Consider the following 142995-nt stretch of genomic DNA (forward strand, 5'->3'; position numbering starts at 1 on the left):
GTAATATGCTTGTCATGCTCAGTTCTGACGAATACTTTTTTTTTTAAACAGTTGTTTTCGCTTTATCACCGAAATCACCGTTTATTTATGGTGAAGACTTGCTTACCTAAGATAGATAGGACCGGTGGAAGCTTCGATTAATGGGCTGATACATTGTTGGTGGATATCATTAGGCCGAATGAGAAATACAAATTCTGGGTGTTTTTGCTAGGATACCTAATCAAAATCTGTTCGCATGATTTCCTAATGTTCTTTGATCTTATGCTTTCGGGTTTTTCTAAGGCCCTACTCGTATAGTTTTGGGTTCTCAAGACAATCTTCCTCATCGAGGCAACTTAACGGAGCGTTTATATGGAGATTAAAGTTTTAAAAGCTTTCCCTTCACCATTCTCTCCGCTGACCTAAAGCTCCAGAAACAATTAAACCGTCTCTTTCAGGCAGGCGAGCCAGTGTCTATTTGAGAAAAAGTTGTCCCGCCTGACAGGATTACCTCACCTGCTGAGGCGAGACAGCTTGCCCACCTAAGTTGTCCCCGCGAGACGAGTTCGCCATTTTCACTTAAATGGTTGGTTGAAAATTTCAAATAAACAAGTGAAAAGTTAGTAAAGGCGGTAAGTTTCTAAAGAAACTGTGGTGCTGGGTCGGTGGGGGAGTATAACCGGTAATTTAGTGTTAACTATGTGAATCTGTAGGCTTATAGTAAACAATATGACATGCACTGGTGTTAACTACAAACCTACAGATTCACATAGTAACTGTTTGTATTCATCCTCCCATCCATCACACGTCAAGAATTCATTACCTTTTTCACAGTTTCTTAGACTTCGTCGTTTATGTTGCGCGACTCTGATTTTTCCGACAAATCAGAGGCAATGTACCAGTTTTTTGATAAATGTGGCTATCCTGTTTCTGTTGTTCAAGCTGGCTACCACCGTGCCCAAAAATTGATCGACAGTCAGGACTACGAACAGCTGAGAAAGAAAACACTGATCGCATTCCATTCACTCTTACATTTCACCCTCACAACCACGCAGTTAAATATTATTCTTAAAAACTTTAAATTGCTCCAAAACGATTCAGAGACTGGTAATATCTTTTCGCAACCTCCACTTATTTCATTCAAACGTGACAAAAACATGGGCAACTTTTTGGTCAGAAATTCACTTCAAACCAGTGACCAACGTGGAACTTTCAAATGCGCTCACGATGCAAAACTTGTCCTTTCATTCGTAAAGTAGAGAAAATATCAGGACCCAAGAGGTCCTTTAAGATCACTGACCACTTTACGTGCATCTCCCCCAGTGTCATCTACTGCATAACTTGTACTTGTTGAAAAAAGTTGTACGTTGGTGAAACAGGAAGACGACCAGGTGACCGATTCCGGGAAAACCTTCGCGATGTAGAAAGAAACGATAAGGAAGCATCCAAACCAGTCGCTAGAACAAGCTTGGTAAAGAAGGATTTATTATAAAGCAAAAAGATTTCGCTTTATTGAGAATTAAGAATGACTCTTTGTTTCGAGAACCGGGAAAGAAAGCCAACTGTATTTGTAGCACAATAAACAAACGAGAGTCGTTTATGTTTTCTTTTTTTTTTTGGCTGATTTCAGGTCCTTTTTGCAACTCCTTTGCCAATTGCGGAGAACCTTAGGAATCAATCCTGGGTCCAGTGCTTTTTAGAATTTATATCAATGACTTAATTGGTGCTATTACCCACAGTCATACTGCCGCGTATGTCGATGATAGTCAATTTAACTTTAAATTTCCTGTATCAGATTCATCAAGTGCTATGGCAGCCGTAAACCAAGATCTTAGGAATGTTACTAAATGGTGCGCAACAAATGCTCTGCTTATAAACCCTGACAAGACAAATGAGTGGTTGTTGGCTCAGCACAGCTTATTGAGAGGCTTCCTCCTATTTCATTATCTTTATTAGGCAAAACTATCTCACCAGTTCCATTTGCCAAGGATCTAGGGGTATATATTGACCAATATCTTACCTGTGATGTACACATCACAAAAGGAGACTCTAATTACTTCACGTAAGTGATCTTTGCCTAAATATTAGTATTCAACCGAACTGCGAACCAAACCTAAGCAGAGTGTTGCTAGTTCAGAAGCATGTTTCTCGTGTGCATGCGGACTAATGCTAATTAACTCAAAATGAAGTCTACTGAAAGCGAAACTCTGCAAAAATAGAACTGGACTGTGAAACACGTGAATTCGGGAACTAAGGTCGAGATTTAAATGTACGAGACAGGAGCAAACAATTATCTAACCCCGATCGTAATTAAATGCATCATGATCAAGTGAATCATGGTATTTTTTGAATTATTGTTTTAGGTGTATAAAGCGAAAGATCTTCAAAGGGCATAGCCTTACACTGCGGATCTGCTATAGAACAAAGTGAGGAGTTAGAATTTTTTTTTATTTAAAAAAGTTGTATTAAGGGTCAAAACCACAACTTTCACAGAAATGTTTGAACTAGCTGACGCTCAAAGATTTATATCATAATTCTTCCCCAAAGGCTACCAGACTACAATCCAGGTAGTGCGTCCTTATACTCACATTTATCTTTTCCTGGTAGTGGTCCGAAAAAGCTTACGTTTGGTTAGAAAACCATTTCTGCGTATCTCGAAACGCAAGAAACGCCTCAGTAGAGTAATTATTGCACCAGCTGATATAGCAGCCTCGAGTGCTAGTCGGTATACCTCACATCAGGAACTTGATGTAAAAATACGTCTCCTGAGAGTTAATTGTGCTGATATTGTATATTTTAAACAGTGGCTTTTGAAAGAATGAACTCTACTAGATAGATGTTCAGCACTCTAAGCAGTGATCTATCTCCCTCAAATATAGTCGGGTCCAAAACCATCAATGAATCTTATGGCAATACATTATCGAGCGTGGATGATGCGTAATGACAAAATTAACATAGGTCTGTTGTCTGGTCTGACCAGAATTTTGCTCACTTCTAAAAGACTAACATCTAGATTTTACCAGAAAAGAGAAAGTGAACAAACCCATGTTGTGCTTATCTCCTTAATATTTCCTTCCAAGTTCAGAAATTTAAGAAGCAAATGATTACTTTTTATAGACGGCTTAAAAAGAAGCACTTCCTTGTTCAGCTATAGCGGATCACCAAGGTACGTTAGCAATCCGTTAGATTTGCTGACAGGGCGCGGATCTTTTCGCGAGCAATGTCTTATGCAAGGTTTGCATAAGACATTTAGTCCATTCTATTGAAGATACGGTTTAGCTTAAGCGCGGTATAAATCTCCCGCAGCATCCTTAAAGAAAACTTCGACAGCTAGGAGTGGCACACAGTTTTACAGATGTTGTATTTATCAAACATGATTGGATGCTGAAGAGCAAAAGTCTTCATGACTCCAGCCATTCCGCTAGATGACTCATGGCTGTCATCATTTGTCTTATCACTGTCTCGATGTCATGGCCAGCATTGAGATGGATTCTTGTTTTACTTTTTCTTGTGGCGCCCTCACAGTCCCATGACCGTTTTCTACCTTGGGGGTCTGAAAAGTTAACGCGCTTCAGGTTGATTCTGTGCTTAGTCAAGCATTTCTGTAGATAGTCCGTAAAGTTTCAGCGGTTACGCCAAAACCACCCTCTCAATAGGCCATTTTTGATATATCAAATTTTGCTATAGTTCCGAGGCTAAGGAGAATAAAACAAAATAAATTAATTATTTACCCCTCAGCTTCGATGTGATTTCCTTTGTTTTATTCCCCGTAGCCTCGGGACCAACTTTGAATTTTGATATAACGGAAATGGCCCATTTCATTTGACAAGATTGATTTTAATTGATTTCAAAATGACGTACGACCAAGGAAAGAGAGCAGGAAGATCAAAACTTATCAAGAGTAAAATACATTAATTAGCAGGCAGTGCTTTTAATCACCGAACTAGGTTGATCTTTTGCTCTTTTTGACCTAAAATGAGCTTTCCCTAGTAACCTACAGTTTTGAAATAAAGCAAAATATACTTAATAAGGATGGGGGTTAGATGATTGTTTTCTCCAGTTTCGTGTATTTAAATGTCGATCGATCGGGGACTACTGTTTGTTAGTTGGTGAAATGTTTTTCTGTAGCAATAAATTTAATTTAGGTTTTACTCGCGATTTCTGGTTGTTTTTGGGGGATACTGGGAGGGAAATTTTATATGTTAATCTACAACAGGAGGACGCAAGCCCCGTTAAGGGTTTTGCCTCACAAAAATGTATTCATTTCAATCCTCGACTGAGAAGAAGTGAAGATCGAACCTTCGGCCATCAAAATCAATGACTTTCAAAGACTTTGCGAAAAATGATCAAGCCATTTTGTATTCCCTTTTAATCATTCCACACCTAGATATCACGGATCATACAATTAGCCTTATTCCAACACTTATGTCACTGCATTTTAAAATAAAATAAGAAATATATCTTATTTCAACTTCGCTTTAGTCTTTCCACCCTTGGACTGACTAGCATCGTATTTCTCCCCGTAATATCACCCCAGAATCATATACTAATATTAGGGTGGGAAGGGTTACGAAAGAAGACTGTGTTGGCACACAGCTCCTAAAGGAAATTCTCAATTCAGCATATCGCTCGAAAGCAGCAAGCCTCTGTGGCGCAATCGGCCCGCGCATTCTGCTGTTAACCGAGAGGTTGGTGGTTCAAGCCCACCCGTGGACGAATTTTTGTCAATCCTCAGTGGTGAAAACTAATTAGATCCTGTAAAGAACACTTAACAAAGTTTCCTATCATTTTTGTAGTCAACTCCGAATCCTTCGGATCCTTTTGCATGCCTGTTCCCTCGTTCTTGGTTATCAAAAATTCGAAAGAGCACCTTTATTTATATGACACATAGTTGACAAGTATTTTGTTTCCCAGATAGATTTGTGAACTCTACTTTATTGCTAGGACACTCTGATAGGGTACGGATGTTTGTGATGTAATGAAAGTCAAACCAACGGAATTGGAAGAAATGCGGTCGCCTATGATCCACTAAAAACTGGATTGTCGGATTGAAAGCGATCGGATGGCCTGAGAACTCGCATCGTAACTGGTCTATTTTTTCACCTCTGCCTGCGACTCCGAAAATTCAGCTTTCATTGGATCATAAGCTTTGGAGTCATGAGGGGAATCGGAAGTACATGGAACTGTTTCGATTCTTCTGACTCCGATTCTGCCCAGCTTATGACATCGAAGGCGTTCTTTTAACTGCCACTATGACTAAGACTCCGTCGTCAGTGATTACCAGCCTTTTACAGAAGGCGATGGGTGTCGAGAAACAGACGGGGGCAGAAGGGGAGGGTTTCCTTCACCAGCGACAAAATAATCACAAGACACTCCTCCCGCCAGCGTGCAAATTTTCTCTCGAAAGTTTGGTTTCGGACCACCTTTTCAATGACACACATGTGCACTAGTGGGGTAGAGGTTCGGGTGAAAGTTTTGTCGCCAGCCTGGAAATGTAAGCCTGATTAATTGATCTATTTTGATGCCAGAACTGTTAATCGACCTCCTCTTTCCATCCCAAGGGCCATTGTAAGAACGATCCTAGGGGTGAACGGGTGGGTGCTCCTGAGCGCGCTCCTAAAGGCACTCCTGAGGGAACTAATAAGGGTGATCCTCCGGGCAATCCTAAGGGAACTCCTGAGGGCGATCCTAAGAGTGCTCCTGAGGGCAATCCTGAGGGCGCTTCTGAGGGAAATCTTGAGGGCCATATTAAGGAAGATCTCAAGGGCCGTTCTGAGAACGATCCTGGGGGGGAACCTGAGGGTGCTCCTGAGGGCGCTCCTGAGGGCGCTCCTGAGGGCACTCCAGAGGGCGCTCCTGAGGGCACTCCTGAGGGCGCTCCTGAAGGCAACCTTGAGGGCGCCTCTGAGGGCAATCTTAAAGGTGATGTTGAGAGTGATTCTAGAAGCCATTCTGAGGACGATCCTAGGGGCGATCCTGAGGTCACCACTGAGAGTGCTCCTGGAGGCGCTTTTGGGTGCCATTCTAAGGATGATCCTTGGTGTGATCCTAATGGCACTCCTGATGGTGATCTTGAGGGTGATTCTGGAAGCCACCCTGGGGACGATCTTGAGTGCCATTCTAAGGACGATCCTTGGGGCAATCCTGAGGGCCCTCCTGCGCACGATCTTGAGGGAAATACTGAGGACAATTCATAGGATGATCCTTTGGGTGATCCTGTGGGTGATCCTGAGAGTGATCCTGAGAGTGATCCTGAGGGCGATCTAAAGGGTGATTCTAGGGACCATCCTAAGGATGGTCTCCGATGCAAATCTAGGGACGATCCTGAAGACAATCTGAAGGGCCCTACTGAGCGCGATTTTGAGGCCGCTACTGTGTATAACTCACAGAATGATCCTTGGGGTGATCCTGCGGGTGATCCTGATAGCGACCCTGAGAGTGATCCTGAGGGCGATCTTGTGGGCGATCTTGGGTGGCATTGTAGGGATGATATTAAAGGCCAATCTAAGGACGATCCTGGGGGCGATTCTGTAGGCGATCCTGAGGGCGTTTTTAAGGGTATTGGGCGTGATCGTTGCGTTGTTGAGCTACGCCGTCTTCTTTCTTCATACTCTAGCAGTTGTCTACCTATACACCTCTCATAGTCGAAATCGAGCAATGCTGACAATCGACGGCGGTTTTCTATAGTTTGCGTTAACCCCTTCAGGTTACGAGTGACTTCAAACACAATATCTCCAATACCGCTATTGATCAATTTCGCCAATTTCTCAGCCGATGAGTCATTTGGTCTAGCACTAACTTGTTGCGTAATATGTCGCCTCAATGCCAACCAGTGACGAAAAATAGAGAAAACAATCCTATCTGTTGCTGATTCACCAGGTGATTGAGCAGCCTTCTTTAGCAACTGAAATGTTGTGTACATTGTTTTATCGACTTCTTGCGATGTCATTGTACCACGAATAACCTGCTGCACTAAGCGATGTAACCTCATGCATCCAACAGACTTCCTCTGGAAAAGTGAAAACTTGGTTAAAACTTCTACAATTTGATTATTTGTGAGGGGAAGTTCTCTTTTCTTCTCAGCCACAACATCAGTACCAAGAAGCAGCTCTGCATTTATGAGACCTTCATGGATTTCATCTGGATCAAGGAAAGCAGCTGCTTGTACGAACCTGGTTGCAATTTCTCCATATTTTGAGTTCCTCACGTACTCAAAGTTCAATAGCCATGTCGTGTGGACTGAAAGACGGTTCAGGGAGTCATACTCTCTCGAAGGAATTGCGTGACGCTCGCTTAACAGCTGGATCCTTTCGAGTTTGTATTGTTCCAGATATTTATTTACAGGGCAGTGAAGAGAACTGATATGTGCACCTGCCTGCTCCAGGGCTAGGGGAAGACAACCAAGCTCAACAACCAGCTCATTTAGCGCATCCTCCTGGCCTGCAGCATTTTCACCGCTGAAACGACTCAAAAGAAACTCTTTTGCTTCATCTATAGAGAAAGAGAAGATTTCTACACAACAATTTAGCTTAAGTTTTACATACTGACAAATCTCTTTCCTTTCACGCCTTGTTGTTATCAACATGTGACCGTTTGACTGCCTACGCCATGTTCCTATCAAAAATTTTCGCATTTTTCTGGAAAGTTCTGGTTGGTCGATGTTGTCAAGAACCATTAGCCACCGCTTTTCTTGCTGAGATATAAACGTAAGAATTTGTGTCAATGTTAGATCTGGTGAGTTCTTCATCAGTTCTAAACGTAACGCTATGTCATTCACACAACTTTCAAACTTCTGTTCATCTTCCATGGAGAACCAAAATACGCCTCCCTCGTATTCTGATTTATGCTTCCAAGCGAATTGAGCTGCTAAGGTCGTTTTTCCACATCCCCCAAGTCCACAAATTGCCGCCTTTCTTAATTTGTGGTCTCTGTTTTCCAAAGAGAGGCACCTTTCAAGCGATTCTAACTCTTTTTGTCTTCCTGTAAACCACTCGTTTCGATCTGGCACATCAAATACAATAGATCTATTTTTTTTGGTGGAAACACTAACTTCCCTTGAATCTAGTATTTCGCAACTGTTCTTCATTGCCGGCGTTTTGACTTCCAACACCGTCGGTTGTTCTTCATGGTTGCCTTTGCTTAATTCACATAATAATGCCTTTACTTTGCCAAACTCGGACTTGAGTATTTCACTGACTTGGTTTATATTGTCGTTGGTTTTTTCCAGCCAATCGGGTAATGTTATAGAGAGCGCTACAACTTCATCACGCATGACATTAAGGAATGTGTCATCAAGTGGCTTACCAACGCAGAATTTAAACCCTAAGAAAAATTAGGACAGATAAGCAATTTCTAATAATAGCCCACAATTTTTTAACGTGAACAAAAGACTAACGTGACTTATCATTAAACGAAACCAGTCAAATGGAAAATTGAATGATCCTGAACAGAGGAATGACCCAAGTTGGGGCACTACTAAGGGCATGGATTGTAGGAATGGAGTGATTTATCCTTATAGCCCTGATTTACTGTGGACTGACTTACCTTATGAATTCACTTTGCTGGCAAGCAAAAGTTGACCATAGGCAGACAATCGTATGGGATGTGAAGCCACAGAACGTTATTGACCTCCCACGTTCGCTGTCATTTACAACGGTAAGGTTTTATTCACCAGCGACAAAATAATCACAAGACACTTCTCCCGCCAGCGTGCAAATTGTCTCTCAAAAGTTTGGTTTTGGACCACCTTTTCAACGACACACATGTGCGCTGGTGGGGGAGAGGGTCAGGTGAAGGTTTTGTCGCCAGCCTGGAATTGTGAGCTCGATTGATTTATTTATTTTGATATCGGAACTGTTAAACAACCTCCTCTTTCCACATCTTGTATCGATAACAAAAATATTGACGAAGCAGGAAAATAGAGTAAACTTTTGAGATGTTTAGAGAAGTACCTTGGAGTAGTGAGACCTTAAACATGCTTGAAATAATTGGGGACCGATATTTAAAAGTGAAAGAGGTCGCACAGCTCGATAATTTTGTTTTTGAGGAGCGTAAGTTGAAAGGGAGAGGGGGAGAAGGTGCTGAGTTTTATCCTTCCTTCAAAAGTTACCAGGTCACTCGCGACAACGCGGAAAACTGAAGTGAACAATTAAAAGTTGCAAATTGCAGGCTTTATGAGACATTTTCCTTGACCACTTGAATCAAAATGAGATCGAGTGTTGCCAATTACAGCGAAAGTTAGAGATAAATAATCTTTTCACGTCACGCGGCCTCAAATCCATGCAGTTGCGTGCCTATGTTTTGCCAGACTCGTAGTTGGAGAAGACCAGCGGAAAGCAGGTGCGTGTGCCTATTTTTTCGAGTTTGAAGAAGAATTGGTCTTAACTGGACGATGCTAAGCGCTATGGAAGCGATTAGAATCAACGGAAATGAGCAGTTTGAGTTCCACAGAGCTTGGGAACTAGCATGTACAAAGATCAAGCTCTCAAAGGTGTGACATCTTAGCTCAAGTCTCTGCTTTCCATGTAAAGCAATAACAAATAAGGAGAATAAAGGAAGTCCCATTTAGTTTCATTGCTCTGTGTTTCACATTAGGTAGTTATACTCGGTTCACATTTAATACAGATTTGTCGCTTTTTTCATAATTTACGCTCTCAATTTGGTTCATGAATGTCTACGTTGAAAATGCAATCCATATATCTTCAACAACCAGCATATTCTATCGGCCTAAAGATAAAATTTTGCTTAAGACCTCCTCGGCTAGAGGGAAAGACAAAGCAATATTTCATAAGATATGCGTAATGATATCTCACCATGCTTCCTCCACAACTGTAGGTCAGCCAAGACCTCGGTTTTTTCTACTGGGGCAAATCCTAGGTCTACAACCAAGGTTTCCATTCGATCAAAACATGTATCGTATTTCACTTCCGTCCATGACGCATAGTCGCAATGAGCCCACTCATTTCGTACATCAGATCTCACAAGTTCAGCTGACCGGGCTGCAGAGCTGAATGGTGGAGCAGAGGAAAGAACAGCCAGAGCCGCCGAGGCATCAAAAGAGGAATCAAATGCATTGAAATGTGCCATGAAAGGTTTCATGAACAACTTAGCCAATGACACTTCATCCTTTACACGATAGTCAAAGCGATGTTTGTTTCGACCTGAGGCAGCGTTATTGTTGATACTTTCGTAGTTCAGCTTCAGGGTGGTCCGTGGAATGGTCTTCAGGCGTGTCAAATAGGTTTGCCCGTCTAATCCATAAGTTGCCAACAGATTCTGGTAAAATGGCGTCATTTCCTGTTGAATCTTATTTCTGAGATACGGCATAAGAACTCTGTTAAGAACAGTGCCAACCACCAACCAACGTCGATGTTCTGTGTCTGTCCCGGGCGACGAAGCCATGCTTTGCTTTTTGCCTTCTAAGTCACAAGTTTACCTATCACCTAGAGGGAGACAGCTTTAATTGACGTAAAGATAAGAACAACGGTAGCTCATAACAGAAGCATATTTGGTCTAAATGGTTTGAATTGTTCTCATTCAAAGTGTCCTCCCCTTGCAGAAGTTGGTTTGTTGGTTTTTATGGTTAGAACGAAGACCGTCTGTACTATATGAGGCTTTTAACAGTTTATAAATAGCCTTATGGCTGTATTCGTTAGATTTTATAACTATGTCTCGCCGTCTTTACTATTCTTTCCACACTTAAATAATCGAACGCATCCATACTTCAAAACTCCCAGATGTTTTTAAATCCACAATTATAGAATTTCCACAATCACACTTTTCACCTTTCTTCCATACTTCTACATTACTTTACATGAAAGCTTCTTCCTTATTAAATCATGTCCTGTTTTGTCTTCGATTGATTTATATCAAGTTATTATCTCGTCAACTTTTTCATACATCCAAAGTATCGAATTTCCATCGCTTTTGGCAACTTTTCATATCTCTCTTCAGCTCCTCCGCTCTTCTAATTAAGACCTTAAACCTTTTTATTTCATCATTTAAAAACTTTAAAACCTCACGACCACACTCGCACTCATACTTGAGTCAACACTTTCATACATCCAAAGTATCGAATTTCCATCGCTTTTGGCAACTTTTCATCTCTCTTCAGCTCCTCCACTCTTTTAATTAAGACCTTAAACCTTTTTTATTTCATCATTTAAAAACTTTAAAACCTCACGACCACACTCACACTCATACTTGTCTCAACCTCCTCACTTCTTATCCACTTCACATTTTTACAACTCTCCTCAAGTTCCTGAGTTCCATAATTCCAAACGTCCAGTCCACTAGTAATTTAAGGTACAATTTTGGACCAACATTTTTTTCATTCGATTTTGATAGGCTGTTGCAGGGAATGATGCGTGAATTTGAAAAGCCTCTCAAAACAGTCTTCCAAGAATGGGAATATCGATTAAAATGATTCGATTCTGTTTAGAACAGGCATACATAGCTTTAGCTGGCAGGGTGGAACTTCAAACACAATTTTCACGCTGTGAAACTCTACTTAGAATTTACGAGCACTCTGAACCGTCGAGTGAGCATGAAACACGTCCTAGCTTGTCACAAAACCAGAACATGTTTAAGATATGAACTAGTTAACTATTACAAACTGAATTATACATTCAAAAAGTTGACTGAAACTCATCTTAAAGAACGTGAGAAACGCGGGAAATCAAACTGGTGAGGTTGTAGTTGAACAATAATTCTCAGTATTTTGCAATTTCTGATTAACTCGCAAAGCAACAACACCGGCAGAGCTAAAGCTTTGTCAACGGGAGGAAATTGTTGTGATTCCAATTCGTGGAGAGAGGGTTTGAGCGAAAATAGGCTGAAAAGAAAGAGACAGAGTCGATAAAAACGCACAAGAAAGTTAGAAAGGACGCCAAAATAGGCAAAATACGGCGGCAGGAACGCGAAAGAGAACGAGAAAAGACGGTATCCGGTCGTTTCGATACAAGTCGTTTTGATACAAGTCGAAGTTAATTCGTTACACATGTAAAGTCGATTCGATACAAACTGAAGTCGTTTCGATACAGAACTGAACTCGAGAAAAATTCAGTATAAGTGTGTTAGATTTCGTCTTTGATATGCGCGGTAATTTGTTTTCTATTCAACAAATTAGCTAAAATTCGACTCGATTAAGTAAGCGACTCGATCAATCGACGTAGTTGTAATACTCAGTTTCCCCGCGACTCAATCGAACGAGTTTTATTACTCATTTTCCCCGCAGCCAAAAGGAAAACTTTATTGAATATTTATTTAAATTACTCAAGTACGTTTACGTTGATCATGACTTTAGCAGATGTGGTAGCTCCTAAAAGAGCCGTTTTTAGCAATTGAAATCGTCCCAAGGGACGAAAACAGGCCACGGCGGCTCCTTGAAGAGCCGTTTTATGAAGCTACTGGTGCGTTGAGGTAGCAACACGCCTTCAATAGTTTTCTTGCACTATGGGCACTAGAGTTGAACCCATCCCAGAAAAACTCGAGGCCATGTGGAGGTTAGCGGAGGTATGGGTTTGTTTTATTTACAACGGAGGTTTGTGTTCGCTCTAGTATGTCTTTGAAGGTTCGTTAGGTCATTTATATATAGTATAATATTGTATCGAACCAACTTGACGTAACGTAAGTATGTATCGAATCGACTATACATGTAACGAATTGACTTCGAATTGTATCGAAACGACTTGTATCGAAACGACCGTTAACCGAAAAGACGTAAGTAAAAAGGTGAATATCCTTGAAGGAAATACAAAGACGCCGCTGAAAACAGACTGAAAAGAGGACATCAACAAAGAGAAGCGAACTACAAAGGATCTGAGAAAGAAGAGGAGGTTAAAGTCGTGTCATATCTGGGTTTTCTCTTACGCTAAGGCCCACCAAAATTCAAACCTTTTTCACCAACCGTCGTTTGATACTAGCTTCAGTCTATAATTAAAATCACGTTTCGGCAAAACAATGACTTTGGTATTCATCGTCTAAAAGCCCTCGCGCCGGTTCATCGTTCGAATAACAAAGTGTTCTTCAAGGTGTTCTTTCCTGTCGTTTGGAATGTTTAATACAGTCGTAGTGTTAAGGGAAAAGAAGTTACCTTACGGATTTTGTTTTGCCTAGAAAGCTTTTAAATGATAGCGAACGGCGAGCACAAGTTTCTAACTCTTTCTCTCTATTCACCATTTTAAAATTCCTAAATGGCATTCTCTTCTCTTCCATGTAAAGAGATATTTATTAATTACATATTTCTTTGACTGAAAAGTGAATCATGAAGTCAACTCAATTTCAGTGAGTTTGAAATCTTATTGTACATAAGAACACTTTACTGAAGTATGTTACATTTATTAACTGTCTTTCTGGTATATATAATTACCATATGTGTCCTAACCCCTTAACTTAAGATTTCATTGGTAATTTTCCTTACTGTCTGCCATACAATTTATGTGACGTTAGGTTGGAGAATATAGAATTTGATCAACCAATAATCCCCTAATTGATATTTTTCTTTATTCTCATTACTTGCCTGCTTGATATTGTACTGTTAGTGTAAGGAGAAATTCTGTCTAGGTCGCTAGTGGGACTAAAAGGGTTAAAATGGGGAATTTCATTATATTATAATGATTAAAATTATCTTACGCTTTCAAATGTAACAAAAAAATGTGATGAGAATCTGATGATATGAAACAATGAAAAAACCTGTTGCCAGTAGCTTACGTCTTTAATGTTTGAAATTATTGTTCAAGGGAAATGCTTTTCTTTGAAAGCGAGGATGCAGAAGTTTTTAAAGCTGATAGAAATAAGCTATTTGCAAGTAATGAAAAGCAAGCTGACTGTCATACCTTAATGCTTTACATGCTTCACTCAAACATGTCAGTTGTGTGTACCAACCATTGTAGAGGTGTCCTTAAAAAGATTTTTTGGTGGGGCTGTTGTTCTTTGTTGATCTTTGTATCCAAAAAATCTAATAAAGGTACTAAACTTCCATTTTTATGTACACAATGCACCCTTTGAGGTGGAGGAATGGAGGACCATAGAATGATGTTTAATAGGCACTTGAACTTACCATAATTATATACTCAAGCAATACTCTACAAATATAAAGATATAAAAGGTCTTCACCCCTTTACACCCTAACATCAGTTTGCATATTCTCCATAATGTTCTCTATACATTTCCTAATGTGCTGGCAAGAAGAATTTATTTAATAATGAAGAGGTTATTCTGTTCACTATCATTTCCTTTATTCTCATGACTTTAATGTTTGATTCAGGGATGATATTGAAAGGAGAAATTCAGCACTAGTCACTCTCAGGGATTAAAGTGTTAATAACTGCACACATGCTATATGCTCCTCGCATTTGTTGGCAACAATAGTTAAGGTTGTTAGGAAAGCAAAAAAACAAGCAAACAAACAGAAGACAGAAAGAAGAAACATCACAGAATACTTAGGAAGAGAAACTTAGATTGTGCTAGCTAATTTCCTCTATTGCCCTTCATGTTTTGGATCAAATAAAATTTAATCAGTTGTATAGGGTTTGCCTGCAATGTGTCAAATAGCTAGTAAAAGATAGATACTAAGAATAGGTGTCCATAGTACACATCATCGAAAAAATCACACTGAAGTGGTCGTATTATTTATTTGTGATATTTAGAACGACAGAAGCAGGAAAAACACATTGAGCTTTTTTCTATTCCCAGTAAGTTAATTAGATTTTGGATTCTACATTCAAACTGGGTGAGATTAAATTAATTCATTTCATGCTTCATTATGGTTTGTTTTACATGCAAAGGTAATTGTTATTATAGCTTCACAGATGTTTTGGTTGCCATTCCAATTATCCTTCATAACAAAGTTTCATTTAACATAGAATGTTTCAAGAACTTTTCTCCTTTCTCTTCGATACCACTTACTATTTCTGAAGCACAATTAACCCTTTAACTCCCAAGATCTCTTTAGTAATTCTCCTTACTACCTGTCTTATAGTTCTTGTGTTGTTGATTTTGAGAATTTGGTATTGATCAACTAATAATCCCCTAATTGATATTTTTCTTTATTCTCATCACTTGTCTGCTTGATATTGTTTTGATATTATATGGAGAAATTCTGTCTTGGTCACATATGGTAGTTAAAAGGGTTAAAGGAAGCAGGTTATTAAAAAAATCATAACTTTTCATTCAGGTAGTTATTTGAAAACGTGAGCAACATTTGATGTTTTCACATGTAATGCTATGATCAAGCTGAGGATAGCCTCAAAAAGGAGCCAGCTCCACTGTGTAACAATTAAGTGACTAATTTGAAAACTTGAGCACTTGAAAAATACACCTTGGCGGGCAATTCTGATAATTAAATTTTGCTGATGTAAGTGAAATGTCATTCTCCATGCAGGAACCTTCCACATGACCTGTATAGTCATGTGCTATACGATAACTTTAGAAAAATGTGTTGGTAGAAGTATTGTAAGTACAGTACCACCTAATGACAAAAATTAATGATTTCCTGTAAGCATGAATGTTTGGGAGAATTTATGGTGGTAATTGACCCTTTTTTTGCTAGGATGAATGGGGTCTGATGATTGTAATGTATATCTTTTAGCTTTCAAACTTTCAACTTTCTAATGATTGTAACTGTTTATTTCTCCGTACCTTAAGCCCTCAAAAGTTGAAGCAGGCAAGTCAATAACCTGACCTCCTTTGTTTGGAATTGTGTGATTATTTAATTTTGCTGTGTAAGTTACCACATTGTAACATGTACAGTAATTTTATTATTTAGATAATTTTCATTAAATACTCCTGCTCAAGCTTTCATTATGCATGGCGTTTCCTTCCAATGTTGACACCTAAACTAAACATTGATATAAGGAATTGGTCATAGGATATGTGAGTTTTAAGGGTAGGAATCTGGCTCAATTTTACCTCACTAACCAACATGAAAACTGAATAGAAACTTGAGATTTCTTTGATTTCCTTTTGAGGAGTGCATCAAAAATTTGAAGTCATTGCAGGCTTAAACTACAGGTTTAGAGGAAATCTGCATGTGTATGTGTTTTCAACTTATAAAACCCGGATTATGACTATTTTGAATGACTTTGCTGTGTGCCGTACAGGAACAGGCAGTTGTTGTAAAAAAGTTTGCTTACTTTTTTCATTAGTGCTTATTTCTTTTTCTAAGAATCTTGTTTACCCAGCCTATGCTAAATTTTACTTTTTCAACCAAATTTTATTTTCTTTTGAACATTCTTAGATCTCCTAGTATCAGTTAATATTAATGTAATAAAATAATTACATGAAATCTTGCAGATGAATAGCACATTATTTTTTCCTCTGATCCTCCTAACGTTTTATTATGCGTAGGGATTGGTATTGGCTATAAAATTAGAGTCAAATTAAAGTTTGTGTAAAGCCTATGCGTAGAATTTATATTACAAAATATTTTATCCTTCTTAAAACTAGTTCATTAGAATAAGAATGAGTTACCAGGCACAAGTATGGCTTTGACAATGATAGTTTCCAGATTTGAAAAAAGTCACTGCCTACTAAAATTCTCAGTTCCTTAATGCCCTGACAGTCTAACCTCATCAAAACAGTACCAATTGGAGCAATTTGCAAATTAATGATACAGACAAGAGAGCCTATTCCCAAATACACCCTCCTCAGTCCTATGAGCTAATTATGGACATGGCATTTCAAACATGGTGTATATGCCACAAACTTTCCATTTCCCTAACTAATTATTTTGCTTAGGGTTTAGTAACAGTTGTGGAAAATGGTTGGGTTGAAATATAATAAAAAGACTTGCCAGTAGGAAGTCAAATTAAAACTTTTTACATATTAATAAAATTTATTGTTGTGTCTCTCGTTAACATGTTGCAACAACTCCAACTTCCAGTAAATTCAAATAATGGCAAACATGAGAAATTACTATCTAAAACTTTCCAACCCATTTAATATAGCCAATAACAACATCTACTCAACTTTTAAACTAAAGAGAAAACTTGATTGATGTTTGTAATTGATTACTGTGATGTAGAAATGAACTCCAGGTATTATCTTAAGTTTTCTTGAAGACATTGTCATTATATCCAGTTACAGCAGAGGTTACCGAATTAAATAACAGAAAAAAATCGGAAAAAGACGTTGTGTATTTTCAGCCAGAGGACAATCATGAAACAGGAATAGCCAAAAGCGAAAAAGTTTAAAAAATTCCAGGTTGAAACGAGAGTTGAAAATTACTTTTCTTTTTAATTTTCTACGCTTAACAGGGGAGATTGAAATGTTAGGGGAGAACGGTGGGGCAAGCAGTCACACCTGGTAGCTTCAAGAGAAGGTATAGGAGAAGCCCATACAATTCTGGCATATTTTTTTAACTGACTCACTGTGCTCACCTGTAGACATTTCAATTGACCAGTGATTTCTTAACATGAAGTGGTTAGTGACCCTTGTTTTCTTCAATTTTGGCTCATTTTCCCAAACCGAAATTACAATTCAGGCTCAATAGAATATAATTTCAACTGATGCTGACATAATACACCTCACCTGAAGAAGAAAATATTCCCTATAGCAGAAAATTTGCTCAAAACATCAGGAACAGCAATGAAAGTTCTGAGCTTTTAGAAGATACCATTGTCTAACATGCATGTTGATCACTTTGCAAGCTGTAGGAACATCTTCCCCATGTTCCAGACCTCGTCTGGTCTCTTAATCCCCTTGAATAAGCTCTTCTACAGCCAGTGCTGAAGAGTTTCATTACAGTTTTTATTCAGTATAATGAGGAGCTGGAAAATAAACCAACAAGAGCTCCGCTTTTAGGCTTGGCTTAATCTAAATCAGGAATATAGTTTGGGATGACAGGGCTGTAAAACTAAGCTCCTGTGACTGATGTGGCCTTGCACTCACAGCATCAGAAAGGATACCAGAGCAAACTTCAAAACTCCCAGAGGTTTTTAAATCCACAATTCTAGAATTTTCATAATGAAACTTTTGACTTTTCTTCCATACTTCTACATTACTTTATATGAAAGCTTCTTCCTTTATAATTCATGTCCTTTTTAACTCGTGAATTGCGCGCATGCGCAAGAGCGAGTTATAGATACGACGTGGGGAATGGCATTCGCTCGCTCGCTCGCTCGCTCCATTGGTCGATTCCTGTAAACTTTTTTTAGATTTTAGGCTTTTGAATGCATTTGATAGTTTTTGGCGAGCAATAAACAGACGAAGTGGCGACCTTCGTTGCTAAGAATAGTGGAGGGGTGAAAAAGAAGCCAATGATAATCTTAAAAGAGTTTTTTTTTTTCGTTTTAGTTTCAACAAGCGGCACCAGCGACTGGCAGGCATGCAAGGATTCACACTAAAATAACAGAACAACCTTCGTTTTTCATAAAATTGTAATTTACAATCCTTGAACTTGAAAACAATCGGAAGATTCATTGACAATATCACTTACTGCGAAGCGCTCGGAGTTTACAGATGTTCAAAAGCTTTTTCTGTTATGGTGTGAGGTTGAGGACAAAATTGATCATTACGTTTCGTCGCAAACAATTTTAACTACCGATTTTCAGTGAATTTTTAAAGAACAATTTTCTTTTAAGTTTCAAGACAATTTGAAGATTCAACATACATACAACGTACTAAAATGCGAAGGTTACACGCCACAAAATTGATAAATAGACCTGAAATGAAATTCTATCTTGTTATTGATTATACGTTGCCTAGCACGTGACTTAAATCTACCCAGGCGGAGATCCAAAATGACGGTGGCAAGCTTGGCTTAGTTATATCACTCAAAACTCGTTCTCGTTTGTCTCATTTGATAAAGAGGAAATCGTTAATGTTTTCATTAAGACAGTATTGCCTTGATTTTCTAATATTTACAACGAAAGACAGTAAATTTCACTTTTCACCCACATTTACTTCCAACCTTTTCTTTTGAACCAGAAACAAAAATGATAGACGTTTAAAACACATGACATCATCCACCTTGTCAAATGTAATAGCATGATCATTTCAATTTTAATGCCTTCTTATCCCAAAGTTACTTTGTTTCTTTGCTACATTAGCGAACACTGAACTACTGCTCGTACTCTAGATATGACAATCAACCACAAAATTCCCTAAACCAGATAACATTAAACATAATCTAAAAAATCATGTGTCAATTCACGAGTTTGCTCACAGAGCACTTTGATTTGTCTTTGATTGATTGATTTAACCCAGTGAGCACCACACCCTAGAGCTCAGACCACCCCCTGAAATTCCAGAGAAAATGGCTGCCACAGTGAACACACAGACCACTACCAAAATAATTTAAGATTTTAATGTCTTCATTTCACCCTACTGAAGGGAAACTTCACAAAGTTGCATATTAAATAATATACTTTCCCCCTGTCAAATTTTATTTTCAACTTGAGCATCAGGCTCTCTCAAAAAAAATTCTAAAGCTAGAGAATTGATTCAACTTCATGATGTACAGTGAGTCATTAGCAAGGTTGCCTTAAGCTTTGAAAGTATTTATCACTATGATGACTCTCTTTTGCACTCTTTTTCCATCAGAATCATGTGAAAAGCTTTCCCTCAAATACAACACCAAAAGACAGATCACAAATTTCTCCTCAACAAAAGGAATCCTAAACTTTCTAACGCGGATCAATTTTGAATTTGCCAGCCATAGCGACATCGCGACACGTCACAAGGCGCAGCTATAAAATTATTTTTTGCGAGTCAAGAGCAAGAACAAACCAATTTTTACGCCTAAATGAAAAGTTTCACTTCGAACAATGCATATATGTTCTTCGCTTAGGCAAACTTTTGCTCCAAGCGAGTTGCAAGGGGGCAAACTTTGCGGAGGAGATCGTTTTGGTCTTCTACGGTCGGGTCAGCAAGATGTAAATATTTCCCCAGAGTCATGAAGCGGTGCTCTGGGATCGTTTTTTTTGAAGCCATCATCTCCAACAAACTCGTCAGAATCCCGGTACATTGCCAGCTGAGGAAGTTCATGGATTCCAACGAGAATGTTTAGCCCAAGATATGCTGAAATTTCCGCTTGGGTAGGTGTGAACGATCGATCCCCTTTCGAACGAGCGTACGCAACGGTGTATCGGACGATTTCGTCAATGTAAGCATCGTCGATAAATACATTGAAGAAATCTTTGGCAGTTACATTTTCTCCGAGATCTCTGGTCGGGCCACGACGAATGGAGAATTCCTCAACATTAATTTGCCGCAATGAGCTAGACCATTGAAGAGCATTTGTTCGGCTTTCTTCTGCGGCAGATTCTTCATCGCTACTTTCGTCGCTTTCTTCTTCCTCCTCACTAGCGTATAGCTCAACATCGGAATTGCTTCCCCTTTCTTGCGACTGTAGGTCGAAAAAGTCTTCCATCTCGTCATCCACATTGCGAAGCTAGTTACTGGGATACCTGTGGTAGCCCAGTCATAAAATGCCTTTGTTTTTTTGTCGTTTTTTTTTTTTTTTTCCTCCGCCACAAAATGGAAAAATTGCGCAATAGTACCCAGAGGTCATTGAGCCCTCAACACCATGACAACTAACTGTGATCCAATGAGGTGTTCACATACTGATCACGCGTGTTATCCCTCGACACCATGACAACTAACTGTGATCCAATGAGGTGTTCACATGCTGATCACGCGTGTTATCTTGATGATGATTGACGTTGTCATGCACAGACAGGGCCGGGTCACATGACGAACACGAGATTTTGCTCATGAAACTCTTTAGTCAGTTGTTTTGCATTTCAACGTATTTGGATTGCGATCTCCTGGAGCATTATAGCGCAAACGCGCAAAATACTTACAGACGCATATACAAGTGGTATTAATCGCGGCTAATCCACAATGAAAGACGTTATTGAGCGGTAATTTTGGAACGGATTGAGTCGCGAACGCTTGAAAGCCATGATGGCCTTGAATGCCTTGTATGCTAAGTATGCCAATGTCTTAGTTGAAGAACGTTCACTTGTTGTAAAAAGCAAAATCTGAAATCTGAAACCAAACTGCATATACTCTATGCAATCTATTGAACAACGCTACTACCGCGAGACTGAAGAACATAACTATATGGATGCAAACTGCTTGTGAAGAAAGACATGTTGGATTCACTTGATGGCAAGGAACGTAGCTACGATAACAGTACGAATGGTATTAATTTCACGATCAGAAAGGTGAATCTTACGTTTGTTTTCATTGTAGTTGTATGGATATTCTTTTTTAATAAATACGTGATCCAAAACCCTGTGTTTTTTTGTGTATAATGTTGTTATGTTAAACATTGTTTACGCAATTGTCTTGTCACAAGCGGCCCAAGCTCACGTCTCGAGAAAAAGCCAACGATTAATTCCTGAACGCGTCACGCGTTGTGCGACTTGGTGTTAAGTTACGAGAGGAACTGCACGTTATAAGGAATAGTACAGGGAACGAAGTATGGTCGATTTACAACGATACATATTTCGAAATATGAACATTTTTCTCGTAAAATCAATAAAACTTACTCATACCCTGTGTATCCGTTGTAATTTCTGGAGATTTCTGCCGTTTTAAGCTTGCTTTACCATCACTGTTGTTCACATCATCTACTTTTATTACGTTGATAAAATCTGTACAGACATCACACCAACCAACTCGCGCGCAAAGTAAGAAGACTATATTGAAGGCTTGAAATAATATTGCGATCGATTTTCATCAGGAAATGGGCAAGGAATATTCCACAATAGTGCAAATAATCGTGAAGGCGGATTGCAGAAAAGCGATTGCGTGACGCTCGGTAAGCTGTAAGATGACATGTTATTATATACCAGACGTAAAAACTCTTCAGATTCTTAGTCTGCATTTTGTACCCACTCTGCAGTCTGCAGTCTATATTTTGTATCCGGTCTGCAGTCTGCTGTCTGCATTTTGTACTAACAGGTATCCGTGGCACCAATACAGTTTATTTTTGGTTACATTTATTCGCAAAACACACATAATCTCCCACAAAATACCTCTGAGTGAGGTAATTCGACATTTTCGTTCTTTCCTACATTAATATTCTTCTCTCCTTTTGTAAGAATGTAGACATCACTCACAATGTTTCAAGTAATCCACCCACCCTACAAAAAAAGGAACTCTTGCATGCATAGCATGCCTATGTTTTGAAATAGGTATATGCCCTTGGCCAGACTTGAGCGCACTATTTCAGTATACTAGTCCGACACCCGTAGTATCACTACACTTGATTCCAAGGATCCAGTACCATCCAGGTATCCCAGTTACCCTGCTCACAGGGTCTAGTTTTGGCAAAATTTCCGCACAGCCCCATACATCATTATACATCCATATATGGGGCTTTATTATTCAGTGTATCACCAGTAAGATGTACATGCATAATTAAGTATGGGGCTGTGCAGAAATTTTTCCAAATTGACTTTCATCAATTCTTCCAGAAGACCACGACATTTTTTGAAAAATTTGTGGAAAATCGTACGGTAAACGTGGAATAGTGAGTTTGGTCTCAAATGAGAGCTAATTTTTTGCATGTCACGTTTCACTACTTTCCAATACCCAGGGGAATTTTGTTTCTAAGCTACAGCCAATCAAAACAAGCCATTTCTGACAGGACGCATTGGAATTTCAGAGAGGTTTTATTTCTGGGCGCATGAGGGCGCATCGGATTTAAAGTTGTTATCTCGTCAGCACTTTCATACAACCAAAGTATCGAATTTACCACTTTTGGTACTTTTTGAATCTCTCTTCAGTTCTTCCACCCTTCTAATTAAGACCTTAAACCTTTTTTATTTCATCATTTAAAAACTTTAAAACGTCAAGACCTCACTCGGACTTACACACGTCTCAACTTCCTCACCTCTGTTCACCCCTCCATACTTATCCACTTCACATTTCCACAACTCTCCTCGAGTTCCAAAGTTCCATAATTGCACGTATCCACTCCACTAGTAATTTAAGGTACAATTTTGGCCCTACATTTTTTTCATTCCATTTTAATAAGATGTTATGAGAAAATGAAGAGTAAATTTGAAAAGCTTCTCAAACAAGTCTTCCAAGAAAGGCAATATCGATTAAAATGATTCGATTCTGTGTAGCACAGGCTTACATAGCTTTAGTTCGCAGGGTGGAATTTCAAACACAATTTTCACGCTGTGAAAGTCTACTCAGAACTCACGGGAACTTTGAACGGTCGAGTGAGCATGAAACACATTTTAGCTTGAGTTACTTGGTCACATCACGAGAACATAATCAAGATATCAACAAGTTAATTATATCAAAAAGAGTTATGCATTTAAAAAGTTGACTGAAACCCATCTCAAAGAATGTGAGGAGCTTACCGGTACAAAATTCCTGTTTCGTTTACCAGCACTGCAACTCCCGCTTTCACCAACTTGCGCTTTCAAGGTGGCAGAACTATCAACTACACTTGATGACTTGACCGATCGATAAACGACGTGGTTACAGGCTTATTATTCCTAATAAGTTCGACTTATGCTTTGTTATGTGAACAACAAATCGAAGTATCCTTCAGGCGGCCCTAAAATCGAAAGAGGAAAATGTGACACCGACGAATAAATGCGTAACTTCTCAATTGAACAACTGTCAATCATATCCAATAGTTATGCCATGGTAAGCAAGGGGGGAGGTGGGTGGTGGTGCTACTGTTTATAAGAGAAGCAGAGGGGAAAATACAGCTCATAAATTTGAGAAGCATCTCAAAACAATCTTCCAAGAATGAGAATATCGATTAAAATGATTCGATTCTGTTTAGCACAGGCTTGCATAGCTTTAGTTCGCCGGGTGGGACTTCACACACAACTTTCGCGCTGTGAAACTCTAGTTAGAAGTCACGAGAACTCTGAACGGTTGAGTGAGCATGAAACATGTTTTAGCTTGTCACATCACCAGGACATGATCAAGATATGAACTAGTTATCTATTACAAACTGAATTATGCATTTAAGAAGTTGATTGAAACCCATCTCATTTAGAACTTAAATTTTTCTTTTTCATCATTTAAAAACTTCAAAACGTCAAGATCACACTCGCACTTACACGTGTCTGAACTTCCTCACTTCGATTTACTCCTTCAGACTTCTCCACTTCACATTTACACAACTCTCCTCAAATTCCTAAGTTCCATAATTCTACCCGTGCACTCCATTAAGAATGTGACCACGAGAACACCAGGCAGTCGTGCTACATGTCACCGATTTCAATGAAACTTTGCCAGTTTAAAGGGTCTACTCCACAACTTAAAAAGACAAACTGGTTTCTGTCTTGGTTATTTCCAGGAGGAGATAGACCACCCCCCGGTTTTTTTTTTGTTCTTACCTATGAAATCGCTTCAAAATAGGTAAAATGTAAGAAGCTCTCACTGCTACGGTATTTAACCAATTACTCTGAGGATTTTCATACATAGTATTACATCCTTAGTGGACATCTGACGCAAGTATCAGTCAGTTTGATTGACGGCTTGTCAATCAACAGAGGCAAATAAATGACTGTGTTTTGAGACTTCAATTCATCCAAATATTTGACAACTTTGAGGTCAAATATCTACTCTTGCCAGAAAGCTACAACACTACTTTTAATTCCCCTTTACAATCCATAATTTCATCTCTGAAATCCACCAAATGAATTTTTGGGCATTACCGTATTTTTGTCTTGGATGCCTTTTAAAATCTGCGACTGTGACAGGCTTCTCTCACCTGCACCTGTCACGCAATTCTGGCTCTAGGCGGTCACTTGACGAAATAAACCTACACTTCATAGCTCTTTATACAAGATGATTGATCAAGAAAGCTAAAAAAATGTGAAAAAAATTCGAGGTTTTCTGAAGGAACGAAAACTTTCACGTTTAGAGAGATGGATGTACGCGAAAAATTGAAGGTAAAATCGTAGCGTTTCTCTTCCGTCGTTTATTACCTTGGAGATTTGCTACAAAATAGGGCTTTTCTACAGCACAAAACATTCATTAGTCTATAATTTGATTGTTTATCATCATTATTTCTCATTCTAGGGGATTTTAAAGTCACACGCTGCGTGTTGGTTGACAATATTATACGCTGTGGCTATATGGCCGGTGACCGGTCAAGGTGTTGAAAACACTAATTGGCCGGCAGTCCTATATTCTCAGTAAATTTCACAAAATCGAAAAAATTCCAGCTAATCTAAACTATCATATGTCGATTTAAAATAGTCAAGTGATCTTGAAATGCTTTATAGATCTCAAGTCTAGTGTTTGGTTTACGCTGGGCTCAGAAGATGAAACCATGTTTTGTGACACTTAGAACTTTTTTCAGCTCGACTGCCGGTCAAGGTTTTCAAAACACTAAATGACCAGCAGTCCTATATTCTCACTAAATTTCACAAAATCGAAAAATTACAGCTAATCTAAACTATCATATGTCGATTTAGAATAGTCAAGCGATCTTGAATGCTTTATAGATCTCAAGTCTATAGTGTTTGGTTTACGCTGGGCTCAGAAGACGAAACCATGTTTCGTGACACTTAGAACTTTTTTCAGATCGACTGCCGGTAAAGGTTTACAAAACACTAAATGGCCGGCAATCCTATATTCTCAGTAAATTTCGCAAAATCGAAAAATTCCAGCTAATCTAAACTATCAAATGTCGACTTGGAAAAGTCACGCGACCCTGAAATGCTTTATAGATCTCAAGTCTAGTGTTTGGTTTACAAATCGAATTCGAATTTTTCGATTTTGTGAAATTTATTGAGAATATAGGACTGCCGGCCATTAAGTGTTTTCAACACCTTGACCGGTCACCGGCCATATAGCCACAGCGTATAATATTGTCAACCAACACGCAGCGTATACCCCTGAAGAGTGAAGCGATTCACGAAACAGGCTTGTCGGGAAACGTAGTTACGTCCTTTTTTCCCCTCATAATATTTATATTTATATATATGTATACACACATGCGACCTGCATAGCAAGCTTACTTTCCGGTGAACACTCGCTAGATTGTCACAATCTATCACAATATTTATTCACAATCTTCACAATATTTATATATATATATATGATACACAGTCAAGGCTTCTCTATTTTTTTTATAATAAAGAATCCGTTAAATTTTTTAAACATTACTTTCAATTTCAAACAAACTTTATTTTCTGCTAAACGAACAACAGTGTCGTCAGCGTGCTTTAAACTCTCGTAAAGCTCGCTACAATAAGCCGATGAGAATACTTGTTAGAATGGTTTAAATGGTTTTTTAACTAGTTTATTCAGCAAGTTTTCTCTTGCACACGCGCTAGCTAGTCAACTGAAAGCAAAAAATACACGTGGGGATCGCCTATATCGGATATAACAAAAACAGAAGCGACAAAAAAGCTTTCTTGAATACGTACAATATCGATATACTCACAATTCTGAAAGGCGTTATCCCGCTTAAGACGCGATATTTTCCAGTCTTTGCACAAAGGCAGAAAACACACTTTTCGAGTGAAGCACAGTACTGTCAACCTGATCTTGGATTGCCTACTGCTGCTTTGTTAATCTAACTCACGTATATGAACTAATCTTGAGAGCCCATGATATCTTAGGTAAACAAAAAATGCTTTATCTTAAATAAACAAAATATGCCTGATTAAAAAACATCTGTCGGCGAAGTGCAAAACACACTTTTACCTGACGTTTTTTGGTCTCTAATACGGAATCTAAGAGTGAAATGTTCAGCGAAATCCGACCGAATTGAAGCTCATAAAAACACATGAGCTTTTCCACATTACAATTAGAAAAAAAAACTGCTCAAGGCGTGTTTACAGGAACGTAAAGTAGCTAGGAATGACAGCGCCGTAAATTTGGCTCCTGTGACTAATATGCTCTCCGCTCAACGCATCGGATAGGATATCAGAGGAAGCCTTTATTTGTTCACTCGAAAGGCAGTTCATATAATTTCTTGGGCTTGCTTCAATGTGATGACCGGAGATCGCCATGATGAGCTAGCCGCGATGGACCTCAGCACAATCCCTGTGGCTCTGAGGTCGTCATGATTAGTATAGATTTTAACAGTTAAGTCAGTATGTATTTTTATCATTCCTGTTTTGTTTTTGAACACGAAACTGTGTATACTACACGAGTGTTAGCTGTGTTTAATTTTTAATACCATGCGTAAGCTTTCACTCTAAATAAGTGTGAAAACCTTCAAACCTCGGACTGTACATTTCGTTTTCTCTTTGAGGATTTTCGTCTTTGCTCACGTTTTATTAGCGTGTATTACGGCGCTTAGTATGTTTACAAACCTTCGTTTGGTTCTTTCGTCGCAATTTGCCGACTCACTTGTTCCAAAAGGAAGGAGGAGTCAGAGAAATGGTTAACCATAATAAAATTTGACAGATGGTGTGCCAGCTGCAGCTCAGCTCTTGCTTTATTTTCTATACTCTGATAGAGCACGCTCTTTCAATCAATTACAGCGCGCGTTATATCCGAACTTTATTATAGATATATATATATATCATCACAAAGCGTCACACGATCCAACAAGCAAACTCCTTTATTAAGAGTCAATACCAGTTTTCGATATTTTCCGACGCTTAATTCTACCTTCTAGAGAAGTTTAACTGAAAGATAACTTCTGGTGATTTAACGACGGTTTGTTTCACTGTTAAAGATTTCCTCTTGCAGTTTAGGGAGACTGCTCCGAGCTAATCTTCGAGACTTTTAATTCCGGGAATCCATACCGTGCTTGTTCAATAGATAACAAACTCAGACCGGAAGCTTGTGCACGTTTTCCTTCATTTTCTTCAGACGACAATCTCAACCCAAAAACGGTTGACGTTTGAGGAAAAATAAAATCTGCATACTACACACGGCCAGCATCTATTTCTTTCGTCCTCCCTGAGTCACATCACGGCGACCCCATATTTTCCCGCAGAAAAATATTTCCGGCAGACACCTGGCTAAGAGCTCTTCGCATTTCCAACCAGTAAAAAACTTTTATTAAATAATGTACTTGTTTTGGTTTTATAATTTCTATAAGAATAATAACTTTGTTAGGTACATATTGTGTTTCACTGTTTCCTTTTCCGTCAAATATTCCTACTAATCTTTAGAACACTCGTCCAGCATCTGTTAAAACTTTTCTCGTTTCCAGGCCCTTAAGCCTCTCTTACCAACGAGGCCAGAAGTTACATGCGACATTATACTGCGTAGGCTCACACTTTGTTGCCCTCCTGGCAATCCTTTTGACATGTAAGGATAAGTATTATTTAGCGCAAGATAATCACAAACAAACAAAAAAGAAGCCATAGCAAACGGATAGACTAAATTTTGAATATCCAGTTCAGGGCAATAATGTGGAAGTCGTAATTTGGTTTTGTCTACATTTTCAAACCGATTTATCTTTCTCGAGGGACGTATTCCTGGCCAAAGATTTCCTTTGTATCAAGATGCCTCAACTACGCATTTTGAAACATTAACGAGTGCTATACGCAACCTGCGAGACAGAAAAACACCGAAAACAAAGCAATAAACAACAAAAAGCCACAACATTTCTATGACTTTTCGAGCGATTAATATAAACAGTTTCTCATCAAAAAACGTAACATTTAACATCAATTTAAGATTTTTTGTTTCTTTCAGCGATTCGCCAGCAATCCACTTTCTTCCCTTGTCTTCCAGCCTTTTATTCTTCAAACAGCTTCCTTTTGATCCTGGCTTGGTTCCGCCATTCTTAACCAGGAAAATCACTGAACAGCGTCACACTTACGAAGCATGATTTTTCCATTTGGCACGAAATCTAAGGCACATCGCAAGGTCATACACCGAAGCCCAATTTGAAGGCCAACTCCACGGCACTTTGGGGCACAGACTGATGGTAGCACACATACAACTCCTTGGGATGATCCCCTGGAAAAAGGCGCCTAAAGAGCAGAGAGTTGTTCTCATTATTTAACTGCCAAAAAAAAACTATCAAAAGAAGATACGAATATAGCACAAGAGGCCTATTTTTTTTTCTCAAACAAGTCATTCAATCAATCGATCCATTAATCAATATTGATAAGCTAGTTAGCAGATCAGGTAATTACACAAAAATTAAGAAGACTTGAGGACTTGCAGGCATGACGAACCGAATACGACAAACAACTTCCTTGGGTCCTTTTGTAATTTGTCCAAGTTTACTGCTAAATATGATGTCTATACTTTAAAACAAGGCGTGCTGAAATGTCAATGAAAGCAATACGTGTTGAAATGTCAATGATTTTACCAGGACGTATCTGTTTACAGAACCTAATCAGTTCTCGTATTTGTCAGGTTTGAGAACGTACCCTATCACCCAGTACTTTAGGACAGAAGAAACTTTCTTCTGATCTGTGGAACTCTCTGGAGTCCTGTGAAAGAGTGCACCATGTTCAAACACTCCCTGCATTCCAGAAGACATGAATCGAGTACGGCTGCCATCCTGTTTTAAGCGCTGTAAATAAAACAAATAAACATATCTTAATTCCGTTATCTCTAGACGAATAAACTGATGAGAATATTTTAAGATCTTTGACCCATTTATAAGAATATAAGGTATTAAAAGGAAAAGCTCTAAGCCTATCACTTCTGTGACTCTATCAATTCAAGGGTTAATTATGAAATTGCTATAATTCTGAGTGTGAAACACTCAGACAAATTCAAGTACCTAGGCACTGGGAACAGGTGTTCATGCAACATTATATCGGGGTCCTGTTCCTTACATTTGATTATCACAAGGGAAGGGAACACTGGTCGTTCAGGTTTATTACACTGTTAGAACTTTAATCAGGAAGGTGATGTTCAACTCACCTGTTTGTAGTAAGGCGAAAACAACCTACGTATGGACAGACATGTTTTGTGAAATGAGTTCACCACCTCAGCGTGTACTGCTCCACTGGGGGAGGGCGTGTCTCCATCGCTTGGACACACCACAATACCCTGGAATGAATCCCAGCTGACGTAATGAAACAGCGTGTTCTCTGTGCCACCGGTTAATCTGATAGAAAAAGATTGATAAATCGGATAGAACAAATGACAAATCTGATATACCAAGATCAGTTGACAAATCGGACTCCCGCTTCGCGACTGTCCGATTTCGTAATCACTTGTATGATTAAAGACTGATTGGACTCCACTCAATCCTATTACCATAATTAGTACAAATAATTAAAAACATCGAGTAACATTTGAAAAAATAGTATTTCTGAGGGGTCTTGAGTTTTTCAGGGTGAGGGGACGTCAATGAAAGATCTACTATTATTAAAATAACAAATTTTTGTCATTCTCGAAGATAACGGAAAAAGTGCAAATGGACGAGGAAATACAGGTATGATTCTCAACGAAATGATTTCCACTACAGAGATTAGAAACTTAAATTAATTCTGCACCTGCTTTTAATTCTGGAAACAGGTGAAAATTTTCGGCGCAAAGCGTCAATTTTTTCCCTCAGAACGGAGCAGATTATGATGGGTTGAAAAAGATGAACTTAACTCGCGACGTTCAGAGAGAGAAGAGACTTGCAACCCTTTTACCTTTCGGTAATTAAGTTCAATTTCCTTCGAACAATGTTGAAGCTCTGCTTTGGATGACAAAAGTGTTACGTGTCTCAAAACTGAAGGCCCTCATTAAAGATCCTCTCAACAATTGAAAATAACTCTTATACTTGGAATGGACTTTGTCACTATAGTTTGTAACTGTACAGCAAAATTGAGTTTCTGCTTGGAGAGTTCACATGTAAATGGGCATGTACAGATCTCATATGAAGTGTCTCGCTGATTAAGGGTATTCTTAACATTGGTAGATTCACGGTCACGTTATAGACACTGGGAAATTACCTCACTGAAGTAACCTGCCATCTCAAAGGAGTGTAAATGCGTGTTGTTGTACTAAGCTTTTCAGTCCTAAATCGAAAGTACGTTTATTACTCCAAGAGCGTCTCAGTTCACATCCTTTTTTATCAATACTTACTTGGCTGTTACTATCTGCGACAAATCAGGTATATTTTCTGGTAAGCTCTTCCTAAACGTTCCCGCAGAATTAAGAGAGAACTGGGACCGGAATGATCTTAGTTTGCCTCTAGTCCCTAAGCTACCCAAGCTTCCGGAGCTGTCCGAACCTTTCCGTCGGAGTGTCGAGGGAACGCTACCACTGTCGGAGGACTCGACTTCATCTGTAAAGCAAATTCGAAAGTATTCATTAAATATTGACGATTATAGACGAGAAAGTGACACTTGATAAAGCGCCCGAAGCTATGCAACGCTATTCTTCCTTTTCGGTCTGTCCTGACTTTTAAATTCTTAAAAAGGAGTAATAGAAGAAAGCGCCATCATTTGTATCTCTTTTCTTTCGAGTATGCAGCTAATTTGGTTTAAATATCTACTTTTTACAAATATACTTCCACATGGCCTTATTACCGTTCACTAACGTTCTTAAGGTACCTAATCACCTCGAAGGGACTGGAATAAGAGAAGCCCTGAGAAAGAGGTTGGGTCCTACTAGGCCTCAAATCTCTGTCATCTGTTATGCGATAGTACCTTGAAGCCGTAAGCTATCCACATTGTTGTGCTTCTTCTGAGCAGTGGGTGTGTCTGAGCCACCTGCAGTTGATGAGGTTTTCAATGAACAGGGCGGGTTAATCAGCAGCATATCTGCCGAAGCTAGAGGAGGATTGCTTACGCTTCTCAACCTGTGAAAAAACACACGCCAATGACATGTTTTGAGCAAAACTCTATAAACAAAATACAGAAATTTAACCATTTCACAATTCTCACACAGCTAAGTCAAAGCTCGGACCTTCCTTGGCCGTGTTCTCTCCCCTCCCTAATTGCAATGTAAAACCTCTTCGGCTGCGTTCTCACAGATTGATACTATGCACCGTTCAAAACAGAGCCATTTGCAATAATCCTCTTGTTATGGGCTCGAACTTTGTTCCACTTGCTTCAGTTACAACCAGATAAAAATACGGTTCGCTTCACTTTCATCCTTCTAAGCCAGCCGTATAAATTTGTTAGCTACTCTTGAAACAATGTCCTCATCATGTCCTCACCTTGATTCACAAACGGAGGGAATGTCCAGGGCTTCTATCTGATGTAGCGCGTTTTTCACTTGATCTACATAGTAGGTGTCTGGAGGAGGATGGCCCTCCGCTCTGTAAAAGAAACAACAGTTAAAAAAAAAAAGATTATATGACGCATGAAGACGGCAAACTGCCTCATATAATTTGTTCAATAAACCATCCGTCTGACGGTCCACTCATTCATTTATTTCTTCATTTATTTCTTCATTTGTTTTGATTGATTACCGTGAAATTGAACATTGGCAGTCTGAACTATTCTCTATTAGAATACGAGGGTTTAAGAATCTGCAGCCGTAAAAGAGGTATACAATCTCGTTTAATTTATGCGTCAATTCTTGAGCAGAAGCAATTAAGAGTGCGTAGGAGAAAACAATGGCGTGAACTTAACTGAAAACAATTACGCCAACAAGGTCATGGATTATTTAGTTACATTAATTTCACCCAAGTTTCTTCTCCCACCACTCAAGTGGATTGAAGGCGCTTGAAGTTAATAATGGCAACAAAAAGAGTTAAATTGAGAACTAATTTTCACATGAGCTCCTACCGTCTTGAGATGCCACCCGCCTCAAGCAGAACACACATAAGCCAGTGTTTCTAAAGAAAGAAAACAGAATAATGAAATATTTTTCGTGAAGAGACACGGTTCAAAATGTAGATGTTGCTATTCTCCTAAACCCTTTACACCCTAAAATCAGTATGCATAATCTCCATACTGTTCACTATACATTTAATAGGATGATGAAAAGGAGAATTTGTGTAAAAAATTAAGACCTTCTTTAGCTAGTGATCATTCACTTTATTCTCGTGACTTCCATTTTTGAATCAGGGCTGATACTGCAAGTAAAGCAGTGTACTTACACTTCCTCTTACCTTGGCTAACTAACAAAGGAGAAGCCGCAAGAAAAGCAAGGAGGCTATGAGAGCTTTTTCAAGTTCTCCTCCCCATTCTTCTTGCAGCCTTGCCGCGAGTTTTGGCGGAAATCTCCTCTCTAGGGGCTTTCATCGCTCAAACTAGCCAAACTAGTTTGGCTGTATCAAGGTAACCCTTTAATTCCCAGAAGTGATTAACATCTAACTTCTCCTTGCAATATCCATACACTATCCAGCAAATAGGTAGTGAAAATACTCAAACATATCAAACAGAAGTTGTTGTCTTGATCTAACACCAACTTCTTGTAACTAATTTGAAAGGAAATATGTAGTAGCAGGAGGGGCGAATTGCCTATTAAATCTTAGGAGTTAAAGGGTTAATCATACAGGTTTTACCGGTAATACACATCAGTTTATGTCTGCGCTTGTTTTTTTTCTTACCATGCCTACGATGAGTAAAAAATATCTTGCAGTTGGTTCATAGTATTCTTCTTCATCTCCCTTTCTGGCTTCAGGTCTCGTTCTTTGTCTTCGCGTCGGAAAAACCTTAAAACAACACACATATAAGTAAATAGTGTGAGACACGGATGGTGCGTTTTAAAGTCTACCTCCCATTCTGATTAAATGCGAAGCCAGCTCGTTATCGCTAACAATTGGTTCCATTATGATCTCTTGACGCAGACTTGTGTTTGAGATAACGAGCAGTAGGAGACGTTTACATTTAGCCCTTGAAACAGGGTTACTCTAATTCTTATAAAAAAAGAAATACCACCATAGGAACTGCATGGCATATTTTAGCGGATTGTAATGAAACTATCCAGGTAATAGCTTCTAAAACATCAACATGTTCAACTGTTCCCTATACATTTCCTATGGTACGGAAAAGGAGAATTTTTTGAAAATCAGGTGTTACGGTGTACTTGAATTGGTAATCACTTCTTTTATTCCCGTCTTGACCTTTTTGTTTTCAATTTAAGGGTAATACTGTAACTCACGAACTAAAGGGTTAACTTCAGTTCAGTCTACATGAAAGGGGTTTTTTTTTGCCAACATTTTCTTGGAATTCTTTCTTTTATCATCAAACATTATTCTTTAATCATCCCTGTTGTGGTGGTGGTGGGGGGTGGGGGGGTGGGGAAGGGTGTTGAAACGCCTCTCTTGTGGCTTGTGATATGTGAACATGGGTAAGGTTAAACAGATTAAACTGAAGTAGTTGAGACACGTTTGAATATTAACATACCTCTCGCCAGATAACTAATTGACCAACTCTCTGTTCTGCACTCATGGCCAGTAAACAATGATATTTACAGTATAATACAATATCTTCTAAATCTTCTCTTTTTAAATGATTGGCTACTAAATATCCCTAAGGAAAAAAGAACATTTTATCAGGAAATTAAAGTCATGACACCTTAAATTGGTGTAGAGAAAGTAACATGTAACACAACATGATTTCACGCGATATTATACATCACATGACTTGATGTGACACGACATTAAATGTACCATTATAACATGAGGTTAAACGATGTTCTGTGACATTTGGTGTACCATGTGATATGACATGATGTCAATAGCGTGTGACTTTAGAAGTAACATAACATCACATTTCACTAGATATGGTGGGTCAGTGTTTGTATAAATGGACTTGCCAAAGATGAACGTCTTCCCTAACATTATAGAGAGACGTTCTATTAACACCTTTTCTGAAGCCATACCTTATAAAATATACTGGAGCCTAAAATTGTATATAATCTTCTAATCTGAAAAAACTCATCTGCCTAAAAAGGAAAACAAGACAATAAACAAACAAAAAACCAAACAAAAAAAACAAAAAAACAAACAAAAAAAAAAAAAACAGCAACCATGAGAACTTCATGTCAAATTATTACTCATCATAACGTGATAATCCCAAATGTAACCTGATACATGCAGTTGTGTGCAAAGCAGCAGTCATAAAAACTATATATATGGCACTCACAAAGACTTCATGTCATTTATATTTTTCATCATGGCAAATTAAAGAAATTTTTATTGTGTTATCTTTGTATACTGCTTACTACACATAATACTATCAGGTCAAGACTTACAAATTCTCCATAATCTGCAGCCTCTAAGTCATTTAGACAACAGTGTACATGAACCTGTGAGGAAATAACTGAATTAAAAAAAGGGGAAAAAAACTCCAGTCAGACTGGGTTGTCTCAGTCTTTTAATGAGGGGTGGCCAAGTTTCTAGCGGTAGATCTAATTCATATTAACTCAACTAAGTATACTACCTCAAGAAACGTCAGAGCACTGAAAATTTCAGCTAAAAGGAGGGCACTAAATCAAGGGGGACACCTGTACTGACTTTGCTGTAGTTGAAGCTCTTAAAGGAGTTATAAATAAAGTGGCAGTAGAAACAGGTTTTCCAAGTATAGGGAGGAGGGGAGGACTCTTCTTTGCAGGATGCTTGTTTGACTTTGTAGCCTTGGGGGTGGGCACTTTTTTTTCACAAGAGGGTGCTTATTAGAGTGTGGGCACTTATTCAAGGAAATATTACATTTGTCGTTGTTTTTGGTCTCTTTCACATGATGTGTGGGATGAAAAATCCATAAAACACTATGTCTTTGCTTCAAGGAATACACCATTTCTTTTATTTACAAATGCTTAATATAATGAAGGTTCATAGTCTGTGGATTGGGTTTGCCTGAAACATGGAATGTAAATCAGGAATGTATACCAGTACTGCAGAAACAGCAGTAGATCCAGGGTAGGAAAGTTTTGTCCTTCCTTGAAGAACATAACTCTTCTTTTATCAGTGTAGCTTACATCTTTTTTCTTGCTTTTTGGTAATGAAAAATACTTAATATTTAATAAACCATGCTACATTAAAGCTAAAAAAAGTCTCCTCACCTCTGTGGCCAGAGGTAGGTTGAGCCACTGAACACCTGGCAAAAGGTCTGTAAGTCGATTTACACAATCCTTTTCATTAGCTCCTGGGGGCCTGGTAAGGGCTTTGTCAAATAGAAGAGAAAACAGATGATCTGCACGGACTTTGTTGAATTTGTCACAAAACGCCCTGTAAAGAACAGTCAAGTGAGACATAGATTACAACAATTTTGTATCAATCCTTTAAAACCTAAGAGTGACCAGCATCTAGTTTCTCCTGAGAAAAATACTGCTGAATCATTCATTTAAGATCATGAGAATTAAGGAAATGATCACCAAGTAAAGAAGCTCTTGACTGTTAAACAAATTCTCTTTGTCAGCACCTAATGAAATGTACAGATAACAGTATGGAGAATGTGCATACTGATGTTAGGGTGTAAAGGGTTAAGATGCTGATTTATTTAACCATTTGCAGCTAAACTTGAGCTGTACAATATTATTCAACCCTTTAACTCCCAAGATCTCATGAGTAATTCTCCTTACTGTCTTCCATATAGTTCTTCTAATGTTGCTTTTGAGAATTTGGTATTGGATCAACTAATAATCCCCTAATTAATATTTCTATTTATTCTCATCCCTTGTCTGCTTGATATTGTATTGATATTGTAAGGAGAAATTCTGCCTTGGTCACTAATGGGAGTTAAAGGGTTAACTAGATCTATCTTACTGTACAATATGTATCAGATAGATCATCTTTGAGCAGCAGATTGGAATGCCCATCAGTTTCTTTATATATGTTAAGTAAAAATAAAATGAACACCCCTCAGTATAATTCTGGGCCACAAAAAGCACTACATTTGAGGAATAGTGTTCAGTTATTGTATAAAATGGAAAGTATGCTAATGCTTACTGCACTCTCTTCTGTGAGAAAAATTTAATGTATATACATACACAATATACTCAAAACATGTTTACACCAAACAATCAAAAATATACCAGTAAGACTGACAAATCATCCTAAAAAATACCTTTGCATTGATCCAAATGTAAGAGAGAGTATTTGTGTAACATCAGCAACAACCTTCTGCAGTTGAATAAGAGGTATTCTGAGAAAAAAGAGAGAGACTTGAGATAAGGATAAGATATACACCAGAAAATACTCTAGTTTTGCCCTTGGTTATTAGGATGTACAGAAAACTAGCAAAAATCCCCCTGGTTTTATTGGAAAAAATATGCTCAAATTGTCTATATGTTTAAATTGGATATTATTACAAAAACTAATAATACTTTAAAAACATACTTTTCTGCTGGCATAGCCATGACTAACACATCTCTGTCCAATTTAGAATACACAACATGAATCAGCTTCTTGTCCATCACCAGTGTAGAACTGAAAATAACAGACAACAAGAGTGAATTACATTAAATCTTACAAAATGAAGTTTGAAATTTATTATTCATGTTGATATAGACAACAACAGAAAAACCCTTTCAACACACCAAACATGATTCCATTTGAAAATGGAGTTTTTTCGCTCATTATTTCTTTGTAGACATGTATCTAAACTCCTCATCTACCTACAGGTGGAACTACACCATTTACAAGCACTCTTGCACATACTAAATGCAACATAATGCAAATGAAATTTACACAATAATCACTATGATCATAATTATTACAATGCTTCACAAAACAAAATTGCTAAATGTAAGGGGCTCAACAAATATAACTTGAAATTTATCATACATCATTTAATCAATTAATTTAAGTGATGCAATATACTATACCAGTACTACAGTCATGTACATACCTGTTTGCTGTACTGCCTGTCACAGATGACATTAAATCACTCAAAGTCAAGAACATTCCCCTTAGTCCAACTAACTTGGTTGCTGCCTCTGTCTTAGGATACTGGTAAAGTATGTCCTATATTTATTAAACAAGCAAAACAAGTGAGAGCAATGAGTTTACTCATCATATTGGGCTTTCTCATGTTTTTCTCAACATTATACCATGTGGAAAAAATTAAGCCAATCAGAAAACAGGAAAGCTATTGTATATTTAACTATATCACACAAACACCTCAGAGTGCATGGTGTGCTATGATCTACGTTTAATTGCATGCATTACCACATTTTTGTGAGCAGTGAGGGACTTTATCATATTTAAATGAATTCATTATATGTGGATGTTGGTTAATTAACACTTGATCCTCAGAAGTAACCTGGAAAAAAAAGCCTGGAAAACTTAGGCCTTGATACAATTTCTTCAGGCTTCTTGTGAAAAAGTGACAGTGGGATACTCCATGATAAATTGATCAATGCTTTTCTTTTACTGCCCCGGCAAGGTCATTGTGTTCTCCTGTTGGGCTTAAAATAATATAACCTCTGTACAATAATGAGTATAAAACAGGCACTTAAGCTCACTATAAGCCTGGGGAAACCTCATAACTTGTTGAATAACCATACTACCTCATGATATAGAAGTTAAGGCCTCTTGCCCATTCTATCCCCTCCTATCTCCTAGCTAACCCCAAACTAAGAAGTCATGTTATCATACAAGGACATATACACCTACCTTATCAGGTTCACCATCATCTTCACTGGAAGTAATGGTTAAATACAAAGCCACATGGGGGATATTCTTTAGGTTTGGTTTGGATGCGAGAGGTACCTCTCCACTGATTAACTTCACAAGATGGCTGTCACTCTTTGGTGGGGTACTTTGATGAATGACTGGGGATACTATCTTTGGTTGGATTGCTCTTTGAATGGTAAGAGTGATCTAAAGGAGCAAATTTGTGAAACAATTCTCTAATTGAAAACTTAAGTTGTAAGCAAAGTTCTAAGCATAGGAGAGTTTTACCACAGTGGATTGTACACCTTGTAAGTGAGCTTTGGATTAGTGCAAACCTTCTTCTATATGTACAATCATTGAAAAAAACACTTTCCTTCACAACATCCAACTTGCATTTTTTATATTTTTGACAAGTGCAAAAATAAAGTCTACCTGTTACAGTCAACACAATTATGACTTTAAATCTGAATTTTTTTCCTTTTTCTTTAAACATAATAACCACATTTAAAGATAACACTCAGACATTTGCCATAAAAATTCAGAGCTACACCAGGTAGTTTTGTGGTTCACTTTTTGTGTTGGTGCAAAACTGTTTCAAGCTGAGCTGAAGTTTGATTTCCTGTGTCTCTCATTAGCTACAGAATTATGAGTAAACAGAAAAAATGATCAAATTGGTTTGAAAAATTTGAAACACCATGTAGAAGTGGAAAATATGTTATGCCTCACCTCCATTGGCCCAGTAATGGCAGCAAGAATTGTGTGAACATTGCTTGAATTAAGATCTAATTTGTTTAATGACAGTAGCACATCTCCTGGAAACAAATGAATGAAACATTTTGTAAATTGATTACATCTAGGAATGAAAAGGACAAATGCTATGTGCAAAAGTTTTCTCCCTGATCAGTGATGATCATGACATCAATCCTTACTTCCAGATGATATACAAACTAAGTACACCTGTTCTCTTGTATTCATATGTTCGGAGGGTAGCCAGAATAGAGTAACACAGGATGCATGGGTGTGTGGATATACAAACTAACTGAGCATGTCCACAAAGTAGTGATTTATTTATCAAAAGTGTCATCTATCCTTTGAACAATTTGGGTATACTACCTTAAGAGAACATGTTATGCCCAAGTTTGGGAATTAAGAGTGTTGAGCCAGAGAGCTTGTGTAATTACATTGTATCAGTGTTCACTGACTGATCCCCTCAGCCACTCTCAAAGATATATGGATACTGTAGTTTCAGACATAAGTGCATTCAAGGTTTTAATTGTCAAACACTTGTGCTGGATGACTGTTGCCATGCATCACTTGCAAACAATACCATACCTATTCTAAGATCTCCGCTTCGCAAAGCCGGTCCATCAGGAACAAACCCTTTGATATAGAGCCTAGATCCTGAGTAACTGTCATTTTGTGCCATCTTGCCAGATTTATCTCTCCCAGGAATAATTCCAAGTAGAGTCTCTAGGTCATTTTTAAGCCCAGAATGGCTTTTTGGAGGGGAAACAATGAGATGGACTTCTCTCTTGAAAAATCTACCAACCACTTTACTACCATCTAAAAGACCATCTACAGTTCCACGAGTTACAGCATTTGAATTTTTATGGTTCTTTTCATTAGGGCTCTTGTCGTCAAATCTGTCTCGCTTCAATCCAGGAATAATTTTCTTCATAGAACTTAAACTCCGAAGCGTCGATTTGCCCTTGTCTTTCTCTCTATCTCCTTGTGTATCGTTCTCTGAAACGTCCAATCGTTCCAGTGCGTCCAACATGTCGTTCGGAGAAGGTTCGTTGAACGGCTCAACGTAAAATACATCACCTTTCTCTTTAATATGACTTGCCCACGGCGGTTCTTCGTACCTGAAATATGCGAATGACCTTAAGTGATGCAGAAGTGAACAACAGCGACCATTACGTGAACCCCAAATCTACATAAATTTCACGCTGATGCCGTGAAACAAGTCAAGAGATCGTTATCGAGAGTTATTAAAGCCTTTCTGTTTGCACACTTAAAATTTTTGACAATTCATTTCTTTGCAAAACATAAAAGTGCAACACAACACAGATTCCTTCACTTAGCAAAATCATACAATTTCAGTTTATGACTAACAAATGGACTCTTGGTCCGATATACTTAGGAATCAGACAATATTAATGATGGGTATTTAAATGATGAAACAAATAATCAACGGTGTGTGCACAAATTATACCAAAATTAGAAATCGACACCGAGATGTGGGTGACCATTCCGAAGCGATCGTGTCAACAAACATTAAATTGGACTGAGTCGGGAAATAGCTAATCGAAAGATATTCTCTCGTGAAAACATCATTCATTATGAAACCCTAGCAAGGCAGGTGATAAAGTCATTAAATACTTTAAAACATTCTAATTAACGCCACGACAGAGAGCAAACTCACGACATGGCCTAATAGTTTACAATTGAAAGACCAAGTATTTCTAAAATTCACGCTTACAGTGTGCCCGACCAATTGTCCTCGTTTCGTAAACGAACGTTTTGTCTAGAGCAGTGTTCACATTCTTCCTCCGAAGATTCATCTTCGTATCTGCCGTAATCATGGTGACGGCCAACGTACATATTTTACCCACAAGCTCCAAATTCTTTCATGTTATTTCGTTCCATAATAACAAATTGTCCGCCATATTCCAAACGGAAACGTCCGACCGCCTGCCGGGAGAAACCGACAACTATTCCGCTGGCCGAGCGTTTTAATCGGAAAATTAATAAAAGAGTTAGGTTACTTGAGAGAAACTAAAGGCTTCACTTCGAATGAACAACGAACTTACTTGCTGTAAAAAGATAATTCCCTTTGGACGTAGAGAAAGATTGAAATTTTAATGAAAGGAAATAGGGAAATTACATCCTCGTAGTCAAACAAAGAGTACAACTGGCGCTAAACCCTTCATTTTGAAACTAAATCCACATAACCTTTCTGTTCCGGAAACACGATTGTTCACGCAACCGGAAGTGGTCTGAACTGAGGTGAACTTTGCAGACTGAATATATTTTTGTTCTATTTTCGGAAGAATCCAATCAAGTATATTGTCACTGCATATTTATTCACTTCGTTCACTAAGCCACTAAAACGATCGTTGAAGAAGAACGGGTTGTGGACGAAAAGCGCTATGTGCTAGTTACGAAATAGTTTTAAAAGATCTTATTTTCAGTTTTTCAGCTTGCTGAAGAAGTGTTAGGTTTTATGCTCATATTAACATCTTAGCTCCGCCTGTGAACATCGTCATATTGTCAAAATATGATTCTTATCTGATATATATCCGATAGATAGAATTCACTTAATACGGTAGAAGGTAACTGAAGACATTGATTTGAGGTCGATTCTTTTGTATTGCTTGTCTCCCTCCGCCTCAAAAACAACACACTTGTGACAATTTGCAAGAGAAAACACAATAACACGCCCGATCTGGTGAAAGAGGGCTCTAATGTGGAATGATGAACATTCAACTATAAAACAATTCTTGTTTTAAAAGCAAACAAAACGCTATTGAGGAGGTTGTCAAACTTCCGTCGTTTGGGTCTCCAGTGTAAATAATGTTATGCAACTCTAATCTTTTAGTCTCGTCGCATGTTTCATCCAAACCCGGAGACGTGTTGTGAAGATGTGGATGGCTGGGTTTGTAAATTGACTTAATCGACTCACTCCTAAAATATGATTCCAAATTCGTGGCTTAAAACTCTTATAACTTCCTTTGTACACTAGTTCTGAGAATTTGGTACTACATCACACCAATACCCATCTGGTGCTTTTGTCTATTCTCATTACCAGATTGCTTAGTTATGTATTGATATTGGAATGAGAAGTTGGGAGTTAATCCCGGCTGGTAGTGATGCCGGTGCTAGAGGCTAAAGGATCAGTTACCTGACTCGTGCTGTTAGTCCCTGTTTGGATCTTTTTCGTTTCCTTCGCCTTCTCTGCGGTGGCCATCTCGACACGGTGGACGGCGAGGATCTTAACGGTTCAGTATGCATCTACTCGGTAGGAATAGTCTGCATCAAAAATACAACAGAAATATCCAGTCAAACAAGCATACTCAACAGAGTATGAGCGCCCCTCCCCTCTCCCTTTCCTTCTCAACTTTCATCCTCTCTGTGCTTAATTCAATCGCTGAAACTGGAGAGCAACTCTTACCGCGAAACTTTGGATCAAACGTCTCCTACAACTTTGAACTCTCAAGGCTTTCATTCTCCTTCTGATCAGAAATCTATCGCTCTTTTAGACTTGACCTTTAAAACATGGTATGTATCTTAAGTAAAGACTGAAGAGGTTTTTTATCACTGTCACCGGATTTTATCAAATCTGTTTTCTTTCCTCTTCACAATATCTTCAAGTAGAATGGCTTTTTTTCAATGGCTACTTGATTCCGTCACTAACAGGGATTTCATATTGTTCATTTTCATTTCGTGTTAATTCATTTATTCTAGCTATTATGTGGCACGAGCAAGCTTGATTAGACATCACGTTTCTTGCCATAACATTTGAAATGTTTCGCTGGGATCAAGATTCTAAGCAAAATGGAAATTTTCGAGAGTTCCGTTCAGTAAATGCACTCGCAATCAGTCACTTGAAGGACAAACTATGATTTAAAGCTCTACAATCTAAAGTTTTGTCCTCCAAACAATCACAAAATATGGCATAATTTATGTGCACGTCAAATTTATTCAAAACATGCGAAAGAAAGGCGCTCCAGAACATTGCATTAGTTGTAGACTGCCTCTTGCACAAGCCTGTAAGAAGTGCCTGAAGGGGTAAATGAGAACCGGGATTCGCTTTCAGTAGGCAAATGAACTTTGGGTCACCGGGACTGAAACTGGTCTAAAATTAGGCAAAATATGGGCTGGGAGATGGAATTCACGCCCCAAGTAGTCTGAGTAGTAACAAGTTTCTTGGGCGCTCGATGAGAGCAAAGGCGGCGGAACTGTAACAACGACAAGCATGTTTTCGAGAGGGAGACGGAGAAAACCACTTCCACTACAATCCGAGCATTCTGTCCTAATGCTTAATTAACGCAAAAAAGCGCTCCCAATACCTCTCACCAAGCAGACCTGCTACTTTTCAATGGATCCCTATGTAAGTTTCTCGCTCTGCATTGAGTTCCAAAAACGAAATAGAACAACTCGCAATCGATTCGATCATCTTTCATTAACCATCAGGTAAGGAGGGTAAATTTCACCCTCAAAGAGCTTCTGCGCTCTTTAAACGACTTTTCTGGCATTATTCACGAATCGATTAGCATTTCGTCAACGGAAGGAACTAGCTTCCAGCATGGGAATGAGGGATATAATATTTCCTTTAAATTCTATCATGCATAAAAACCACCACAGCGTGGTTGTTATGGCTTCTCTTTCTAGATTGGAAAAAAGGGCATAATGACCCCCCACCATCCATTTTCAGAATTCATGCTGTAAACCCAAATATTTCGATCCATCAGATTTCTTTCTGCTTTATGTCCGGTTATGGAATAGCGCACCCAAAGAATCAGTCTATTGATTCATTGATGCTAGCTCAGCGGTCAGAAAACGACCCTATTGTTCGTTGGTTCAAAGTCTGGAGCTTTTCAGATGTCTTTTTTTTCATCTTCTCGTGTGGTTTTACGCTGCCTGTTTTACCTCAGCTTGCCAAGGGCAGCCTTAAACAATCCACACGCGAGTTACTCGCAAGAGGATTGCAGCGTGAAATACGTCGACATGCGTAATTTTTTTCTACTTGCAAATGCCTCATTTCTCGGCCAAAAAAAAAAAAGGAAATGGCGCAGGTATAGTTTCCTGTTGGTGCACCCTATGAAAATGTCTATAACGAGTTCTTAATGAGCGATTTACGCTATTGCTGCGCGGCGAGGATTTCTGTTCTCGAATTACATTCCGCCAGCATGCGAGTAATTTGTCTTGGAGTTCATCGGATACTCTTGGGTCAAAACAGAACCATTGACTTCAAGAATAATTCGAAACGAGATCATCACGCGACCGATAGAAGGTAACTATCTACCATATCATGGAGGGTATGGCTGAACGTGTTTCTCTGGCCGTAAAACCTACATCGTTGTCCAAAGACATCCTCAGAATAAATGAGTATTCTTTAAAAACACAGGGTCTTCGTTTCTCTTCGACACAAAATTACAACCGTAAATATTAAGATGACGATTTTGTTTAAATTTGAATGATTGAATGTCAAAATTTAGAATCCGAGTCAGTACGATTTAGCGAGTCAGGAAAAGCCGGCTGGCGGAAAAAGCGGAAAACAAATGGTAACGATTAATTAAGGGAGATCTGACTCTTACAATAATACGAACGTTCAAACATATGTAGGTGTTTACTGGTATGAAACAGTTGTTATGTCGATTGTCATCACGTATGGCGCTATGAAAAGCGACAATGTAAATATAACTGACTTTAGGACCTCACAGACTAACACCAACAGAAAGTACCTTTTACGCTGATTACCCACCGATATACTGCCGGGAACTCTTTTGTCGTTCGTATGTAATCGGTCGACTGTTAAATGGCTCCTATACTAAGCTTCGATTGAAGCCTTTAACTTCAAGTGCCGCCCTGAAGATAACATACGATTTACCATGCCTGTGTTTTAACAAGGTGAAGAATCGAACCCTCCACTTGAAGCTGTCATTCTCGTCGTTCGATCGATAAACGCGTTCACGATATACAGCGTAAATAATGGGAAACTGTAGACTTCTTAAGATACCACAGCACACGTCATTAATTGATCGTTTCCGGAGCGAAACTAGGTATTAAATGCTTTTAATTATGGAGGCCATTCAAGAAAAATTCAGGTTTTGGAAGTTGTATGAGACCAATCTTTGTCAAGCCTTATGATTGTTTGTCAAGTAGCATTTGGATTGTTTTGAAGAGACATAGGTCATTGTGATGGTGCGAATTTGCTCAAAGGTGATCTAGGATACTGAAGGTGGCTTTAAAGCGCTTTTTTCTTCTATGATATTTAGTGTGCATTATTAGGTACGCATAGTTCTTGGTTGGGGCCTGCTCAACAGTGGTAAACAAAGACGCTCACCTGGTCTACTTTAACTCTTTTATAGCTTTTGTCACATAATGCTGTGGGAAGGCCGAGATTGCGTGAGAGTGAATGGAGACTTAGTCCTTTCAATCGGAAAAATTTCCCATGAAGTGACAGAAAGGAAATCGTCACGCTTTTTAAGGGCCGGTGCCAGTCCTTTCCTTTGCAGTAAAAAAGTGATTTGGTAGTTACCCAGAAAAATTTTGTTTATCCTTATCGCCTCTACGTCGGAGCTTCTTTGAAAACTCAGCGTAGCCATTTTACAGGTACCGATATTTTAAAGTCTCCACTGCATGTGATGCCGCATGAGCCATTACAAAAGTGACCTTCGCTATTTCCCCAGTTTGTTGAGTCTGACAAGAAAGCTTTATCGCCAATGAAGATCTGCTGTAAATGCAGAAAATGAACCCAAGCTCTGGCGACAATAAAAGCTTTTTAAGAGGAATTTAATTAACGATAAGAAAAGAGTAAAGAATTCTGCATGTTTTATTTCAAAGCCAACTGCATACAGTACCTATAACTTTATTAAAAGTGACCAAAAGCTTGCAGTCTGCAACTCCTCTCAACCAAGACTCGCTAAAAATGATAGTGTGATCCAAATGTAATTTCACGACGAAAAAATAACGGTCTCAAAACTATGGATTTTTGTAATAATATAATCTCGACGGTATCGCCCGTCTCGCCATAATCATTTAGTTCTCAGACATAACTCCTCCATTCTTCGTATTCAGTTTCATGATTTGCCGGAAGTTATCACAAAGCACACGTACCCACCGTTCGCCTGTCCAAAGTTCTCATTTTCGTAAAGAAAATCGAAAGAGACCTCGACGTTCGAAACGACATTGAGGCCATTTAACAACAACAGTCGCACTAGATTGCCGAGATTGCGTGAGAGTGAATGGAGACTTAGTCCTTTCAATCGGAAAAATTTCCTATGAAGTGACAGAAAGGAAATCGTCACGCTTTTTAAGGGTGCCAGTCCTTTCCTTTGCAGTAAAAAAGTGATTTGGTAGTTACCCAGAAAAAATTTTGTTTATCCTTATCGCCTCTACGTCGGAGCTTCGTGAAGAAAATCGACATTGAGGCCATTTAACAACAACAGTCGCACTTGAATTCCATTCTTAACTCTTACACCCTAACGCTAATGCGCATCAGGTCTCCACATGTTACTAACAAAAATAACAATTCTATTAGTCTGAAGTTTCGATCGTTAATTGGTGATCAACTCCTTTATTCTCACGATATTGATGTTTGATTTAACACTGATATTGCGAGGAGAAGTCAGAAGCTAGTCACTCTTAGGGGCTGAAATTGTGTAACGACCATCTCACTGTAGGTAGGAAAGGTACCACATTTTCCCTAGATTGCTTTCAGGTTTAATGTTAATGTTAAAAAGACCTCTTTCTTCCTGAGCTTCCAAAGTATTGAAGAGAATTTCCAAGGTCGATTCACTGGCATATAAAAATTCAGTCCCTACTGACGCTGATAGAGCGCTTGTTCCCTTAAAAGTTCCTTTGTTAAAAGATAGATGACCGAGGCCAGTTCTGAAGGTCAATTAGTTACACCCAGTCTAGAGATACCGTTTATAATCAGCCAACACACGATAAACCGACCATCTGCAATTTAACAATGGCCTCTTAAAATTTTTAGGCAAAGCAAAAAAAATGACAACTATGGCTGTGATATTTGTTATAACTTGTGCTGCCTCACTGTTTATAAGTTTTCTTTAAGGCTTACCATGCTGACTCCGAGACTCTTTGCAAGCAAAACCAACAGAGCTAATGATTATCATGGTCTTCACCTTACTTAACAATTGACGATGACAATGAGAATACTTTATTCAAGAGAAGGAAAATGAAAAATTGTAAAAGTATCTCTCGAAAGGGGATATTCTAGAGGTTAACCCTATACAAAAGATTCCCCGAATAAAAAAAGACCAAAACATTATATAAAGATAATTAAAAAACTGTTTACCATCATCTCAATCAATATTCATGTAAATCTTTAGTCTGTTACGAAATAAAGTCACTGATCCTGCGTGTACAATATCTTTAGGGAAATTATTCCACATATTAAACAATTTTTCATTATGGACAATTACACGAGTCTTGCATAAATTTTGGAAGGAATTACAGCCAGCATGTGAAAAATCACTCGATCAAAACTCCAAGGCCTGACGAATAGCTGATCGTCTATCAAAATTTAGGTAACAAAAAGTGATACATCTAGTTCAAGTGTAATCACAGGATTACTAGAAGAACCTATGCGCATCTCGTCAGCCTCCGAAGATATTCAACACGGTGGGCCCAAGAACATTATGCTACTGTTGGATCAATCTATTTACTGCTATTTTTTTTGGCAACTTTGAGAGGATTCACCGGGTAGGATTTCGTGAGAATCCACGATCTATCATTTTGTCTTATCAAAATGATGAGATAGTGTGACGAAAAATCTGCGGTAACTCGCTCACGAAACGGAAAACCTTTTGTTGCTGAAATATTTCAAAGCTGAACCTCCGCCCGCTAGAAAGTAATAATGCCGACCTTTACGTTTTTTCGGACTGGTAACAACGGTTAACTTAGATTTGTTACCTTACCTCTTTGAAGGGAAATCTTAACGAGAGAATGGAAAATAAGGAGGATGAAAATATTCCATCAGCAAAGACACCCAGGCCATTAAAAGCTTTTAGAAAACTAACAACAACCATAAGCCTTATAATATCGAATCTATCTACCTTTCACACCACAGAATCTCTCAACCACAATACCCTTTAGGAATACGACTTACCATTCATTCCTGAGCGTTCGATATTTGTTATTATCGGACAGAACAGCTCCGTAATTACCCAAACAGTACATTTAGGTGTAATTGGATTTCCTTTTGGTTTGCAGCAAAACAGTGGGCTAATCTGTTAATCTTAGAATGAGACTGACAAATCTCATACGAAGAGTGTTTTAAGGTGGAGTCTCATCGATTGAATACAACATCTTATTGAATTCGTAAACTGTTTATCTTCGGCATGTGCATGAAGCGATAAAAACACTTCTTCCCTTTTAAAATTTTGAAAATAACTCTGCACATTAATTTGGATTAACAGATACTTCAAAATCAAAACGAAACATATAACGAAGAAACATTAGCCTGTCAGTTATCTCTAAGAATAGCTTTCTTTTAAACAAAACGAATCTTTGTGTGTGAAATAGGTGTTGATTAGCAAGATCAATCCAATTTGATTTTCTCAAAACGTTATGTAATGCCCATTAACTACTGCATTGAAAATGAATAAGGGAATCTCAATCACGTTTTAAAGACTCGAATACGATAGAAAATGAAGTGCTTGATAAGTTTAAGAATCATCAGAAAATCATCAAGTAAGGTGGAAGGGGTGTGGGTGTGTGTGTAGGGGGGTGGGGGGCGGGTAATTCCCCTAAATCCTTAGTGACCCCCTTTACCACCTCTTACATCAAAGAGACCAAAATATGAAATTTTTTCTCAATGCTGCTTTGCAAGATGGCACAGACACATTGGAAGGGGGAATGGGTCTAATGAAAATCATAACTTTGCTCTGGAGACGTGCCCCGACAAATTATGTCTGGGAGACCTAGCTGAGATATTTTGGCATTCGAATTTCATAACCCAGCTAAAAATTTTAGAATCGTGGTGGAATGCTATTGCACTCAGAGATCAGAATGACGTTGAATGAAGGAAACAATGAGAACTTTAAAAATACAGGTGAAAAAATGAAAAAAAATCACTTGAAAATTTCCCCCCACTACACACTAGAGTCACTAAAGAACCTCCATCAGTGCATTAAAAGACGAAGTCACGAGCTCCAACTGACCTGAAGGTTTAATTTAGGATTATGCCACCGGGGTAAAACCCTAAACTTCCCAAGTTTCACAGGAGCTGGAGACAATTTCTCCACATTTTGAGGAAAAGGTGTTCACTTTAGTGTCGTTTGCTGATAAGTTTCTTTGCATGCCACGTGGAGCTTGATAGTGTATCACGGTATCTTACAAAAACAAACTTTCACCCAGGCTGATCCCCTGAGCACACATAAAAGCTTTGTTTTTTTCGGAACACTGCTAATGGAAACGTTCAAAGAAAAAAGAAAAATAGAGCAGCAATATCAGAAAAGCAATCTTTCATCCAACCTACCGCTGTGTGTTCCTTGGTCGTATGCTATCTTTCTTGATCACTACGTATTCCGTAAGTTTCACAGAGTAAAAGTTCACTTAGGCTTTGTTGATACAGTTCATGTTATTCCATATGGATGTGAAACACTCATTTTGGTACGTGATCTAGATCGCCTAATCCTTGTTAAGTTGACGTACATCTGTGTCATTCATTAGAGTGTTTCCGGCTTTCAGCGATTCTTTCTTAATCTATACCGTGGTATATGTTCGCAACTATTGATTGCCATTGTGGAATTGTTTCTGCTAATTTTTGTCCTACTTTAACACAGTGAACGGAGACAATCGAAATTGAAAAACATCTAACCGAAAAAACTTTAAGCTGAAAAAGGAGGTTTTACTTATTTCGTGATGCCTACCCACAGCTGCACCCACCAAGAAAAATTAGCCTTCTGTCCTGTCATCACATCAATGTTCGAGATAAATTTTCGCCTTTTTTAATTGGGTTTAGGTAACGCTACGATTCTTGTTTATTGAGAATAAGGCAGATTTTAAATGTTTGGTCGAGTTTCTTAAAAGCCACGAGATCACCTCTTAAAGTCTCATGTCGATGCATAGAGAAAATTACCGAACAAAGTCAAACGATGGCTTAAATGTAGAAATTAAGGCAAACATCACTTTGCCAGCTCTAGTTTAAGCTGGTTTTTTTGGTGACCTTGGGCCAAAAATAGATGGAAAATGAATAAGAGAAGAAATAAATAAACAATGGCCGGTTGCCTAAATTAGAATGTTTTTTTAGATAAGTTTACTCGTAAACTGATAATTCTTTATTTATCATTAACCTTTTTTTGATTTTCTATGTTTAACCAAGTGGGTGATATAATAGTTATCCAACGTTGTTTGTTGTACGTTTAAACTTTATTCTCACCAGTCTACGAAAATATTACTTTCTCTCAGTTTATCTTTAAAAAAAGTACTTCTTGCCAAAATGACATCACAAGTTCATAGCGAAACTCAAATCAAAATGAAGATTCAGTTATCTACCGAAATCTTTACCGCGGTCAACCAGTTCAGCGCGAGATAGAATCGAAAAGAGAAATTAAACCTTACAGATTTGCAGTGGGAAACGGAGATCAACCGGTAACAAATGGGTGTTACGTAAGCATCGAAAGGGTTATGTCTCTGCAGAGTGTTCATGGTAACGAAAGGTGATTTGACTGGTGCGGTTTTTAACTGAGAGTCGAGAAAAATCCAGTTTACATTGCTGTTGCCTCGTTACGTTCTCTTCTTGATAATAGGGACCTTAAGTAGTCAGGACGGCAACGCCAAAGAAGACTTCGACTAAAGAATGAATTTCTGTCTTTAATTAGAATTTCAAAAATGGCTGCACGTGTTTACCGTCTCATACGTCGCCACACCTCAACCTCAGCGTAACGTATAAAAGAAGCGTTGAGCTCCAAATGGAAATTACAAAAATTGCCGTCGCGGTTTCAGTTCGCTGACGACGCAAATTGTGGTGATTTCACGTTGTTGTTTTGCATAGGACGGCTAAGAAATGTACAAAGTTTTAAAACGCGCGTGTTGAGCTATTGTTCTGCCAATTAGATCTTTTGTTTTTCCATGTCCTCGTTGCCGTCGCCGTCGTGGTTTGCTACGACGGCGACGGCAACGGCAACGGGAACGTCACTAAACAAAAGGTTTAATGAGCAGAACAATGGCTGTGCACGTGCGTTAGAAATCTTTGTAAATTTCTTTGCGTCCTCTGCAAAACAATAACGTGAAATGACCAAACTTTGCGTTGTCTGGAGAACTTGAACAACGATGGAGATTGCTAATTTTTTAAATTTGTACTTCTGATTTTAACGCTGTGTTCCATATTCAGTTTTAAGATAATTTTGACAGCGAGAAACAAACTAAATGACTTTAGAGTATGGCGAGATTCGTTGGAAAAATATAATTTTATCTTTTAACCGAAGTTGTCCATGGCGTTGCTGTCTTCCTTTTATTTAACTCCCGAGTGGTGATAGGACTACAAGGAGTCCAATTCGGTCTGTAATCATACAAGTGATTAACAAAGTCGGACGGCCGCGATACGGGAGTCCGATTTGTTAATCACGAGTATGATTACAGACAGAATTAGACCACACGAAGTCCTGTTACCAATTAATCAAATTATGACAAATTTGAGAAAGAAACCGGACATCGGTTGTAACTTTTCACCAAAAAAACGATGGTTAACTCAGCGAACTGCGAGACAACAGCGCGCGCACTTAACGCGTTCTGTCCACTTGCACAGGCGTGACGTGTTAACTGTCCCTTTAACTGTCATATCACTCTGAAGCGTACTCTGTCCTATTGGTGCTCAAATCGAGGTGGTGATAACCAATCATGTTTAATATTTTTGTTATAGTTTTGATTGGTGCAGAAATCAAGAGCCACCCTCTCAAAAAAATAGATTCAAAACTCAAACCACTCCGCGCAGCTTAGTCTCCCGCGGTTAACCGCGGCTTATCCTTGCGCGGTTACCCATGCCTTAGGGGGTTCTGATTGGCTCGCGTGGTCAGTATTTTGATTTTACTATATACTCAATCGATGGGCACTTTCGTTACGCATAAGGGACGCTTTTTGTTTCATTTACGAGCGTTTGACAGAGAGGAAAAACTGATCTCCTTGTGCTCATGGTTCCGATTTTGCTTCGGAAGATAGATGGGCTGTGCCATATACTGTAGTTTCATGTACAGCAAGTGTACTACGCGTTGTTAGGAAAAGCATCCCGTGTGAACAAAGAATTGTAAAGATACGTTCAAACGCAGCCGCAACTACCTTAGCTCACTCACTCTTTCATATCAAGATCATGCCTCTAAAACGGAGAGAAGTTTTCCTGTTTTGTTTGTTCATTGTTTTTGTTCTGTCATTTGTTTCCAGTTTGTTTGTTTCTAACCCTGACAGCCGTGAGCGAAAGAAGCCGAAAAGAGTTTAAAATAATCAGCAATTCGAAACGGGCATCAAATTTAGGACAAAAAAAGTTTTAAGTCTTTGAGTAGTTCAGTAGGTGTGGTCGAGCGAATCACATTCGATATAATCGTAAAATAATCTTCTCTCTGATGTTTGTAAAGTTATTCAATTGTAAAGGGGGTCTGATACCAGCTTTCGGGCCTTAAAGGGTTTTGAACTTGTTGCTCGCCCTTGATGTCCAGCGGTACCCTAACAACTTAGTTATTTCTTATTGACGACTAAGGTTGGGTGCAGGTCAGTTGTAGTCTTATACCTATGATATCAAATTATGGTCATATTCAAAGACTATTGACTTTGTAGCTCAGTTATTTATAGAATCGCGTGGGTAGCGCTTGGTGACGGGTTAAAATCTTGTCAAATCCTGAAAATTTTGAGGCTTCGCAAGGGCACAAACAGCTAAACGTCATTATGATTCCATATTCATCGATTTCCGCAGTTAAAAGAATTCTCTCATATGCTTTGCTTCATAAGAATTTTCCTTCCCTTCTCGGGGGAAGGGGTGGGGCTGAAGTGGAGAAGAGTGGGGAGGGGAGGAGAGGGGAGTGTTGAGACTAAACAGAAGGATTAGTACTTATGTTGACATGGTTGAGGTAACGTTTGTGGGTCTTCTTTCATCAGTGATCATTTGTCCACTGGAAGACTAGCAACCCCCGCTTTAAGGGCGTTATTAGAAGTCAATTAGTGTCACCAACTTAGTGCTTGATTTGAAAAGAACAAGGGAGAAGAATGTTCTCCAAAAGTAATTGCTTCTCACAGCTATTTTAGGAGCCAGTATGGAGTATAATGTTCAAGAGTTCTACAGTCATTGTCAATTGAGTTTTGACAACATATAACTTGATTTAGGCTACGTTTACTTGGTACCGGACGAATTTTCGACCGGACATTCTGCTCACACGGAACCGTGCGAAAGTTTCGTCCTGTTCGGATGAAACTGATAACAGGATGAATTTTTTCAGTGTTTTACCATCTCCTCATGCGTAGAGCGCTTCTTAACCCAGTGCAAAATGGCGTCCAGTGTTTTCGCTGCTTCGACGTCTTCGATTTACAGATAGATGTGCAACGTTTTTAAACCTGATTTTCTGACATTATCAAGACACCAGCACAACGTCGCCTAGGTGCGTAGTAAGCTCGGCATGGCCTTCACATTTGCGAGATAATATTATGCAATAAAGCTGTAGTATTACTGAGCACCTCAACCAATAAACCAACACGTTTCATTTTCATATAAAATTGCAAACATGTTATTTAGCTTGGTTACGACGCATCTATGCAGCCACGCCTTCGCCGTACAGAAATTTCGACGTTAAAGGTGTTCACATCGTGGCGGTCAAATTATTGACTGCACCGACTGAAATTCGGCCAAATTTTGAACGCTTGGACGTCCACGTTTGGCGTGGTTCCATGTGAACAAAACGCCCAAACGCACGAATTTTCCATCAGTGGAAAATTCATCCAGTACCGTGTGAACCTAGCCTTAGTGTCTTAATTATAGTTGTTTGTGTAGTCGAGTTTAAGAAAATTCTCAGCTGAGGTCCAAAATGTGATTTTCTTATGTTTTGTCCTATCGGAATGTGTCATCACCTTTATTTGGGGAATATTTTCCTCGTTCTTATTAACCTATGCCTTCATGCATGTTGCTGAAGGTTTTTCTTTTCATCATTACGGTCATTTAGCCCGAGCGTGAAGAAGTAGATTATGCAAACATTCGAATGAAAACTTGAACCTGCTGTGCAGAAGAAATACAAATCTAATATCTCAATGTAAATATTTCTGAAACTCGTTATTAAACCCGAAATTACCGACACGCGAGCACCCTTGTTTTCTGTCGACAAGTGCTTGTTCAAATTTTTTTTTAGCACGAGAAGGTAATCAGTTCAAAGTGTGTTTCCACGAACTCATGCAAGGCGAAACTCCGCTCGAACCATCCCAAGGAGCTCTCATTTTCTAACATGTATATCAAAAATGAATCACTGTCGGTATATAACGCTAAACAGCTTTGTTTCCGGTTAAAAATACGAGAAATGCTTAAGGTCTTACCGAAGAAGTTATCAGTCAGACTTTGCAATCCTTCGGTAATTTTTCGATCCAAATTAAGAACACTAATTTGATGCCTAGTGTACACTAATTCTTGTCCCATTTTCTTGGATTTGAATGAAACAGTGTTGATGAAATGAGCCATAAATGTTCGCTATGTGGCTATAATTAGCCAAGAAAGAAAAACATTAGTCTGCTTTGAAATCGTGGAAGCTCAAGCTGCACAGGAACAAGCAAGAGCGCTACAAACACTTTGATCTTGAAACTCTTACAAAGCTATCTAAATTTTGATAGGAAAAAATAATTGGACAACTTACCTGCTCGATATTCTGTGTTTGAGAGCACGGATTAATTTTTTTTTTTTTTTTTTTAAACAGATGTTTTGGAATCACGAAGACCCTCAAGCACTATTGTATTTACTTATAGGTCAATAATTGGATTTCCTTATGGTTCTTTAATCTGCTTGCATTTAATCCATGAATAAATTCACGTTTAATGATCAATAACAACGGAATAATTCGTTTATTTGAGAGGCTTTTTATCGATGATTTCCACTATTTAAATTTCACAGAAACTTTGATAGAAACGAGTGTTTTTAAATAAGTTGTTTATAAGTTTCAGTTTATCCGCTTGTACGGATTGATGCGTCAGTAAGTGACATGGACTGAAAAAAAAAACCAAATTAAGGTTTTTTTTCCCTTTTCTTCCCAAAAAATGTGCTTCTAATTGGCTCAGTCAGTCTCAGTAGGTGTGCTGAATCATCGCTAATCCATCTAATCCTAAGACTTCTTTCCCACCTACGTGTTTTTAATTGTGAAAGTTGCCACATCCTCTTATGTGGGGCAGTCAGACGGATTTGGGGGAAGGGAAGTATACCTCCCACATACACTATGTAGGTATCTCCTTCACGGAATGGTAATGTTCTCAAACCGTTGTGGTCTGAAAACGTGATATATTTTGACTATCATAGTATGTCTTTCAAGGGAACCAGGCGAGAAAATCAAAAATTTTTCTCTTTTCAGTTCCAAATGAATCAATAGAGAGCAAGGCCAGGTGACCTGTCTTGGCAATGTTGCCAAGACAAGCATCGTACAAAATCGTAAGCCCCACTCACCCTTCACTTATTAATGCATCCAAATCTGGATTTCTGACCAATCTGCCAAATCTTGTGAATCGAGATGACCAGGGATCGTTATTTTGTCTAAGTACAAGTGCATTCATATCAGTCGACCTCTCCCTTGACGTGACAAATGATATTATCCACGTCAGAAGCGAAATTGGATCTCTGCGGAACTCTTGGGACAGCCTTTGAATATAACAAGAACCTTACAGAAATTTGGTCTTATCAAAATAAAATCATACGTTCTAACGCTTAACAAAAACTCTCTTTCCCAAAACTACTCACACGATCTTTCTTATATAAAAAACAATGCCGTTTAGGGTTACCAATTTTTTAATGGACTTGTATATCATGCATGTAAGATGTCAAAAATTCATCTTTGAATCCGATCAAATTTGAACTTTGCTCTATAAACCTCAATCTTTTCTCAGAAAATTGAAAATTTGAGCCAAAAAGAAAAAAAAAACAGTATTTGTTGACCATGTATAATCCTAATACACCCAGAGTTACTCTCAACGGATTTCGGAGTCCTGTTGACTTCATTTCATTCCTGATAAATTTGGAGATATTTCCTTCCGACTAATCTCTATTAAGTGGTTGTGCAGCACTTACAAGTATAACGGAAAGTGCAATGTTTTCCTGATACAACGAGTACCTGAGAGGCGAGCACAAAACAACTGGTCATTTTACTCTTCATTCAAGCATCAAAAATAGCCTACTCTCTTCCTTCTCCTTGTAAACGTGGCTTGGATTTGACGAGCACGCACCAACAATTATAGAGACAAATACTGATTATATTTTCTTTTTAAAAATTGAAAAATTGATTTTTCGTTTACAACATGATTAGCAGTATATCTCAGGGTAGCAAACATGAAACTCTATTAATCTGGCAGATGACTTTCGCTCGCTGAATCTTTAACTGGTGAAGTATTAAAACCAGTGAAAAAATGAAATGCAAAAAAAAAAAAGTGTGATATCTGAGCTTAAGGGGTAGCCTTTGAACCTCGCGAAATTCCTTATCAGATAATTTTTGGCGAGGGTTGTTTTAACCCTACTGATTGGTTGTACATCTCCCATTACACCTTTAAAAGGTAATTAAAAGAGTCTTTATGGATAACGTTGAGCAGGTGATCTGGATTCCGTGACTGACTGAATCACTATCCACGAAAGCGACTAAATATGTCCATTTTTGAAACACTCACCTTTTTAGCATCGCACAGAATCTGAAAATAGCCTCAGGTGTTGGATAAGGCCGCATAACAAGGTGATAAGAGAGGAAAAGAACTAGCGTTCGCCTTCATTTAATTAGGATTTTCAATGCCAATTTAGGAGAGAAAAATCCAAATGAGATTTCCATCGCAGACTGAAAAAATAATCGAGGGCACATTTTTGCAATCTTCCGATTTTTGGTTAGCCTGAAGGCTTTAAGTTTCTGTTCTTTTACGTAGGGATTCGGATTTCACGAGTTAAGTTTTCTGTGCGCTTTTCTGTTGCTTCTTTGCTGCTTTGAAGAAGGTAATATGTTCGAGTGAGCGAATGGTACATTTTCGTTTCATCTATTGCAATAAATTGCTCATTTCATGTAAAACCACGTGGATGTTTTCAATGAATGGCATGTTGATCCTGATATTTGTACACTTGACTGCCGCTATTCTCAAAGAACTTTTTCAAGTTCCTCTCGTACTTCAATTAACCTGTAAGTCATACTAACTTCGTTGTCAATGCAAACTCAGGTTGGACCGGCTTGCAAGAGTTTAAGTTCACATAAGTGCATTTTTCAGTTGGTCTAACTGTACTCTCGATAGGAGATAGTCAAAAAGAGGTTATGGAAAACCTTGCCAGTTATGGGCATGTGGTTATGAACATAAACTATGGAATCTAAAGAACCGATATGCTAGAGACAAAAAAGCTTCATCCGCCATCTTGGAAAAAAAGTGGACTGCGCCTGCGCATCTTATCAGCCTTGCTTGGCCGTTCCCGTGTAACATTACACTTGCAATTGTGACTTGATTTGCCATTGCGACTTAGTGTAATTAAATTTCTGGATTATTACAAATACTAGCCCTCGGTAATTCCTCGATTAAAAGGCGTTCTATTAAAACTAACTTTATTCGCGGACAACCGGATCTCTGTAGCAAGTATTCTGTTTTGTTTTTTTTCTTCCCCACATAACCACTTTTTCGGTCTCTGTCAAAAGCACTCACTGTACCCCCTGAAATGGTCTTGATGAAACGAATTTCGAAGAATTATATATCTTTTGTAACTTTTCCAGATTAAGGTGAAATTTGTAAGCTTTAAATAGCTCCCTTGGTTTTGTGTCAATATCAAGAGTTTTTTCAAGTAAGGTTAGCAACCTTTTCATATCAAATGCGATTAAGCACTCTCCTACTTCCTTTGAGTATGCAAGTTTGGAAATCACGGCATGAGATTAATTTGAGTCATGATGTCAACTCAGTGGCAGTCCTTTATCCGATTGCGCCTGCGCTCTGGCTTCTTGAACCTTTCTATCGCCTATATTTAGCTTATGGATAAAAACTGATGTTCCCAATCTACCACATTGCTTCTTGACAGAATATAGGGCTACACGGGAAAGAATAAGGTCGAACCGTTAATTACTTGAGACTCCGTTGCGAACGACAGAGGTAAACATGCAAAAGGATATGGATAGATTTAAACTTGGGGTCATTGTCTAGAGCACTGCCTTGGGTAATTTAATGAAAAAAGAAAATAAAAACTTCGTCATGATCAAAAAGTAGCTTTTCTATCGCTCAACGTTATGCAAATTTTACGCTTGTTTTCCTTTTCCATGGCTGAAACGAACTTAACGCTGATCAAAGGAGTTCCTGAGCTCCATCAAGTCGCAAGAAAGGCGTGACTGATTCAAGTAACCTAAGGATTAATTATTTTGCTATTGAACGATAGGTAAGTTACACGTTTCCTGGTGTAATGAAGAAGATTGATTTAAAGACGCCATTCATGACAACTTACTTGACCTTCTTGATATTTCCATATTGTTTTTTTGTGTGTGTTTTTTCTCAGAATTACTTGATTTAAAAATACACCTCCTTTTAGAAGAATAATACACCGATATAAAAGCGATGGGCTGCATTATGTTTTCTTCAATGTGCAGTTTAACCAAACAAGTTGTTTTTCCAACACAGATAAAGTTAAAGGAGTAATACAAAAACAAAAAGCAAATATTTATCATGGTACCACTTTCCTCAAGGTATATAAGTCAGCCGCACGCATCGAATTTCATTGAATTTAAGTCTTGATTGTTTGCGTGCTCAATGTTACATTAGAGGGCATAAAAAGTCAAATCGTCTTTAAGAGGAGAAGTGTTCTATAATTCGTATTATTCAAAGTCAACAAAGTTTTAGCCCCAACCGAGCGTTAATTTAAAAAATTTGAAAACACCACAGTGCAGCGTCGACGCTATCACGATTTTCTGTTAAACAAAGAATTTTAAGGCGTAAGGCACGCTTGGCCAGAGGTCAATAGCAAACATTAAAGATTCCCGTTGCATGCTCTAGGATCCTCGACTTCAAAAGAGTTCTCGTCTCATAAACTGAGGGTGTTCTAGCTTTTGTATATGGCTTCCTTCTTTTCAAACTAGACACAGACCGATCCATATTCGCAAATTGCTCCTACAAGAATGACTATCTAAAATCATAGGTTACAGGTGGTTTTTAGGTTAAAACACTCTAGAGACGTCGGAGGGGTAGCTTTCTAACAAGATTTACCTACAAATTCCTTCCCCTCAAAATGAAAAAACATTTTCCAGGTAACTTAAAGCATATGTCCCACGAACAACGACAACCTGAATTCTTCTCGGTTACGAAAATGATTATTTTCAGTTGAACTTTGTTTACTTAGCATCAAATAACAACACAACTATACCTTGGAAGCCTTTTGAGAGGTTCGTTCCACAAATCTTTCAAGCAAGCACCGAGTGTCAGTGTTTTGAAAAGGAAATGTCGGCGTTGCTACCGGTCGCCATCGTCAGAAACTCAGCAAACAGGTTTAGGACAGAATTTTCTCTAAAGCAAACAAAAAAGAATGCAAAAAAGATTATGGTCTCGCTGTTTGATTTTAAAGCTAACAGAAAGTGTCTGCAAGAACCAACTGCGAAGAAGAAACTCTGCTTACCAGCGATTCCAAAATCCGCACTTCAAGAACGTTTAGTTCTTGCCAGTATGCCAACGTTTACTGACCAAAGGACACGAATTTCGACAGCTGCAGTTTGGAGGAAAATCTAAGACTTCTGGCCAAGTGATAAATAATCACGTGCCACAGCAATGGAAGTTGGCAGAAACTTGATCTGTGTTTACCCACGCTTATGAGCCGGAATGGACATAATACTTTCGGGGTTGTTCGGAAAAAGCGATTTGCAACATGTCAGGGAAGCCTGCCTTTCGGATTTCAATTTTTTATCCGCACGTTTACCCCTTGAATAGTATCCTCATATTTCTTTGATAAAACCTAAATGTCGTATTTAAAACCTTTTTCCTACCAAAATAACTTTCAGATGGTTTTGCAATATGCAAAAATATACGCGAAAGGATTTCCAAAATGCCTAAACCAGATGGTGGATATTCGAGTTAAAGAGGATGGAATGAAAATCTGTAATTCATCTTCTTTAATTCCAAGTTAATCGTTTTTCCATCACTCCTGCAGACGCAGCGATCAATTAAGAAATTACCAAAATTGTGGTTTAACTGTTTGTTTTGAATGAAAATCTCGAATGAAATCTTCAAAATCCTCGCTGAGATTTGCTAATTATGTATCATCTTAAAGTGATCAACCGGAAGCACTAGTTCCTTGTACCAGACAACGGAAAACGTTGCCAAAATATTTTACAATGACCTGAGGGTAAATCGTTTAAAGACTTCCTTGTTAAAACCATAAATCCTTTATTTACGTTTGTTTTGTGTTGTATTGTTCTCGTTTTTAGTAACTAAAACACCGAGTGTTTAAACGCGGCAAGGGAATGGGATCCCTATCAATGACTATAAATTTATGAAAAACCATATATGTGACCTGCGGTTCATGAAATGAAAGTGAAAGCGATCTTCGCAGTCATGAACACTACTTAAGCAGTAGTGAAAATAGGGCCCGAAATAAAATTTAAGAACTGTAAAACCCGTATCGTATAAAATTGCCCACTCCAAATAAATACCGTAATCAAAGGTTCCACTTTTTGAAAAACGATCTTCAGTTCTTGGGAAGAAACGGTCAAGAAAATGTCTCAAACACAGAAAATCAATGACTCAATTAATTAGTAAAATGAAGTCAATTAGACAGTCAGCTCATTCATCCCTCCGTATGTCCATCCGGCAGTTCGCCCAACCATCCATCCATCCATTTATCCATCCACAACCCCTCAATCATCATTATTACGATTTCGTCCGTCAACAATCAATAACATGTGATAAAGTTTGATTGTGTGACCATCAGTAACTCTCTTGGATTTAAATGAACCAGTTTATCCCAAGACTGATAATCATTTCGTCTCCTTCAGCTCATTACTTGTCCCAATCAGATTTCGATAAACTTGACTGGCCAGTGTTAGTGCACTCTAACACCAGCTGCGTCTGGCTAGTGTTACATATATTGAACAACTGAAGTGATGTTACCGCTTCACTATAGCGTTTGGTTTTCCTACTTTTTCACTTTAAGTATTTCTTTGCTGCCGCAGCCGCAAGTGTTCTACCACTGACACAACTCTAACACAATAATAACTGTCTGACTCTAATATTTTTTATATGATAAAATTAATAAATATACGTATTTTGCATTAGTTTGATCTTAATCTGGAAGAAAATAATGTTTTTGTGTTATTTTTCGGCAAAAAAAAGGAAAACTGCCCTTTTGCACAGTTAATCTAAAAATATTTTGCTACACAGTCAATTGTTTCATTCCGGTATGCCGGTAAGCTCAGAGCTCGCTTTCCAAAGTCTACTCTGAACATCTTCACTGTATGACTCATCTGAAGATTGTGTTGATTGACAGTTGACGAAATATTTACCTCCCTTGCCTTCTAATTCTGGAGATAACGCAACGTAAATACTGTTTTCTGCCCCTTGCACAGGAGTCTGGAAGAAATGGTAACTACAGCTTGGTAAACCTGCAAGTTATTGTCTTAACTATTGTCTTGTACTATGTCTTAACCATGCTTGAGTCTGTGTGTCTTGAAACTGAGTAGGCAGCACAGACCTGCGATCAGATCGGCAATATTAAGATCTGTTGACCCTAAGTAGGCCTCTGAGGGAGAGATTTTTTCACTACTCTAACGAAATCTTACCTTAAAAAGAAAATAAGCTAATACATTCTGAGGCATTCTCATGATCCATGGAATATGCTGGAACAAATCAGTATTGACTACTCCTGGATGCACTACGTTAGCTGTTACAGGGCTTTCTCTCTCTTCCAAGCGCTTTTGAAGTTCATAAGTGAATAGAATATTTGCTAACTTGCTTTGACTATACCCTGAATAGGGTGAGTAATAATATCTGTGGGGGAAAACAGAAAGTAATGTTTGTAATTTACCACTTGATTTCGAGCCCCCAACCCCTGCCTAGCCCTGCTACAGCTTCATGCACATACTTTGTGCTCCTTTTCCCCCACTGCCTCCCCTCCCCTCCCCCCTAAATTCTTCCCCATCTCGCATAAACCTCCATATATTTAATAGGGAACTGAGATTTGCTGTTTACTTTGTTCACAAACAAAGAATGGTTTCTTTTCCTGACTAGTGCAAAAGGCAGTCTACTGTTTTACCAAGCCTCCTGAATTTTGCTTTAAATCAGTGGGGCAATGTATCTGAATGATAAAAATTTAACAACTAGAACATGACATACAGGTACATACTTGCTCTGGAGATCTTCAAAGTTTATTTTTCCTGGAATGTGTGCCTCAGATGACAATGTGACAACCCTTGAGCATCTATCTGGTGAACCAGACCTGATGAAAAATGTGATATACAGTGTGTATAAGGACACAAGGTGTTACAAGAGATTGCAAATGGTTACTTCAAAAAAGAGTAGTGCCAACTAAATTTAAAAATCGCAAAATGATGTTGCAGCTTCTAAATTCTACATAGAAAATACTCTAGCATGCTCCATCAATATTAATTAAGGAAACCAAGATCAACATGCAGTTCCTAATGTGACCATAAGACTTTTTAACCTTTTAAATCCCAAGGCCTGATTGTTAATTCTCCCCTCTGGCTGCTGCAGAATTCCATGTAAATTAGTTATGAGAATTTGGTGTTAGATCAAGACAACAACCTCTACCTGATAAGTTTGATTATTCTCATGACCTGTTTGCAGGACAATGTATGGATATCAGAGGGAAAAGTAACATGTTTATCAATTCTGGGATTTAGAGGGTTAAAGGCCTTTTTGGCTTCTTTAATTAGCCCCTTATATAATTATTTCCTCAAATGCGTCAGCAAAACTGATGGTGAGTTATCCTCAGCAAAACTTAACTCCTGGTTAAAATTTCTTACCATTGCCTTGGCAAGTAGATAAGAATCAATTAACAAATAGATTCCATAAATTATTGCTGTGCATCTGTTCTGTAGTAGATCACAGATGACTTAAAAATATAGTTAGAACAGAAAAATGGCACATGAGGTGTAGCTGAGTGTGTCACTAATGTTCTTCCCACATTTTGACATCTTCTGTTATCTATTATTGTAAAGCACTGCGTCAAAATGGAATCTATTTGTTTTAATTATCTCTTAACCTTTTACACGCTAACATCAGTATCAAAATTCTCCACACTGTTCTTTATAGCTTTACCAAGGTGGTGTTGACAAGGTGAATTTGTTTGCCAATCAGAAGGTTCCTTCCCTGGTGATCATTTTTTTATTCTTATGACGTTAATGTGTGATTCAGGGATGATATTGTTGGGAGAAATTAGCTGCTAATCACTCCTAGGGTTTAAAGGGTTAAAAAAGTCAAATGTTGTTAATTGTGAAGAACATCGTCCATGCAACTGAACTATAATAGATCATGCACAAGAACCAATCCAATTGTGCGTAGTATTCAGTGCATCATATATTTAAGAAGAGCTGACAGTTAAATGGCTCATTTGGGTCAATCATTTGCTTAGACGCTCACTTGATCAAGTCATCTAAGAGCAGATTGGTCAGAGCAAAGTGTCCAAGATGGTTCACCCCAAATTGAAGCTCAAATCCATCTTCAGTTGTGCTGTAAGGTGGGATCATTATTCCTGCATTGTTCACAAGGATGTGAAGAGGAAGTCCTTTTTTCTTGAAGTTCATTACAAATTTCCGTATTGAAGCAAGGCTCGCCAGATCAAGTTCCATGTATTCCACTGATTTGCATGAAGAGATGAATAAAAAAAAAAGATGCTGATCAAATTTACTATACTGGGTGCTATTTACACAATGAAGTTCAACATCAGAATGCTAATTTTTCATTATATATATGTTTGTTAATAAGGATTCAAATCATCCCTAGTGGGTAACAGATATTCAGATCCATGCATTAATTGGGAAGAAGGAATATAAAAACTGATTGAAATACAAATTTTATATTTTATGTGGTTGTAAGAACATAATTTCAATATTTCAAGTTTTCAACAATTGATCAGAATGATTTCCCATTCAGGAGATAGTGAACTATCATGAACTAAAATGAGTCTTAATTTATTAAGAAAAAATAACATTAGGTAAGTAGATAAATGTGACGGGGGGTGGGGGCGGGGAGATGTAGAATAACTTTTGCTCCACTTTTTTCCAGGCATTTTACAACTCTTACAATCTATTGTTTTATTTTCTTTTCAAGTTTCAAGTTTCTCCTGATTAAGAGGTGGCCAAAATTTTTGATGTGTAATTTTCACTCCATTAAAATAATATACAATCTTCATGTACATTGATTTTCATGACTTTGTTGTTTCTCAAGTTATGTTGCATTCAAAATTGCAACTTGTAACATCAAGGCCTTAAGTGGATCTTCTAATTTCTTTTAATAGTTGGGGTTAATAATGCTGCTACCAGAGCTCTGCACTCAGAGTTTACCTTCAGCTTGTGGCAACTCCTCCCTTAGTTTTTTGATTGCTTTCTCTGCTTCTGCTGTATCTCGACAAGCTTAAGAAAAATTAACATGTTCAAAACAGAATTATACAAATACAGGATTATACTTCATTTTTACATGAGTTTACCAGGCGGAATATTTTCAGTAGCCCTTTGAAATGAAGGAAAGTTAACTTTACCCTCCTAACTAGTAAACAGCTCTTGTTTAAAGTTAATTTGAAAATTAATGCTTATTTGTTTTCATGCAACAAACAGTACCATTATAACCTCTAGATCTTTTTTTCAAATCTTCATCACTTCAATGAGTGACCACGACAAAATTTCTCCACATATTTTCAATACAAAATCAATCAGACAAGTGATGAGAATAAGGAAAGTATCAGTTAGGGGATTATTAGTTGATCCACTGCAAAACTCTCTGAAACGTCATAAAAAGAATTGTATGACAGACAGTGAGGAGTGTTACCATGCAATGAGATCTTGGGAGTGAAAGGGTAATAAACTATAAGTTCATAAATTACAAAACAGTTACAGCATGAACACATTCAATTATGTCAAATACTTCAAAACTACTGGATAAAGCCAAAAAGGTCATTACCAATTATAACTGTCATCTGTGCCTTGCAAAGCCCTCTGACTGTTTCAAGACCAATGCCCTTGTTCCCTCCAGTTACTATAGCAACCCTTCCATCCAAATTAGGAATCACTGTATTCAAGAAAATCTTATTAAATGAAACATAAATTAAGAAAGATGCAAGCTTTGGAAAAGGGAAAGGGCAGGTGGGGGCCTAGGTTTATAGATGTAATGGCAATGAAAAAACCTCAATGTCTTAGCTTAAAAATCTTAAGACTCATTGTCTGACAAAACAATCTCAGGAGGGCTAGTCAGCAATTTTCCATAGCACAAAATTTTGCAAAATCACAAATAAGCAGAAGTAATTTCAGTGGTATAACTAAAAAAAAGGTTAAAATTTGATGCGAATGTTCATAGATATGTCCTCTTGTTAGAACTGGCCTTGCCCTCTTGACAGGTGGCAGATCAGATACTACACTGAAACACATGCAATGAATGTGCACACCTGATGACGATGATTAGCCAACTATGCAATATGTAGTAAGTCACATGATTGTATATTATGTAAGAAGTGTTATTATTATAATAGTAAATACTGCGTGAAATACAAATGAAACATAAAGACTAAAAGGTAAAATTTCTGCACAGCCCCATCCTACATTATGCATTTAGTTCTTGAACAGAGAAAACAATGACAAAAACAGTACATTTCCATTGGGAAAAGAGATTTGTTTTACAATAGTATGGAGCTTTAACTTTACCGAAGAAAAATAAGGGAAGACAAGGTGGTGATAATATTGAGGATGATAACGATGTAAATATCAAAGCACATGGTGAATGAATTTAAAGAACACCATGTGCATGTATAATGGTTGATATCTCGAATGATATGATATTTACACGTAGCTTTTTCTCCGCTTTTTTTGTTGTTGTTTTATTTTAGTAACCTGAATCTTTTTAAAAATGTGTTTATCTTTGCATACAGTTAAGGCTGGAAAAAATTACAGTGTTTCAAGGACACCAATTTACCTTCAAGAGAATTGTGTTTGGAAAAAACTTGTTTCATGAGGACTTTGGCGCCATTCAAGTAGTTCATAAGCATCGCACTCGCCATAATTAAGATCAAGAAGTACGGACCGTAAATAATTAGATCCCAAACAACTGTATTCTGTGTGAGTAGCTGATATTATTGTTTTCTGAAGTTTGAATATTGCGTGACAAGAGAGATAAGACTGTCTCACGACTGAGAGGGATTCTCGCTACCAGTCCCTCGAGAGAGAAAACAATTTTAGCGTTTTGATCGGATCGGTTTTGTCTGGTTCTCGTTCAGGAGACTTTAGGAATTATTAACCGGAACAATCCCTTCTTTCCGGAAACAAAATTGCTTCATGACAAGACAAGTCACCGTTTCGTTTTTTCTTAGAATGTCCACGGACTCTATGATCTTACGAAGTACATTTATTTCTTCATTCGCACGGCGCTCATTCAGAAAAAGAACATTACATCAACAGTATGCCTCTTATTGTTAAAGTTAATCCAGGGAACGTTTTAGGGAAATATCCTGACATTACATCGCCTGATGGTCTTATTTCTTCACCGCCGATAGAAACAGAATTGAAAGAGACTTCGCCGCTTCTGCGGGAAAAGATCAAGGCAAAACAACGTCAATTTAGGAAAGCTGTTTCGCGAAAGATACAGAGAAGACTTCGAAACATGAAGCGAACTCCAGTACTGATGCTAATTTTGATCGAGGTTTTTGAACGGTTTGCATACTATGGGATACTCATCAATTTCGTTTTGTTCCTGAACAAGTGTTGTGGTTGGACTATGTTTTTGTCAGTGGCAAGTGTAATGACATTTTCATCAATTTCGTGGTTCATGTGTGCTCTAACAGGAATAATGGGTGATTCGCGTTTTGGTCGCTACAATACCATCGTGAGTGGCTTCCTGGTTTATTTCTTTGGTGCTTTAACTCTTGTACTTGTGGCCTTTTTAATGGGATACTTTTACCTCGAGAATGGGCAACCTCGAGATAGAATAGACCAGCCTTGGATTTTAATTATTTTACTCGTGGCGTTACTGAGTATCTGTGCTGGAGAGGGAGCTGTAAAGGCGAATTTATCTGCTTTTGGGGCAGACCAGCTTAAGAGAGATGCACCAGTGCAGGAGAACAAGATGTTGTTTAATTGTTTTTATTGGATGTCCAATGTGATTTCGTTGCTGTGTCTGGCTGGTGTTACGTATATTCAACAAATGAAGTGGTGTTACGGCTTCACCATAGGGTTTGGTATTCCTGCTTTTTCACTGACAATAGCGTTTGCAATATTTCTTTGCTGTCGCAAGCATTTCGCCATTGACAGGCCTCGTGGCACTGGGCTCAGGAATATGTGGCTTATTATGCGTCAAGCCTGGTCAAGGAGAAAAGCTGTTAAAGTGGAAGAGAGGTAGTCATCCTGGGCTTGTAAAATAAAGAATGATATAGATTTTGAGTATGCTCACATGCTGACCACTAGTAACAGGGACCTCTCCCCCCTCTCCTCCCTCCCCCCCCCCCCCCCTCACGCTTAGAATACAGGATTACACATCTTTTACACAAGTTTACAGGGGAGCTTGATGCCAGGTAGGTGATGCCAGCGGCGTCACAATCAATGGCTATGGGTTTGATAATCTCACTTTTCCACACCAAGCAACTTGAGATCTTGGCAATCTGGAAACCTACAGCTGTAAACAGAAAATCTTTTAACTCTGCCTTTGATATTCAAGGCCTGGCTGTCAACTTTCATACGCTGCTTAAAATTTTGATAACTGTCTTTACTGATATTTTCTCTGTCGTATTTTGTTCATCTGTCTGTTCTTGTTTTGTTCATTTGTTTTGTCCTGTTTTTCTTAAAGGGAGTTAATTCCAAGAAGTACTTGTACTTCAGAGAGTGATTTTTCTCCAAGTGGTGGAGACTGGCTGGACATGGCACTGGTGGCTTATGGTGGAACATTTATGGATTCTGAAGTGAATGAACTCAGGGCATTGAAGAAAGCTGTTGTGTTTTGTTTGCTCTTAATTCCATACTGGATGATTTATACTCAGGTAACTGAGAATGAGGTTTTAAGACATGTTTCAAATTTTACAGCTAAACATCTTCTGGTGATGTAGAGCTGCAAAGACTTCTGTTAGTTTGATGTTTATGTACGCTGTAGATGAGAGTTTGTATTGATACTATTATATTACAATCAAAGAAAAATTTTTAATTGACATAAAAAAATTCAAGGTGTGTAATCAAACACTACTCTAACAGTTCATCATTTTGCAATGGAAGGCCATCAAAGTGATTCTAGAATGAGAAAGGTGACTGATTTTTGTTTACAATCAATTTTGGGATCAGTTGGTCAATTACTCAATAAGCCTATTAACAAACATAGAAATCATAAAAGAAGAAAGAAAGACAAAAATACACAAAGTCAACAAGTATTCAAAGTAACATTTGGTTGGTGGTTTGGTTTGCCAGTAGGTCAGTCATTTGATAAATCAGTCAGTCAGTTGGTCTGTCAGTCAGTTGGTCTGTCAGTCAGTTGGTTAGTAAGTCATTCAGTCAGTTGGTCAGTTGGTCAGTCAGTCTGTTGGTTGGTCAGTCAGTCAGTCTGTTGGTTGGTCAGTCAGTCAGTCGGTCAGTCGGCAAGTTGGTCAGCCAGTCAGTTGGTCAGTCAGTCAATCAGTTGGTCAGTCAGTCAGTCAGTTTGTCAGTCAGTCAATCAGTTGGTCAGTCAGTCAGTCAGTTTGTCAGTCAGTCAATCAATCAGTCAGTCATTCTGTCAACCAATCAAGCAACCAATTAGTTACAAAATAGTCAAACAGTTAGTTGGCCAGTTAGGGCCTCTCTACACTAGCAGACAAAGCTCAACATTCAAAGCTAGAATTTTCCTGACAAAATCAAAGAGAAAATTTTGTCATTACATGTTTTTGTATCTGGTAGGCAATAAAAATTTAAAAGCCGTTAAATTCCACTAGCTCCTGACCTGTTCATAAGATGAGCCAGCATAGTTTGCCAATTGAAAGTATTCCACCTCCAATTTACAGGATTTATCCTAAGTTGTTTTAAATTATTTTAGAATTCCCGAATTTTGCAATTTATTTCAGTTCAATTACATGCTAGCAGTGTGTTTGAAGATTTGTCGGCTTTGGCAAAAGTTTTTTAACGTGACAAACCATTTGCAGTTGTAAAATGTTAGTGATAACAGAAAAATTGTCTGAAGAAACAACTGAAAACAGTACTTTTTTGCTTGCATGGAAAGACCCTTAGTCAGTCAATTAGTCATTCACTCAGTTATAGTCAGTTTTTCTCAGTCATTTAGTCTTTCAGTTGGTCAGTCAGTCAGTTAGTCAATTGATCAGACAGTCAGCCAGTCTGCAGTCAATGAGCCAGTCCAATCAATCAATTGAAGTCCTCATTTTACATCTGTGAGTCTGTGTACATTGCAAAAGACAAAAGGAGGGACAAATGGAAATTTTTAAAACCCACAATGTTGTTATTGACATTCATATTTTCAACTGAAACTGAATTTCAATTTATTTAATTAGCTTTACAGCACATTTATCCTGCAAGGTCTTCACCTCAAGGCTGAATATGGAGGGTTTATTATCCCTGCTGCTTGGCCAAGTCTCTGTGAGATTTTTATTCTTCTGATCCTTGTTCCGATGCTGGAGAGAGCTATATATCCCAGCCTGAATGGGTGTGGTATTAATGTCTCCATCCTTGGAAAGGTCATCTTAGGAATGTTCCTGGCCGCTGGTTCAGCTGGAATGGGTGAGTACAAGTTTGGGGCAGATTCAAAGGTGGTTCAGGTGTTTTGGTCGAACTCCCTACACTGAATTTGAAAAACATCTTAACACATGCAATTATTGGGAATTTTTTCTATAACAATAGTTATCCCTGAAAAAAATGAGAAATCATTTTTTTAAGATCTCAATTTCAACATTCTTGGCAGGGGCATCGCCCCTCACCCTTCCATGGATTGCCCTCTTTTTGGTAGACATTTATCCAAACGCTCCTAATTACTACAGTAAATCCTAGATTTACCCATGGTAAAAATGCACAAATTTCATGTAATTTGTACCTGCAAAACTTTTACTACATCTTCCTCATGTATCACAATCAGTAAGGGCTGATTTTAAAGAAAAATAATTGTACCAAATGCTTTCAAATGCCAATATACATATTTGTACCTGTCAAAGATTGAAAATCAGTAATGAAACAGTCATGTACAGTGTACATATAGTCTGCTTCAAAAGGGTGGTGCTGGTGGCTGCTAAAATCTTACACATTCGACACTCCTTTGACCTTTCTTTTTTCACTCTACAGCTGGTTATGTTGAAAAAGAAATGACAAACAGTTTTTTTGATGCTGGTTCTGTCAATCATACTGCCAGTGGGGAAAGATACCCTGTGGTGAGAGACTATTCTATTTGGTGGCAAATTCCACAGTACACCCTGATGGGTATGAGTGAAGTCTTCACAAGTATTCCAGGTAAGGCAGTGTACTGTCTTGTTCATGTTATACATTTACCAGACACTGTTTAATCTTGTTGAATTGAATTTAAACAGGGAATCTAAAGTATAGACAAAAGAATTTTAGGGTATGAATTAGATAACATGGTAGTGTTTATGTTGCATTATATTATGTATTTATAGCTCGTAAGTGATGTCCATAATGTATTGTAAGTAATTCAAGTGTGTTGCAAAATAAAATTAAACAAATAATAATTATAATGAATAACAAAACCAAATAAAAAAATGTATGTATTTAAATTTAGACAGCTATGAACAAGGCAGTGCCATCACAATTATCTACACTTTTTTATACGTTTTATCTTCTTATTAATGGTACAGTAACTTTATGACCGAAGAAGCTGATGAAGCCTTAGACAGTATCTTTCAAAGTGTGTTGGCTTTCATCTTTTATGCCCAATTCACAGCCCTGCAGGGAAGCATTTCCTGCCTTTCACCTGGTTTTTTCCTGTTTTGATAAGCCTTCCTCCCAAACCTCACATTTCCATAATAACTTACAGCATCTACATAATCATTGCATTTTGAATTTTTTTTGTGTACTTTCTTTACTTGGAAAATGATGTAAAAGGAAATAAAAAATAATGCAGTTAACCAATGTATGTAAAAAGGCAAATACTGGAGGGTTTTCACACTCATTTTAAAACCATTTAGAAGATCCTTCTAGTTAGACTTAATGTTTCCTGTTTTGTATGGGTTCTTCATCATTTAGTTAACGCTCTGCACTGAATTGAAATATAGCGTCCTGTTTGAATTGCCATTGTTCTGGAGTGACTAGCCTCATCTTCACGAGGAATACAAAAGAATTATCGCATCTATGAGAGGCTAGTTAGTCTAGAACAATGGCAATTCAAATTGGATGCCATAAATTATTTTGCTTTGGCTAATATGAATTTGATTTATGTACATTACCCTAGATTCATGGCATATCACTTCTATGTTTAGATATTTTAATTTGTAGCAAGTTCAACTTGTTTTACTGATCATTTTAGTATAACTTACACGTATTTACTATCTGATTTTAACTCTAGGACTTCAGATGGTGTTCATCATGTGCCCAGTCACACCACAAAGTGTGACATCTGCAGTATTTAATATCATGATAAGTATTGGAAGTCTGCTGAGTCTTGGCATTTTAGCGCTTACCGCTTATCTTTGGGGGTGGTACCCTAGAGCCAGGGAAGGGGCACTCAGTTACTATTTGGGTAACGACAAAGTTGCCTACTATTACTGGCTGTTAGCAGTAGTGATGGTCGCAACAGCACTTTTGACTTCTATTGTAGGATATACTTGTGATATTGGACCTGACAAAAATGGAATTAAACACCAAGTGCTGGTCAATGAAGAGACTTCGACACAAGGTCAGCTTTCAAATGCCGGGGTTGATTAAAAAAATAACACATTTGTGGAGCTCAGCTCGTGACAAACTGTGTTCTCTGTTTAAAATATTTATTCTAAATTGGAAGTGCGTTTGGATGTGAAGTTGTTGTAATGTTTCAGATTGGAAAGCTTGTATACGTAAAGTATTGTACGCTGAAAATTAGTTTCCGAACATCATTAAACGAAAGATACAATACAATATATGTTGTTCGAATAAGCTAAGGTGGACCTTTATTGCTCATTTCAAGCGGATGGAAATTAGCCATGCATTGTGATGTTAATACTTCAGTTTACAGTTCTTAAATCAAGTACTTGTTTCATTTCTAAAATGCACGGGAAATCGCTTTTCACAATTTAAATTCTGCGTGAAGACAAATTTTCTTCGTCAAATCAAACTGGATACTATTGAGAAAAGGACCAACAAAACTCTACAAGGCAGACTAATAATTTTCGTGTTTAAAAATGTCCACAGCGCAGTGTTGTAACGAATCAGAAATTGATAATGAGAACGGTGCTTGGGTTTCCAGTATGGCTAACTGTGTTTAAACCTTCCTTAATTTCCGTCTCTGTTTGTTAATCAGTTTGTTGCGAGCGACAATCTACACTAGCTCGTGGCAAAACTGTGTTCACTGTTTAAAATATTTATTCTAAATTGGAAGTGCGCTTTTTTTTTTAATACATGGACATTGTGACTATGGATTTTTTATTTAGAATTGATCTGTGCCACAGATATAGCCACTAAACAATGCTAACCATCAAGTATTTTAACAATTTATTAGGAGTAAAGAAACATCTTAGTAAAATAGATATCAATATTGATTACAAAATGACTTGACTCTGTGGCCGTAGAATTACGATAAAGATGATTATGATAATGATAATGACAGTGGAGGATCTAGACCTTGATCTAGGGGGGACGGGCAGTTTTTTGTCGCTTGCCCTACTGACTTTTCTTCCTTCTTCGATTCTTTTTTTTTTGTAAACCCAAAATAAGGAGGGGGACCCGGACCCCCCAGGGCCCCTCCCTTAGATCTACCATTGAATGATAATAACACTGACAACGGTAATGATAACGATAACGATAAAGATAGAAGTAATAGTGGCAGAAACTGTAATGATGATAATAATGATGAAGATATAGATAATTAAAGTACAAATTTAACAAAACATTTGTGACCTTTTCTTCTGGTTTCTGGAATTCTCCAACCACTGGACACAGCATTCAAAGAAAGTCATCGATGTCCAATGTCACTGAAATGATCAATGTCCTTTCACCAAGGCCAAATCTAGCTTCGATTAATTCTGTGCACATTAGGTACTTATCAGGGTTGTACCCCCGTTAATTACTCTGGTCCCTCACGTCTGAACACCGTGATCATAACTAAGTAACCATATGACATTGTTTGAGGAAAGTTGTAATGACATGAGACCGTGGTGACAAGTTACCCAGGCTGGTAAACGTATGTGTAATTGAAAACTCGTTTTTCGCTGCTGTCAATAAAGCGGCGAACTTCACTGAAAAACAGGTGCAAAGTTGCAGAGTGTGTCATAAGATTAGAACATTTCAATCCATGTGCATTCTTTCCTTTTTAAAGTAATAAACTGTACTGTATATCACGATAATGATCGAAGACGGCATAAAATTATGAGATCGCGTGGATTCTTTGTGTTCGCTTGTTTGAAAGGCCCAGTAATTCGAAAAAGAGCGTCAAAAGGTCACGAGGAAATTTTTTCGACTAAGAATTTTGAACGAATGGAATCAGTCTCGGTTTTTTAAGCGTAAATATATTATATATAAAATAAAGCTATTTTGCTCTTTTTAATGACATGCACACTACAATGACAATAGTATTGAAAACTCGTTTTCTGCTGTTGTCAATCAAGCGGCGAACTTCACTAGAAACAGGTGCAAAGTTGCAGAGCGTGTCCTAAGATTGGAAAATTTCAATCCATGTGTTTGTTTCTTCTTTTAAGTAATATACTGTACTGAATATCACGATAATGATCGAAGGCTGCATGAAATTACGAGATCGCTTGGTAAAAAGGCCTATTAATTCGACTTAAGGTTATAAGAATATTTTTTCGACCAAGAATTTTGTAGGAATGAAATCGGTCTCAAATTTTTAATCTTCAATTCCTTGTATTATCATAATTATTATAAGTTTTATTAGTATCATATTATTATTATTGTAATTATTATTTCTGAAAAATTTACCACTTCTCCCAGGCAAGAAGTTAAGCAAAACAGAAGCACCAGTACTTCGCAGAGCAATCAGTTGGGTCAAGCAAATGACACGTACACAATCATCTGTTTTTAGCTATAGAACCGGCTTAGCACTTACTAGGAATTTAAATACAGGGTAGCACACATATCAGCGAGATGTTTGACATCTATACAGATTCTATGCTGAAAGCGAGATTGTTACTTTAATAACAACCGAAAAGCGTTTTTTACTTTTTTCGGAATGTTATCTTTTTTGGTTGGAATATTACATGTCCTCGATAGGATGCTGTTTGTCCTTTGGGCAGGGCTTAGCTAGTATTGGCTACCGACCAAGCTTCTCTGGAAAGGTGTGGTTGATTATCCTGCGGGGGATGTACCGTGCCAATATGCATGAAGTCGAGAAACGCACGGCGAAGTGTTGCAATTCGCCAGAAGTAAATCAAGGGGTTAAGAAGCGAGCCTAGCAAGACAGACGTGAAAGACCATGATGAAATAACGTACAATAAGTGAGGCTCCACCCAATCATTTGATATAGCTGCGTATATATTAAGCACAAGTGTGGGCATGTACGAGAACAGTAGCCCTGTTACAATGATTGTAAAGGTATAAGCTGCCTTGTTATTCTTCCAGAGTTGCTGGGTCTCCTCCGCGGACAACTGGTGGGTCTGCATACGGCGCTTTTGCCTTTGGGACTCCATTAAGACTACCACACAAGTGTATACAATGACAGCAATGTAAACAAAAACGATAAAGGCTGTCAGCAGTTCGAAGATGGTTAGTAATGGCTGGTTCTCTACTAACTCATTCCTAGAGGCCATCATTATCATCGAGATTGAAAACGATGCTGACACGATCCAGACCGTTAGAACACCAACTATCATTCTGTTCTCCGTGGCAATTTCTTCGTATCTGAGGGGTAGCTTTATGAAGACGAAGCGTTCGACGCTGATTAAGACGAGATGGCCAACCGACGCGAGGCAAAATCCATAGAAAGTCACCGAAACTACAGTGTCAAGCGCGCAAAACGGTGCGAAACCGTTCAAGTGCTTGATTTCTGACACCACGAACAAGGGTTGTACCAACATGCCAACCATTAAATCCGTTGCCCCCATACACGCAAGGAGAATGTTGTAGAGAGTTCTTAGCTGTTGTTTCGTCGCTATGACTGCGACGACTAATGCATTTGACAGGATGGCTGCAATGGCTGAGATAGAATTAATGCAGATGACAGCGATTAGGTTGTGGTGAACACCTCCTGTGAGGTACCCTGGCTGCCAGGCCGCGTAGCTAAGGTGATTGCAATCTTCTAATGATACGTTGCTCGCAGGTAAACTTGTCTCCGACATTTACACGAGATAGTTCTGTCTAATATTTAGAAACGTGAATGATCGAAGTGTTACTCAAAGCGTTGGATTTTCCAATCGTGTATGGGTTGTTAAAGATTTATCTTGCAAGAAAAGGACCAATCATGAATATTATTGTTTCCTGTTAATTGTTTAACACGTGTTCCATATACAGTCCAGACAGTGCTGATTGTGTTTAAAAATAAATTCGGTTTCACAGTTCTACAATGGTTCTTTTCTCCTGAATAAGATTTTCTGCAGAATTCGCTTAGATAGTTAAGTTGGCAAGTTCGAAGAATGACACATCACGAAAAAACGATTTCTCTCAACAAGAAAGTTAATTTGCAGGAATTCTCAAATGATAATTATATTTTCGAGCATTTTAGTTGGGTGTAAGCAAATAACACCTACATAATCGTCTGGACCTTTATTACAGAGTAGCCCATGCTACCAGCAGGACTGTTTAGATTTATACAGATTTTGTGCCGCAAAATTGTGTGGGCTATTTGTGTTTGCATAAGATTATTTCGCTGGGAAATATAGCACCAATTAAAAATGGTAGATATTGCATCCGGTATCAGTGGATCACTTATAGGAGATTTATTTCTATGGTTGCCTAAGCTGGTTAATACTATCTCCTGGGAAGAAGCAGCTGTGATTCAAAGTGACTAAGACGATAGTGATGATAAATCATTAACAAGAATGAAAATAATAATAACAGAGATGATAATATTAACAATATTTCTAATAATAATAATTATGATTATAATTACAGTAATGATGATAATGATGATGATGATGATGATAACGATAGTTATGGTACAGCCCGTTGTTTCTCATTTAAACACCTAAAATGTCGAACACGAGCTATCGTGTTCCTATGGCACTATTTTATCACCTCCCACTCCTTTTTCTCCTCCATCTTGAACCTCTCACTCGTACCCTGAAATAAAAACCATTCTTTTCCATCTAAGCATCCATCTAAGTTTTCAAATCCTTTTCCTCTTCGCAATCATTGTAAAAAAAGTAATCAATAACTTTTTTCTAGAAGCGTGTTCCCTTAATCAGAAGTAAAAGAGGAAATGAAAAACCTACTCCTTGGTTAGTTGCTGAAAATGAAATAGAAATCGTTACTAGCAGCGAGCAGTGTTGGATTTCCTTGAGGCTCTAAGACAAACAAAAACTCACGTTCATAATGAATGTTGATAAGCTTATAGATTATTTTCAAGCTAAGCATAATTTAGTCATCTCTTGAAGTCATCATCTTCGATAAAGTTCTTTTCGTTTAATAAGTTTTCGCTACTAGTGACTACTTTCCGATCCTCATTTGTAGGGGTCGACTGATCATTCTGGTTGGATTGTAATTCCATATCTGGGCTGATTTATGTGCATCTTATGTGCAGAATCTCGCGAAATGTGCGGCGAAGCTTTTAGAACGCCAGCAGTAAATGAGTGGGTGAAGGAGGGAACTCATCAAACCAGACGTGTAAGACCACGATGAGACTGTGTGCAACACATGAGGCTCCAACAGGGTATCGGAAAAAGGTGCTTCTACCAAAAGAATGGTTACAGGTAGGTAGGAGAAGAGAAGCACCGTTATAGTGATTGCCAGGGTGTTCGCTGCCTTTTTGTTTTTCCTCTGTTGATGGGCCCGTTCTTCGGGTAATGGCTCAGATTTTAGGCGGCGCCTTTGGTTTCGGACTTCTGAGTAGATGGTTATATAGCAGTATAGAATGATACCACTGTAAATAAGGACGACAAAGGCTAGTAATATATCAGTAGCTGGCTGTCAATAGTTTTGCGGGGGGTTGTGACTCGGTGATCATAGATGCGTGGGCGGCCATTAAACTTGCTACGACTGCTGCAACAGCCCAGGCCGTCAACACACCAGCAGCTGTTTTCTCTCCAGTGACGATTTCTTCGTATCTTAGGGGAAACTTGATGAAAATGTAGCCTTCGATGCTTAGTACCACCAGCAATCCTTATTACTATGTCAAAAGTGCAGAAAGGTCCAAGATCAAGAATGCGTTTAATTTCTGACGTTATGAACAAGGGTTGTGCGAGCGAACTGATCAATAAATCCGTCCCCGCCAAACACGCCAAGAGAATGTTGTGGAGAGTTCTCAGCTCCTTCTTGGTCGCTACAGCTATGATAATCATTGAATTTAAAGGAACAGCTATAATGGCTGAGATTTAGTTGACACAAATGACAGCGACTAGATTTACGTAGGTTCTGTTCGTAAGGTATCTTGGCTGCCAAGCCGTGTAGTCAAGGAAATGGCAAGCTTTTGATGACAGGTTGCTCTCGGGTAGACTTGTGTTTGCCCTTTAATTTTCTGAAATGATTTTCTCTTTAATCGAACGATATGAAGTTGTTGCATGTGTTGCTTGAGATTAACAAGCCTGCATACATATTTTGCCAAACATTTGCGACTCTGCAAAGTGAGTAGTTGTGAAGCTTCGATTAATTTCCGCTTATTATTGAATGTTTAGCTTTTAAATTTTATCTATCATTTATCTAAATTATATTTCCATGGACTGTTTGATGCCTTACAAAAAACCTGAATCTACTGTCAAATTTCCATAGTAGTTGATGAGAACGAGTAAGTTGGGTTGTTCTTTTTTTTAAATTTTATTTCGCTGTTTGGATTCTTCCGTTCCATTTTGGTGTTTTTTTCAATGGGAGTTTTAAAAATAGGGTTTTTTTTGCTCATTTAGGGCGGATAGAAATCAGTCCTACTTTGTGAAGTAATTTAAAAAGGAAAGAGAAAATCAACCCTTGTCCTTTCCGTTATGATAAGGAACAAACATGGGCAAAATTATATAGACGATTATTTACAATTCATTCTCGTAAGTGGTAATCGTGCAAAACGTAGAAGATCGATGTGAAGTTGTTGTAATGTTTCAGATTGGCAAGCTTGTATACGTAAAGTATTGTACGTTGCAAATTAGTTTCCGAACATCAGTGAACAAAAGATACAGTACAATATATGTTGTGCGAATAAGCTAAGGTGGACCTTTATTGCTCATTCCAAGCGGATGGAAATGAGCCATGCATTGTGATGTTAATACTTCAGTTTACAGTTCTTAAATCAAGTACTTGTTTCATTTCTAAAATGCCAAAACGCTTTTCATAATTTAAATTCTGCGTTAAGACAATTTTTTTTCGTCAAATCAAACTGGATACTATTCAGAAAAGGACCAACAAAACTCTACAAGGCAAACTAGTAACAAGGCAAACTAATAATTTTCGTGTTTAAAAATGTTCACAGCTCAGTATTGTAACGAATCAGAAATTGATAATGAGTACGGTGCTTGGGTTTCCAGTATGGCTAACTGTAGTTAAACTTTCCTTAATTTCCTTCTCTGTCTGTTAATCAGTTTGTTGCGAGCGACAATCAACACTAGTTCAAACTTCTACCATTCTAGTTTATTGGCTCGGTTTTTCATTTTTTCTGCATTTGTTTCATTCCAAACTGGAGTTTTATCAAAGAAAGAAATGTTTGTTCATTGTAGACACTTATTTGCAATTTAAACAGGAAAACAGGATGTGTTTGTTACTCCAGTAATGTTATAAAATAAATTTCGATCAAGCCACCATGGAAACTATGAATATATTTCAGTGAGGTGATGCTTTAATTCTGCACACCGCCAGCGTGAACAATTAAACACGTCTTCGGATTCAAGTACATCGTAAACAGGATATATTTGGGATGAGTTCTATCTGCTATTAAACTATCTTTTTTTTTTCTATCAGACGTAAACTGGACAAGTGAACGGTATCAAATAATAATAAAAAAGTAATAAATAAATTAAAAAAACCAGAAAAAAAAAGGACCAACTAAAGATTTAGAGAACAATGATCAAACAACAATTATGCCCGCATGATAAATAATTCTTAGCTTATATATCAGCAACTGGTATCTAAGCTTCATTACCCGGTGAGAGGCTGGCTGGTTATTCGTAAGGAGCTGAGGAAATTCCATGTTCGGCCTGTCTTGTGTGTGGCCAATATGTCATTTCTCAAGGAATGGGCGGGGAATGAAACTTTGTTACACGCCAGTACTCTGTAATAAGTCTAGGCTTTTCAAAGCGCAATGTTGTACTCGGTGGGTTCAAGAAAGAGAGCTGAATTTTACAATAATGTGGGACCATGCTATGGTGTATGTTGTGTACATCACACGAGGATCCACCAAGTCATCTGAGATAGTTTTGTTTGCAAAAGTACGATTACGGGCAGGTACGAGAGCAGTAACGCTCCTACACCAAAATCATTGTAAATGATCTGGACAAGATAGACTTTATGAATAGGAATGATGCATGTATATGAATAGGTTTGGTTCCCATTTTACATAAAGCTTACTCGTCAAGGCGGTCTCAAAAGTTATAAACTTAAAAAAAATCTCTTCAGTTGGGTAGTTTTAACATTTGATAGTCTCAAGATATACATGGCAGTAGTATTGTCTTGCCTCGAATGTCACTTCTATGACATCCGAAGGGAGTTTCGACAAAAAAATGACGATCATTATTAGCAAGAAAAACTAAAATCCTCGAGATAACAACTTACTCCGAAATTTGATAAAGGGGGATGGCCAAAGGATTAAAGGAATAAGCAAGTAGAGGCATCAAACGAAAAAAATGGCGGCAGGAGCGGTCACCAAGCGAATTGGTGACATCCGCTGATTTATTAGCGTACTGCCACTGTAGGAACAAACGGTGGTTATGAGAGTTAATGATGGTTTACAAAGGAAACCAATGATCCTAAGGGACTGTTTACATGAAGGTGGGTGACCCCGGGTAGGTGAGGCAACCCGCCTAGCCATGGTTCAAAAGAAGCCCGCGTTTACATACAATTTTACAACCCCTCTATTTTGTGGTGAGGTTGTCGGCGCACTAGCAAATGAAACATGGAGGAGACCCCGGCTAGGCTGCTAACCCCACCTTGAAAAGTTTACACGGCAAATTGTGACTTCGTCTGACAGGGTTAACCCTCCTAGGAACATCATCCCACCTATCCCGTAAACGTGATCGAGATAAATTAAGGGATTATATGGACAGGCGAGTTACCCCACCTGGAAGGGTTACCTCACCTAACTGGGGTCCCTTCCTGCATGCTAACAGGCCCTAAAACACAAAAAGAAGGCAATCTTCGAGCCGAAACGTGGCCATACATCTAGCATGGCCACGTCGAGACACGGCTTGGAAATCTAAAACCAAACGGCAGGCGTTTGTAGTATTCGCGTGCAATAACTGCTACCGTAACACATGATCACAGTAAAACCCTTGAAATTATGAGTTTTGTTTGGTCACTTTAATATGATGTAGTGATATATATCGCTCAATCTATATCCGTATACGAATCTATATCCGTATATGACAATTAAAATTACCATTAAAACCTTAAGTAAACATGAGTAACAAAAATAAAATTCAAGAAAAATAAAGCTACAGTAAAGGATATAATAATCTTTCAATTTCGTCATTCCGAATACTAACGCTCTGACTGCCCAAACCCTCTTTATATTTATTTACTATCAACTGGTTTGATAGTGTAATTTGGCCTCCGTAAAGAGTTTCAAAGTTGACGTTTCGTTTCTCTCAAATCTCATGGTGGCGCGACTAAGCCTTCCAATCACATTTTCAAATATGGCATTTCCTCATTGTAATCACTATAATCTTGAGCAATTTGGCAGAAGAACTCTCTTGGTGGTGAACTGTAAGCGCTGCCTTTGTCATGTGTATAATAGCGAGACTAGTCGAAACGCAATAAGGAGAATTCAGCATCAGTTCTCCATAGAATCTGCGCGTAAATAAAGGATACAAACAAGAAAATTAATCTGCTTAGCACTGGTGCCACCTAATTTAGGACGATTAAGAATATCTGCAAGTATTGTGCTTGTAAAATTCGGATCATTGCAGATGGTGTTAATTAGGAGAATAAGTCACAATTAATGATGTTGGGATTTCCAATCACCTACCAAATGTAAAGCACTTTAGGTAGAGTTCATCCTTCCGAAATTCATGAAATATTCTTCTTGACGGCACAATGAGCTTTTTCAAGTTTGAACAAACTCTCCCACTTTTCTCATCATCTCCTGATACTGCGTATCAGGAAACTTTCCATGTTCTACGCTCATCTTTATGTAAAGAAGCGAAGTAAAGATCAAAGCCAGTTGACCCTCAGGCGGCCAGGACATATTCTCGAACAGCAGAGGTATGATGGGCTTTTTCAAGTTACAAGCAAGAGTAGCCTCCCTTTGACAGGCGTCAGATTGGCAATACCTTTTCGTTACACAGCATACGAAGACCTGTCAATGAACGCATGCAAGAAGACTGCTCAAAAACCTAAGACGACGAATCACTTTGAGACAAAAAAAATAGGAAACATTTGCAAGAAAGAAAGAATTGCATATTCGATCGGTTTAAAAAGGACGTAAGTCGTTCAAATATCAAGGTAAAGAAATTCCCTTATATCACGGCTGGGACTTATTAACGCTATTCTGACCCTACCGCTCACCTTGCACGCTCGAATACCAGCATCTATCTTGGCAAACAAAGCATCGCCTCCTCCCATCTGCCCAATGTCCATCCAACACTGAATCCCATTCTCCTCAATTCTATTCTTTAGTCCCTTCACCGTCTCTTGCAAATCCCACTGGTAAGACAGAAAAACTGGGCAACTCCACCTCAAATCATCTACGATTTTGCACGAGATGGGTGAAGCTTCTGTGCCTGTTCAGTTAAAAAAAAATGTCAATTTCTAAATCAAAAGGCAGTAGAGCGAAAGGGCATTATTGTAAATGCGGTGTAAGCTCCACAAACCATTAAGTTCTTTTTATCCCTGCATAAACGTACAAATACGATTACGTAACGGGCTGCCGATCGCGATTCTACGAGACACCCAAAGCCAAAACGTCTATTATAGACGCCGCCATTTTTGAATAAGGCTCAGCAATCTGACAGCTTGCCAGTGACGTAACAGACTTCAGTTCTCAATGATTTTGACAGAAAGGCTGACAACCAAGTGGTGGTTGTTTGTGAACCATGGCGGAGATGAAACTCATGGGGTTTCTGAAGCATATTTCTCGATTAAGGCTTAAAAATCGGTAAATTATTTATTTGAAAGATTTGTTCGACTGATTTTATTTACCTGTGTAAACATCTCCAGGGACGTCGCAGTATTTGACAGCAAGCGCACCTCGACCCACTGCAGGGTGCTGCAAAGCTTTTGCCAGAGACTCGTACGTAGCCGAAGGGCCAAACACCTCAGTCCATTTTATGAGCACTCTGCAACATTTTTCATTAAGCTTGGGGTTGTCTTCCTCAATTTGCTCCAGCACTGCTTCAGGAAGAGAGAGCGTCCGACCTAGCATCTTCCACGATGAACCCAACTCGAAAGCAAGAAGGAGGAGGTCATCAGTTGAAGGTGTGCCCGTTTTGGAAGGGAAGGGTCGCTGGACTGCTGTTTAAATCATCAAGGAAACGGCTATTACTAAGACTCCTCTGGAGTTAACATATGTCAGAATGAGCGATTGCTGTTCTTGTAGCGACTTTGTATTCACAACTTGATTTAGGATTGTGTTTTGCCCTTCTGACAACCATCAGTCGTCAATCAAAAGAACAAAATCAGTCAAAGTTGGATTGAGAATAACCTCTAACAAATCAAAACTCGCTCTTTTTTACTGCGAAGAGTACGAGAACATGAACTGCGCTGTAATACGATTTCTTGTCATTTTTGAGCCTCTCCTAAAAGACTAAGATAGCATGGGTGTTTCTCACCTTCTGAGTTCAAAGGGGGCATTATCCGCTGCATCTGTTCTTCATTCTAAATAAAAAAAATAGCTAAATGACACGAGGCAATACTCGATGCTCCCTTAGAGTAGGAGAATCGTTGGAGTCAATGCTCTAGGTTTTTTTTTAATACAATGACAACGTATTTATTTCGACATTCATTCGCGAACCACAGGTTCTACAACGTGTCTAGGTCATTAACTTCATGTGCAAAGATGTGATTGGAAGAAGATTTTAGATATATGAAAATTTCACATATTTGCACTGCGGTGGAGAGATGAAATTAGGAGATCCTCGCAGCTAAGAACACTACTGAAACGAGTAGTTGTAAATAGGACCTGAAAAAAATTCAGGCCCGTACGGGATGTGATTGGAAATTTCATGTATACAGCACCTACATTGCTCAATCATTTCTTTGGTCGAGTAAGAAAAAAGCAAACAAATAAGTAAAAACCAAAGGAAAAACAAACAAATAGAACATCTCTACCTTTGTTTTACCAACCTGGAACCAGTTGTGTAGTCCATCAATTTGAAGAGCTTCATCGGTGAAACTTTTTGGACAAAACAGCTGTTCCTCTGGAATTACTCGGAGAAGATGGAGACAATCATCGTGAGCACAGCAGACTGATCCATGTTTAGCACATTCTTCTCCGTGAGTTAAGCAACTGGGACATGCAACACACAGTTCACACCTAAGGTTACGTAACCACGGCAACTCTAGGCTCAGCCCTTGCAAACTATCTTCAAGGAACACGCGAACCTCTTGAGCAGTGGTCACGAACGGGGTATTCAAAGCAGGATTCCTTTGTTTTAGTACGATCTTAATGAATCGTTTTCTGCAGATAAGAACGAGACTGTACATGTTCTTCCTACCAATGAAGAGTCGCGCACCATTGTGGTACAAATTTGGAGCTTGATAAGATGCATGCTCTGAGGACCAGCGGATGAACCTCACCAAAAGCTGAGGGAATAGCCCATGAGGTACAAAGCCATCAAGGAAATGAAGATATAAAGGGCACGGATCATCGCTAGATGTCTTTATTTCACACAGACCTGCTGGAGATGACCTTAACTGGGCTGGTACAAAGTATTTCTGCTCATCTTTGGAAACAACTGGGAAAAAAGAAAATTTAGCGATTAAGCCATACAGCTCCATCATATCCAAAATGTCCTCCTTGGAAAGCCCATTCTGGATTACATCAGCGAAAACGTGATCAACGAGGGTCATCCTTAGTATACCGCTTTCTTCAAGTTCCTTCCAGCATTCTGAGTACAGAGGATCCTGAAAAAGAAAGTCATAAAATAGATTATAAATTAGCAGATTTGTTATCTCCACATAACAGATGAGGCACGTTCCGAGCAAGAACAAAACCATTAATTACATCGTTCGAAATTCAAAAGAAATCTTGCGCTTAAAACTTCCCCAACCAAACAAACATGAGTGAAAAACAAAAAAAAAAAACAAAAAAAAACGAAAAAACCGAAATAAAGAAAGAACAAAAAAAGATGAAAAAGAGAGATTTCAACAATGTCCCTGTTCATCATCTTGACCATTGAGGTAACACGCACTTAGAAGGGAACAACAACAAAAAAAGCAAGTAAAAAGGTGGCACAACTTCTTGGAAACGAAGCATTCTTGAGATTTCCAGTGTCTGGGGAAGGTATGAAAACACTTTGCTCACCATTTCGTCAAAAGGCCTCACAGTTATCAATCTTTTAAAAAGGTCAATCAGCCACTGTGCCTGCAGTACAACGGTGCGGCCGTACTTCACGATCACTCCCAAGTCATGATAGAAATTCAACATGGCAATCATTTCCTCCTTATCATCTATTTCGCAAACTTTCTTCGTAACCGTGAGAAGCTGATCAAAATCCATGTGATAGGTTCCCTTTGCTACCAAAGCTTCGATGATTTTTTCGAAGTTGAACCACCTACGCGTAGGCAAAAATAAGGTTATGCACAAGGAAAGATGTTCACCTTTTTTGCTCTGTGAATTAGGAGTGAGTCAATCATATGAGAGCAGTCACATTAATCAACAATTACCTCAATGCGGCGATAAAACTTTTTATACGATCAATAACCTTTTTTTATTGAAATAATTCCTATTTTCATAGATATTCATCAATTGCATTATGAACTCAAGATTTCTATCGTCCGATAGTTGACGAAGGCGAAGCTCAAAAAAACTATTAAGCACAAATATGGAGAGCAAACAAACAGATTATTTTATTGTAAATCTACAGGTCGTTCAAAATTAAACAGGAAAGGGTCACGTTTCGAGCTTTTTTCAGTGAAACCTTTATACTTTTAGGCTAATCATCGTACTCTCTGTCTATCATGTATTATATAGTAAGCTCAGTTATGCACGCATTCTGATTGGTTCTCACTCATGATCTGTTGGAGGACAGACGTATAGATGACTTCATTAAAACTTTTTTCAAATTCTGTATTATATAAAACAAATAGATTCCAAGTTGCCGTGCGTCTGTTCAGTAATAGAGCACAGAGGACGTCAAAATATGGTAAGAACATCAGTGACACACTCAGCTGCGCCTCGTGTGCCACGGCAACTTGGAATCTATTTGTTAAATAGATGGCGAGAAACGTAACCAATCAGACTACAGCATTTGCGAGAGAGCATCTGCAGATTTATTCTAGGCGCTGTTTCACGAACTGAGATTGTTTCAAGTATCATACCTAATTGGAATCTCCTCACCCATGTAGGGTTCTTGTCTGAAAACCTCCATGATCCTTCGCTGCAGTGCTTGAACACCATCATCGCCCATCGATCGTGTGTTATCAACAGCAAACAATGGCCTGATCACGTGCTTTTCATAAACCTTCCCTGAAATATTTCTTTGAATACACTTTTCCATTTTCTTGACATCTTCGAACGGTTTGTCAGCGTTTGTACCCACGATGAACACTGGAGGGCGTAGGTAAGATCTTTTGTCTTGCTGGTTATTTCCTGGCTCGTCAGCTGCTGGGCGAATACTGTGAATAGAAGCCAGCCACGACAGCAAACTCTCCAAATTTGTCTCACTGTTTTGTTTCTCCAGTACAATATCGTGAATACCCTGTTTGACTCGAGGTTCAGCTGGAGCATTGAGATCTTTAGTCAGGTTGTAAACTAAGGCATAAACAGCTCGAGGAGAAAGGAATACTGAGTGCGAGGCGTAGTACAGATGTTGCCCAGCGAAATCCCACAAAGTGAAACTGGTTTCTTTTGTCTTAACGTGATCTTCTAGTCTCAAAGCCTGCAAGTACTGCACAACCAGTTCCGTGACATCATTCTGTAAATCTGAACTGGTATCGAAGCTTAGTTGAATATTAAGGTCAGCTGGCTTGCCTACCGGCACACCACTGTTACTGATGTCGTCAGTCTTCACGCTTTCCTCCTCCTCACTTTTTGATAATGAATTGTTTAAGGTACACGAGGGTGTCGTATCTACCGGCATTGGATCGTCAGCTTGCAGCTCATCGTTGTATCCCTATAATAAGATTTACATCTACATTGGTAAAAGAAGAAATAGAAATTGGTAAAAAAATAAAATCGTTTCGCACGAGAATCAATCGAAAGCTGACAAATGGAATGGATTTGCCCACTAAAGAAAGAAAACGAGAATGAAATGAACCGTTCAAGTTAAGTTGTCAAGGAGACGGAGTTTGAACAAGGGGAAGGAAGAACAGAATAATACAGCTTCCATAAACGAAATCGACATGAGTGACATCCAAAGAATTAATTTAACCTGCTCCAAAAGCGAAGCGACATCATTTCTCTTCTTTGGTTCTTCATCTGTTTCCTTTAGGTCTTTAGCAACTATCCTTGCTATGTCTTCAACAAATTGAGAAACACCCAGTTTCGTATGCTCTGTGCGCTGCCAATTCGTTACTTGATCCACATCGACTTCGCACTTGGATGGGTCAACTTCGACTCCAACAGTGCTCTCTTCCTCGGGATTAAAAGGCATACCGAGCAGAGATTTCTTAAGACTTGTTTTCCCTGCTCGGTCCTGGCCAAGTATCATGATCCGACCACGAAAAACTTGCACTCTGCCATTCCGCAATGCCTTTTGAAAGGCAAGCTCAGCTCTAGGACCTCGCGCCTGAATCTCTGGAGGTATAACAGAACCTACAAAGGAAGAGACTTCAGACGTTTTCTTTCCGAAACCTTTGACAAAGCCGGGGTCGTAACAGAATAGTACTTACCATCAACATTATCATTCATTACTTCTTCTACATACTCTGGCGAGAAAAATCCTATTTGAGCACTTTGTGTGACACCAAACCAAGCAGTTTCGTCATACCTGCAAGGGACAAATCCCAACTAATATGTCTCATTTCACTGCCACTTCAAACCTTTCAAACTTAAAATAGAAGAAGCTTGTAAATCTCAAAATTACAAAGAGGCACTTTCTGTAATTGTATTTCTTTCGCTGAACAGAGACCTGAGTTGGAAACATCACCACAGTGTACGTACTTGTGTCGTTTCTTGGAAACCAGAGTTATGATTTCTCCAGGATTACAGCTGAGAAAACCATCTTTTGACCCTTCGAATTTGCGAATAACCTTCAATTTCAAAGGGTGCTCCTGTAATGTCCAAATGAAATTGTAATAACAACCTATATAAGAATCGTTATTTATAATAGTTATTACTATCACAATTGCAATTATTTAACAACTAGTGTAACAGTCAAAGTTGGAACACAAAACAATTCAATTTCGAAGTGGGCGAAACTTAAATAAAGATTTAAGGTAACGATGCGGGTCTTTCGGTATTCGTGATTTTTCTGATGATCAAGATGGCAAGACAGAATGACACCGCACGCGGAGCCTTTTGCTTGCCTTTCCCAAAGCTTCTTACGCGAGGTGCAAAACGTTGGCATACTGTTCTTATTTCACCTTATTACTCTCCAAGGATCATGGCATTTTTCGTTTTCTTCCTTTGCAAAGAAACCTGCATTCTGATGATCCACACGAAATTAAATTTTTCCAAATTCACTATATACTTAGCAAATCATCATTGTTCAAGAAACAAATTTGCATGGCGTGCTGTAAAATTGTCAATTTATCATACCGCACTAACCTGTGTTACAAGAGATTGCCTGATTTCTGAGAAAGAGGGTGGCATGTTTCGTAAACAACGCTGAAAGACGTCACAAAAATGAGAAGGGCAAAGGTCACCAAACTTTACGTCATTCCACTTTGAAAGTGCCTAGAAAGTAGAATGGATCCGTTTGAAGGAAAAAACGTGAAGATAAGAAAGGGAAACAAGACATCACTAACAGCGCTTCATATAAAGTCCAACTTTTACTAAAGATCGCCTCTGTTCATTCGAGGAAGTTGAATTAAAAAACGAGCAGATCGCAAAGCTGGTGTAACTGCAGTAGTACTTAAATATACGGCTAATTTTCGGAATTAATGAGACCGTTCACGAAGGTGGTTCTTTTAAAAACGGCTAAACTTTATTTAACAACCGGCCCTTGGTGCTTTTCAATTACTTGATTATTATTGGTTGTAATTTCCTGGTCAATTCTGGTGGGCGTTAACTACCATAACATAATTAATAAATTTCAACTTCTTGGTAAAAAAGTTTTAACATTTCAAGTTATGCGGTTTTATATATAATCTATAGAATGCCTTCTAATTGACTTGTGATTCATTCAGTTTTCTCTGATTAATAACCTCAACGTAGCAAGTTTTCTTTCTTTTTCACCGAGTTGTATAAACCCATATGTAACTACAAAACGACGGCTATACATAAAATCATATCCTATCTACGTCATATACAAATAATACCCAATCACTACTGTGGTTAGCCACTTATCTAACCTCTGTTAAATATCAAAATTTAACTCACCGCAAGTTTTTTGTGTCCTTTATACCTTTGCGAGAAAGTGGAGAATATCTCAGAGAATAACCTCCCGAACATGAAAGCTACACTGTTTAGTGTTTCAGGATCTGCACTGTTCATCTGTCTGTAAAGATTGAACAAATCTAAACTAAGTGTTGAGACCTATCTTATTTTTTGGATTATCCAGGGGGGGTTCTGAGCCTACAGTTATAAACTTGTGCAGACACATGAGGTTTTCCGAATACAGCAGAAGTAGGATTAGGTGGAAATAAAGAGAGGGTCCAAGTCGATGATCAGGATCGAATTATGTCTGGCGAGCCCTGATATTAATACTCGTTTCTGGACATTGCACAGCAATGGGTAGTAGATCTCGCCAGCGTGTCAACTCATTGTAAGTTGCGAAGTGCAAACGGATATAGGGGGCAAGTTTCTTTAGAAACTGTGGTATTGCGTCGTCGGGAGAGTACAAGATAATTTGGTTTTATCAACTGAGTTCATAAGAGTTTCTAAGCTGACGTTTCGAGCGTTAGCCCCTTCGTCATTCGCTCTGAAGAGGGGCTAACGCCCGAAACGTCAGCTCAACTCAGTTAACAGAACCAAATCATCTTGTTCAGTGCAAACACTTTACGACAACTTCGTTGATGACCTTCCCGCATTCAACAAAAATTATAACGCCTGATAATCTTGATTCTCCTCTCTTTTCAGCCATAATTCTTCGGCAAAGGCTAAAGTTGACTACATTTTCATCGCTTGAGCTTTCACAATTTCGAATTTTATGATAGATCTATTCTGATACGATGTGTACTTACTTTTTCAGGTTTACTTCTTTAAACCAACAAGCCGCCAGGCCTGCAAGCTTCAGCTTGGATGAAATAAAACATGGAGTAGTTTAAACTTACATTCAACTGGGTTATTCCTTCTGATTATGTGATAGTACTACTATCACCTTTTCCAATGACAAGTCGCGAATCTCCCCCTTACTTTAAGTAAATCCACGACGATTCACTTGGAAATAAATGTTTTAGTGTCCTACCATATCACTGAACAATGACTCGCTCATGCAAGCTTTGAACACGAGCAAGATGGTCTTTTCCTTGATTGTACTGCTAATTGATCCCATTTCCTACACAATGACGATGGCAGTGCTAAATTGGCAGTATCAATGATAATGACGATAATAATGACGATAATAATGACGATAATAATGACGATAATAATGATAACTACCCTAAAACCAGCTACAACCAAGAAATTATAACCAAAAACAGCTTGGTGAATGACATTTCTTTTCTCCAAGTATTCCAAAGCAGTTGCTGCCTGGATGGTATATCTCCACAGGTGTTCAATGTTATGATGAGGCCATGATTCTGATAGGTTTCCATATTCTGCAAACTCGACCACCTGTAACGTTACAAAAGTAAAAGGTAAAAAAAAGATAATATAAAAGTTAATATTAAGGCAATAGCCCACGTAACGGGCCGTAAATAGACTGACGGCATCGCCGCTCATCGCTAAACGTCTACAAAACTTCAAAGCACCCACCTAAAGCTAGAGGAAATAAAGCAAATGAAAACGAAAAGAAACAACAACAAAAAATAACTTGGCATGCCCTGTTTTGAACTAATTGATGATGAATGTCGGCGAAACCTCACGCTATTTATCCACACGCGCGCGTGAGCACTTGATCAGTGATAGGACCTCTCACATTTTTAGACATCTCCATAATTCTCCACAATGTCGCACTCTATGTTCTGATGAGTGTTTTAGCATTTTAGATCACGCTCCCACAACTTTCCAACTTAAAATCAAAGAAGCTATTCACATTCAATGGGAGCAACCCACACTTAATCATCAACTTTATCATGTTGATTTAAAACTTTCCTTCTAAATTGCATACATTGTTCTGTTACTATTGTTTTGTTTTTGTCCAATCAGCATTGTGCTACACACTTTAAATTCAACTTTGTACTTTGTGTAACTCAAAACTGAAGATGACAGAAGAACTGTCGAAACGTGTCTTAAAGAAGCGTCGTTGATTGTCTAAAAATTCGTTACATATCTGATGCTATTCAGATCTTTTGGCAATATATAGAATAAATGTGAATAACTTACCAAAGCTGGGTGTGGTGAATATGAACTAGCAATGACTACGCCGTAGTAAGCTAGAATATTCTCATGACGAAGTTGAAATGCTATTTCTGCTTCTCTTAAGAAGTCCATTTGGTCTTCATCTTGTACCGTTTGATAACGAAGACAAACTTTTTCCTATTGAAAAAAGCAAACATATAAATAAACACAAAAAGACAAACAGGCAAACAAAAACGTGCATGAACGACTCCGATGTAAAATAATGTGCAAAAAATTTAAATACAGAATGAAATCAGCCAAAGAATTATGTCAAAAACTGTAATGGACCCGCTGCCTAACCTGTGCCGGGATAAGGCTGCCTACTGCCAACCTTACCTTGTACGTCAAGTAAACAGCGTAAGGTGATTCCTCAGAAAAAAAAAAGTTATCGAAGAATTTTTTATCCTTTCCTTAAATGTCCCTTACCTTACCTTAGTCTGTTTCGAAACATACAGTAAAAAGAAGATATAATGGGCCAAACTTACCCCATTTATGCCCGCACTGGCCCTAATCACGCGCGTCATTTCAACGCTTCACGGTACATTTTGCCGCAGCTGGAAGCAAGCTTTTTTAAAGTAACACTTGAAAATAAACTTGATAGTTAGAGAGTTTCGAGCGAAACAATTTGATATATAATTTGCGAGAAAATCATGCAAATTTAAACGAAATCGACTCAAAAGGTTCCCCGAGTCGCCCCTTTCAAGGTCAGTAACGGACCTCATTCACGCTTTTATCTTTTTTTCCCTTCGAACAATTTTTTTAACATCCCCAATTTAAAGGGGATAATAAATTTTTGATACCAAAATTATGCAATAAAAAATAAAATAAAAAATGTAGGTCACCGTACTCGTTCAAGAGCTTTAGACCATCGTCCTTTTTTACCTCGCTCATTGATTGAAAAACAATAACATGTTCTCGGAATGTGCGCGCACTTATTAGCCTGATTACGTGATTATTATGCGCATCACAGGATGCGCCGTGCAATACTGAGGAATCACCTTAAGTCGTTCGTTCTGCTTTGTTCTTTACACTACCTCTTGATTCACGAACACCACAATTCGCAACCTCACTTTTTTTAGCTCGTCTTCAGCAACTGAGAACCTGGGACAAGTTGTAGTCTGTCCCATTGCGCTCATAATTTTCTCCAGAATTTTCAGGTCAAAATGCTTAATTAAAACTTAACCATATAACACGTTTAGTGTTTGTTATGGAAAAAAAAAACGCCTCTTGAGTCAGTGAGTAGGAAAGAAGTCAATGGGTTAGTTTAACCAAGGGTAGTTTATTTATCATTCCTTTAATCTCCGTGGACTCCCAAACACTGTTATTTATGTCGAGTTTGCTTTCCATCAATTTCGTCGAAAACTGGTAATACAGTCTAATCCCCAGAGGGCGCTTTGCGGAAAAACGGACAGCCAGGTGAAATACCTCTCCCATACAATTACCCGCAAGCGCACGTACGGTACATGTGACTTCGATTTAACGTGGAAACGAATGAAAAAGCGCTTAAGGGATTACAAAACAACAACTACAACAACAACCAACAAGCAAACAAACAGACACACACATATGAACAGCAAATTCATTGACAGCAATATGTACCTTCCTCCCATCCGGCAAAGTGAGTTGCGCCTCGCACACTTGTCCCACAAATGGACCCTCCCTCAATGTGCAAGTAACAACTAAGTCTTTCTTTGGGATTACTGGTATGTGCTTAATCTCACACGTCTGCACAAGTTTGCTTCGTTTGTATTTCTGCAATAGAATCAAAATTTACTCGCAACCTCATGTCAAAAGATACTCTTGGCTAAAAGATCTGTTAGGATGGGTGAGTCATGAAAACACCCCTAACGAGGCGAGTCAAAATTTCAAGACCCTTGAGCTATCGCCCGCATTAAATAATGCATCGGCCTATTTTCATACACCGGCGGTCGCGATTTAAATATCTTCAAGAACGATAGAGACAACCCTTTTATGTTGAAATAGATAATAAAATAAACAAAAAAGAAGTTTAGTTCATTAGGGGTCAGCTCAAAAGGCTTCCGTGCTATCAAAAGGAGTCAACTTCTCATAATAATATAAAACAAATACGACTAAACTAGAAATTTCAGTTTGAAATGAGTGGCTATCCTGTTTCTGTAGTTCAAGCGGGCCGCCACCTTGCCCAACAAATTGATCGACAGTCAGCACTACAAACGGCCGAGAAGGAAAACACCGACCGCATTCCATTCACTCTCACATTTCACCCTCACAACCACGCAGTTAATTCTATCCTTCTTTAAACTTTAAACTACTCCAAAACGTTTCAGAGACTGGTACTATCTGTCCGCAACCTCCACTGATTTCATTCAAACGTGACAAAACCCTAGGCCACTTTTTGGTCAGAAGTTCATTTCAAACCAATGACCAACTTGGAACTTTCAAATGCGCTCGCTCACGATGCAAAACTTGTCCTTTCATTCATAACGTAGAGAAAATGTCGGGACCCACGAGACCCATTAAGATCACTGATCACTTTACACGCACCTCTGCCAATGTTATTTACTGCATTACTTGCACTTATTGTAAAAAGTTCTACATTGGTGAAACAGGAAAACGACTAGGCGACCGATTCCAAGAACACCTTCCCGACGTAGAAAGAAAGTTTGCGGCTTTTCCTACATATAGGCAGTTCGCAAAGCCGCAAAACACCAGAACAAAAATTTATCTTCCAAATCGACTCTCTTAATCCCCACGGTATCAACGAGCGCTTTTAATTCGCCTAACTTATTCTTGTTTTCTCGTCACCATATTCCCACCACAAGCGTAAGCTCCATTTTCTGCATGTAAACCCACACACAACCCACAATTTCTCCAATCGCTCTGGCTAACGCTCGAAATGTCAGCCTCTAAACTCTTTACGGTGGCCAATTTACGTTCTCAACTCAGTTGTTAACACCAAAATTACCTGCAAATCAACGTGACGTTATATGGTGAAAAAGCCAAATTGCGCGTGCCCCGAATCTGACATCCAAAAAGAGTCAAATCCTCACCCCTTCTATGTTAAATACACCGCTGACCCTCTCAAATATTGTGCTGTCTGGCTAAGGCTCGCAAGCGAAAGCCAAAGTTTGCAGCAAGGATATAGTTAAAATATGTAGCGAAGCTGGGCTTAAAAGGGTTTCTAGAGGTGAAATAACTTGCAAGCACTGTGTACAAAAATTAGCACACGATGTAATGGTCAGATATCAAAACTCAATGTACGTGCAATTTTCATGTCATATTTTATAACTAAAGAAAAGCTAAAACATTTTCTTTTACGTTACCTGTACAAGTTCTTTGAAATTGAAATCTTTGCCCTCAAGCAGAGATTTTATCTTGTCACAGATGTAAGCAGATGTGCTGTCCTCTGCAGTGTACTTCTGTAAGTCGTCTAAGCTCGTAATATTGAGACTGTAGCAAAGCAGATCAAAGAGGTTTCTACGACCAACTTCAGCCAAGGCAATATACAACTTGTCCAAGTCAGTCAGTTCTTCAGCCTCAGCCTATCAAAGAAGAACTTGAAACTTGATTGGAAAATATAGACAAAAAAAAACATTTAATGATCATCAAGCGAAAATAAATAAATACAAGCCTGCTTGTGACTACTAGTATATCAAAGAAATAAGAAATTTACCTAGTATGCACATATAGCTTTTCCACTAAATTTTAATTGAAGTTTTGAAGCTTATAGTGAATGAAAAATTCGATCTCCATGCCAATATTACTCACATCTGTTAACATTTATTAACACATCTGTTCTGAGTTCTATGAATAAATAAAATAAATACACTTGTAATTAGTCACCAAATGAAGTTTCGCTTTTTGAAAGCTTATACACATGGAACAGTTTGGATCAATGTCAGTATTTGAGTACCTGTGTACCTACCCCTCCCCTAATCCAACATCAGTCAACTCAGTCTGATAACAAGTTAGGGCTATTAGTGAGTGAGGGGAGGGGAGGGGTACATGTAGGTGCACAGTTGCTAAGAAACTGACTTTGATCCAAAGCTTTACTGTCATTTTAATCAGAACACCCAATGGTGCTGAGCCAAAGCTGTGATCGTGAATAGTTTGCTATTCAACTAAATTAACAATAATTTTTGGATTCACACAAACCTTAGTTAATTTAATCTGTCCCATCACATTTACACTAAAGGCTAATAACCTCCACACCCCTTACTCCCTTAAAATTATTTAAAATCGTCTAAACCACAGCACCTTGGTAGACAATAAATCAGAACCAGTAAGTATCTCATTCAATCCTGATTTAGCACAAAGCAAATGATGAGTAAATGGTTCATTAAAGTTACCTGTTTACTGTTCAAGACTAAACAAACTAACCTTGTTTTCAGCACTGTCTTCCCTAACATCACCTTTTGGGACATCATTGCCTGGTTGTTTCCCTTCACTGTTGTTACTACTCGATTGATGAAAGGCTTTTCTAAGGGATTTTTTGGCCTTTTTCATCGTTTCTCTGAAAGCAATAAACCAAGCCAGCAAATTTTCAGAACTTTTATATTTGTTCAGACATAATGAGATGGCAGTAAATGCTGCATTAACCTTCCCCCACCGTCCCCCCCACACCTCCAGCTCTGCCAAGAGTCACCCTCCTTTCATTTGCCCTATTAGAAAACTAAAAAAGCTATGATTTCAATTATTATATGATACTACAAAGTGCGCTTTAACCCTTTACACCCTTGGAGTGATAAACAACTAATTTCTCCTTGCTGTTTCACCCCTAAGTCACACATTAACCCTTTCAATCCCATGAGTGACCAAGACAGAATTTTTTTTCTACAATATTAATACAATATCAACCATATAAGTGATGAGAATGAAGGCAAATATCAATTTGGGGATAGTTAGTTGATCCAATACTAAATTCTCTGAACTAACATCAGAAGAACTGTATAGTTGACAGTAAGAAGAATTACAAATTTGATCTGGGAGTTAAAGGATTAAGGTCATGAGGATAAAAAAAAATGATCACCATAAGCTCAAGTTGATTGTTAAACAGATTCTCCTAATGTCAGCACCTTAGGAGATATTTAGAGAACAGTATGGAGAATATACAAAATGATGTTAGGGTGTAAAGGATTTAATTATGCTGTATTAACCAATCCTACCAAGAGTAACCCTCCTTCCACCTATCCTTTGTGAAACTCAAAAACTGAATGTCAGAAATAATTATAATACAAATATGTAAATAATCACAATTAAAATCTATCAAATATTTTTGCTTGCACACATGATCTAAACACATCATGTTCCCAACTATTCCTTTGCTAAAGCTGGGGAATATCCCAGGATATACCCCAAGTGATATTCCCCACTGTTTAAACCTTATTTCCACTACAATGAGTCTTTGTTAGAATTTCATTCAAGATGAGAGTGTATTGTGGTTGATATAGAAGAGACATGTTTTTTTTGTTCCTAAATTCAATGCGAAAAAGAACTGAAAGAGAACATTTTCCTGCAAAGTGCAAAATATTTGAAGGATGATAAATGCAATAGCCCCCATTTGGTGCAAAAACAATGCTCTATCTTAAATCATAGGAGCCAAAGTATTTTTTTTAATACAGTCATGAGAGAAGAGGTTAAGGGGCAGAAGGAAAAACACTACCTGTGTACATCAGGGCCCAGGTGGATAAAGGGCAGATCATGCTATTCGACAGATAAATTGCTATCCAGTGGATAAGTGATAGCAAAACATATGGCGTTATCCACTGGATAGAGTCTTATCCAGTCAATAGCATTATCCAACCTTCCAACTACTGGTACCAGTTTGGTAAGTAATTGAAGCTATACCATTATATTATTCTTTACATTTCAACAGATACCCAGACTACTGCAGGGTGACTGAGAGCATTTAACCCTTTAACTCCCAAGATCTATTTTAATCTATCTCCCCTCTTGCTGCTATACATTTTTTTCTAAACTAGTTTGGAGAATTTGGTGTTAGATCAAGAAAAACAAATTTCTATGTGATAAGTTTAAGTATTCTCATTACCTGTTTGCTATACAGTGTATGGATAATCATGGGGAGAAGTTTTCTAAATTAATTTGGAGAATTTGGTGTTAGATTAAGAAAAAAAACTTCTATGTGATAAGTTTAAGTATTCTCATTACCTGTTTGCTATACAGTGTATGGATATTATGGGGAGAAGTTACCCTTCAATCACTTCTGGAAGTTAAGGATTAACAGTATTTCTTTTAAATTCTCCCATTTCCAAATGACACAAATGCTTTTTTTCATCAAAAATTTTGGTTCCAGGGCAAAAGGACAATCAGTATTCTTAGCTTCTGATCTATTAGCCTGCTGTGCAGGCATCTTGTTAGGGCGAGCCATGTTTGATTTGGAGGTAGAGTGGACAGCATCCCCACCCTCACCCCTCTCCTTATTTTTGACCGTCAACCGCCCCCTCAATACAAATTTCTTTCTCTCCCCAGCCTTCCGCTGCCACTAAAATCAAAGATGGCGGCCATAATTTCCGTTAGGAAAATACTGAACACTCGCTCGCCAAAATTACGCCTACTCTGCAGGCTACCGATGTATAATTATTGAGTAAGATAAGAGAGATAATATATCCTTAAACTTGCCATTTTTATCGGGAAATGCCCTTAAAATATGCTCCAAGTCTAAGTTCAGATCTCTCTAATTCTAACAGGGTCATGGTCAAATGAGAATTGGTCAAATTGCGGAAGAAAACAGAAATGACCAAATACATGAAGATCACAAGCAAAAGCAGTTTGGAACCCCATTCTAGACCCACACCTTTATAAAAATTATATTTCAGGCTGAAGGGTAATTAAAGTATTTAAGTTAAGATCTTTCTAACTCCAACAGGGTCATGATCAAATGAGAATTAATCAAAATGCGAAAAAATTGATATGACCAAACTCATGAAGATCACCAGCAAAAGTATTCTGGAACCCCATTCTAGACCCACACCTCTATAAAAATTATATTTCAGGCTGAAGGGTAATTTAAATAACAATAATGAAGCCTTCATGGTCAACAGATGTTTCGCATTGCGATCTCGCAGTCAAACACAAAACACTAGGCTACATTCGATTGCTGAGTGAGGAAGTTATTTGCAACATTGAAACCTACCATCTACTGTCCATGCATTCGCTTGAAGTCAAAGAGGAAGAACGTATATTAACGATGTCGATTTACCTACGTGTTGCACTTGCTTGGTTGTCAATGGAAAGTTGTTCTCATACTCAAATTGTGAAATACTGTTACCATTTTACCAACATGACATAAGCGACAATACTAAGCAACATGTATCTGCCTCCCCGCTGACTTGTTCGATCGCGGGAGCTATCAAAGTGACGCAACACGAAACGTGCAAGACATCCCGGAGGTCTATGACGCGTCTGCTGCATCACCAGGCTCGCAGTGTCCTTCGAGGGTGTTGGAAGAGAAGGAGTGAGTCTTTAGTGGTCGCTCAGAGAAGATAACAAGTTGGAGCATTTGTTGGTGCAACAGCAAGAGAAGTACAACAAGCTCAGCTTAAACTTAGCAGAGACCGTGAACTCTGAAATGAGGGAACAGCTAACAGTCTAGAAGGGAGAGCCCGACATGTTGATAGAGATAGCCTGTCCAGTTACGATCTAAAGGTACGAGCTTTTCACATGTATACAGTCATTACCAAATTTTTAAGAGGACAAAATATATCTTAATTAAGCAGTTAAGGCGCTAGCTCTTCACCTCAGGGCTAACTTTGATTAAAGAAGCAGTTTAACAGAGCCTTTACCGATTGGTAGGTCTTCAAAGACTGGATCGTTTTCTTCAAATATCTCAATGTGCTCTGGGAGAGCCTTCTCACTCCTAAACGTGATTAAGTATCCAGTGTCTGCGAATTATCCACGCAGGCAAAGTGTGTTGAAAGAGGAGAAATGTCGATAGACCGGTAAGTGTTAACAAGCAACTGCCTTAAACCTCTTATAGGCGGTTAGTTCTCTGCCTTGTCAACTGTCTGTTGACTGTCTCCTGGAATGGTCATTATGGGCCTTCGAGCAAAAAGGGCCCTGAATTCGAAAGCAAAGCAGGCTGAATTTCCTTACAGGCTTCCGTTTAACGCGAAACCATTAAAGCAAATAAAACTTTTCAGGTACGGTGTCCAATTGGCTCTCTTGCGATCAGTTGTGTTTGAAAAGGTTGAAGCTTTATAATCAAAGCAAAATATACGCTCTGATGGCTGGATGTACCGCTGCTGGATACGTCGGTACTCTTTTGTTCATCAATTTGAGGTACATTTTGTTTACTTTTTAATTGATAGATTTAAATTTCATTATAGTGTCCTCATTAGGAAGGCCATATCAAGTCAACCAAGGAATCAAGTACTTATCATAACTCTGACAATTTAGCATATAATCTCTGTCTTTTTTAACATTAATGGCTTGCATTTTCAGACTGAGAGAAAAAGTTCATTGTCGTTTTTGTCTTTAAAATCGTTCAATGGGGGAGAGCGCTTAAGATTACTTGAAGCTTAAAATATTAATTCATTGAGCTAGATTTTTTAATAATTTTTAAGGTACTTCTTCTGCTGTTGTTATGTCGTCATTGATAATTTTATAACACGTCAACCCCATCCAGGTCATCCTCATTTGTCTTGACCTCTTGCACCAGATAATAGTCCTTCGACTCGTCAACTTTGTCAAAGTCAAAGTATTCAACTTCCTGATGCATCAGCTCTTCCAATCTTCCAACCAGCTCCTGGAAACTCGGCCGTTCATTTAGATCCTTTTTCCAACAGTCCAGCATCAAAGAATAACTGAAAAGAGTAGATAAATGGGAATTACTTATCTTAGAGGTTTACGACAAACGACAGCCATGTAATAAAAGTAATTTCGAAACCAAAACGAGCCCGAGTATTTTCTACTAAATATAAACGTTTTACACTTGCGCTTATCACGAGAGTTATGAAGAGAAAGCGTAAGAAGTGAAACGACGAACTCGAAAAAAGGTTAAAAGTTTACAAAAAAAAATCAGGTTTCTCAGTCAAATAAGCTATGATTCTTTCCACTGAGATGGAGAGAACTCGTCGGTGAGCTGGGGAACACAGTACGGGTTAATGAACGAAATCATTTTCCAATTAAACATATTTTGTAAACTGAAGAATAAAATGATATCAGCTTTGCCCAAGAATAGATATACTTCTCTTTTCATTTCCATTAGTCTTATTGATATTCGAAACTAAGTTTCATATAAGCTACGTACACATGATCTGAGCACAATTCAGGTTTCTCCATCCGGTGGCCAGTCTTTAATAATCTCATGAGCTCTGCATTAGTCAGGAGTGGATAAGGTGAGCCCCCTAAACAAGTAAATAAATAAATAAATAAATAAATAAGTACAATTAAGAAGAACAAGGAGGACTCCACGGAGGACTGCATGAGTTAACGTTGCCCTTTAGGATCCTTGGTGCTAATCAATTTATATAATCATCTCTGGCTCAGTTACAGAGTTAGATCTAACACTAAAGGGGCGGCGGAATGAAGGAAAAATTGAGCATGCATTGTGTGAAAATATTAGCTATTTTAATTTTATTACCAACAGTTGCAATTTCCCACAAAACCACTCCATACGACCACCTGAAAAGAAATAAAAGTCATTCCAAAATGACAATACTGCATTTGGATTCTTGTAGAGACACGCTGGACTCCGGGTAGAGATTTCCGAGGACATTGTGTTGTTTTCTTAGACAGAGTATACTTAGCTACAGATGAACTGTCAGGGCAAGCTGACGAAATGCCTGGGGGTAGCCTGCGATGGACCAAGCATCCCATCCCAGGGGGGAGGGTCCGATACCTCTTTGTACTTCATGCCCGAGAAACTAAAATAAGCTCAAGTTGGATGGGTTACTTGGCTCGAGTGCAGACTTAACTACACCTTTTTACTCATGTGCTTTTTTAATAATTTTAACTGAAACCCTTTGGTTCTTACTCTTTTTCTTGTCAAAAATTTATTTATGTAAATATCTTTCGTTCGCACCAGCTATTTACTGGGGCCTTTAGGTACATGTGACACTCATTGATAACCGTTGGCAATAATTGGTCTTTGAGGCAGAAATAAAGAAGATTGTAATATTGGAATTAGGTCAAATATACATTCCTTTGTCCCTTTGAGATAAATTCAAGTAGCTTGCGTGAAAGAGATAAGAGAGAGATGCGTGAATATTGCTTATAAAGGAATGATTTACCGTCAATAGAATTTATGATTGGATGCTGTAACTGTTATGAAACGAGAAAAAGTTACTAACACATCGCTTTTTGAAGTAAATATCTGTTCGTAAAGTGACTCAGGTGCCATCCATTTAACTGGCAGTTTCTTCTGCTTCTGCACCTCATATACCTCATGATACACTTCTCGCATCAAACCGAAGTCTGCAATCTTAAGCCTTTTACCGTGCCCGACAAGAACATTTCGTGCCGCAAGATCTCTATGAACGAGGCCTTTCCCAGAGAGGTAACTCTGAAAAATTAACACATTTTTGATTCGATAAAAGACACCATCACTATAAGCTATCAAGCCTCGGTTGTTGGAGGGTTTGATGAAGATATATACAGCTATCCACTGGACAAATCTATCTCTGATGGATGGTGCAGTACGTTTTGCTATCACTTATCCGTTGGATAGCAACTTATTCTTTGGACAGCGTTATCCACTCATCACACGACTGGGTAGTGGTGTATGGAGGAAGGGAGGTATTCTTCTTCTGAAAGGGTTTGATTTGTGACATTTTCAATAGCCGGGATTCGTGGCATTTTTGCAATGAAAGGTTTAAGGTTAAAAACTTAATTTCATCACTCAAACATACAGGGAGCGCTTACAAGATGAGAAACCCCGAATTCATATATTACCGTGCTATATATAAGCGGCGCACATACACATGTGCACATGAGCTGATCGCATAGTTCCAACAGTACTTCGTTATGATTAAATATAGAGAAGTTACCAGTTACCAGAAATAGACTGGGGAGTAACAACACTCAGGTCTGAGTCTCTGTGTGCTTCTGCGTCATGAAAAAATTAACAACTTAGACAATTGAGAGCAGTCCTCCATCACCGTTTAGTCCGCAGATTTCAAGTTTTTCTGACTGAAATCCTCGAAAATTTTGGATTTTCACAAAACAATTTTTCTTTGCTGCCAAAAGATTTCACAATTTCACAATTTTTTCCAAATTTTTATTGCAGACCAGTTTCACTTACCATGCCTCCGGCTATCTGCCAAGCAAATGACAAAAGATCAGCTGGAATGAACGACTCGCAATCAACGCTGCACTCGTCATTTGTCTTCCCTGAAGTTCCATCGGTTCCCTCTTCTGAAGTTGAGAAAACAACCAGTGGTATTTTGCATTCATCTATGCCAGGTTGACCTGGGACTTCACCAGGACCAGGTACATCCTCTGGTATTTCTCCACTCCCATCACTCTCTTCGTTAGTCTGCATTTCACAAAGCAAATTTTTTTACGCTTCATCCGGCTAACTGTTACCTCAGTATGCCTTATGTTAACCAACGTAGATAAGCATGAAACAATACTCGAAAGTAAAATTAGCATGGGGAGTAGCTGCTACAAAACTCGTACGAAGACCGAATAAAGAAGAAACAAGAATTGCCTGTTACGAAGTAAATAGGTCTAACACTTTTATACCTGATCAAAGGTTGGTCCAAAGAGAGCAGTCCTAGATCCTGCGTACAGATCGTTCTCCTTTGGTTTGCTGTCAGCCGAGCTGTTAATCTAAGCATACAACATTTTTTAAGCATCAGCTGGCATTAGAAATGGTATCAGTAAGGAACAACTTAGAATTAATATACAAACCCCCTTAACCGATCTCATTACATACCCGCTGAGATAACTGTCTCTTGTCGTGCTGACAAGCTAAGTCGGTATTCAGGTCTGAACAATGTTTGAAGTAAGTAATCTAGATTCTGTGAACGCATTTTTGTATCTTCAAACACTTGGGACAACTGTATCATGGGTGCTTTAAACACAGAAAATAATTCTCTCTTTACCAGAGTAATGGAACTGTATCAATCATATCACATTCGTTACGTGTTAGCAACAGTCGGGTTAACAAAAATTAACAAGGTAATTTGGTATTATCAACCGAGCTGATAACGAAAATTGACCACCGTAAAGAGTCAAAGCCGACATTTCGAGCGTTAGCCCTTCTTCAGAGCGAAAGACGAAGAGCTAACACTCTTTAAGGTGGCCAATTTACGTTATCAACTCAGTTGATAATACCAATTACCTGGTTATACCCTCCTTCCGATGCAGCACCACAGTTTCCTTAGAAACCTACTTCCTTAAGAGAAATTACCTGAGTTCGCTTGCTTCTAAGCCACTGAAGCAAGTCTCCATGAGCTACATACTCAATAATCAGGAGAAAAGGTTCGGTCGTGGTCCAACACCCGAGGAAACTCAAAATATTCCGATGTTGACCGACTTGCCTCATCAGGTCTATTTCATCCAGAAATTGTCTTCTCTGCTCTTCACCGGCATTTTCTTTTTTGAATAAACAAATAAAAAGAAATTACGAGAAAATTGATAAGAGTACACCTTTGCTTCTGGCTACGAGCCGTTCTGTAGAAATGTTTTAGCCGAAAAAATTTCCGCTGGACTCAAGCTATAGCGAGCACATGTACATAAATATCCGAAAGGGAAAGCTTTCGAAGATTAGCACCACAAACAGAAAACAATTTAGACTACATAAATGGACTAAGTTCATCAACTACATAATGTAGAGGTATTTTTTTTATTGGAATTTAACGATGAATGACCAAGGCGATGAAATGCTGATAATGATATCGAAGGGGATCATAGTCATACTTACCATGAAGTTCCTTTATTGCCACAATCTTTTTTCGCTTGGCCTTACCAATTAAATCATCACCATTTTTTAAGTAATCCAATCCATCCTTGAGTGTTGCCTTATGAACCTTCCCAAATGCTCCCTCGCCTAGGGCTTCGATAAATTCTGTTCTTAATGGATGGATTTCGCACTGCTCTAAGACATGAATATCGTCGACCGTCCTTAATCAAAATCAATTCAGTTAGTTCAGTTTGGTTGCACCATAACCCTAACCCAGAAACAAATTTACTTCCACATCAACTGTCAGGAAAAGCTGGTTTCACTAAGCAAACAAACTGATGATAATAACGAGAATAGTGACAGTTATGGCAATAAAGAAATCGCCTAACAGACTCATATTCTTAGCTTGGACTGCCTCCGAGATCATACTCCTTGGTGGAGAAAAATGATATTGGTGGTAAAAATGAAAGAAGTATTAGGTTAGTGGGGATAAAATTAATTTTAATTGATGTCAATATACGCGGCCATAAATACCTTTTGACCTGTTTTGATGCACGCTTTTTGTAATAGTGCCACACTGTTATGATCAGAAGAAGGGCGACCAAAACAACAACGCCGGCAACGATCAGTGCGATTAGGTTGACCAGTTCTAACGGCGGAGAATCTACAGGAAAAAGGACGTCATTATCTTTGCTGCCAGCGTAAAATTTTTGAACACCTTACTTTTTTACCGCTTTAAGAACAGACCTTGAAGTGCGTGTCACTCGGCAGTTAAAAAGCCCTTTTTATTTTGTTGTTCTCTGAGCGAAAACGTTGTCCTACTTTAAAGTTTGAAACTTTTTGTGGAGCTGTTCTCAACTGTGCTGGTTAAGGCAAGATTCCTCAGTTGGTGGAGAATTCTCATCTGCTCGTGGAGGAGAGTAAGAGTTATTCAGAAAAGCAATTGCCAAAAATACTTTAAAAACTGCCGATGTAAAAGATTGTAATTTCCACTTTCAATACCCTTGCTCTAATTGTAAAATCTCATTTATAACAAACCCTCTTTAGACGAAAGCAGGCCATGTGTTTACATGGTTGATTAATGTCAAATATATGAAATTGTCTCTACCTGTTAAATGAGATTCTCTAGCTTCATGCTGAGAGGTTGTTAAGTCGTTTGTTGTTGCCGACTGCAAAGAAGACAGGTCTCCACCTCCTAGCTCATTCCAGGCCCTAGCCTGAAATTCATACGTTGTGGAGCAATTCAGTATAAGTTCTGTTTGCTTGGCTCCCTCATCTGTTACATTAACATATGTCCAAGTATTGTCATCATCAAGTCCTTTTTTCCTGTAGCTGATTGTGTAAAAGAGTATCGGGCATCCAGTGGATTTTGGTGAGGTCCACTCAAGTGTAACATTACATCCTGAAACTTTCCGTTCGACTATTTCAGGTGAACCAGGACGGTCTATAAATTTGGTAAAGTAAAGAAAGGGTATAAAACCATAAAGTTTGGTCTAAAGCCATACCGTTACTGTCCTTGACACGACTATTGCGTTGCCTTTTTTTAGTTACGATGGACTTAATTAAGATGTATCATAAATTATCATGACAAAAATCAACTTTACAATGCAAGACCTTGCGATGGGCGAAAGAAAAGAGGTTTGGATAGCCTGCCCGCTTTCTTGCCTCCAAGGAATAACATAGAATAGTATGGAACTAAGTAATCATTGCTCTACAGTTCTGCTGGATGGTATAGAAAAAAACTAAAACCTGTATAAAGCTTTCACCTGCTAAAGAAATTGTACCTGCTTGTTTAGTGAATATTTCCTTGGCGATGGATGGCAAACTGTATCCAAGTTTATTTTTTGCAAACACTCTGACACGATACATGGTAAATTTTTCCAGATGTGTAAACAGACATGTTCTTGGTCTGAATGTTCCATATAAACTGCAGTTAATCCATTCCTCTTTGGGGTCAGCCACTGCTATCTGTGCTACGTAGCCGATCACAGGGTCTCCTAATGCCCCAGGTATTGGTGGACTCCACGTTACATTGATGGAGTTACACTGTTCCGAAATTGGAGGATGTAAGGTCGGTTTGTATGGAACATCTGACGAAAGAAATTCGTTGTTCCACTTCAAATCTTAAATTTCCATCTTTACCCGAGTTAAACATTCTTACAACGACTGTTGAACATACAAGCAGGACATCCGACCAAAGTTCAACCTCGACTTCAGTAAAGTGGATACCAACTGCACCCCAAATTTAAATTTGAAGATTTTTTAGTATAATCAAGAAAAGATTCATATCAACCTGCTTTTCACAAGAATGATTCCTGGTAATAAAATGTATGATTAAGATTTAGTCTTAAAAAAACTAAGGGAGCGAAAGCTATCAATGATAGTTGATAAAAATTATATGACTGACTTACCTTGAGCTGTTCTCACTTTCCAGGCTATGCTGTTTTCACTTCGTCCCAGCTTGTTCCAAGCGGCAATAATGAATTCGTACTGTTTGCTGTATTGAAGCTGCAGTTGATAACTTGTAACTTCCGAGATGTTTATTTCGCTCCAGCTTCCCATAAGTGGTTCTATTACTCTGAAGTGAATGGAGTACACAGTAATATTGCAATTGTAATGTTTAGGGCGTCTCCAAGTTACTGTTACATTTCTGTCCGAGACTGATGAAACATTCGATTTAATCTCTGGAGGATCAGGTGGACCTAAAATAGAGACAGAAAAAAGTTGTGTAGATTAGGGTAACGAAAGAAATGGACATCTAAATGTGATAGCCAGATGGGGATCACAATAGCACAATATATATTCGGATATCACAATCCGAATGACGTCATAAGCATCCATAGATCTATACACCCACCCATCCATCTAGCCAACCATCCCTCTATTCTCCATTTATCCACTCATCCATCGATCTTTCCCTCTATATATCTTTCTATTCACTCATCCATCCATCCATCTTTCCCTCCACCCATCCACGTATCCATCCATCCATCAATCCATCAATCCAACAATCCATCCATCAATCCATCATTCCATCCATCCATCCATCAATCCACCCATCCATCAATCCATCCATCCGTCCATCAATACACCCATCTGTCAATCCATCCATCTATCTTTCCCTTCAGCCATACATATATCCATCCGTCCATTCACCAACGCTTCACCCGTCCATCAATGCATTCATTCATCCTTCCGGCCATCCATCTATCCATCCATCCATCCATCCATCCATCCCTCCACTAATCCATCAGTTAGTTCATCCATACCTCCATTAATTCATCTCTCTAGCCATCCATCTCTATATGCACATTTATCCATTCCTCTATCCATCCGTCCCTTCCAGCATTCATGCATCGTTCCATCCACTATATCACTTACCTTCGTGGCTTAATGAGATTGAAGTGTTCGTCCAATCACTGAAACCCTTCCGATTGAAAGCTCTAACGCGAACATTCATGAGAGGGTCACTCTTGTCAATGAGTAAACCATGGAAGGAACATGTATTATTTGGAAGGAACCGACTACAGTTGCGCCAATCACCACCTTGTTCCATCTGGACCTGGAACTCCGTCACTGAACCTCCACCGGATTCAGACGACGATGCCTCCCAAGAAACCTCCTTTATACCACATTGCTTCCGTTCAATTTTTTTAATTGATGGTATGAAAGGCACCCCTGTAAACGCAATCAAGAAAATACTATCAGTAGATCTACATTTTCCTATTCTGAATGGGGAAATAAAATCATTAATTAACACTTAAAACTAAAACGGTTAGCTTTCCTTATGACTTCCTCGTATGACCCCAGATCGCGTGGTCCGCATTCAAGGCCGTGCCTCGTCCTCGGGAAGGACATTTTACCCTTGCTCCTCTTCACTAAGGAGTGTGTATGGAGCGTACATGAATACCAGAGAACTACGGAGATCTATCGAAATGTTGGGAGTAACCGGAGAAACGGTAGAAATATTCTAGGTTGCATACTGTGTCGGGGACTTGGATAAGCTCTGGTGAGGTATATTGTTTGTGTTAAGCAGCAACCATAATTACACAAATTGATCGGATATCATTAAATATGGGACAAAATACGAACAAAAAATTCACAAACCCATTACCATTTTCCGTTCGTAAGGACAGCACAGACTTCTCAGTGTAGTGGTTATGTCCCCGTTGATTCCAAGCAAAGACCATTATGTGGTAATTTTTGCTGCAATTTAACCAGATACGATAATCGTTTACGTTTGACCATTTCAAATTGATCGTATTCCACCCGCTCGTCTCGTCTCTGTAGTGAATCGTATACCGTGATATCGGGCAGCCATTGGGAGAGGGAGCATTCCACGAGAGTTTAGCACTGCATCCATAGGGAACTGCCTTTATATCAAATGCATCTGGAATATCTGCAATGCAAAAATTAAACGATATTAACTATATCTAATAATCATTTCAATGGCTAATGATACTTTTAGGAATTGTAATCAATATTTCAATTTTAATTAATACTTCACGACATGGAGATAAAAATACAAATTCCTTTGTTCAGGTCGGAATGAAGGAAATAGAGGAAGCCTATCAAACTATTTTCTTTACTTCTCAACACTAATCGGATCAATACCAGTATCTGGGCAACTGCCCATCTACCCCTCCCCTAACCCAACAATAACCTTAACTTGTTGTCAATTGACTGTTGTTGACTTAGGGGAGGGGTAGGCGGGCAGTTGATATTGATCCCACTAATGGTATGAAGCTTAAACTATACCCTATTTACCTTTCGTTTCCCTGTAATTGGAATCAAGCAAATGCCTAATTATAGCTCCAAAAGGTGTTATCACAAGAGGTTACTTTGTGAATTAGCACCATGTTAGAAGCATCCATTTTTTACTTTCAAATATCAGCAGCTCAACCCCCAATGATCTGAACAAACGCTGCAGTTTAATCTTTTTTAAAATATTGATTTTTTGGATATCTTTCAATATTTGCAGTACTGATGATATTACAATTTACAAGTGCATCAGCTTTCTTTCATGTTGGTTCTTTTATACTAAATTGAGCAAAAGAGGGAGGGGTGAATAACGTTATGAACGGTACCAGGTATCGCAAAATATTTGCGTTTTCTTATTTTACGTAAGATGGATCTGTTGGATCCATTATATTTTTATGATTCCACGTTAACCAATTATATGTGATTCCCTCGCTTACCTGAGGTAGTTTTCAACAATACTTTTGTCCAAGGACTAACTGATGATGAGCTATTGGAATATTTAGCTCGGATATTGAATTCATAGTCTGTGTTCATCTGAAGTCCGACGAATTTGCGTGAGACTATTTCCCTTGAGACATTAGCCTTCCACCTCGATCTTTCATCTGTGGATCTCAATGTAAATTCATAACCAAAGATTACATTGGTTTTAGGCTCTGTTGCTGGGGCGCTCCACTTCACTCTTATGGCACTTCCACAATCGGTTGATTCCCATTTCTGAATTTTTGGAGGTGATAGCGTTGTGAAATCCACTGGAAAATAAATTTTTAAAAGGAGGTTGCTTGGCGGATTGGCTAAAACAATGGGCTTTGAATGAGCAGATGAATGGATTAGCAAATCGATGGATAGATTAGTGAATAGATGATGACGGGGTTAATGGATGAAAAAGAAGAGAAAGGGTGAACAGAGAACATATTTCAGTAATGTTTATCTTGTCCTACAGGAGAGCTTTTCCAGAAATTATTTGAGTTGAAGTTTAGAATCTGTTTCAGATGCTTTTTTTGAGTCATGTGCGAGATATAAAGGGAGATGAAAGTTTAGAAAATTAATTCAAATCTGAAATTTTGAGTTGAATATGGGTTTTCGAAACGAAACTTTAAAACATCGAGCGCAGTTTTAGAGGATTGTTGGTCAGTGCCATGCCGTTATATGCTGAGACAATGATCGGGTAGCAATGTGTATCTTACCCAATAAAATGTCCTTTACTACGACCGAGATATTAGCCAGCAGAAGTTCACAAACGTATTGACCCAAATTTTCTTTAGAAGTGTTTGTAATACCAAGGGTTGTAGAGCCTTTCGAATGCTGACAAAAGTTGGGGGGACGAATGTCATTAGTTATGCTGTACTTATCATTTTTTCGTATTTTATGGCCTTGAAATATCCATTGCCAGTGGTAGAAAAGCAACTTGTTATAATCCAGGCCGTTTGCATGACATCTTAATGTGGCATTTGACAAGCCTGATTTAACTTGACGATCTCTAACAGTGAGCTCAGGAACGGTTGGTGGACCTATAAGAGAGAAAAGACACGTTTATCAAAAAACGATCATCAGCTCTCTCTCTCTAGAATTGGAATGTTGCCTCTTTTTTGCGATCCCGAACCTGGGTGCCAGCAACATTAGAAAGCAGTAACACTGAAGGCAATGATTACAGTGATAACGATAAAAATAGGAAACGAGAAGAGTAACTTGCCTAAAATTGGTAACTTCAAATTGCAAAAAGATTTAGTGAGGGAATTTGGAAAACTGACAGTCGTCTGTCACTTTGCCAATTTTCATTTAAGATAAATTGATAACTGATTCATTTATTTGTCTATCAGATAAGTGAGTGACGAGACAAAAAAGAAATGACGACCAAAGTTCCCTCACAAGTGACCAATACTTGAATATTGCGCTTCTTTGTGAGGTACTTGTTCTCGGCTTCACAGCTGAAGAACCCAGCATGACGTACGTCGACTTCAGAAAAGTGCAATGATGAATTGATACTTTCAGCCTTTTTTCCTTCTTTAAGGGATACTGAAATGTTGAGAAAACCATTTTTAAGTTCCATGCCGTTCATGAGCCATTTTACTGTTGGCGGAGGCCAACCAGTCACGTTGCAGAATATGACGGCCTTTCTTCCAACAAAAAGCTGCACAGAATCCTCGGCCATACGTATTGATGGATTATCTGTTTAATAGACAAACAAAATTTGCTATCAAGCTTTTCCTGAAGGCAAAAACTATTGTCGTTATTGATGATCAAACTACTTTTTCTTGCGAGCATTGCCCATGAAAGACCGAGATCCTTTCCAACGCTTTGCCAAGAGAAGTTCATCAGCACAACGTCCTTTCAGTTATTGGGCCCTCCGCCGTCCAAATCGATATAGATACAGTCAAACCCGTATGAAGCAGTTACCCACGGAGAATGACGCGTTGACCGCTTAAAAAAAGTTAATCCCTTAACACAGGTTCCACAAAATGGGAGCATTATGAAGAAACGTTCTGCCATACTTGGCCCTTATAGTACGAAGACTCGCTCAAAAATACTACCAACATTGATTTCGGATGATAAGTATGGATTAAATTGTACTTGAATTATTATTCTTAGTTTTATATAAGCTTTAAGTGACCGTTAAATACGGGTAAGGACTCTGAAAGGTTGAACACAACAACTCAAAGAAGGTGATCATTACAATAACTATGGGACAAAAATCCCGCAGCCGTTGAAAGCCGACCGTTTAAAACAGTGGGACTGCTTTATTTTGTGCCGCTTAATACAGGTTCGACTGTAATTCTCATTGAAACGGAATTTCTACAATAAGCTTGAATTTAATGTCTATGCGTTTCAATATGGAAGGAAAAAATTGAAAACGGAGCCTTATCTTAACAATTTAGACTTTCCATCCACACTAAACCAGACCAATGAATGAAATTTCGACAGAGCTTTTGAACTGTCATGGCCATTAATTTATGGGATAAGAACCTGACACACATGCCCTATGGATGCTGTTAAGCACTTTTGAATGCCAGTGATAAATGCTTCTTTAAATCTAACTGGCATCTAGTGCTGGTTGCATGTGAACACCAAGCGCGATTTTAGTCTATTGACCTGGACTTCTCAACGACTATTTTCAGCTCTCTTAGTTCTTTTTAGTTTTTCACATTAGTAATAAGTGGTTAATAATAGGTTCATTTATCTAATATGCACAAATAGTCTTACCAACAGCCGTGATAACCTTCCTGACCAAGAAGTTTACCAATGAAAAAAGGTTAAAAAAGCCATCCGCTAAAATCACGTCTTCTTCTCTCTCTGTCAATCGTTTAAGTTGCATAGGGCTAACAAAAATGCCTATGCCGAAAGCAAAAAGGCGAACACCTTGCTCTTTTAGTTTCTGCGCGGCCTGAAATGGATTGTGAGGTGGCGTTTGTATCCCATCAGTAATCAAAATTGCAATCTTCGAAGCGTTCTTTCTAGAAAATGGAAACACCTTTTCTGACGTCACTCTTAAAGCTTTGTGTGTCATTGTTCTTGAGTGAGGTACAGGCACAGCACCATGTAATGCCCAAAGAAACTCAGATAAACTAAATTTCTGGGAAAAGTCTCTTACCACAGTGGCCTCGTCACCGAATAAAACAATCGCAGCATTAAGCTTGGTGCATTTCATGAGGATTTTCTCAGTGACTGCCTCGACAAATATTTGGATGTCCCAATAGAAATGTCCTATACTTCCACTTCCATCCAAGATGAATGCTATGTCAGGCCCGCTCTCGCACTGGCTATCAACTGTAAAAATTTTGAAAAGATAAATTAAATGACTGAAAATGAAACATATATTCAATACATGTAAACATAAAATAAGCTCAAAAGTTTTCGTGGTTTTTCCTGACGCAGAAGGAAAGACGCAAAACAAAATACACTGAGTCTAAGCTCAAAGTTAATTTAATCTAAACTGTAGATATATTTTGTCTTTGCGCTGAAAATGAAAACCAAAAACAAAACTTGGGCGTTCATCACAATTTTTTGTTTCAATCAGATTTTCTGGTAAATAATGAGCATTTTCAGCGAGCTCAAGCAAAGTAATTAGGCTGATGTAACGTTTTGGGAGGGAAGTTTCCCTCGTGATCTTTCTCAGCCTAAGGAGAAACACAAGGAAATCATTAGTACTGTGATTCCTGCGTTTGATTATCCACAGAAATTTTGCTTTTCGTAAGTGATCATCAAATACCAAATAAACTGTGATAAAGGTACAGGTAGTTCCGACCATACACCCTCATACACAAATGTTTTTACATACCCGCTACTGCAGCTTGTTGAGCTACACAAAGAAAAAGAAAATAAAAAGCGAGGGGGATTTGACAACGTTCCATCGTTGTCACCTTTACTTGAAGCGATACATTCGAATGGGATCTGAAAGAAAGAAAGAAAACACACATCTCTGAAGAGATTCAAAAGCCTTCAATCTCGAGTATTTCATCCTGCAAAACTGAAGAGAGGAATTAAATTTTCATGAAGAAAGGAACTTGAATATCAGCACTTCATTCCCTTTATTTCCTTTAGAAAAAGGGTTGCATGTTCTGGTTGCTCAGGAAGATCAGTCTTGTTTCTCTGTCAAATATGCCCTTGTAGTTTTCTTAAATTTCCAGTTTAGTGGGCTTAATTTTTGTCATTTTTTCTGAGTTTTCTTGGACGATAAACAATTTTTAACCAGAGAAACGTTTCTGACGTTTACATAATTCTGCCTCTTAATGGAACAAAACAAATAGTACGTGATTAATTATTAATCACATCTAAATTGCTGCGACATAGAATTCTTCAATATGCCTTTTTATCATTCTACCATGGTTTTAAATAAGTTTTATTCCTGGAGGAACAATAGATTTATGATGGAATAATATCATTGTGTGTTTTATTCTACGAAAGTGAAGTCGTAATTTATAAATGTAAACCTGACAATATCGGCGCTGAATGTAAATTTATGAAAATAATATATGTGAACTGCGGATAGGAGGTGAATATGAAAGCGATCTTCGCAGTAATGGATACTACGTAAGCAGTAGTGACAATAAGGCCTGAAAAAAAGATAAAAAAAAATTCATTCCATTGCAGGCCTTTTTTTTTTTCTTTTTCCTTAGCCCTCATTTTCACTACTGCTCAATTAGTGTTCATTACTGCGAAGATCGCTTTCATATTCACAATATCAGCGCTGTTTGAAAGCTGTAGTCAAATTTTAAGGAAACGGTCATGTGTTTACACTCTCTGCATATGCTTATATTTAGTTTAGGTACTCGTGGGTACACTGTTTCCTCAGACAATAAGAACTTTTCCTTTCAATTAGGGCTCTCTTTATCGAAAAAGCGACCGGTAAATTAAGTTGCCCTTTTGCCGGATAAAGCGTGAGTTTGGTAGCTTAAAGTAAACAAAGAGATAATTGGAAACAAAAGTCTTTCCTCTTGTTTTGAGTCCCCTATTCAGTAAAGTGAAAAAATTTAATTCATTGTTAACAGACCAGGTTTTTTGGGTTTTTTTTTAATTTTTTATTTACCCAGATCCCAAGAAATGGATTTCAGTTCGGTTTGACAGGTTCCCGTTTTGGTGACCGTAATGCACAAACTCTACATAGACAAATTTCTCACCGTAATGTTCAGTTGAACCAGGTCTATCCGATATTGTTAGGAATAGATCACTAACCGCGAGATTCCCACAATAGTTCTATGCGTTTGAGGGCGTCCATTTTGCCTTCGGCTAAACTGAGATATATCATTCAGCACCTTACGTTCAATTATTGAAAAACACAGGAACACGAGTTCAATTAAAATAAGCAGGTGATATTTTATACCCTGTCAATTACCGAGTATGAAATATTTCTCGATTGGAGGATCTATAGTACAATCGTCAACAAAAAAAGTTTTGTTCACCTATTTATATCAATTAAGTGTCCATTACCTGCATTACCTATTCTGTGTTTTAAGCAAGAGAATATCGTATTTTGCATTTTTCAACTACCCCGTCTTCTCATGTCATTTTTCTTACTTGTCGAAACTAATAATAAATAGTAAAACGGCATTGATCCCGATGATTTTTCTTTTCCATTTTTATTATTTAGATCTTCATTTCCATTTTCAAAATAATAGTTGCTTGTGTTACCAGTTTTCTAATTAGTGTGCTTAATGTTAAATATTAGAACCAGTTTTCAAGTTAAATAAGTGCTACGCTTTTTCAAATGGCGAAAGATTAATCACGTGTTTGCGGTAAAGTGGAAAAAGTCATGCAAGCCTAACAAAATTTAAGTCTTAATTTGTGCCCAAGAAAACGCATAGAAATGTAGCAAATTTTCTTTAAAATACATCCACGACGAAGATGAGTGTTGTTACAGCCACAGATGATCCATAGAGGGTGAAAAAAAATGGCGTCACATTGTCTACACCCATATCGAAAAGCAGATGTTTCAAAGCTGTTGTCAAGGTACATGTATATAGTTCAATCGGAAATTGAAATTTACTCTTAGGTAAACATTTAATTAAAAGAAGAAAGAAATAAGAAAAAATAGGGCCACGACGTCTACAGAAATATGTAAATATGTAGTTCGTTGGACTGAAAAGTTCCGATGAAAGAAACAGATGCCTAAACCCAATTGATGCGGAGTTCTATCTTGATCTCGAAGGTAAGATCAAAATTTATATAGACGGGCTTGCTTTAGTCTTTTTCAGTTCAAAAATAAATATGATCTCATGATCGCTTTCGTAGTCACCTGAAGTCTGCAACACACAGCTTTTCTGAAAGCTTATCGAGAGTGAAAAGTCTAGAAAATTCTACAAGATTAATTACATTTTATCCTTTACAAATCAGCTTTAATTGGCATGACGACTATGAAGCTCGGTATAAATAAAAGGATGTTTTGTAACGTAGTCGTTTTAATTACACTCTTGTTTGGCTCTGAATCGTGGACTCCACATAGATCTCGTATCAACCAATTAGATGTCTTTCACAACAGGTTGTCTTGGGAAATTTACGGCAACACTATTGAGGGGTGGATATCAAATGTGGTCCTTTTTCGGCAAGTGTAAAATCCGAAGGAGGTTCTTAATGCAATTACAGCTCCGCTGGGCTGGTCATGTCATTCGAATGGGTGACGAGAGAAACCCTTATGTTGTTATACACAGCCGGCTTGACTGTGGACATGGAAATGTTGGGCAAACGAAATCTCCTTAAATGCGGCATCAATCTAAATAGGGAGAGGTACACGATTGGAATGTGATGACCCGTTTTGTTTGAGAGAAGGCATTTGTAATTACGAACCAAAAAGAGCAAAGAGGTACATTTCAGCACTTTAGTAAAAGCCCAACATTCACACAAGTATAGTCATTGCTAAACTTTTATGAGGAGTAATTCATAATTTGGATCTTAAAGTGCAACATTTAAGGCGTTAGCTCTTTTCATTCAAATTGTGATTACACAGGACAGTTCCGGATTCAAATTAGTTCTACTCGTCTCCCAAGGGGATACAGCTCTATTCTTCTTGGAGCGTTCTATCACCCGCCAGGTGCTAATGACTCTGCTTTTTTAGAGTATTTAGAGAGGTGTTTGTCATCATCTATCGAAACACGGTATTCCAACTGTAGCCTTTGTTTGTTTGCGGAATGTGCGCGTAGTAATAATATGTAAGAAAGTCGCAGCGCGTCTCTACTTTCTTAAGCAATTAAAGCGCGCAAAAGTCCCAGCTAATGACCTTCTAAGTTTCTACACCAGTTGCATACGCCCAGTTACAGAGTATGCATTCCAGTCTTTCATAACGCTCTACCGCAATATCTCTCCGATCAGTTAGAACGCCTGCAGAAGCGAGATTTAAGTGTATTTGGATACATGGGTATTTTACAAAGCAATAACCTTAAAATTCTTATAGGGACGTTTATTCTATATATCACCAGATAGAGCGTTTGAGAAAAAGTGGTCGGAGAAGGAAAGAAGGCCGAGTTTCCTTTGAAACTTTTGTTTGTTTGACTCGAAATCGAAATGAAACTACTCAAATATTTAGTTAAGCATGTTCAATTAGCTGTCTTGCGATCAATTGTGTTTGAAAATGTTGAGGCTTTATGGTCAAGGAAATTGAAACCCCGTGATAACTCAAGCTGGCTGAACTGTTTAAGTCATTTTTTATTAATCAATTTGTGTCGCATTTTGAATGCTAAATTTCTAATTGATGTATTTAAGTTTCAGTATGGTGTCCCGTTACGAAGGCCTTGTCAGGAAAACCAGGGGATTTTGTACTTATACTAACTTATTGATATCACAATCAAGGCTTTTCGGAAACCTTGTCGTCTAAGCATATATTGGTTGTTTTAGTTCCTTTTGAACAATAGTTTCTGACATTCTCAGACCGAAATAAAAAGTTTATCATCCTCCTTCTTTTCAAAACCTGCTGTAGATACGAGTACTCAAGATTGCTTACAATATCATTTTGTTAAGTTAAGTTATAAAATGGACACGTAAATCCAAGAATTGTTTTGAAGGCATTATTCATGTTGTTGTTATTTTATAACTCGTCAACTCCATCCACGTCATCTTCATTTGTCTTGACATCTTGCACAAGATAATAGTCTTTCGACTCGTCAACTTTGTCAAAATCAAAGTATTCAACTTCCTGATGCATCAGCCTTTCCAGCCTTCCAACCAGTTCCTGGAAACTCGGCCTTTCATTTAAATCTTGTTTCCAACAGTCCAACATCAAAGAATAACTGAAAAGAGTAAAGAAATGAGGATTACTTGTTATAGGGGTCAACGACAAACGAAAGCCATTTAATCAAACTGACGACTTTTAGTCTCCTCTGATGCAGTATTGTGCATCTTGCACAAATGATATTTGACAATAAAACTCGTGCCATATACAAGAAACCTCTTTTCTTACAAATAAAAAAAGCTACCCACAGGTTAAAAAATTTAGCCTTCTTAGTCAAAAACGCTGTTATCATTGTTTGTATTGGAATTGCGAGAACTCGTCGGGAAAAACACACAAAGTTAATCAGCGAAGTTATTCTCCAAATGACAATGGTTGTATAGTTGCAAACAATCAAATGAAATGAAAAAATTAAATGGTACCAGCTTTGCTCGTGAATAGGGGATATACTTCTGTTTTCATAGTCACTAATCTTATTAATGTTCGAAACTGAGTTTAATGCCGGCAAGCTTCGTACACATGATCTGAACACAGTTCAGGTTTCTCCATCCGGTAACCAGTCTGTATCAATCTCATGAGCTCTTTATTTTTCAAGAGTGGATAAGGTGAGCCTCCTAAAAACAAATTAAGTACAATTAAAAGAATAAGTATATGCATGGTGAAACCTCGCTAAACGAGGTTACTTATTCTCCGTAAGGGGGTTTTCAGTACACACAACGTTTATGACCATCTCCAGTTCGGCGACACATTACTTTCTGGATTTAATATTGATGGGAGCGTAAACTAAAAAACCAAAGGAAATCGCAGTGATACTATAAGAAATATCAATGCAGGTATATAGGGATCATGGGGCCTACAGATGGATAAATGAAACTTGGATTTTTTTGACAGATAAAGTTATTTTGATATAATTACCAACAGTTGCAATTTCCCACAGAACAACTCCATACGACCATCTGAAAAGAATTGTAGTGCATTCTGTTGATACTGATACTGTACGCTAACTTTTATATTCGTACTCTTATTAGGACTGACAGGAATCCAATTTGGTCTGCAATCATATGAGTATGATTATAAACCGAATCGGACGACGCGAAGTATTGTTACCTTTTAATCATAACCATTACAATTTCCGAAAAAAGACGAAACATTTATTTGGAGCGGGTTTACAATACTAATTATCTAAATTAAAAAAAAATTCCCCATTTTGGAAATTCCCAGTACTGTGGGGTATGTGGTTGTTGATATGGTTATTGTGATGAATTCTGTAACGGGTGGATTTAACTAAGTGGAATCAATATAATTGGCTTTTTAACTGTTCGATTACAGGTGTCCAATCACAGCCAACTGTCCGATTATAGGTGTCCAATCACAGCCAACTGTCCGATTAAAACGCTTCAGAATAATGAGTGAAGGCAGCTAATGCACCAGTCACATTTGAGAAAATCTTAATGGTTGTGATTACCAATCCAGTCAATTACCACTTTTTGTTTCTCTCTTTGCATAGAAAATTATATTTGTTAATACCTTCCGTTTACATCAGCTTTTTACTGAAGTCTTGATCTATCTGTGCCACTTTTTGGGAATTTGTTAGGAATGATTTGGAGGGGAAATAAAGAAATATATATTCTTTAGGGTAAATATTAGTTACGTCTTCTCCTTTTGAGACAAATTCATGAGGTATTCGATAATTATTTGAATGTGCTTTTTAAAAAATTATTACCACAGGGAAAATGGTAATTTTTAGTGAGTCCCTCAATTTTTTTAAATTCTGGTTGGATACTGCAGCTGTTACGAAAAAAATGAAAAGTTACTAACACATCGCTTTTTGAAGTAAATATCTGTTCGTAAAGTGACTCAGGTGCCATCCATTTAACTGGCAGTTTCTTCTGCTTCTGCACCTCATACACCTCATGATACACTTCTCGCATCAAACCAAAGTCTGCAATCTTGAGCTTTTTACCGTGCCCGACAAGGACATTCCTTGCCGCAAGATCTCTATGAACGAGGCCTTTCTCGGAAAGATAAGTCTAAAGAATCAAAACAATTGAATAAAGGAACAATCACAATTTGCCATCAGGTGTATGAGGAAGGGAGTAATCTTCACCAAAAAGACTTCGATTTGAGACAATTTGAACAATCGGGATTGAATAGTATTAACTCTTGCAATGACCATACTTTGTAAAAACAGATTTTTCCTCTGTTAAATTGTGGAAGACGCGGTGAACCAATGCTTATTGTGCTGGACTCAAGGTCTAGGGGCCGGTATCAAAACCTGGCTGGGTCATTCTAGCTCGCAACCTGGTGGGTTCACCGTGTTTTTAGGCAAAATACTTTACTCGCAAAATGCCTCTTTCCATTCAGGTTTACCTATGAGTACCGATAGATTGTGAGTTTAACCCGACGAAACGCAGGGAGCTAACAAACTCTTCCATGGGGGAGTAATAAAATTGTAGCCGCTTCATGCTACAGAACTGGGAAAGGCTGCAAGGTGTTGTGCGCTACTGCTCCATTGCAAATTAACTACTAAGGCAACTGAGAGCATATATACGTCACCGTTTGGTGTACAATGTCAAATTTTCAGATTGAAATTTTGCTTATTCTGAATCACCATCTCTTCTATTTTTATTGTTCTCATTTTTACGTGTGTTATTCCTTATCCTTGTCAGACAATTTTTTTAGGTTTTGCCCTATTTAAAAGCATTTCCATTTGCTGCAAAACATGACATTAGACTTAAAATAACGGGAGATATTTACACTGGGTACTTAGCATCGCAATTCTTTCAACATTTTTATTGCAGACCAGTTTCCCTTACCATGCCTCCTGCTATCTGCCATGCAAATGACAGAAGATCAGCTGGAATGAAGGACTCGCAATCAGTACTACACTCTTCATCTGTCTTGCCGGGCCTTTCGTCTGCCTCCTCTCCCACAGTTGGCAAAACGACCAGTGGTATTTTACATTCATCGATTCCAGGTTGACCTGGGCCATCATTAGGATAGAAAGCTTCTGGATTGAGTTCTGGTATTTCTCCCTTCCAGTCACTCTCAGTGTCGGTCTGCATTTAACACAGCGAACGTTTGGAAGCTTCAGATCTAACTGTCACCTCGGTATGCCTTGCGTAAATCAAAGTAGATACTTATAAAACAATATTTTGAGGAAAAGTTAGTATGGGGAGATGCTTCTACAAATCCCACCGCGAGACCAAGTAAAAAAGAAACAAATCTTCTGTTGCAATCTAAACAAAAATCCAAATACTGTTTACCTGATCAATGAATGAGCCAAACAGAGCAGTCCTAGATCCTTCGTAAAGATTGTTTTCTTTTGCTGTGCTGTCAGCCAAGCCGTTGATCTAAGCAAGGGACAGTTGTCGACATGAAATGATACTGTCAATGGTCCCAGTGAAAAGCAACAGTAATTTAATATACAACTCCCTTAACTATCTCAGTAGATTCTCGCTAAGATCTTTTTTACTTTTCGTGCTTTTCAATAATTGTATATGAATAATTGTAGATACCACCAGGTCATTGGGATTATTTCAATGTAGTTAAATTTTTCATGCGTAGGCTTTCCACTAAGATTTAAAATCCTAGGAGCATACTTACTTGTACATGATTAATGCGACCTTAAACAGGGTGACTTAACACTAAGCATGTGTCACCCGAATAATGTTTATGAAAATTACCTGAGTCCGCTTGCCTCGAAGCCAATGAAGCAAGTCACCGTGAGCCACGTACTCGATAACAAGGAAAAAAGGTTCGGTCGTGGTCCAACAGCCGAGGAAGCTTAAAACATTCCGATGTTTACCGACTTGCTTCATCAGGTCTATTTCATCCAGGAATTGCCTTCTCTGCTCTTCACCAGCGTTTTCTTTTAACAAAAGATATATGCATTTATGATGATTTTGCAGCATGTAGTGCTATTTCCGGTCAGCACTTCGAAATTTTTATTATTAAAAGGCATTCTGGAAACCAAAAACCGATGCCGGAGTTTCCCTGATTTTGCCTTAAAAATTCATTGAAAAGGAAAAAAATTTGGACAGCGCTTAGAAACAAATGCCACTGTCCTCTGGAATTGAAGTAATTATTAGCAAATTAATAAAACTGCACCTCTGCTTCTGGCTATAATATCACGGAAATGTTTTGGCCGAAAAAAATTCTTTACTGGACTCGAGTTTAGGCGAGCACGACATAGACATCCGAGAGAAAAAGCTTCCGATAACTAGCGCGACAAAAAGAAAACTATTTAGACCACATCAATGGACTAACGTTATTTATTTCATGATATTCTTGACGCTCCTGCCATTTTTTGTTGCTGAATAATAATAGATGATGATAAGGATAAAATGCTGATGATGACATCGTAGAGGATCATATTCATACTCACCATGCAGTTCTTTTACGGCCACAATCATTTCTCTCTTAGCCTTTCCAATAAAGTCATCACCGTTTTTTAAGTAATCCAATCCGTTCTTGAGCGTTGCCTTATGAACCTTCCCAAATGCTCCCTCACCTAGGTCCTCGACAAATTCTGTTCTTAATGGATGGATTTCGCACTGCTCCAAGACATGAACATCTCTGACCGTCCTTGATCAAAATAAAATGAGCTTTTTCAGTTTAGTTGCACCATAATCCTGAGTCGAAAAACATTTGCTTCAACCTCAATCATAAGGAAAAGCTGGTTTTGTGATATTCATCATGGGAAAAAGTGATTATACCAACGATGGCAATCATGATAATAATAGTTATGATGATAATGATGATAATTAAAATAGTAATGAAAACGATGACAAAAAGTGTATTAAAAGGTATCGCCCAACAGACTCATGTTAGGAGTTCGAACTAACGTCAAATACTGTTCTCCTGGTTGGAGAAATAACGACGGGTGATAAAAATGAACAAGCTTTTTGGTCAGGAGGGATAAACTAAATATTTAACCTTGATTTACAGTAAAGTATGCGGCCAGAAATACCTTTTGTCTTGTTTTGAAGACCTCTTCCTGTAATAGTACCACACTCTTATGGTCAGTATAAGGGCAACCAAAACAACAACACCAGAAACAATCGGTGTGATTAGGCTCACCAGTTCTAAAGGCGGAGAATCTGTAAGAAAAGGACATCACTGTGATTGCAGCCTGCGAAAATTTCGTAAACGTTTTGCTTTCTATACAGCTTTAAAACCAGTTCACGAGGTGCTTCTCACTCAGCAGTTAACTAATTTAACTTGTTCTTCTCTACGCGAAAAATGTTTTCTTACTTTAATGTTTGAAAATTTTTTGTGGACCTGATCTCAACTGTGCTGGTTTGAAACTTTTTTGTAGAGCTGAACTCAACTTTGCTGGCTTGAAACTTTTTGTAGAGCTGATCTTGACCGTGCTGTCTAAGGCAAGATTTTCAGTTGGTGAAAAATTTCTGCTGTCAGGAGAGTCAAAGTTATTCAGCAAAGCGATTGCACAAAAAACTTAAAAAAACTGAATGTAAGAGCTTGTAATTTCCACTTTCAATACTCATGCTCTTTATTGCAAAAACTCATCTTTACCAAATATTATTTTAGACGAAAGGAGGCCATGAGTTTCAATTTCAATAAACTTGGTTAATTACTCTAAAATTGATGAGTTTTCAATACCTCTTAAATAGGATTCTCTACCTCCCTGCAGAGAGATTAAGCCGTCTGTTGTTGCCAACTGCAAGGAAGACAGTTCTCCACCTCCTAGTTCATTCCAGGCCCTGGCCTGAAACTCATACGTCGTGGAGCAATTTAGTATAAGTTCCGTTTGCTTGGCTCCTTCATCTGTTACATTTACATTTATCCAAGTGTCATCATCATTTAGTCCTTTTTTCCTGTAGCTGATCGTGTAAAAGAGTATCGGGCAGCCAGTGGATTTTGGTGAGGTCCACTCTAGTGTAATATTACATCCTGATACTTTCCGGTCAAATTTTTCAGGTGAACCAGGACGGTCTATCAATTTAATGAAGCAGAGCAAGGGTATAAAAAAACATAACGTTAGTTTCCTATAAACGACTGTTGCGTTACCGTTTCGAGTTACTATAGACTTAAGATGTATACTGAATGATCACGACGAAAATCAAACCTAGATTGGAAGACCTTCCGATGGGCGAAAGAAAAGAGGTTTGGATTGCTCTCATCCTTTCTTGCCTTCAAGGGATAGCAAAAAAAACAAAACAAAACAAAAAAAACAAAACAAAACAAAACAAAAAAAACAAAACAAAACAAAACAAAAAACGAAAAAACAAAAATGCCTGATAAAGTTTACTGCTTTTGAAGGAATTGTACCGGCTCGATTTGTGAAGATCTCTACAATGTCGGATGGAAGACCGTGTCCAAGTCTATTTTCTGCAATTACTCTCACTTGATACCTAGTATGAGTCTCCAGATGTGCAAACAGACATGTATTAGGCTTAGCGATGGCATAGGATGTGCAATTAATCCAATCTTCTATGGGACCAGCCCTTGTTATCTGCGCTAAGTAGCCGATTACTGGATCTCCTAATGCCCCAGAAATTGGTGGACTTCACGTTACGTTGATGGAGTTACACTCTTCCAAAATTAGAGGATGTAAGGTTGGCTGATATGGAACATCTGAAGGAAGAAATAAGCTTTTCCACTTCAATTCATAGAATTTCTGTCCTCAATCCAATTAACCACGCCTAAGAGGTGCGTTGAGTAAACAAGAAGGACTTCAAAGGAAACCTCGAACTCGTTATTAATGGATACCAACCGCAACCTGAACCAAAATATATAGTAGGTTTCAACGTGACTACCATCTATTTTTTCATTCGCAGCTAGCTAGTTTAAATCTATTTTTACCTTTACTGCTAAAATTTAGCTATCGTATAAGCTATGTATTGATATTGTCATTAACCTGCTAATAACATTAATGGCGTGGCGTATTAAATTGAATGAGTAACATACAGGGCTGAAACCCAGGGGATCATAATCTAACAATGGTATTCAATAAAATTTCACTTTTACTTCACCTTGTGCTGTTCTCACTTTCCAGGCTGCGCTATTTTCGCTTCGTCCCAGCGTGTTCCAAGCCGCAATGATGAATTCGCATTGTTTGCTGTATTGAAGCTGCAGTTGATAACTGGTAACTCCCGAGATGTTTATTTGGCTCCAGCTCTTTACAAGAGGTTGTACTACTCTGAAGTGAACGGAGTACATGAAAATATAGCAATTGTTATCTTCGGGGGCGCTCCAAGTTATAGTTACATTCCTTCCAGGAACTATTGAACCTTTGGATTCAATCTCCGGAGGGTCAGGTCGACCTATAAGCAATCAGAAAATTACTTCAAAAGTATCCTTGCATCCTAACTATAATTTTGTAGCTTACAGTTTTAAAAGAAAATTGCAAAATATTTTAATTTTTGACAATTTTATAATCTCTTGTTTTTGATCAAAGTCATGGCGGTTGATTAAAGTTCTGTATGATGTATTATCTATCTACTTATGTGCATGTACGTATGTGTGTTTGTAGGAATGTATTTATGTGCCTATGTGTCTATTTATCTATCTATCTATTGATCTATCTATTTATCTTTCTATCTATCTTTCTATCTGTCTCTCTATTTATTTATCTATCAATCTGTCTATCCGTCAAATTCATAATCTCTTGTTTTTGATCAAAGCCATGGTGGTTGATTAAAGTTTTGTATCATGTATAGATCGTTTTCTGTCAAGTGATCTCATTTTAATTGGCCGCCATATTGGTGCACATACTTGCCTGTAAACATATGACCACGAATATAAGAGATCCTCGCAGCTATAAACACTACTTAACTGGTAGTTGAAATAAGACCTAAAAATATTCAGGCCCGTACGGGATTTGAACCCATAACCTCTGCGATACCAGTGCAACGCTCTACCAACTGAGCTAACAAGCCAACTGGTAGTTTACTAGTTCAGTAGTGTTGATAGCTGCGAGGATCTCTTATATTCGTTTCTTCACCACAGTGCACATATGTGATTTTCATATATCTACAATCATTATTAATCACTTAGATGGTTTATTTGGACCCGACTTAATGACCAGCTCCCAGTTGGCTTGTTAGCTCAGTAGAGCGCTGCAGCGGTATCGCAGAGGTCATGAGTTCAAATACCGTACGGGCCTGAATTTTTTTCAGGTCTTATTTCAACTTATCTTCAACTACCATATGAATGTACGTATGTTTGGAGGAATGTATTTATCTATCTATCTTTTTATCTATCTATCCGTCTATCTATCTTTTTATCTATCTATCTATCTGTCTATCTGACTATCTTTTTTCATCTATCTATCTATCTATCTATCTATCTATCTACATTTCTATCTATCTATCTATCTATCTATCTATCTATCTATCTATATATCTATGTATCTTTTTATCTATCTATCTATCTATCAATCTATCCATCTATCCATTTATCCATCTTTCCATCTATCTATCTGTCTATCTATCTATATGTCTATCTATCTATCTTTATGTCTATCTATCTATCTAAATGTCTATCTATCTACCTATCTATTTATCCATCTATCAATCTGTCTATCTATCTCTCTGTCTATCTATTTTTCTATTTCTTTATCTATTAATTTATCTCTCTGTTTACTTATGTACCTTTACATTTATCTATTTATGTACCTTTCTATTTATCTATCTATCTATCTATATATCTACCTATCTGACTATCTATCTTTCAATCTACTTGTCAATCGATCTGTCTATCTTTCTATCCATCCATCTATCTATTTATTATCTACCTTTCCATCTATCTATATATCTATCTATCTATCTATCTTCTGTCCATCTTTCTATCTGTCTTTCTATGTATTTATTTTATCTATCAATCTATATATCTATCAAGTATATTGCAATAAGTTATACATCGGCGAGACAGGAAGACGAATGGGTGACCGATTCCGAGAACACCTTCGCGATGTGGAAAGAAATGACAAGGACGCATCCAAGCCAGTCGCTAGACACTTTAATCTTCCTTATTATTCTAAACAGCATATGGCAGTTTGCGGCCTTTCCTTACATCTAGGCAGTTCGGAAAGCCGTAAAACACTAGAACAAAAATTTGTATTCCAAATCGGCACCCTTAATCCCCACGGAATCAACGAGCGCTTTTCATTCAACTAATTTATTCCTGTTTTCTCGTCACCATATTCCCACCAATGGCGTAGCTCCACTTTCTACATATAAATCCACACACAACCCACAATTCCTCTAATCGCTCTGACGAAGGGTTAACGCTCGAAACGTCAGCTTTTTTACCCTTCACGGTGGCTAATTTACGTTTTCAACCCAGTTGTTAACACTAAATTACCTGCTATATATCTATCCGTCTATCTGTCTATCCAGATAGTATGTATGTATGTATGTATGCATGCATGCATGCATGCATGCATGTATGTATGTATGTATGTATGTATGTATGTATGTATGTATGTATGTATGTATGTATCTATCTATCTATCTATCTATCTATCTATCTAACTATCTGTCTATCTATATGTCCATCTATTCATCCATCCATTCATCCATTCGTCTTTCTGTCCATCCGGCCATTACATAAACGAACAAGACAGTTAGGCTTTTACAGTTTTTGTCATATGCCAAGAGAGAAATTATCACCTACCGAAACTAATGGGAGCTGTATCGTTCGTCCACTCACTAAACCCCTTCTTATTAGCAGCTCTGAGGCGAACATCGATGCGGGTGTCATTCTTATCGATTAGCAAACCATGGAATGAACATGTGTTATTCGGCAGGAAGTTACTACAGTTACGCCAGTTACCACCTTGCTTTCTCATCTGAACTTGGAAATCCGACACTGAACCTCCGCCAGAATCAAGAGACGATGGCCCCCAACTTACTTCCACTTCCCCGCATTCCTTTGGTTCAACTTTTGTAATCGATGGTTTAAAAGGTACTCCTATAAACGTATTTAAGAAACGTTAATTTTTTTGCCTTCGTCGAACTCTCGTGATATCATTTTCAAAGGGATAGTGAAATCAGTTATTAACGGCACTTTTAAGTAGAACGGTGAGTTTGCTTTATGGCTCGCAAGTATGGCTTCGGATTGAAAAGTCCGTTTTAAAGGCCGTGCCTTGTATTCTTGGAATAAGCCGATTTAATCTTGCCTCTCACCAAGCAGAAATATTGAAAAGTGTACCAGAAAATCTGCTGAAACGATGGGAGTAACCTGGGAGAGTAAAAGAATATTTCGTACTGCGTTAGAGATCCGGAAAAGCTCTGGTGATACTTATGGTTCTTGGATATCATTATCTTAAGAACAAAACACATTAAAAAAAACAACAACAACACAGAATCATTACCACGTTCCGTTCGTATGGACTCCAGAGACTTTTCACTGTAATGGTTATGTCCCTGTTGATTCCAGGCAATAACCATGATGTCGTAATTTTTGCTGCAATTTAACCAGAGACGATACCCGCTCACGTTTGACCTTTTCAAGTTGATCATATTCCACCCACTCCTTTTGTCTCTGTAGTGAATTGTATATCGTGTTATCGGGCAGCCGTTGGAGAAGGAAGCATTCCACGAAAGTTTAGCACTGCATCCAAAGGGAACCGCGTTTACAAGAAACGGACCTGGAACACCTGCAATGCAAAAACCACAGTTACTGCATTATCATCATTTTAATTGCTAATGATAATTTTCTCGTATTTTAACTGATCTTACTACTATCTTTGCAGTATGCTAACTTTACATTCTTCACTCCAAATGTGGACCAATCTCGTTTCTTGTGGATTTATTTAAACTAAAATAAGCCACCAACCGAAAGAATAGACTTTCCACTCACCATTACCATTTGTATATCCAAGTGAAAAAAATTAAATGTGATTCCCTAGCTTACCTGATGTAGTTATCAAAACTTCTTTGGCCCAATGACTAACTGATGATGAGCCATCGGAATATTTAGCGCGGATATTGAATTCATAGACTGTGTTTATCTGAAGTCCGATAAATGTGTATGACATTACTTCCCTTGGGACAATATAGTTCCATCTCGACTTTCCGCTTGCTGATCTAAGTGTAAGTTCATAACCAAAGATAGAATTGACTCCAGGCCCTGTTATGGGTGGAGCACTCCACTCAACTGTTATTGCACTTCCACAGTCGGTTGATTTCGAACTCAGAATTTTTGGAGGCGATAGTATTATAAATTCCACTGAAGAATAAATTATACAAAACATTTTTGGTGGCTGATTGGCTAAAATAATATGGGTATGGTTAAACGTACTAACAAGTTAGCGGATGGATGGATTGAGTGATGGATGAAAAAGGGGAGAAAAGATGAAAAATCAATATCTGACCTTATTTATTACCTTTACAAACAAGATATTTCAGGAACATTTGTCCTGTCCTTCAGAAAAGCTTTTTTGAGAAAAATTTGATCTTAAGATATTGCTTCGGATGCTATAGATTTCCTTATAGGTTTAGTCATAAAAGAGATGTGGAGGAACTTTTGAAAATGAGGGGAAATAATTCAGAATTCCAAAATAGATTTGAATATGAACGAACTTTTAAAACGTCTAACGAAGTTTCAGAAGATCTTTAGTCGGTGCCACACCGTTTCATGCAAGAACACTCACCCATGGAAATGTCTTTTGCCGCGAGCGAGATATTAGACAGCAGCAGCACACAAACGTATTGACCCAAATCTTCTTTAGAAGTGTTTGTAATACGAAGGATTGTAGAGCCTTTCGAATGGTTGCAAAAGTTGGGGGAAAGAATGGAATCAGACATGCTGTACTTATCACTTTTCCTTATGACACGGCCTTGAAACCTCCATTGCCAGTGGTAGAAATGCAATTTGTTAGAATCCAGGCCGTTCGCATGACATTTTAATGTGGTATTCGACAAGCCTAATTTAATTTGAGGATATCTTGTAGTAAGCTCTGGAAGAGTTGGTGGACCTACACGAGAGAAAAAGTTATGTTTACAACAAAAAATAATATCATCGGTTTCTGCTTATAACTGGATTTCTATTTAGACAGTAATGGCAGCAGTTTTTGAAACCAGCAACGCTAATAACAATAAACAAGCGATGATAATAAGGATAAAAATAGTAATAGTTAGAAAAAGGGCCATAATGGCGATTAAAATGATGAATAATTAATAATGGTAATTTTGGTACTCAGGGCGTGCAAATACGTGTTCATTTTTCTTTATCAGAAGGCAAACAATTCGTGTAATATATCGCGCGCTGGATATGAGTTGGCTATAACCAATCTCGTTTCCAATAGGTGCAAATGGAATAATTTTACAATTAAATTTAATTAAATCCTGAACATTTTGATTTTTGGAGCCTTGTTTCAGCTCCCTAATAGTTGGCGCAAAGCATGTTCATATAAGGTGACTCTAAGAACACTAGATATGTACTGTTCGTAATTGAAAACTAAACAAACACAGTTATTTGTCACTTTACCAAACTTCATTAGGGCTAGATAAACAAATTTATTTATCATTCATTCATTTATTTCATTTCTCTATTAGATAAGTGAATGAAGTGAGAAGCGACGGGAAAAAATAAATTAATAGATAAAGCTCCCTCACAGGTGACTGATACTTGAATATTACGCCTCCTTGTGGAAAAATTGTTCTTGGCTTCACAGGTAAAGTACGCGGCGTGAAGCTTGTCCAATTCAGAAAAGTGTAATGCTGAATTAATATTTTCTGCCCGTTTTTCTTCCTGAAGGGAGACTGAAAGGTTAAGATCCCCATCTCTGACTTCCATGCCGTTCATGAACCACTTGACTTTTGGGAGAGGCCAACCAGTCACGTTGCAAAGTATGACAGCACTTCTACCAGCGAAAAAAGATACAGAACCCTTTGCCATTCGAATTGATGGATTGTCTGTTCAAGAGAAAAGCGAAAATCGCCTTTAAATTTGACCTGAAGGGAACAGTTATAGTCGTTATTGATTTTTGAAAACGGCGTATTCTTGAAAGCGTTGCCTTATAGAGACTGAGATCCTTTTCAACGCTATGCTGGAAAAAGTTTAACTTCCCAACTTTACTTCAGCAATTTGTAGATAAATTATCCATTTAAAACTGAGCTTATCCAACAACTTTGAATATACTAGCTGTGCGTTTTAATGTGTGAGGAAGAAAAAATAATTTCAAACAGAGCTTTGTCTCAACAATTTAGACTTTTCGTCCACAATGAACCAGACCAGGAACTAAGCTTTCGACATACCTGCTGTGGTCGCTGCTTCTTGCAGTTTTCCACGGGATAACAACCTTACGCACGCATGCCCAAAGGATGCAGTGAAGCATTTCGAACGCCGGCAAGGAGTACATTTTCCATTGGGAACAGAAATTTTCACTAAATTTTTAAAGGAACGCACCTGGGTTGGGTCAAAGATCTGTTTTCTGCTGATTGGATGTGTATAAGCGCAATTTTACTCTAATGAAGTAGGCTTCTCAATGAACTATTCTCTGCTCTCCTAGCTCTCTTCAGTTTGGACGATTATTACTGAATGCGATGTACACTACTTACACCAATAGTCTTACCAACAGCCGCGATGATCTTGTTCACCATGACTTCAACATTTTCATAAAAGTGATGGAACATTTCCAAATAAATCACGTCTCCTCTTCTCTCTGTAATTCGTTGAAGTTCCCCATGGCGCCGTGCATGAGAAGCCACGTCGACACCAAAAAGGCGAACACCTGTTTCTATTAATTCCCGCGCGGCTTTAGCTGGAGTATGAGGTGGCGTATTCTCCCCATGAGTAATCAAAATTGCAATTTTCGAAACGTTCTTCCGAGAAAATGGAAACACTCTCTCTGAAGTCACTCTTAAACCTTTGTATGTCATTGTTCTGTCGCCTTGTAAAGGCGTAAGAAGATCCAATGCTTTGAAAAATTCAGGTAAACTGAATATTTTGGAAAAGTCTTTTACCACAGTGGCTTCTTCGCCGAATGACACTATCGCAGTATTAAGTTTGGGACATACCTTAAAGATCTGGCCAGTGACCATTTTGACAAAGACTTGTACCATCCACAAGTAAATGTCTTTCACAATTCCACTTACATCCAAAATGAAAGCTATGTCAGGCCCATTCTCGCACTGGCTATCAACTGTAAAAAATTTTAAAAAGATGATTAAAGGACTGAAATATGAATCATATGCAAGATAAATTCGCATAAATTTCAAATGGGTTTTCCCGAAACATAGGGCACAAGGACAGACGGAATAAAAAAGAAACTGTTTTCAAAGCTCGAAGATAGTTTGATCGGAGTTGTAATTACTTTTTCTTTTTGATGAAGATGACAACCAAAACCAAAGCAAGGGCGTTTATCGAAATTTTTTGTCTCAATCAGATTTTCTAATAAATAATCTGCCATAGCTGAGGTTCTGGTGTTTCAGAGAAAGAGGGTGGGAGAGGGCGGGTTTGGCAACGTACCTGAAAAAAGAATAAAGAAGGAAACGTTTGCACTTAGTTTCGATGATTTACCTCTCGTTAGGGAAAAATAACTCGAGGATCAATTACAAAGAAAATCACGATATATTAAAGGCACAGTTTTGGTCTCACGATAACACAGATAAAGAGCACACGGCCTTTATTCAAAATTGTTATTACATACGCGTCACTGCAGGTTTTTGAGCTACCAAAACACAATAAAAAGCGATGAGGAGTCGACAATATTCCATCGCTATCACCTTTACTTGAAGGAATACAATCAAGGAAGATCTGAAAGAAAGAAAATAGACATAGTTTTCTTAAGAGATATACGAACCTTAAACCCTGAAAATAGAAGCTTCAATCTTATTCAAATATTTCTTCATTGAAAAACTGAAGGAAGGAATCAAATTTTCATTAAGAAAGAACTCTTGAATATCAACAATATATTCCTTTTATTTTCTATGGAAAACCCGTCGCATTTCTTGGTTGCTTAGGACGTTATGATTCTTTTCTTTTATTTTTGACAAAACATCACAGTTTACTTGGCTAAATTTGATTTTGTTCTCTGAGTTTTTAAAGTGATTTATGATTTGAAAAGGAAGAACGTTTTTGAAGTTTTTGGTGTGCCAGTTTAGGAGAGCAGATTAAGTAAGTTCGCGATTAAATATTAAACACACTGAAATTGCCACAAGCTTGAATTCCTCGATATAAATTTTTATAATTCCGTCAGGATTTTGGGTCAGTTCTATTCCTTGAATAATTTCTCTACGTTAATAGCACGTTTTATTCGACGGAAGCAAAGCCGTAATTTTCAATGAAACCTGAAAGTATCGGTGCTGTTTAAAAAACTGCAGTCAAATGCTAAGGAAATGCTCAACGTGCAGATGTTGGAAACTCCTTGTGTATGCTTGTATTTTGGTTAGGTACGTGGTTCCATAGAGAATAAAGAGGTTTTCCTTTACTTTAAGTTTCTGCTTTTGATCATGCGAAAATCTAAAAAGGTGACCAGGAAACCTAAATTTATCTTTTAATTTCGATTAAAGGTAAGCAAAGAAATTACTGGAAACAAAAATATTGCCCCTTCTTTCAGTTCTCCATTCAGTAAAGTGAAAAAATTGAATTTATTATGACAAGACACATTTTTTTGGTTTGTTCTGACGCAGAATTTTGGGATAAGAAAACAATGTTAAGAGGAAGTTTATTTTAGCAGTTTTCCATTGCCAGGAACCTAATGCGCATCTCTTTATCGTAAAATTTCGTACCTTGATGTATTTAGTTCAACCAGGTTTGTCCTGTATTGATAAGAATAGATCACAATCTACAGGTTTTCCTCTGTAATTTTCAGCGTTTGAGAGCACCTATTTTGCCTTCGCTCAGAGATATATTATTTAGCATATTACGGTCAATAATTGAAATACACAGGAACATAAGTTCAATAATAATAAGCAGGTGATATTTTATAGTCCGTCATTTACTGAGGATGAAATACTTCTCGATTGGAGGATCTATAACACAATCGTCAACAGAGAAAGTTTTTTTCACCTATTGATATTAAGTGCCCATTACCTGTTCAGTGTTTTAAGTAAGGGAACATTCTATTTTGCATTTTCCAACAACCTCACTTTCTCATCCTTTTTTGAAAGTGATCGTAAAAGTTCTAGGACAAAAGAACATCAGCGCGGCATTGTTCATCACGATCATGATTTTTGTATGTCATATTTTTGTTCTTTAGATCTTCTTTCCCGTTTCAAAAATTTTGAAGCTTGGGTTATCAACTTCACAAATGGTGTGCTTCAAAAGTCAGAAGTGCACCGGTTAAACCGGTGCTGTCGATTCCTCGAAAGGAGAGAGATTAATTCGCATGTTTATGTGATAGAATTGAGAAAGTCACTCTTGCCTGACGTAATTTAAGTCTGCTGAACAATTATTAGTCACAATTCGCTGCGGTAGTCACTTGTAGTCGGACAAAGAGCAAAATTGGCAGCTTATCGAGAGTAAAAGTCTGGAATATTCTACATGACAAGAGATCTTTTGGTACGACTAGAGATCTCTGTGCCACAATGGTGTAAAGAATTTCCATCACGAGAAAGGGAAAAAGCATCGGCAAACGTGCCAATCCTCCGCTAGAGGATCAACAGAGCACAAAGTTTGACCAACACTTAGCTTTATGAACTCGAAAAACGATTTTTACAAACAAGCCAATTAAGAAGCTGTACGTGGACATGACGATAACGCTTAAGTGAAAGATTGAATAAAACACTCATGAATATTGCGAGAGGCTTGACGCGTTAACCATCTCAAACAGCGCCATTCCTTTCTTCAGAATAACGTGCGAAGACAAAGTCAACTTGAAAATGGAAGATCGAACAATTTTCTGCCGGGGTTCCCCGTCTCTGATTTAAAAAAAAATTGGAGATTTTACGCTTTCGTTGTAAATTGGCTTGCTCTACTCTTATTTAGTTCAAAAAACCAATATGTTATCGGGATCGCTTCAGTAGTCACTTGTAACGTGCAACACTGAGTAATATTGACAGCTTTTCGAGAGTTAAAGTCTGGAACATTCTACATGACAGGAGATCTTTCGGCACGACTAGAGATCTCTGTGCCACAATGGTATAAAGAATTTGCATCACGAGAAAGGAAAAAAGCATTGGCAAACGTGCCAGCTATACTAACCCGGAAGGTCGAACAATTTTCCGCCGGGGTTCCCCATCTCTGATTGCAAAATTAAATTGGAGATTTTACGCTTTTGTTTTACAAAGCAACTTTGAAAATTAAACAAAATTTTATGCGGCAGGTGCACAATCACTAATTTGTTCACATAATTTTTATTTTCTCCACATATTATCTTGCTATCAATACAAAGATGTAAATATAATAATAGAACTTTATGTTTAATTGTTTAAAAGTTATTGCTTTGTTTAATGAATATGCCTCGAACGCGAAGCTCATTTGATTGATTAGCTGGGCCTTTCTAGCGAATTTAAAACAAGATGTAGTCTTTTGATATGTAATTACTAAAAACTCCAAGAAATTTACGTTAATTTCGATTTTTAACGAACAGTTACATATTACTTTTCCATAATTGGCGTGTTGCCTTTGAAATTTGACACCAAATTCACTTTCGTTCGTTAAAGAAAATTTGACACATCAGGTGAGGACATGATCTAAAAGCTTCGTGTATACGCCGCCTAACATTGAGTTAAAATACTTGGGAGAAATATCTCAGTGGTGTGCAGGCCAGAGGTTGATAAGAATTTGTACAGCATCACTGTACTTGCTCGACATTACAGAGAAACCGTCTAAATCACTTGCACCATCTGTCTAAAATTTAGACCGGCACATCACAGCGTGAGTACCGCAAAGATGAAAAATGTTTCGTTGTGGATCATGTTGCTTGGACTTCCTGTGTCCCCTAAGAGCTGATGATGCCTTCAAATACATGCATGACTCGAACACATGGAATACGTGAGCCAGGAAATAAGAAACATCAGCTTGTCCACGCCTTTAAATTGCAGTAAGTAGAAAACCTTTAATAAAGTCAGGGAAAATGCACAAAAAACAATTTATTCTTTTGAATGTAAACTGTAACTCGCCTTCTTTCGAGTGTGCAGCTGCTTCCGTTGAAGCTAAGTGTTACCGCTTCCGAGAAAAGCTACGAAATATTTTCTGGTTAGGTTGACGCCCCCGTGACTAGTTCTTTTACACAGAAAATTACGGTTAGCGTTTCAGTTTAAGATAAGACCCGGAGTGATCAAGATCGTTTTTGAATAGAAGACAAGTTAGACCGTAATCCTCGATAAAGTAATCAAGACCCCCGCACGTTGGTAAACAATAACTTGTTTTGTGATTATGTTATCTAGCTCGTAGTCGTTACTCAAAGCGAAACTTATCGCTCGTTTTTTACCTTTCTTTTGGTTCTTTCAATTACCATGGGCTCGTTTCTAAAATCGAGATTATTCTTAAGCTATGATCACAATACTTAGGTGATTTCTTTACAAAATAATTTCAGTTGACCACTTCGATATAATAACGCCCCAAGGAATAGGAAAAGGAATAAAGAAAGAAAAGATCCTATTTTGGTTTGTTGTTTATCGCATGCGCGTGTATCAACCCGGGAATCGAGTTTTCAACTCTAGCTTAAGAAGAAACATCTACAGAGTGCTTTAGAAAAAATTGCAAGTTGAGTTCAGGAAAAGTTTGACCGAGGTTGAAGAGAAATTTCTTTGCCCTGTTTAATCGTTGTGGAATGGTTTTAGTATGAAAACACTTGATGAATAGAATGTAGCATGTACACGATTAGTGCGACCTTAAACAACGTGACTTAACACTGAGCATGTGTCACCCGAATAAGGTTTATGCCAATGAAGCAAGTCACCGTTAACCACGTACTCGATAAGAAGGAAAAAAGGTTCGGTCGTAGTCCAACAGCCGAGGAAACTTAAAACATTCCATTGTTTACCAACTAGCTTCATCAAGTCTATTTCATCTAGGAATTGCCTTCTCTGCTCTTCACCAGCATTTTCTAATTAACGAAAGATATAACGAGAATAACACATGGGCGTGCGTTTACATGGAATTCCTCTTCGAGTGTTTAACTCGATAGCACACGAGTAAGATGTCGAGTTGAACAGGAGAAGAGAGATTCAGGATTTCAGTGTAATCTGAGAAAACATCACCGTAGGGATGAAGCATGGCGGGTTTAATGAGATCATTTTGTTCACATCACTGACTTTTAATTTTAAACTTGATGAAAACGAACAAAAGAACGAACTGTCCTTAATGAACGACGGAAACGATGCAAACTCAACGAGAGCGAATTCGAAGTGACTTTACTACGTAACCAACGTTTATGGTTTTTTCCTTTTGTACTCACTTGTATGTCGGTATTTATTACCTTTTCATTAATCCTCTACTCAAAACGTATTTGTTTCACTTACTGAAATTTATTTATTACCGAATACCCAGATTAACTTTTGAGATTTTCGCGTGCAGTAAGTCTTTTTTTCCGATGAACTTTCGGCAAACAGATGTATACACTGATTCGTTTATTCGAAAGAGAGGGTTTGCTTTACCTTCTCTTTTTTATTTGTTTTAGAGAATTAAATTCCTCATTCTAAATACTCTGTCAACTATTATATGAAAAGAGATAACAACCCCGTTAGTTAATGTAATAGTTGCAGAAATGTTAGCATAAATATGCATGTTCCGTTGTTTTCAGTTTAAATTGCATTGCCTACTGTGCAAATCTTTGAAAACTGAAAAGCAATAAACGAATCTTTGCTGCTTTAAAACCTTATATGATCGAATCGCAATAAGTCAACTCTCCGAGCAAATTGACAGGGGCTCAACTTATCGTGAGTTCGAGTTAACGGGAGTCGGGAAAAATTGCCTAGCCAGAGGAAAAACAAGAGCTGTAAATCTATTGATGAAGGATCCGTAGGATGTACGTTTTAATGGAGTTTTAAAACGTCCCACAAATATGAACCACTTTTAACATGGAAATAATTATTTGTTTATCTATCATCTTATTATTTTTAGTTTATATGATGCATCGCGTACACTTCGGATACTAAGGAGTACCAGTCCATGGTTACTTTTCAATAATTGTTAAGTAGACGATGCCATTCTTGCTTTAAAATTAGAGTTTTGTATTCTCACGATCGAATGCGTCGTTTTCAAAGTCCTCTCTCTCTGACTATTCAGCATCTTGAAGCATTCCGCAAGGTTTTCACTTCCTTTGTTTTACGTTGATCAGTTCTCTGCACGTTATAGCCCAGAGCTCATTATTTCCATCTTAATCGAGAAGAAACTAAATCATATTTTCTTACGCACGGAGCTAATTCAGAAAGCTAAAAGCTCTGCTAGAGGGTCACAGAACATAAAGTTTCACCAACGCCTAGCTTTATGAACTTAAAAAACAATTTTTACAAGCCAGCCAATTAAGAAGCTGTACGTAGACATGACGACGACGCCTAAGTGAAAGATTGAGTAAAAACACTCATGAATTTTGCGAAAGACTTGACGCGGTTACCATATCAAACGGCGCCATTCCTTTCTTCAGAATAACGTACTTGATCGAGAAGAAACGAAATTATATTTTCTTACACACGGAGTTAATTCAGAAAGCTAAAAGCTCTGCTAAAGGGTCACAGAACATAAAGTTTCGCCAACGCCTAGCTTTATGAACTTAAAAAACAATTTCTATAAGCCAGCCAATTAAGAAGCTGTACGTAGACATGACGACGACGCCTAAGTGAAAGATTGAGTAAAAACACTCATGAATTTTGCGAAAGACTTGAAGCGGTTACCATCTCAAACGGCGCCATTCCTTTCTTCAGAATAACGTACTTGATCGAGAAGAAACGAAATCATATTTTCTTACACACGGAGTTAATTCAGAAAGCTAAAAGCTCTGCTAAAGGGTCACAGAACATAAAGTTTCACCATTCCTTTCTTCAGAATAACGTGCGAAGACAAAGACAACTTGAAAATGGAAGATCGAACCATTTTCCGCCGGGATTCCCCATCTCTGTTTCTGAAAAGAAAAGTGGAGATTTTACCCTTTTTTTAGCAAAGCAAATTTGAAAGTTTTGAAAAAAACACTTATTTTTTCATTAAGAATTTTTTTCTCCTTGTATTAACTAGCTATCAAAGCAAAGATGTAGATATGACAATAAAGCTTTACTTTCACTTGTTTAAAAATTATCGCGAAGCTAATTTGATTGATTAGCTAGCCCTTTCTCGTAAATTTAAAACTAGATGTAGTCTTTTGATATATAACTACGAAAAACCACAAGAAATTAACGTTAACAATCTTACCGAACATTTACATATCACGTTCGATGCATTTGAAATTTTACACTGAATTCACTCCCCTTCATTGTGGAATAATTTGACATGTTAATTAGGTAAGGACATGTCCTAAGAACCTCGCGTATACGCCGCCTACTGCTGAGTTAAAATACTTGAGAGAAATATGTCAGTGATGTACAGCCCAGAGATCGATAAGAATTTGTACGCCATCTCTATACTTGTACGACATTACAGAGAAACCTTCTTAATCACTTGCACCATCTGTCTAAAATTTAGACCAGCGCATCACAGCGTGAGTACCGCAAAATGAAAAATATTTCACTTTGGATCATGTTGCCTAGACTTCCTGTGTCCCCTAAGAGCTGATAATGCCTTCAAATACATGTATGACTCGAATACATGGAATACGTGAGCCAGGAAATAAGAAACATCAGCTTGTCCGCGCCTTTAAACTGAAGTAAGTAGAACACCTTTAATGAATAATCTTGGTCAGGGAAAATGTACAAAAAAAAAATTAATTATTTTAAATGTAAATTGTCACTCATTTCCTTTCGAGTACTTTTGAAAAAATTGCAAGTTGAGTTAAGGAAGGTTGAAGAGAAATTTCTCTGCCGTGTTTAATCGTTGTGGAGTAGATATAGAATTTAAACTAACGACGAATGGAACGCAGCATATTGGAAAGGAATCTACAAGGACTGATCTTCTTTGCGAGGCAGGGCGAATTTAAAGGAGCTAATTGGAGATTGGACGTGCATCAAGCATTAATTTTTCACACTAACTTGAGTCAGTGAAGTATTTTCCGATTATATTATCCTAACAAAAAAATTTATAACATTCTTGGAAAGATTACAACTCTTCAAGGCCATCTATTATCCCATCATCGTCAGAGAAATTGAGAGAAATTTAGAACACAGTCATTAGTCTGCGTAAACAAAGCCTAGATATTTAGGTTTTGAATAACTCTTTATCGGTGGAAGTTATATTGCACGAAAATTACTCATGATTTACGTACAATACACCTAGAGCAGTTTTATTAAGGCTTATTCACCGAAAATTTGGTAGATATTCTTCGAAAGTTACCGTGGATAGTGACTTACAAATGACGTATGCTTTAGCAACCTTTTATGATACAAAATGTTAAAATATGTTGGTTTGTCATTTCAAACAAAGTCATATCGAAAAGAAATGTCGAAAATTTTACTATGGTTTATTTTCAGAGCCGCAAGAAAAAATGGTTCTGCAGAACTTTTGTTCAGGGGGGCATAAATTCCATTTGAGGTTACGAAAAAGGAACTTTTTAAAGACGTCACGTCTTCGTGAAGCAAATTCAAATATTTCCCAATCTTTCGCGAGCCAAAAACTGGCAAAAATTTTGGCGGCGGTCGCATCGAACGTTAACTAAACTTCATTGATTGACACATACGTCAATCACAAACCAATCTCCCTCTAATGAAAGATAAATAAAAATTCTCGCTCGAATTACGAAAGCAAAATTACAGAAAGTCTGAAAGGCTCAAAATTTAACGAGCGAACAACTAATAATGTAATAAACGCACTGACTCTTATGCATACCCTTTGTAAATACGTAGATGAAAAACTGACAGCTCAATTACAGAAACTCTGAAAGGCTCAAAATACAGCAAGCAAACAACTGTTGATGCAGTAAACGCACTGACTCGTATGCATACTCTCTGTAAATATGTATATGAAAAGCTGACAGCCCTCACATATTGGGTATTTAATTTTGAGGGCGCAGAAACGTTCGTATGAAGCCGGTTGTTTTCCAAATTACCGCCAGTGGAAGGGCCCACGGTAAGAGTCAGACATTCGAATAAAAACCTCAAATTCCTCGTTACCCTCAAACGAAAACTGAGGATCAGATGGACAAAGAAAAAAATCGTGTCGTGCCATCGCGTGCGCAAAACAACACTAGCGGACTACTGTGTATTTTTCCCGCTTAAATGTTATCTAGACATGTCCTACGTACGATGACAGCTTAATGGTTAAAAAAAACAAGATTGTTTGGTTTTCCAAAATTTGGAAGCCTTCAAGGCAGGACATTAGCTCCTTTGTAGATTGGCGAAATTTTGGCTATCCGCAAAAATTTGGGGAGTTTTTAAAATTGGTGGTCGAACTTTTTTACGCTACTTGTTGACAGATTTTTCCGCTGAAAGAAACAAAATATGCTCTAGTGCGACCCGGACCGGAGTAATACGCTATGCTCAATTGGCTGTATATATGAAATTCTATTCAGTTCTGATTGGTTAGAAAAGGAGAAGTTCTCATGTACCATAAGTGAAAAATTTGTAATACTAGTGCAAATTATTTAAGGACTCTCATTGGCCATAAAGACAATACAAGAAAACAGGAGTCAATCAGATGAGAGCTGTTTCTATAGCAACACTTTGGCGGAAATTCGAAAAAGAATGGTCGGGATCTTCAGCAACAACGATTTGGATTTGCGAGGGAAACAGCTAATAAATTATTCAGAAACCCAAACAATTAAAATAACATATTTTTTTGACTGGCTGAGGGGAAAACGAAGTTTGAAGAGGAGAATGTCGACAAAGGAATCAAGGAAAGCGAGCCAGAGATAAAGACACTAAAGATAAAGCCAAAAATGGTGACGACTACGAGCCAGAAAACTTAAGAGTGATGATAGTTTCTCTTGATCGACTTTAAAATGAAGGATAAAACAAGATTTCATAATAAGAGAAAGAGAGTTTCACACCTCCAAGCAAGTATGATAAGGAGAAGCTAGGCAGCTTTGTCGGTTCGGTATGGGTGAATATCCAAAAAAGGGGTGAAGTTAACTGAAAAAGAAAAGGAAGGACTATAGAGGGCAAAAAAAATTGGGTTTCAAAGCTTCGGACGCACTACTAGTTCCTTTATGTAGTGATTTTTAAAGCAGTTTTTTGGACTAAACGGCCGTCAAGAAAGCTATAGTACGAAAAAGGGAGATTTTTGACAATACAAAAGGACGAAAGCGTGAAGTTCATACATGTTACGGAAGGTTCAACAAAGACGAGACAGAATGGGCGGCAGAGCAAGAATCTAGATTTCTGAAGAAAAAACCTTCTCGTCTCGATTTGTTTAATGATCTAACGCGATGAAGGCGTCCTATAAATAAATAAGTAAAGGGGGTAAGTTTCTAGAGAAACTGTGGTGCTGCGTCGGTGGGAGAGTATAGCAGGTAATTTAGTGTTAACAACTGAGTTGAAAACGTAAATTGGCTTCTGTAAAGAGTAAAAAGGCTGACGTTTGGAGCGTTAGCCCTTCGTCAGAGCGATGGTCGCTAATTTACGTTCTCAACTCAGTTGTTAACCCTGAATTACCCGCTATAAATAAATACACAGGTACGATTACGATGGCATTAACGGACTAAATAATCCAGCGAGGACCGAACAATGTCCTGAGAGCTGGCTACCAGTAACAGGCGTACTTACATGAAAATATACGCAAATAATGTTCCATGAAGTCAGGAGAAAGTTCGGATCGATAAACAAAACAACATGACCGGCTCCTTTCTGAGCCAGTCAGTAGTCCTGAGGTCTGATTGGCCCTCTGTACATTAGTACAGAGGTGAACTCTTCAATTTCCAGCCACCAATGCTAGCAGTTGGTGGAAAAAGGTGTCCAATTGCTCTCATCAAACAATTTGTTGAACGAGGCCAATAGGAGCCAATAGGTATAAAATAAGTGGGTCCTTTCTACCTCAGTGCCAAACGGAACCTAAACTTGAATAACAACTTCATCCTATGGGCGTTAATACCATGAACATTACGATGAAACGACTGTGGTGCGTACTAGCCTTGAATGACAAATCGAGAAAAAGTTCGCGAATCAT

The 142995-nt window shown here is 38.1% G+C and overlaps 11 protein-coding genes across 25 annotated transcripts in view; 2 read left to right on the forward strand and 9 right to left on the reverse strand.

The window, feature by feature from the left end:
- Positions 1-5512: 5512 nt before the first annotated feature.
- On the reverse strand, positions 5513-23501 carry LOC149035628 (uncharacterized). The gene is made up of 3 exons (XM_089191314.1): positions 23307-23501; positions 9792-10421; positions 5513-8301 (listed from the first exon to the last, which is right to left on the reverse strand). Exons 2-3 carry the CDS (start codon positions 10378-10380, stop codon positions 5513-5515), a joined length of 3378 nt encoding a protein of 1125 aa, XP_089047440.1. The 5' UTR covers positions 10381-10421; positions 23307-23501.
- Positions 23502-27912: 4411 nt separating this feature from the next.
- LOC113684523 (protein inturned) lies at positions 27913-60037 on the reverse strand. 10 transcript variants are annotated; one of them, XM_089191805.1, is made up of 22 exons: positions 59877-60021; positions 59628-59767; positions 55722-55913; positions 42258-42385; positions 39686-40218; positions 39080-39165; positions 38354-38560; positions 37587-37702; positions 37076-37165; positions 36804-36881; positions 35800-35965; positions 34993-35046; positions 34621-34683; positions 34143-34268; positions 33344-33448; positions 32577-32626; positions 32003-32104; positions 31491-31642; positions 30925-31126; positions 29767-29953; positions 29265-29410; positions 27913-28859 (listed from the first exon to the last, which is right to left on the reverse strand). In XM_089191805.1, the coding sequence occupies exons 4-22, from the start codon at positions 42365-42367 to the stop codon at positions 28754-28756; spliced, it is 2679 nt and encodes an 892-aa protein (XP_089047931.1). In that variant the 5' UTR covers positions 42368-42385; positions 55722-55913; positions 59628-59767; positions 59877-60021; the 3' UTR covers positions 27913-28753. The 10 variants fall into 10 exon arrangements, with proteins under 10 accessions (XP_089047931.1, XP_089047929.1, XP_089047937.1 ...); XM_089191803.1 differs by lacking the exon at positions 55722-55913 and having other exon boundaries at positions 59877-60037; XM_089191811.1 differs by lacking the exons at positions 55722-55913; positions 59628-59767 and having other exon boundaries at positions 59877-59992.
- A 313-nt stretch (positions 60038-60350) lies between these two features.
- LOC113684508 (polyprenol dehydrogenase) lies at positions 60351-66602 on the reverse strand. Its single transcript, XM_027201891.2, has 7 exons — positions 66392-66602; positions 65387-65494; positions 64774-64842; positions 63851-64067; positions 62595-62687; positions 62032-62239; positions 60351-61822 (listed from the first exon to the last, which is right to left on the reverse strand). Exons 1-7 carry the CDS (start codon positions 66474-66476, stop codon positions 61643-61645), a joined length of 960 nt encoding a protein of 319 aa, XP_027057692.2. The 5' UTR covers positions 66477-66602; the 3' UTR covers positions 60351-61642.
- A 30-nt stretch (positions 66603-66632) lies between these two features.
- On the forward strand, positions 66633-73463 carry LOC113684524 (solute carrier family 15 member 4). The gene is made up of 5 exons (XM_027201920.2): positions 66633-67806; positions 68255-68444; positions 69933-70158; positions 70714-70878; positions 71948-73463. Exons 1-5 carry the CDS (start codon positions 66875-66877, stop codon positions 72304-72306), a joined length of 1872 nt encoding a protein of 623 aa, XP_027057721.2. The 5' UTR covers positions 66633-66874; the 3' UTR covers positions 72307-73463.
- Positions 73464-74797: 1334 nt separating this feature from the next.
- On the reverse strand, positions 74798-76548 carry LOC113684517 (trace amine-associated receptor 9-like). The gene has a single exon (XM_027201909.2). The coding sequence runs from the start codon at positions 75864-75866 to the stop codon at positions 74829-74831; it is 1038 nt and encodes a 345-aa protein (XP_027057710.2). The 5' UTR covers positions 75867-76548; the 3' UTR covers positions 74798-74828.
- A 4604-nt stretch (positions 76549-81152) lies between these two features.
- LOC113684514 (uncharacterized) lies at positions 81153-98961 on the reverse strand. Of its 3 annotated transcripts, XM_027201900.2 has the most exons (19): positions 98769-98961; positions 95996-96128; positions 94939-95157; positions 93236-93388; positions 91622-91774; positions 90737-90910; positions 90319-90371; positions 89516-89633; positions 88742-88870; positions 88136-88245; positions 87865-87962; positions 87405-87787; positions 86353-87146; positions 85337-85586; positions 84142-84936; positions 83643-83688; positions 83014-83325; positions 82381-82595; positions 81153-82171 (listed from the first exon to the last, which is right to left on the reverse strand). In XM_027201900.2, exons 2-19 carry the CDS (start codon positions 96119-96121, stop codon positions 81920-81922), a joined length of 4380 nt encoding a protein of 1459 aa, XP_027057701.2. In that variant the 5' UTR covers positions 96122-96128; positions 98769-98961; the 3' UTR covers positions 81153-81919. The 3 variants fall into 3 exon arrangements, with proteins under 3 accessions (XP_027057701.2, XP_027057702.2, XP_027057704.2); XM_027201901.2 differs by lacking the exons at positions 94939-95157; positions 95996-96128; positions 98769-98961 and having other exon boundaries at positions 84157-84936; positions 93236-93385; XM_027201903.2 differs by lacking the exons at positions 88136-88245; positions 89516-89633; positions 90319-90371; ... (4 more) ...; positions 95996-96128; positions 98769-98961 and having other exon boundaries at positions 88742-88777.
- Positions 98962-99855: 894 nt separating this feature from the next.
- Positions 99856-115021, reverse strand: LOC113684521 (uncharacterized). 4 transcript variants are annotated; one of them, XM_089191813.1, is made up of 20 exons: positions 114854-115021; positions 113515-113627; positions 112440-113003; positions 111108-111407; positions 110426-110749; positions 109679-109990; positions 108595-108879; positions 107862-108158; positions 106892-107182; positions 106265-106570; positions 105589-105924; positions 105015-105144; positions 104502-104701; positions 103989-104173; positions 103319-103405; positions 102876-103109; positions 101926-102137; positions 101217-101257; positions 100884-100980; positions 99856-100437 (listed from the first exon to the last, which is right to left on the reverse strand). In XM_089191813.1, the coding sequence occupies exons 2-20, from the start codon at positions 113585-113587 to the stop codon at positions 100236-100238; spliced, it is 4476 nt and encodes a 1491-aa protein (XP_089047939.1). In that variant the 5' UTR covers positions 113588-113627; positions 114854-115021; the 3' UTR covers positions 99856-100235. The 4 variants fall into 4 exon arrangements, 3 of the variants coding, with proteins under 3 accessions (XP_089047939.1, XP_089047938.1, XP_089047940.1); XM_089191812.1 differs by lacking the exon at positions 114854-115021 and having other exon boundaries at positions 113515-113782; XM_089191814.1 differs by lacking the exons at positions 113515-113627; positions 114854-115021 and having other exon boundaries at positions 112828-112966.
- A 2332-nt stretch (positions 115022-117353) lies between these two features.
- Positions 117354-124276, reverse strand: LOC113684526 (tyrosine kinase receptor Cad96Ca). Its single transcript, XM_089191815.1, has 11 exons — positions 124186-124276; positions 123517-123849; positions 122864-122993; positions 122279-122478; positions 121578-121762; positions 121158-121244; positions 120708-120950; positions 119710-119921; positions 118807-118847; positions 118409-118505; positions 117354-117952 (listed from the first exon to the last, which is right to left on the reverse strand). The coding sequence occupies exons 4-11, from the start codon at positions 122304-122306 to the stop codon at positions 117751-117753; spliced, it is 1095 nt and encodes a 364-aa protein (XP_089047941.1). The 5' UTR covers positions 122307-122478; positions 122864-122993; positions 123517-123849; positions 124186-124276; the 3' UTR covers positions 117354-117750.
- On the reverse strand, positions 123900-130836 carry LOC149035629 (contactin-5-like). Its single transcript, XM_089191817.1, is given in 7 exon segments — positions 123900-124491; positions 124890-125180; positions 127534-127830; positions 128234-128518; positions 128776-129090; positions 129515-129838; positions 130479-130836. Coding segments are annotated over 7 exon segments (2253 nt in total). The 5' UTR covers positions 130762-130836; the 3' UTR covers positions 123900-124033.
- Positions 130837-131386: 550 nt separating this feature from the next.
- Positions 131387-133723, reverse strand: LOC149035630 (uncharacterized). The gene is made up of 3 exons (XM_089191818.1): positions 133596-133723; positions 132515-132621; positions 131387-132007 (listed from the first exon to the last, which is right to left on the reverse strand). Exons 2-3 carry the CDS (start codon positions 132579-132581, stop codon positions 131397-131399), a joined length of 678 nt encoding a protein of 225 aa, XP_089047944.1. The 5' UTR covers positions 132582-132621; positions 133596-133723; the 3' UTR covers positions 131387-131396.
- Positions 133724-139231: 5508 nt separating this feature from the next.
- Positions 139232-142995, forward strand: part of LOC149035631 (neural cell adhesion molecule 2-like) — an 8057-nt gene continuing 4293 nt past the window's right edge. Inside the window, exon 1 of the mRNA XM_089191315.1 lies at positions 139232-139606. Within this exon, the coding sequence (XP_089047441.1) occupies positions 139518-139606 (89 nt within the window). The 5' untranslated portion in view covers positions 139232-139517. The remainder of the gene's footprint in view (positions 139607-142995) is intronic.

The sequence above is a fragment of the Pocillopora damicornis genome, chromosome 13, assembly GCF_964200805.1.
Source record: "Pocillopora damicornis chromosome 13, jaPocDami1.2, whole genome shotgun sequence".
Taxonomy (NCBI): domain Eukaryota; kingdom Metazoa; phylum Cnidaria; class Anthozoa; order Scleractinia; family Pocilloporidae; genus Pocillopora; species Pocillopora damicornis.

Coding starts and splice junctions, on each gene's coding strand:
- LOC113684523 (XM_089191801.1), bottom strand. CDS start 40,957: ATGTACGTTGGCCGTCACCATGATTACGGCAGATACGAAGATGAATCT. Junction 37,703..38,353: donor ATGATGGTGAACCTGATAAG/GTAGGTGTATAT, acceptor TAATAAATATAG/GACATACTTTACCAGTATCC. Junction 32,105..32,576: donor GCGGGTGGCATCTCAAGACG/GTAGGAGCTCAT, acceptor TTTCTTTTACAG/AGCGGAGGGCCATCCTCCTC.
- LOC113684524 (XM_027201920.2), top strand. CDS start 66,875: ATGCCTCTTATTGTTAAAGTTAATCCAGGGAACGTTTTAGGGAAATAT. Junction 68,445..69,932: donor ACTGGATGATTTATACTCAG/GTAACTGAGAAT, acceptor TTATTTAATTAG/CTTTACAGCACATTTATCCT. Junction 70,879..71,947: donor AGTCTTCACAAGTATTCCAG/GTAAGGCAGTGT, acceptor TTTTAACTCTAG/GACTTCAGATGGTGTTCATC.
- LOC113684517 (XM_027201909.2), bottom strand. CDS start 75,866: ATGTCGGAGACAAGTTTACCTGCGAGCAACGTATCATTAGAAGATTGC.
- LOC113684526 (XM_089191815.1), bottom strand. CDS start 122,306: ATGATTGTGGCCGTAAAAGAACTGCATG. Junction 118,848..119,709: donor TTTACTTCAAAAAGCGATGT/GTTAGTAACTTT, acceptor AATTCTTTTCAG/ATGGTCGTATGGAGTTGTTC. Junction 117,953..118,408: donor GAACTGTGTTCAGATCATGT/GTACGAAGCTTG, acceptor TACTCTTTTCAG/TTATTCTTTGATGTTGGACT.
- LOC113684514 (XM_027201900.2), bottom strand. CDS start 96,121: ATGAAAAAGGCCAAAAAATCCCTTAGAAAAGCCTTTCATCAATCGAGT. Junction 91,775..93,235: donor CTTTGCCGGATGGGAGGAAG/GTACATATTGCT, acceptor TTTTTTCAATAG/GAAAAAGTTTGTCTTCGTTA. Junction 87,963..88,135: donor GTTTCCAAGAAACGACACAA/GTACGTACACTG, acceptor TGTCCCTTGCAG/GTATGACGAAACTGCTTGGT.
- LOC149035630 (XM_089191818.1), bottom strand. CDS start 132,581: ATGGAATATTGTCGACTCCTCATCGCTTTTTATTGTGTTTTGGTAGCT. Junction 132,008..132,514: donor TCAAAAACCTGCAGTGACGC/GTATGTAATAAC, acceptor AATTTTTTACAG/TTGATAGCCAGTGCGAGAAT.
- LOC113684521 (XM_089191812.1), bottom strand. CDS start 113,653: ATGTGTGTTTTCTTTCTTTCTTTCAGATCCCATTCGAATGTATCGCTT. Junction 108,159..108,594: donor GTCCTTACGAACGGAAAATG/GTAATGGGTTTG, acceptor TTGCGTTTACAG/GGGTGCCTTTCATACCATCA. Junction 102,138..102,875: donor GGCAGATAGCCGGAGGCATG/GTAAGTGAAACT, acceptor TTAATTTTTCAG/AGTTACCTCTCTGGGAAAGG.
- LOC113684508 (XM_027201891.2), bottom strand. CDS start 66,476: ATGGCGAGTGCGATGCTTATGAACTACTTGAATGGCGCCAAAGTCCTC. Junction 64,068..64,773: donor GGAGTTGCCACAAGCTGAAG/GTAAACTCTGAG, acceptor CATGCAAATCAG/TGGAATACATGGAACTTGAT. Junction 62,688..63,850: donor CTCTTAGATGACTTGATCAA/GTGAGCGTCTAA, acceptor ATTTTTCATCAG/GTCTGGTTCACCAGATAGAT.
- LOC149035628 (XM_089191314.1), bottom strand. CDS start 10,380: ATGGCTTCGTCGCCCGGGACAGACACAGAACATCGACGTTGGTTGGTG. Junction 8,302..9,791: donor ACAGTTGTGGAGGAAGCATG/GTGAGATATCAT, acceptor AATTTTTCTTAG/GGTTTAAATTCTGCGTTGGT.